Below are 144,179 nucleotides of genomic sequence, written 5' to 3'. Positions count from 1 at the left end.
TTTTATTTAAATTGTACTACCAGCAAATTTAATATGTAAAATGGAAAATCAAATGTGAATGTATCTATAGAGCAAAAAAAAAAAAATTATCTAGTCATAGCTAGGGAAAGAATCATCTAGTTTGGAGAAGACCTTCAATATCAAGTCCATCAGCCTGACCTACTGCCCTGCTAAACCATGTCTTTTAATGCTATGTCCACACGTCCTAAATACCTCCAGGGATGGGGACTCCACTGCTTCCCTGGGCTGCCTGTTCCAATGCTTGGCCACCTTCTTTGTGAATAAATTCTTCCTAATACCCAACCTAAGGCTGCTCTTCAGCAACTTTAGACCATTTCCTTGTGTCCTCTAACTTGTCACCTGAGAAAAGACACCAACATCAGTAAAAAAAACTGGCCCCTATGGAGCCATGGAGAATGTAACTGATAACGAGCTGCCAGCTGGGTAAACTCCACTTGCTAGGACTCAAAGCTCAGCCACACAACCTGTTCTTCACTCAGCAAATTGTACACCTGTCTGAACCATAAGCAGACAGTTTCTCCCGGAGAATACTGTGTGAAACAGTGTCAAATGCTTTACAAAAATCCAGGTGAAAAACATCCACAGCATCCACAGCTTTTTCCCTCATCTACTGACTGAGCCATCTTGTCATAGAAGGAGATCAGATTAGTCAGGCAGCACCTACCTTTCATAAACCCACGCTGGCTGCTTCTGATCACTCAGTTGTCCCATATGTGCATTGTGATGGCACTCAAAAGGATCTGACCCTTAACTTTCACTGGTTCTGAGGTCAAACTAACAGCCTTTTAATTATCTAGATCCTCCTTTTTGTAGATTGGAGTCACATTCACTAATCTTCATTCAACTGGGACCTCCCCTGATAGCCATGACTGCTGGTAAATTTTTAGAAGTGTCTTGGTGAGCACTTCCACCAGCTTGTTCAGTACCTTTGGATAAATTTTATGCAGACCCCTAGTAAATCACCTGCAGTTTCACACTGGATTATAGGCACTTCATCTTGTTCCCTGTCAATGTCTTCCAATTCAGGGATTGGGTACCCTGGGAAAAATTGACCATACTGATAAAGACCAAGGCAAAAATGGCATTGAATACCTCAGCTTTATCGTCATATTTTGTCACTGCATTTCCCCTCATATCTAATAAAGGCTAGAGTTTCTCTTTAATCCTCCCTTTGCTGTTAATGTATTTACAAAAGTACTGCTTTTACTGCACTAGCCAAATTGTTCCAGTTGGACTTTGAAGGTTGAGCTTTCCATTCAGACCCTTCTTGATCTCAAGGAAGTTTGTGCTAGCTACACTTCAAGTACCAGAGTTTATAGAGGAATAATAACTCTTTCCAGACTGGGATGTCACAAAAGCACAGATAACAGACTGTTACAGAGGAGTGGGACTCACATCAGAAACCCATGGAAACCCAAAGTCCCATTATCACAATGTATGAATAAGAACAAAAAGATGGTCCGCAAATAGAGAATGGGTTTGTTAAACAGGAGAGACTTGAGAAAAATGATATTTTAACAAGACTTCTTTAAAGAGTTTAAGCCAACTGACTTGCTAATAAGCACAAAAAAAAAAAATCACATTTATTTTTCCTAAATAACTTTTTTGCAAAATTAATTAATATTTACCGTTCATGGATTACATTCTTCCCAGGTTCAGAGTCGCTAACATCAATGGAACTACATTTTACATTAAGTATAAGCTAGGTAGTAAACTGCTACAATTTTCAGTAGTAGTACTATAGTGCAATAAGTTACAAAATATAAAGTCTGCACTACTTATTTACATACAAGGAAAGCGTCATGTTTCTTTAATCTCTGATCTCCCAGAAAAAAAAAAAAAAGAAAAAAAAAAAAGTTTTTTTTTTGAGAAACTCAATTCACATACTATTATGCTATTTTAAATTATTCAAAGGCTGCAACACATTTTTTGTACAGTTCATTAATTCTCAAAGTCTACAGGTTAGAAGGGAGTAAATTTCTATAATCATGCATGTAACATTATTAGAATTTCTTACTTTTGCTGATTTCAGCATGCTTGAAGCCACACAATACAGCCCTAAGCAAAATATGTACGATCTAGCAGAAAAAGGACAAATGATTATTTTTTCCAAAAGTGAATTTTCTGTTTCCATAGCTGGAACTCAAATGATTAATGTTAGCACTTTTTTTTTTTTTTTTTTTTTTTTTTGACTTGTAGCTTTAACACAAAGTCAGATTTAACAGTTTATATGTAACTCAGAACTGACCTAAGGAATTTCTTACTTTTGAATTTGAGGCAATTAATCCACATCACACTGAAATCATTGTTTAACAGTTAAAGATATGCTACTTATGGGGATTTCCTTTTAAATGAAGTATCAACACTACATTTCAAACTACATTTCAAACCTTAGTTATTCTATCACAAGTTCTTTAAGTACATCAACTAATTCTATAACTGCTTTAATGAGTTTAGAAAGCCTGGCAAGTATTTAATGTGGTTTTAAGGTAAGCATGCCACCATGGTTTCTAAGATACTGGGTAACTCTACGACTAAAAATCTCAAGCTGGTTGCATTCTTCTCAATATGAGTGTGGTGAGGGACCGGGACTGATGCTCAGAAGTTTCTTTAATCTTTGCAACAGATGTTTCTTTAATCTTTGGAACAGAAATATCAGTCACACTGATATTCTGCATTTGTATAGATTGGAAGAACTGGGGTAAAAAATGGAGATCTCCCTATAGGAGATTTGGAGGAGTGACAGCTGTCCCATAACAATACAGACCCTCAGCCTGATAGGGTTCAGCCACTCATCCTGAAGGTTAATGATGCTTTTATGAAAGCCTCTTGATTGTTCTCACCAATCTGAACTATTTTTTTTATGTTTTGATAAACTTCAGTGGGATCATTAGTTGCCCAAAGGGCCTAAAAATGTGGTAAATATAAGGGGTATGGCTGCTGGCTCTTTCTTACCTGGTTCAAACTCTTATGGTGACCTACTATGGCACTTGGATGTGCGCAACTCGATGGGGCCGGATGGGATCCACCCATCTTTAATATCCACCTCTTTAATATCTTCATCGATGATCTGGATAAGGGCATTGAGTGCACCCTCAGTAAGTTCGCAGATGACACCGAGTTAGGTGCGTGTGTTGATCTGCTCGAGGGTAGGAAGGCTCTGCAGAAGGATCTGGATAGGCTGGACCGATGGGCTGAAGTTCAACAAGGCCAAGTGCCGGGTCTTGCCCCTGGGGCGCAATAACCCCAAGCAGAGCCACAGACTGGGAGAGGAATTATTGGAAAGCTGCCTGGCGGAGAAGGAGCTGGGAGTATTGGTTGATAGTCAGCTGAATATGAGCCAGAAGTGTGCTCAGGTGGCCAAGAAGGCCAACAGCATCCTGGCTTGTATAAGAAGCAGTGTGACCAGCAGGGCTAGGGAAGTGATTGTCCTCCTGTACTCGGTTCTGGTGAGGCCGCACCTCAAGTACTATGTTCAGTTTTGGGCCCCTCGTTACAAGAAGGACATCGATGTGCTCAAAAGAGTCCAGAGAAGGACAATGAAGCTGGTGAGGGGTCTGGAGAACAAGTCCTACAAGGAGCGGCTGAGGGAGCTGGGCTTGTTCAGCCTGGAGAAAAGGAGGCTCAGGGGCGACCTTATTGCTCTCTACAGATACCTTAAAGGAGGCTGTAGTGACGTGGGGGTTGGCCTGTTCTCCCACGTGCCTGGTGACAGGATGAGGGGGAATGGGCTTAAGTTGCACCAGGGGAGTTTTAGGTTGGATATTAGGAAGAACTTCTTTACCGAAAGGGTTGTTAGGCATTGGAACGGGCTGTCCAGGGAAGTGGTGGAGTCACCATCCCTGGAGGTCTTTAAAAGACGTTTAGGTGTTGAACTTAGCGATATGGTTTAGTGGGGACTGTTAGTGTTAGGTCAGAGGTTGGACTCGATGATCTTGAGGTCTCTTCCAACCTAGAAATTCTGTGATTCTGTGATATTATGCTTTTCAGTTAGATGCTGTAGGGGCTGGTTGTATTCACAGCAGCGCAACCCTGTGAATGCCTAAGTGAACAAGCTGATCTAGTATGATGGTTTCACAGTAACTTCTCCAGGATCTGTGCTCTGCAGTTATTTACCAAAATGTATTTATTCACATTGACCTAGCTAGTGGCATACCTAGAGATACACCAAAGATAGTAGATTAGTTAGTAGATAGCTGAATGATACAGCAATCAGTGAGGAAAATGAAAGTCTGACATTTTGCACTTGTCATTCAATATTTGAGAAGTAAGGAGGAAGAGTGGAAGACTTCAGCAAGGCTAAAATAAACAAAGCAAACAGATTAGTGAGACATACAAGGTGTGGTGTATTCTATTTATTTATTTATTTATTTATTAACATTGCTTGTCAGAGAGTTCTGTAAATCACAACTGCTTTGCAGGAATATTGCACCATTGACCATTTAAAGATGAGAGCAGGAACCAATATGACCTATAGTCAAAACATGTTTGTATCCAAACCTGAGAGAACTAATATTGGATTCTAAATCAAGGTATGGAGGCATAGCAAAGCAATAAACTACATGTATTCATATTTTTCTGAGAGGACATGCTTCCTATTGCAAAATGTTCAGTTTCCTCCTAAAGAAGCACAGTCTAAGTATACATACACATAAAAGTTCAGATTGCATATTTCACTTTTCAATTAAATTCATACTTTCAGAGGATCCCATATCCTCTGCAACTAAAGACAAAGACCACAGCTAAAATTCTTTTCAGCTGTGGAGCTGTTAGAAGGCATGGGAGGGACTTCTTCAGGAGATGTGTGACAGAATTTGCCTTTGTAGGTATCTTAATAGATATCTTGAATTTATACTTAATCTGGTCTCATAAAGAAGAGTCTCTGGGCACAGCATTTTCTCGTGAGTAGTTCAGAGTATGCACAGGTCACTTTTTGTCCACCACAAAAAAATACACCACCACCACCACCAACAACAACAACAACAAAAAAACAGTCTTTCTCTGCAGGGCTGTTCACAATGAGTTCTTCTCCCAGTCTGTTCTTATGTCTGGGATTGCCCTGACCCAGATGCAGCACCTTGAATGAACTTGTTGAACTCATTAGGTTCACATGGACCCAATACTCAAGCTTGGCAAGGCCTCTTTGGATGGCATCCTTTCCTTCAGTTTTATCACCTGCACCACTCAGCCTGGTGTCATTTACAAACTTTCTGGGGGTGCACTCAATCCCACTGTCTAAGTCATTGATAAAGATATTAAACAGTGCCAGTCGGACCCCTAAGGGACCCCTAAGGGCCACTTGTCACTGGCCTCCACCTGGAATAAAGCCATTGGCCACCACTCTCTGAGTGCGGCCTTCAAGCCAAATCCTTGTCCCCCAAATGGCCCACCTTTCAGATCCATCTCTCTCCAATTTGGAAATCAGGATGTCATGTGGGACCACATCAAAGGCTTTGCAGAAGTCCAGGTACATGACATCGATCAGTCTTGCCTTGTCAACTGATGCAGTCACTCATAGAAGGCCACTAGAATGGTCGGGTACCATTTGCCCTTGGTGAAGCCATGCTGGCTGTCTCAGATCACCTCCTAATCTTCACATAAAAGATCTTCATGTGAAGCTTCTCATGATCACCACAACAGCTTATTTATTAGCTGTTTCTTCCGTAGTCATGATTGTAATTCTATAGACAGTAAAACAGACTACGATACAAACAGTATCCTTTTTTTTAGGGATTATGTTTTTGGTATGTGATCCCATGGCTAGCTATATTGGACTTCTGGGTCCACAGGAAGTAGAGGTCCTGTCATTATCCTCATTCAGTATCAATTATCCGTTAAGATGTGGGAGACGTAGATTAAAAAAAAAAAAAAAGGAAGATATTGGTACTGAGGATATGTGAAGTTACGAGGTTATTTGATTACTCAGATAATGCTGGCAAGCCTTCCATATTTTTAGATAAACTCCAAATATTATTGTTTATCACAGCTTTCCTACTCAGGTTTATTGTCGTAAACTACCTGTTCCCCAGGGTGCACAAGAGTTCAGTTCAAGATATTGGAGATGGTTTGACTTTATTTTTAATAGGTTAGTCCATGCTAAAATGAAGCAAAATGGGCAATGAATAAGGTGAGTTAAATATGGTGGAGGTCCATGATAATTATCTAACTGTAACTTTCAGATCAGAATTATTCAGTTTATGAATCAAAGAGAGATTTCTCAAGGTCAGTGTCCTAGAATCTAGAAATAAGTGTGTGCTCTTCAGTCCTTGAGACATCCTCTTAAATCAGTAACAATTCTGAGATCAGAAATGTAATTTTTGTCAGGAAGACATATTGAAAAATAATTCAGAACTTTTCTTTCCAAAGATCAGGTGTGAAAAGGTGCTGCCAGAGGAAAAAATCTCTCTTAATTACCACAGTAATCAAATATACTTTGCAGTATTAGTGGTACTTGACATTTACACAGTGTAAATTTATGGATGTCCAATTATATTTACAATATGAATTAACCCAGTCTCAGCTGTTACTGTTAGGGTCCATTTGACAGAATGGCATTCTGAGGTGCAGAATATCGCTACACATTAGAAAACAGACAAAGTTTTATTTTTATTTTTTTCCTAATCACAGCTGCCATTTTTCTAAATAATGAAAAATAGCATAAATAACATTTGACTTGTTCTTTTCAATCAACTGTGCTCCAACTAAAGATGTCATAAAAAGATAACTTTAATTCATCAATTTTTTTCCTAATGACATAACAATAGTAATGACACTGTGATTATGATCTTGGAGATCTTGGACTAGTCTTAAATCTGTGCAACTAAAGTGACTTCTGGAGTATTCTGAATTATTCCAGTGTGACTGAGACCTGAGACTCCTTCCAACAGCATAATGGTTCTTTTTTTTTTTTTTTTTTTTTTTTTTTGCTGATTCTTTATTCTTATCAAAGTGGAAGGGGAAAAAAAATCCACCAAAGCCTTTTATTAGAGCATATTGTTTTTTAACGCAAAACCACTCCACAAGAGTAGGAGAGTGTTTGTCACCTAATCAGTTCTTGTTTTAATCTTCCCAGAGTAGTGAAGTAAAACAATGTGCTGAAGCACAAATTTCTTTGGGAGGAAATTTGCTGGGTAATAACAGATGGTTTCCTTTGACTCAGTAGATCAGTCTTTCAGTGTAGAGAACAGGAACATCCTAGAGCATTATATTCTTATTTGCTTGAAGGTAGTGTCATGTGTGTTCAGAACTACAGCTAAGCCACAGTATGTACTTCATTGATTAACCGTGAAAAGAGTAATGAAAGTGGCATTGATCCCTGCAGCACCTAGACTGAAATTCCTTGAAATCTCCAGAGGGCCACTACTTGTTTTCTGCTCAGAGGATAATCTTGAAAGCAACTGCTCTATCACCACTGTCTTAAATGGTCACTAAAGAGCTGGCTTGTAAGGCAAGGCATGAAAATATTTTTTTTTCCAAGTTTAATACGCAATTTAGGACCTAGGAAAATATGGTATAAGCAAGTAGAAGGTAAATGCAGCTGCAGCTCTTTGTAGCATGGCTTAGTTTTGCCTTTAAAAATACATTTTTTGTTTAAATCTGTCACACAGTTTATTTGACTGTAGTGTCTGAGGGTACAGTTAAAGACACCTCATTCTGCCTGTTTACAGTGTGGGCCCACCTTTGGATCAGGGTGTAAGAAGTTCATAGATATGTGTCAGTAACTCATGTGAGTGCGAGAAAACACACAAACAAACAAACAAAACAAAACAAAACAAAGCAAAACAAAACAAAACTGTGCGAGGAAAACACTGCTGTATAGGAGTTTTATGCCAAGCTACCTCATCAGTAAACTATGTTCAAAAGGCCAGGCTTGGGATGAAGGAATATCAAGATCCTGCAGTGCATCCAGTCCTACTGGTTCTGCAGTAGCATCCTGGGAATTGTTGAAGGCATTCAGTATTGATGTGGGAGAGACATTTGCAGACCTCTCCCACAGTTACACAATGAAACCAAATGAAGACTACATTTTGATTGCACACCCCCTCATTTGCTTTTCAAGAAACAGTTTCTCCTCAGCCACAAAAGCGAAGAGTTTACTTAGATGAAATCACAACCTGCTTTCATAAGTTGCTTTCACCCTTCACCAGCTTAAATCAAAGTAATTTGTATTTTCTTGTTCATTGTCCCATTAGATTCTGAAAATACAAACTGCAAAAATTCACCAATTTTACATTTGGATTTGTGCAACTTGTAAAACTGGTAAAGTATTGGGAAGGGATAGGATGTCTGTTTTAGCCACTGTTATATATATTTATATGTATATATTTCATTTTTCTGGCTTCGTACATGAACAATTTAAAGTAGAAAAAAAAAAGTATGATTCTTAAAAAATGTAAAATTAGAGCATGAAAAAATGAATCCCTTTCTAAATTAGCCAGAATAACCTATCTCATATTCCTCACTACAGTGTGGAAGAATCTAAATTAAAATGTGGACTTTGGAGGCATAAATTATGCAGTTATTTCAGAAATATCAGCTATTGCACAGCTATTGCAGAAAATACCTCCAGTATTTCCAGTTTACTTCCTAAGAAAGTAATCTTTAACTGAACTGCATACATTTATTTTTGCCAAGAATAGATTTTTAATTTGTATATATTGATACCAATAGACATCTATCTACTAATGTACCTTATCCAAGTACTGAATGTTTAAACAGCTGAAGTATCATTATTAATATAGCCATGATCATATCTGAATAATTCCCCCTCTCTACTTCATTCTTATTTGCAACAGACGTCATCTCCCTTCTCAGAAAAAAAAAAAAAAAATTATATATATATAATATTCTAGATATATGTATTATATATAAATATTCATACATTATATATTCTATCTATATGTGTTTGTATTATAGCTATATTAGGCATATATATGTATTTGCATCTTACATACACAGAGATGTACAGACTGCTACAGACAGCAGTAATAAATAGGTGCTCTCATTTTTCCCTTTGCTTACTTCTTCCCAAAAAATTACTTTTGGGAAGTTACTTCTTTGGAAAGTTACTTCTCCCCAAAAGCTGCCATGGTCGCTGCTACCAGATTATTTCCTAGGCTACACTTTATAGAATCATAGAATCATAGAATATCCTGAGTTGGAAGGGACCCTTAAGGATCATCAAGTCCAACTCTTGACACCGCACAGGTCTACCCAAAAGTTCAGACCATGTGACTAAGTGCACAGTCCAATCTCTTCTTAAATTCAGTCAGGCTCGGTGCAGTGACCACTTCCCTGGGGAGCCTGTTCCAGTGTGTAACCACTCTCTCTGTGAAGAACCCCCTCCTGATGTCAAGCCTAAACTTCCCCTGCCTCAGCTTAACCCCGTTCCCGCGGGTCCTGTCGCTGGTGTTAATGGAGAAAAGGTCTCCTGCGTCTCAACACCCCCTTACGAGGAAGTTGTAGGTGTACACTTTAGGTGTATTTCTGTAAACAGAAACCAACTGCCAACCATTTCCATGCCACTTCTTTTCTTCTCTGTCCTTGTCTCTGGCCCTGCTCAAAGACAGGGAAGTTTGGAGCTGCAGCTGTAGGCCTGACTCCTGTCACAGCCCTGAAGTGACCCTCAACATGTGAGGAAAGACATTGCAGGCTAAATTTTGAAACTTGTTTTGAAACTTGTTTTTTCTTCTTCTGTCAAATCCTCCAGACTGACTATATCTCTGCTAATAGAAAAGTGGTCAATTGCTGCAACGTTTTGTTCCACAAGATATGACTTTATTCACTCCAAAATCTTTCCACCAAAATGCATCACTCTCTCTGTTGATCAATCTCCATTAGCTCTACATTGACTAAGTTAGTGTCAAAACTGAAATTAGACCCCAGGACATTCAGAAAAAAAAAAAATCAACCGAGATCAAACAGTAAATCACCTAGAGAGTGGCTTGGTGGAAGTTTTTCATCCAGTCTCACTGCAGCTGCTTGGCTTTTGCTAAGAACTTCACCCCAGAAAATACAAGTGCAAAGTAATTTGAGTTTGACTGGGAAGGTAACATTGTGCTTGGGAATCTGAAAAGATTAAAGGAGGTTCAGTAGGTTTGGATGAGCAGCTTATCCAACTCTTTTCTTACCAGTAGTAAAAATACAGAAAGAAAGTAAAATATAAACAAGTTATAGAGAAAAATTAAAGCCAGGAGCTGCTTCCTTATAGCAGATATAATATTTAAATTTACAGCTACAGTTTTTAATGCATTTCTTACAACCTAATAAAATAAAATACAATGTAAATTGATTTTTTTTAAAGTACAAAATCACTGAACAATATAATTCACTCAGTATAGGTAGAGATTTTCTCTTGCAATGAAATCTTTTGGCACTGTGGAAGGGAAAGCTTTATGCTTCTTGATTTATTCTCAATCAGCAAAGAAAACCAGCTTCTAATTCCACTTCAGGGCAGCTACCAGAAAGTCCTAGCATTATTGTCAAGGATGTTGTAAATGTGGCCAACACATTATCATGCAAGTCTTCCTTACACTTAAGAAAGTAAGTGGTGGTAGGCTGAAATGCAATGCTGGCTGTTAGATATTTGGGTTCACATTATGATTATGATTTTCCAAGCAACCCTCTTGGATTTAGACAGTGACGGAATAAATTTGCTGACAGAGAGGATTGTAACCTGAGTGTAAATTGCTATTAGATAGGAAACAGTTATTTCCTACTGGAGCAACATAGCAATGAGTATACTCTATATTGGGCTGTGTCATCTTGATAAAACCCAAATTATATGTTTTCTTCAATGCCTCAACTTTAGAGAAAAATATTTTCACCATTTTCAGACTTTTTAAATATTGTTTCACCATTTTCAGATATTTTGTTGTAATATGATGTCTTTCTAACCAATAAAGTGGCATTGAGAGAGTATAAAGGAGTCTCTACACATTTTTAGAAAGTGCTTAGCTCAATTTCTTACACTCTTAAAAACACAGCGGGTTGACTGGACTTCAGGCAAATCCCCAAGGTTGATCACATTATCCAGAGATTGTACTGGGGACAAACTCCTCAGGGGTAGAACAAAAGAAGAATGAGCGAGGTGAAAGAAAACCCTAGAAATTGGTGTGCCTCTTCCTTCTCCTCACTCCATATCTCAATATATGCAACTATGAGCAAACATGACATAAATTATTGGCAAAAGAAACAAGAGGAAAGATGCTTTTAAATATGTAGCAAGGTTTGAATACTGTCAATCAATGGTTTATTAATAAAAAAAAAAAAGCTCAATCCTGGAAATGTTTATAAATATATTGATCTCCAAAGGACTTATTATGGGCTTAAAAGTAAGCATATTCTTAAGTCTTGCCAGTCTGACTTCGAGTCAATTGAGCCAGAATGACTTTGAGTCATTCTGCTGGCTGCTGTTTGAAGTAACTCTCGGTATTTGATGTTAACATTAAGTGGTGTGAACTTTAAAAAAAATAAATAAAAAAAATTAAATAAATGAATGAATATTTCCTGAGCAAAATAAACAAATGATAATAAGTATGAAAAGCTTAAAGGGCAAGTTACTTATTTTAAAGGAAATTAGGACAATTAGAATGCTATTTGCTTTTTATTTTTATCAAACTTTGAAGGCATTTAATACCCACATGTTAAATCTCTTTGCTAATGACTTACTAGTTTTAAATACCTTACAGTAATGACTTATATAATTTGAAGTGGTTATTTTCCATACTTCATTACTTTCCCCCAAATGATCATTGATTTGATAATTAGTTGATATTTTAAAGCTTGAAGACGTGATGTCCTTGAAAATGTTTTAAGTGTCTTGTTCAGAGCAAAAATAAATTATCATCTTTGAAATGCCATTCACTGGTAATTTTTTTTTTTTTTTTAGTCTGTTTCAGATAGATTGAGACACTTTCATTTTATATTAATTAGTAGCTTGTGGCAAGATACTCAGAAATCATCATATTGCACCCAAATTTCATGCAATGATACCTCCCTGTACTCAGCAGGTAGCTATAATATATCTTTGAACAAAATCCATATTCCATTTGACGTAAAAGAACTTCCAATTTTCACTCTGTCACTTTTGTTCCCATAACATGTTAACACACTGTAGAACTTTTGTCCCTTGCCCATTAGACAGGATGAATTAGTACAAGATTTCCAAACCTGTTATTGAGTATTTTTAAGGCTGTTTCATAAATATTTTGACCAGACTCTAGGAGTTCATCTGACCTCTTTGGAGAGGTACTCATTGAAGTACAAAATCTTCCATAATACAGGAGGTAGAGCACTTTACTTTGAAATAATAGTACTGTCATCAATGGAATTAAAGACAGCATTTTAACATACCTATAGACTTAGGGACGACATTGAGATGAAGATCTTGTTCAGCAAGAATAAAAGTGACAAAAAGTTCCTTGACACTCATTTTTAGCAGATTTTTTTTTTTTTTTTTTTTTTTTTTTTTTTTTTTTTTACAAAAATAAGGCAAGACCAGTAGGAGCAAATAATTTTATCTTTAATTAAATCTATGAATGAAGATTTTCTTTGTGTGTGGAAGGCAATGATTACACTCCGGTGTGAAACAGCCAAACAGATTGGTTGGGCATCAGTTTATGGGGAAAGTGTGACAACGGTTTGTAGTTTATACTTGTCATCAAAGAGTGCACAATGCCCTCCATTGCATGGGTGGGGGAAATGAGATATCCAACCAGCACCGCCATTGTGTTTCCTGCATTGTATGCCTCTGCAGCCAGTTATAAGGGGATAAATTGATGGAATATAAAATTGATGGAATTCTTTGCAACTGAAAGCTTGTGTGAGAAAATTCACAGTTATCAGATATCAAACTCATCTTGATATATTGCCAATTTTTCCTTTTTTTATTTTTTTTGAATACATAAATTTGTATTTGTTTCTTTGTTTTGAAGAATAAATAAATCATGTATTTCCCTAGGAACACAAAATGCTCAGACAAAAATCAGATATTTTTCTCATGTCTGTTTTCTCTTTTAGGTAATAAATAATAATAATAATAATAATAATAATAATAATAATAATAATAATAATAATAATAATAATAATAATGAATAGAAATTTTATATTTTCTAGTAGTTTCAATTAAAATGCAGGCCCTGACTCCTTAAGATTCTCATATAACTTAATGAATAGTTTTGCTGGATTAGAGACAACTATCGATATCCTAAATTAAAACGAGCAGACAATGTTACAGGTAATGCATACTGACTTTAGCAAATAAAAAGCTGGTTGCAATCTCTGGTGCTTCAATTGCACAGAATAATTTTTATATTACTCTACATATTTATATGTTTGTGCATTTTTTTCTATAATAACAGAGGTTTTCATTATTTCTGTTGCAACTCATTGTAAATGATGTGAAAAGGAAATTCATGCACAGTAATTTTGTACTGCATGGGCATTCCATCAAATTTAAAAGTTTCCTAACAAAACCCCTCTGATACAGTTTGCCCTTCACTGTTTCATCAATAAATGAACAGTTCAGATGAATCAGTTCAGAATGATCAATGGCAAGAAATCTACTTTATATCAGCTTGATGCATTAGTGAGAGATTACCAAAGTTCGATTACTGAATAACTAACTCTTGACTCCGTGGTACAGAGAGAGCTCCACGGATCTCTGCTGGTCAGAGCCAAGCAAATAAGTGATGCTGGTTGTATTGCTGGAGCAGTTTGCTCCTGATAGATGGACCCTGTGGTACGGAGCCGTGTGGGCGCGGTTCTTGAAGAGCTGCTGCCTGTGGGCAGCCCCTGCAGGCTCAGTTCGGGAAGGATGGCATCCCGTGGGAGGGACCCCACGGGGAGCAGGGGCAGAGAATGACTGTGAAGGAGCAGTGGAGATGAAGTGTCAGGGACTGAGTGCAGCCACTTATTCCCTTGTGCTGTTCAGGGGAAAGATGAAAAAGATGGGGGAAGGGGGAGGAAATGTTGGGGAGGGGGAGGTGTTTTTAGTTTGCATTTAGTTTCTCACTGTTCTCATCTGTTAATGATACATTATTTTAATCTCCCTGTGTTGAGTCTGTTTAGCCTATGGCAATAATTTGTGAGTGGTCTCCTTGAGCCCTTTCCAAGGGTTTATTCTCCCTTTTCCTTTGAGAAGGAAGAGTAAGAGAGTGGCTATGGTGGAGTTCAGCTGCCCAGCAGCATAAAACAACCACAATATCTGAAAAGTACAGAACTATTGAGGTTTAAGCAAATTCCGTTATTTAACTAGTAAAATGAATGTATATTCAAATAAAATGTTGAGCGGATATTTAAATGTGGACTTTAGGTGTTAAATAAATAAAAAGACTTGTATAGCTTCAAGAAGAAAGTAAAAAATATTTTTTTGTTCAGTTAGGCTTATTTATGTCATTGAAACAGCTCTGAGGTACAATACTCTCTGGCACAATATTCTGTGGCACACAGCTGCTGGAAGAAAGCTGTCTACTGCAGAATGACAGGCAGTCTCTGAAGTGGCACAAAGGATACCTCTCCATTCAAGGATTTATGGGCTAGGGTGTGTGAAAACATATGTTTAATATCAACCTTGATGCCTGGATATACCTACAGTAGAGCTTCCTTAATCCACCCCTAGACAGTGAACCTGGTAGCCAAGGGAGTCCGATCACTATTACGTTTAAAGCCTCCCATCAGTAAATTACCATCTCATGGAGAAGAAACTGGGGAGAGATCAAGGCAGTCCAGAGTGGAACAAGGCTCTCAGACAGAAAAATGTTGTTGCAGACTCGCACCCTGAACTATGACACACAGGAGGCATTTGGGGAACTCCTCTGTAAGTGGAGCTAAAAAGCAACTGTCATGTGTACAGTAAAATTATTGGGTTTTGTGCTTGAAACTCTTTGTTTCTCCTGTTGCAGTTCTAAACCTCATGTTAAGACTAACTTAATAAATATTTTCTTTCTTTATCACTATCAATCAGGGATACATCAGAAAGATAAGGAATTTATGCTTACATAGCAAATACGAACCTGCCTGTACTGTGGGGCATCTGGAGGAACCTGGTGTTTGCCAAGTCCTTAACAGATGTGTTGCAGAGACCAAGCATGAAGTTAGAAATGCAGAGATGTGAAGGACACAAAACCCACGACACTCCCAATGGGCCATGAACAGACAAAGGCAGTCAAGGGTTTTCTACAAATTTGATATCCTTAAACGTCAAAAAATATAGCCAATCAATTTGTTGAAAAGGGATCAGAGTCATCCTAGTTGTATGGCTATGAAAAAGGCAATGTGCCAATTTTTAAGTTATGTGACCTTATGCATGTGTATACAACCAGCAGGTATTTCAGGGTTTGTTTGAAATAATAACCAGGGAAATAACAATAGTTAGAAACAAGAATAGATTTTACGAGTGCATTTCTTTTCCGTGCCATCCTTTTAGATCATTCACTTATTGAAAAAGAACCCAAGTAGTGACCCAACCCTTTCTTGTACCTTCATACACAGCTCCTCTCTGTACCATCCCATCACACTGACCTGCCTCTGCTCCACTATCTGCCACTTCACATTTTTCAAAGTGTTGTAAACCACATGCTCACATTTGTAGCTTTGAATAATCTTGCCATAGTTGCAGAATGGAAGAAAATGAAGAGTGCATGAACTCATTCATTTTTAGATTATTGCAGAGTCTTTATATTCTTCTTCTTATCTTTTCCTCCCACATCTTCACACATATTCACCCTGGGGAGACATACTCCCAGCAAGAAGCTATAAATATTCCATTTATTTATGAAATAGTTTAATTTATAGAAGCAATCAGAAATATATATATATATATATATATATATCAGATTATTTAACTTCCTGTAACACCAATAAAAATACATTGTCCATTAAGAGATATTTTTCCACAACGGACATATAATAGGTTAAAAATGTTATTTTAATAGGATTTTATTTAAGGCCCAATTACAATAACATCTTAATAGAATATGAACAATAATAAATTCATTCATCATTTTTCAAAGTTGTTACACAAAGAATGATAAACTGTTTCAGACTGTTGGTAAAAATGTACAATTTTATCAGAAAATTTAACTGCATTGAAAATCTGTGGGACTCAGCTCTCCTTGTAATGTGACTGTTGCTCAAAATTCGGGGTGGGATAGAAAGGGGGAAAATTTCTTCACATTTATTAGAAGTCCTTTTTTTAAGAGCAATGGGAAATAAAATATGTACTTCACACAGCAGAGACAAGGGGTAAAAGACATGGTGCATTGTACCGTCTTGTCCCAGCAATTTTTTTCATCACATGGAGGAATCAGTTTGTAGAAATATGGCGGAATACAACACAATTTATGCTCTATCAGCTGAGCATGTCAGTGAAGTAATAATTAGTTCCAATTATACTTACGTGTGTGATTTTTATTTTTTTATATGATTTTGCTATATTTGCAGTAGAAAAGATCAATGACACTTTATTTCAAGCGCTGAGCAGCCATTATATAACAACTACATATCAAGTCAGGTTAAGATATAAAAGGCAGTGAATTGCATGTGTAGCTAGCAAACTGTAATTTATATGTGATTTTGAGGAACATGCTTATATTTAAATAACATTTTTTGACTCTTCCTTATCACTGATCTCAGTAGTTTATTGGTTTGAGTCTCACTAAAATGATGAAATACCCTGGTCCTAATAGACAGCTTGATGCTGGTTATATCATTAAGATTTTATCTGTGCAAATAAAAATGCAGATTATGAGCCTTAGCATATTTTTCTATCACTGCAAAGCTAAAATAGTGCTTGATTTTATACCTAGTATTGAGATAAATGTAAGGCAGAAAAATTAATTAAAATGTTGACTTTCCTAAATAATATCCTAATTTCCTGGTTAAGGCCCATATAAGGAGAATGTAGAGAAGGTATTTCAAAATGGCTATTTTGACATTATTTTCATCTTCATGAATAAAAATATGCATTTAGTGCTTAAAATAGACAGATGGATTTTTTATGATTAATTATTTTTACTGTCAGTTGAGAGAAATGAAAATGGTTCCTACAAGCAGGTTTTTTTTAAAAAAAAATGTAAGCTCAGAAAGCATCCAGTATTCCTTTATCCTAAAAATAGTTACAGATATACTTTGTTCAAAGCAATTAAGAAGTTGCTCTGCAACTGAATTTCTATTTTAAACATTAAAATAAAAATTGTTTTATCCGCTCACATTAATATTTTGGTTTTGATTGTATGTCCATGATTTTTTCCAGGACTGATTTTTCACCATGATTCCACATGAGGTTAAAAAAAAAAAATGTTTTTAATGCTTTAGTGATTCCATCCTTTTGAAGCACTTCACTTGGGCACATTGTATTCTAAAGAAATAAAATTATGAAGTCTTGTTGGAAAGTCAGTTTTTCAGCTAATACAATAATTTCATCTTTCTTACCAGGCATAACAGACAAGATTTCAGGAATAGATAAAACACCCCAAGAATAAGAGGTATCTCGAGGAGACAGGCATGTCAGAATCTATTTTAGGCAAATCAGGTTTCTTTGGGATGTCTCAAGCTCAGGCTGAAGGCATTCATTATTTGTGCATCTTTCCAGAAGACCTTGCCCACCTGCTTCTTGGGAGCAGTGGAGTCCCCATTCCTAGAAGTACTTAAGAGATGTGTGGACATGGCACTAAGGAACACAGTGTATAGTGACAGAACTTCGTAGGTCAGGTTTATGGTTGGACTTGATGATCTTGAGGGTATTTTCCAACCTAAATGATTCTATGATTCTGTAGATCCATGGGTGCTGGTATACACTGCATCTAAAATAAAGAAGAAAAAACAGGTCTTCATTCTTCACATAAGTAGGAATTTACTCTACTAGCATTATGCATGAATATAAAATTCTTTTGCTTAAGGTTCTTTTCATGGAATCATAGAATCAAATATACCTAAATGGTAATCAGACTTTTATCCCAAATTATGAGTGTTCTTATTTCATTTCAAGTGATCACTTGTTATTCTTAAATGACTATGCAAACTCATCTGTTACTGAGAACTTCATTATTCTCATCCATAACTTCTGAATTGATTGAGCATAGTAGGCCTCTGAAAGATGTTAATTTAAAAATAAAAGATAAGATGTAATGACCTGTGAAAACACATTAAGAATGTAGGAACAACACTGAAAAACAGAATCATAAAATCATAGAATGGTTTGAGTGGGAATAGAATGGAAAGGAACCTCTAAAGACTGTCTACTTTAACCTCCTGAAATGGGCAGGGACATCTCTTACTAGATCAGGTTGCCCAAGGTTCCTCCCAACCCAGCCTTGAACACCTCCAGGGATGGGGCATCCACAGCTTCTCTGGGCAACCTGTGGTGTCTCACCACTCTTGTAGTAAAGAAATTCTTCCTTATATCTAACCTAAATCTACCCTCTTTCAGTTTAAAGCCATTACCTACTATGCACCATGGTAAAGTCTTTCCCCATCTTGCTTGTAGGACTTCTTGAAGTATTGGAAGGCCACTATCAGGTCTCCCCAGTCTTCTCTTCTTCAGGCCTAAAAACCCTAGCTCTCTCTTAATCTTTCTTCACAGCAGAGGTGCTCCAGCCCTCAGATCATCCTTGTGACTCTCCTCTGGATCCCTGCCCCCCACACATACCCCTTGGATCTAACAGATCCATGTCCTTCTTGTGCTGGGGACCTCACGCCTGGATGCAGGACTTCAAGTGGGGGATCACAAGGGCGGAGTAGAGGAGGACAATCATTTCCCTTGAGATGGCCACTCCTCTGTTGATACAGCCCCAGATACAGTTGTCCTTCGGGGCTGTGAGCATGCACTGCTGGCTCATGTTAAGCTTTTTTTATCAACCAGAACCTCCAAGTCCTTCTCTGCAGGGCTGCTCTCAATCTGTTCATCCCCTACTCTGCACTCATGTCTAGGATTGCTTTTTCTTGCACTTGGCCTTGTTTAACATCATGAAGTTTGCATGGGCCCACTTCTCAAGCCTTTCAAAGTCCCTTGGGTGGCATCCCTTCCTTCTATTGTATCAATTCTACCACTTAACTTGCTGGGGGTGCACTTACTCCAACTGTCCTTTGAGCGGAATTTTCAAATATTTTATTATTTTTTTTATTATAAATTCAAGGTAGACTTTTATATTAACCCACATACAGTCATGTAAATACGAGGTAGCCTTGAATAACAGGTCTTCATGTGCTACTTGCTTTTATGGAAATTCATTATTAAAAAGAAATAAAAAATAAAGAAAAAAAACTTCTTATGCAATTTAATCTGCTAGTTCACACCATATATGACTCACGTGAACTCAACTTCAACAGTAGAGGCTTCTGAGAGACATCTGAGCTGGACCCCATCTTTGATAAAAATGTGTCCAGACTTCTCCAGACAATTCATTAAGAGATAATAAAAACCTCCTGTCCTTTAGTTTTCTGTGTCAGTGATGTTTACAGAATCTATAAGAAATTATACTTGAGAGTTCAGCCCTTAGTTTCACATTATCAACACGACCTCAAGTCAGAGCTTTTCAAATATCACTAAAAACCTTGAGCCAAAAACATTCGAAAATTTTCAGACCAGATTAATACAGTTTATGAGCAAAAAGACTTATATTTCTGATTGTGGTCTCTTCTGGTTATACATCATAAAAAATAATTAAAAAAAAAAAAAAAAAGCCTTTAATAACGTTTAATACAGTACTGAAATATGAGAGAATAAATGTGCATTTAGATGAACTAGTTCATGTTTCAAAGAGGAGGAACAGACAAAGTGAGGTCCTTAAAATTCATAGAGAAATATATTTTTTTTGATCTTCCTGATCCTTCTGCTTCTTGATCCTTCTGTTATGCTTGTTTGAAATTTATTACCTACCGGAGTGGAACGGAGTCAAAGTTTTGAGGTGGGAAGACAGATGATCATATAGAGCTTACTTCCAAAAAGAAACCATGCTTAAAAAATTATAATGATTTGGATGAAACACAAAGAGTAAGCCTCACTAAACTTGAAAAATACAAATGAAATTCATACTGGTTGCTTGAACTAATCAAAAACATCAAACAAAAAAATTGAACAATGGATTGTAAAAGATTTTAGAAGTTTTGTAACAGTAGTCGGGGTGAAAGGAGGTTAAAGGTTAAAAAGCTTAAAAGCCTGTTTGGCTAAAAAAGGGATTCTTATTTGTGTTTTGCAGAGAACACACTTACACAAGTCATAAAATTACAAATAAAAAGGAAAAACACCAACTATAAACATGATTACAGTTCTCTACAGTAGACAAAGATGCCCCTGCTTGTATAATATGTTGTAATTAATCCTTTCAGGCTCCCTTGTCTAAATGGTACAATATAACTATAGGTTGTCTATCACCTAGTGACTTCTGCAGGTGAGCAATTATTGCAATAATTAATACTTAGGAAAATTTCCAGGACAACTCTGTAACATTGTATATAAAGAAAACTTGCTATTTATTGTGTGAATTTTGCATTGTCACTCAAAATCCATATTTTTACTACCTTTTTTCATATCAAAATTATTATAATGGTTTCATACCCTGCTTTAAAAAAAAAAAAAAAAAAAAAAAAGCCCTATTTACTCCAACCTTTAAAAAAAAAAAAAAAAAGAAGGAAAGAAAAATAAAATATATTTAAGTGTGAATGATATCAGAAAGTTCCATTGAGTCTTGACAAAATAGAAAATGTATTGCTTTACACAAAATTGCAATAACCAGCTTAGCTTGGAGCAACAGCAATAATGGAAGAACACACATAAATTGCATCTCTGAGGAGTTAGAGCAAAATATTTGAGTGTATTTGTTTATAAATGTTGCATACAGTTGCAATATGTACAGAAGAGTAAATAATTTTATCCTCTGCCTTTTGTTCCCTACTAGCTCATTCAATTATAATGGGAATTTTGCAACCTTTGTTTTGATCTTGTCACAGGTTTTGCGTTCTATAAGAGACAACAGACAACAAAGCAATTAATCTTGTCTAACGTTCAAAGGTTGCTACTTTAATTGAAAAAGAGCTAATTATTTGAGACACCCATCCTCTTGAGCTGTGATTTGGGTTGGCATATCAGCCCCACTACACATATTCACGTTTAGGCTTTTGCCTTCTGTAAAAGAAAGCCATGATTAGAACAAGAACCTAAGTTCTTGAGTTTTTTACATCCTGAGCCAATACTTGACTTCCAGCCATAAGACAGGAAGCTAAAACCATGTTTTATTTCCTTCCTTCCCTGGGTTGAGCCCAGCAAGCTTGGGGGAAACAGTAGATGACCATTTCTTTTACCTCTCCTCTCTGCTGCACCTGATTTCATAATGTGATAACATTCCTCTCCCCTTTGCCTTTTTGGTGTATTTCACCCCAAAATCTCTGAAAAAAAGCAATCAGAGCCTAAGGCAGCTTTCTACAATAGCTGTTATCTGATTTGTACCAGAACAGAAGATGAGACAAAAAATTATCACTATCAAAGAGCCGGAGGTACCAAAGCCATTCAGTTTTACATGAACAGCTGAAGGATCAGAAGGATCAGATCTCAGTCTCTTTATTAGAGTCCATTTTAAGAATAAGATATAGAAATATAGAAAAATCCTAAATGGATCAGTGGTCTTAGCTGTGACACCTACACATTAGTGCAGTGGTAAGCAAACTGCAGATGCTCCATAAATGAGGTCCTACTAAATATCTACAATGCATGGTTAACACAGAGTTACCAATGTAATCAAACCCCTGTGCTTTATCATGAGCAGGGTACTGCTACCACTCACAGAGTATGATTTATATAATATCTTGTAAAGAATTATGTTGGCAGCATTTGTCATGTTCTCCAGGAGACATATCAATATACTCCTGTACTTTTGAAAGTTGTTATTGTTTGATTTTCCAAGCACTAAGAAGTAATTCAAACTCTCTCTATTTGTATGTCGTATGTGTTTGGTTTTCCTCTATGCAGAGATTTTCACAACTATACCTCTTACCTGAACCCTCAAATGAAGGACAACAGAAGATGCATGTACAACCATATAAACTCAAATGAGATCTTACTGGAAGCTAATTTAAGAAATCATATGTAAGACACATGAAAAGTGAACATGAAAGTCAAACAGACAGTTCTCTCTATTATGCCTTGCACAGTCAAGCTGTGCTTTGAATGTTCTGTTATGAGAACAAGTCCTCTTTAGGGGTGGAAGAACAAAGCAGATTTCTGCCCACATTAAACTGTCATTGTTACCCAATGATTTTAAGAGATTTTAAGTAAAGGACACATAAAGTTTCACTTCTCTAACTACTCTTTTATTTGTTTTTGTTCCACGGAGGTGGCCAGCTTTTTGCAGGGTAGGACATCTGGGTTAAATCCTGTGTGAAAACAAAACCTTGTCCTCCCACTTTCCTCAAGTGCAGTTCTCCATGGGATATTCATTGCAACACAGATGAGAAAAAGCGAGCACTTGCCTGAAAAGTTGGTGTTTGCAACAAAGTTCATTTCTAAGTTAAATCACACCGAACATACCTTTAAACAGCTGAATCATATTTTAGAGCAGACTTGTATATTTATCCTTTACTAATAGGATATATTTATATAGCAGCTTATTATAACAAGCACCAACCTTTTATGCTTGTTCTTCTTATCAAGCATAGCTCTGCTGAAGTAGTTATTTTACACTATAGTAGAATTCCTTTCCCTATAAGTTTTAATCATATAACAAATCAGATTGAATTTGCATTTACACAGCAAATTTTATGATGTAAGTTTCCTAATACACTTCAGCTTGATACTGCAGTGAATTGCATTATCCCTAATGGGTCATCAGTTCTGAGATTTAGTATTTGATCTTGTTTTATTATCTTCCCTAGCTATATTCCATACCTAATTTTTTCCTGAAATGAACATTATTGATTTACTCATTAAATACTGTCTGCTCGGTGTGAATTTTTCATCCAAGAAGTATGATGAATCCTTTTTAAAATAATGATTATATGTTGCACAATATTTGAAATACTGGCTTCCTAAGAAGGTTTCAAACGGATTCTGACTAAATACAATGTATACAAAAAAAAAAAAAAAGTCTTTTACCTTTTCTGCCAAATGACATCCATTGATTATATCTCCTCAAAAATGGAGCAATCAATAAATTATTATATTTCTTAAAATTAAGCTCATTTCAGGGTGAAGAATTATTTTCTCGGTTTTGTTTGTAGATAGTGTTTTGTTTCTGTACTACTTCAGTTTAAAAGGCAACCTAATATCACAGGAAAGAGGTAGAAAACTAAGAAATATTTTGAATAAAGGTTATGTCATACAAAGAATTCAATCAGACTTAGGACAACAGTCACTGTCTATTTTTTTAATAAAATGGGATTCCAGTAGTCCAACTTACTGTCACAACATTTTCTAATTATTTTAAATTTCAAACTCAGTGATTGCATCTAAAAAGAGGAAGTACTCTGTTACTAATAACATTTCTGATATTTTTCGTAAATGCACAATACAGAGGAATTGGTTCAATTTTTTATTTTTTTTTCTACAAATAAGTACGTTTTTGTCAATGCTATCTAAAATTTAAGAAAACAGAGAAATTTTATATTACATTGTTTGACTCAGGTCAATTCATTTGAATATGTTTATATTTGAACACAGAAATATTTTCAGAGCATTTCTACCTTATATATATACATAATCATATATAATATATTTAATATATGAAATGCATATTTGTAATCACAATATTTATATTTATATATATAATCATTGAATTATTAAGGTTGGAAAAGACCTTCAAGATCATCTGGTCCAACCATCTACCAACATCATCCACTACACTATGTCTCAAAGCACCAGGTCCAATCTTTCCTTGAAACCCCAGGGAAGGTGATGCCACCACTTCCCTGGGCAACCTTTTTCCAATGCCTGACTGCTCTTTCTAAGAAGAAATGTCTCCTAATTTCTAACCTAAACCTACCCTGGAGCAACTTGAGGCCATTCCTTCTAGTCCTAGCACCTATGCACAGCCGTAGCCTCAATGTTTTTTTTTGTTGTTGTTTTTTTGTTTGTTTGTTGGTTTTTGTTTTTGTTTTTTCCCCATTCCCTCATAGTGTTTTTGGCTACAAGAAAATGTAGCATTTGAAAAAGGTCAGGCTGTAGAGTAGACTGACCAGAGAGATGTGTGGCCTCCGTTACCAAAGGTTTTCAAGACCCAGCTGGATGAAGCCCTGAGCTACCTGTTTTGACTAAGACCACCTGAGATCCCTTTCAGTTTGAATTCTGTGATGTGATGATGTTGTGAAACTAACAGAAAGAGATAAAAAAGGGAGATGGGAGACTTCCATGCAATTGTCAGTTGTGATAGAAGATATTATAGAAGACTTTAAGACAATCCTGACTAGCCCAAGTGTCAGTGAACAAGTTAAGAGAACAATCTTTATTTTTTTTATTTTTATTTTTAATTGTAAAAAACATTATCTTTAATGTATTTACTTTCATACAAAATGTTTGATGATTTTTGTTTTCTCATTTTTCCAGGATGGCAAATACAACAGTTTCCAGAAGTTGTACCAGTTTTTCTGCATCATTAGCTGTAAGTGGACTTACAGTTTATCATACTTTTGTCTGACTAATTAAGTTGACTTAGGTGGCCACAGAGATGGAACGCTTTAAAAATAAAGTAAATGTAGGCGAAATTCATAAAAATTCATCACTGTTTAGGAAATCCTCTTTATTTTGCTCACACCTTTTAGCATTCACTTTGAATCGAATAATAGCTTTAATAACATCCAGACTGTAAAGCACAATTATAGTTACTGCTATGTACTAGTATTTGACTGGAAGATGTGCTTCTGTGAAACATGAAGTAACTGCAGTTCACATAGTATGGTGGTTATTAAATATATATGTATACATGTACATGTATGTTTTGCTAGATCCTTTGGTTCTCAGAATTAAGAGGAATAAAATAAGGAAGAAATCACAATGTCAGAGAGTTAAAAGGTCATGCATGAATCCACAAATTGTAAAAAAAAAAAAAAAAAAAAAAAAAAAAAAAAAAGTCATTAAAAAGTTTTTATTGTGAGACTCACACAACCTGAAATATTTGTATCTTTTTAGTGTCAGGGTGGGAAAGCAGAATAGGTGGAAGACTTGTATGACAATCCCATCACACAATATTCAGTATGTAATTATAAAGTTAAAAGAGCTGTTTTAGTCTATACGTGTTTCATGGCATTTCCCATTATAAACATCAAAATATGAGTAACACTCAATTTCATCCAGTATATAACACTTTTTTAACATATTAGTTAGTCAGGAGGTAATTATTTTTCCCAAAGTCAGTTACAGCTGAAAAATGTAACACTGTTAAATTCAGCACAGTTTGTGTTTCCAGAAGAGAATTACATTAAGAATAAAATAAAAATAAAAATGGAATCCGTAGTAATGCTCTGTTAGCATTTACTAGCATGTCAGTAGGAAGTATTACCTTTCAGTAGTATATAATGACACTTGATGTGGCCAACCCAAATGAATAATCAGGTTGCCACAATGTTATGGTGGTATATGTGAATCACTTCTGGATACCGCTGTCATGAAATAAAGAAAGGAAGTAAAATGTGTAGTTACTGCTTGCAATCTAATCCTGCAATATTAATTGCCAAATATATGTGCATGACATGTTATTAATTTGTTTTTCAGTGAGAGTTATCTTATCAGCTGCTACCAAATAGCTGATTACTGTAGACAGCCTCCAGACATTCTTCGATCTTGTGTTGTTTGTGTCACTAATGGTAAACAGAAAAGACACTCTTCCCTTATGCAGGATGCATTTTAAAACATGCTTACACATTTTTATCCTCATTTGTTTCCTACATGTTACTTCATGGATCAGGGAAACCAGTGGACCAGATGTTTGCTTATCACAGCAGAAACCAAGCTACATAAAGCATTTGAGTTAAAAATCAGAAGGCTTTAAATATTGTAATATTCTAAATATTGTAATATTCTAAAATGATTAGCTAGAGAATAGACATGTGCCAACTATATCTTTGGTTTCTAGAGTACTATAACATACTCTTTTCTTTCTTTTCTTTTTTTTTTCTTTTTTCCTGACCACAAGAATCAGAGACAAGCTTTCATGAAAATTCACCTCACTGAATGCACCAATAAAAATGAGCTGTAGATACAATCGTGCACTTCACACTTCTGTATTTAGTATTCTTATTACCAAAAATGAGCCATCCCACTTCCCACTCTCATTTCCTCTTTCACCCAAAAGTCTTAATAGACAGACTAGACACAGTAAGAAGCCTGGAGGGTGTTGACTGGTAGCTCCTTTTAATTTCTAGGGAAAACATCATCAAAGTCCTCTTCTGCTGTGTAGTGCTGATTACAGTCAGTATAGCCATCTGTGTGAGGGCTCTCCTGCACCTAGACATTGTTAGACACTGTTGAAACTGAACAAGTACTAGTCTGTGGAGCCCACTAACCTGCATCCAAAGGGTCCTGAGGGAACTGGCTGATGTATTTGCCAAGCCTCCCTTCATCACCTTTGAAAACTCCTGGCTGTCAGCTGAAGTCTTTGGTGACTGGAAAAACAGAAACATCACTCCTATGTTTTAAAAAAGGTAGAAAGGAGCACCTGGGGAACTACCCAGAGAGTGGTGGTCAATGGCTCTATGCCCTGGTGGAGGCCAGTGATGAGTGGTGTCCCTCAAGGGTCTGTCTTGGGACTGGTACTGTTTAATATCTTTATCAATTATATAGCCAATGGGATTGAGAGCACCCTAACATACTAAAACCAGACAACTAAATAATTGAAAATTCAATTCATATAAAAAAGGACAGTGGGACTAAGGGACTAAGCCCTTTCAATATCTGCCAGCCTACAGATAGCATTTTATTACTGCTCATTGGTAAGAAATATAGAAGAGTCTGCTTACACATCTTTTCTCAGCAGCAGAATGTGGAATTTAGTCCTTTTTAATCCACAGAATTAAAATTGTTTAGTGGCCAACTGAGATCCTAAATTAAATCTATATTTAAGAGAGTTTTCAGTGCATTATTAGCAGTGGCAGCCCCAGCAATTTATTCTGAATCATACCTGTGAAATTCCAGCAGTTTCTGAAAATTGTTAGAGTAAATTAAAACAAAGATTTTTATAATACATTTTTTCCTCATTGTGGTGAATCTCAAGCTGAGCAAAAGCATTATTAGCCTGGTGTAAGTTTAAGTGGGTACTTAATAAAGCAGCACAAGCTCCACAAAGATCATGACAGGCTTATAATTGTAATTTAGTTTGAATTGGAAGCCTCCTGCTATTTTCTAGGATATTTCTGTATTATCACTGTGATGTAACACAGCTAACACTGGACCGTCATGAAGGAACGCCGACACACATGCATACATGCTATAAAATGTGACAAAACACATATATTCATTTGCTATATTTGCATGCCAAAGATGAGTCTGTTCCACACTCAAGTGATTACTAAGGTTCTCATTTAGTTGCCTACTTAGCCCACAGGTAGTCTCTCAAGGAAAGGCTGTATACATACTTCCGGGAGTATTCTGGGAATATTTTCAGGATTGTTACTGCCTACCAGGATCCCAATGCAGGCTGGGCCTTGAGGCTGGGTCTACAAAGTGTTTGGACCTGCCCACTTTCTAGATGTGACTCTCAGGTCACTGAGCAGAGAAATGAATGGCCTGAGCACAACAGAAGGAATGTCAAAGAGAAGGTCACACCCTGCAGATAATGAGGTGCTCAGCTTTGAAGGAAGGTGCAGCCTTCAGCCACGTTTCACAATCATGGATCTACCAGAATTAAGCTTAAAAAAGCAGAGAGGGAGCAGCTATTTCAAAACATGTTCCTTCATCAATATCCGTGTCTCATAGAAATGACAAGAAGACATAGATTTGAATCTCACAAGAAAATACTTGAACCCAGTCCTTCACATTCAGCACAAGGCCCCTTTGTGCAGAAGGGCATTGGGCTACAAGGCTACTATCTGTACTCAGCCCTGCAAGACCTCTGAAAAACAGAAGAATAATTGACCAAATTCTGTTGTCTTTTTTCTCCAGACCATCCTACTCAAGATTTCTTAAATCTGTGTGCCATAATAGAACAAACAGCTGCATAGGACTAGAGCAAATAAGAACAGAATTTGTGCCAAAACTTGAGAAAAATCCTGCTTTATCGCTGAGTGTGGTGGTTTTACCCAGCTGGGCAGACTGAGCTCCACTACAACCACTCTCATGTTGCCCTTCCTCAAAGAGAAAGGGGGAGAAAATATGATGGAAATGGCTCAAGGATTGAGGCAAGGACAGGGAAATCACCCCCCAGTTATTGTCACAGGCAAAATAAACATCATAGCGAGATTAATAAAATTTATTAACTATTACTAACAAGCTACAGCACTGAGAAGCAGCAACAACAACAAAAAATAAAACCACCTTCCCCCCGTCCACCCTCTTCCACCTCGTCCCCCTGAGTGGTGCAGGGGAACAGGGAATGGGGGCTGCAGTCAGTCTATGATGCTCCATCTCCACCGCTCCTTCACAGTCACCCCCTGCCCCACGTGGGGTCCCTCCCACAGGGTGCCGTCCTTCCTGAACTGAGCCTTCAGGGGCTGCCCACAGGCAGCAGCTCTTCAAGAACTGCTCGTACATGGGTCCATACCACGGGGGTCCATCCCCCAGGAGCAAACTGCTCCAGTACGGGTCCTCCACGGGTGGCAGCTCCCCCCAGGCCCCCTGTTCCTGCGTGGGCTCCTCTCCACGGGCTGCAGCTCCGGCCCGGGGCCTGCTCCTGCGGGGGCTCTCCATGGGCCGCAGCCTCCTCCAGGCCACATCCACCTGCTCCACCGGGAGATCCTCCAGAGGCTGCATCGTGGAGATCTGCTCCATGTGGGACCCATGGGCTGCAGGGGGACAGCCTGCTCCACCAGGGGCCTCTCCACAGGCCACAGGGGAACTTGTGCTGTGTGCCTGGAGCATCTCCTGGCCCCTTGCACTGACCTTGGGGTCTGCAGAGCTGCTTCTCACAGCTCACTCTCCCAGCTACTGTTGTGCAGCATTTTTTTGTTTGCTTGTTTCCCCTTTCTTAAATCTGTTCACCGAGAGGCAAAAAATCATCACTCATTGGCTCGGCGCTGGCCAGTAGCAGGTCCCTTTGGAGACGGCTGAAACTGGCCCTTATTTAACATGGGACTGGATTCTTCTCACAGAGGCCACCCCTGCAGCCCAGCTCCACCAAAACCTTGCTTTATAAACTCAATACACTGAGATAGCATAGGTCCTTGCGTTTCTGAATCTCCCTAGTGTTTCAACTGTCTTAAATATTTTTATTATTGTGTTTATACAGAATAGTATGTATTCACCCTTAAAAATTGTCATGAATATTAGCTAGCTTTATCAGGAAATGGGCTTGTCTTCACTGACATACCTTCTGGCATACACTTAATCATCACTTCCAGGTAGACTTGCAGAAATATATGCAATGAATAAATAAATAAATAAATAAAGATATTAGTTGCAGAAACAGAACTTCTCTGGGAAAAAAAAAAAAAAAAAAAAAAAAGTGCATGATAAGCTTCACCACGGAGTTCATAAAAATAATTATTTGAAATTTTATAGATTTATGAGACAGATCTTCAGCTGGTTATCACTGTTTCAGCTCCAGTGAAGCCTACAGAATTATGTCTACATCTACCGAAGTTTTACTCCACACAGCTAATTGTCTCAACTAGAAGTACAGTGTCAATTTAACATTTTTAAACAGCAATTACAGGTAATGCTTCTAAGATTTTATTTCTTCTAGAATGGAATCTTGGAAAAAAAATAACAAATGAAATTAAGTTGCAATAAGCTGTGGCATGCAATTCATAATGTTGTAATTTAGAAAATATGTGCTATTGCACAACACTGTAATATACCATTGAATTGATATTTCATACTTGGTAAGGGCCTTACCATGTTTTTTAAAGAAATAAGGAGAAAGGTAGAGAGGATATTAATATACAAATTTTTACTACAAAGATAACAAGGGGCGGTCTCTTTTGTTCTCCTTTCATTTTTCACCTTCTGTCCTGAAGTGTTTGGATTCATAATCTCTAAACAAATCATTCCTGTCCTAAATGTAAGGATGCAACTGCACCAAAGAGAATTTAGTGCTGCCCAAGAAAGCAGCAGAGTTCACATCTCCATTGGAAACACAGTAACAGGCTAGGATTGCCTTTCTTTTACATAGTGCCATAAGACCAGGATGATAGAATAAAACACCCTCCCTTTCCTAGGAGTACTTTAAGTAGTCCTCACACAACATCTGCAGACTCAGGTGCCTGAGGGACCTGCCACTTAGGTTATTAATCCAGGGAATAACAGTTGCTATTTTCTTGTATGTAACACTTGGATGGAAAGTATGTGGGTTCATACCTGGGTAGTAGTTATTATCTATCTATTATAATTGCTGTAAATTCTCTTTGAAAAATAATCACAGGGAGGTATTTGCATCTGCTTTCAACCTCTTGTGCCTTAAAAAGTTGTTCTGCTGGTCTGTGTACCCCCTAAACCTTCTACCTCCCATTTTCATTTAATTATTTATGCATTTGTACACAGTTATTTCAATAATCAGTCTGTATGAAAGCTAGCATCATGGACCATGTATTATATCATGTTTCTAATGTTAACAGGATCCCCCTGCCACCATTCTTTACTTTCCAAATTCATTTCCTCATATATAAGCAGTTCCACAGATACCAGCATATATTCACACACTATATACCCTATCCCTTGACCTAGAGCCAGGCTGACCTTTTTCCCTGACATTAAGTAGAGGCCCTCTTGTTTCCTTTTCTTATAAGTGTGAGGCACACTAAAGGAAAACCAAACATCATTCTGAGTGTCTTAGAAGTGAGGCTGCAGATTTTGAAAGAATATTGTTTAAGTGAGGCTAGCTCAAGCAGTCCCCTCACTCTCCATCTGCTTGTTCTGGATCCTGCCTTTCCTAGAGAAAATGGAATATGAATTTGTTAGCCTAATTACCTGCTCAAGCTCACTGCTTTGTTGTACAAACCTTTGCTTGAAATCCTGGTAGGCTCTATCACCAAAACCAGGAATGTGATTCACATATTGATTTGCCTTCATTAATAAATAAATAAATAAATAATAAAGCTAAAATACCCCCCCACACACACACACACACACTAACATTATATCAAATCTGTGAAATAGCAGGTCTGTTACAAGTTTCTCAAATTGATAGTCAATGAAGTTTCACAAGGTGCTTATAAAAAGGATGATTACTCATGCAAATAATGTATACAATTTGTCCTGGGAAGTGAATACTCATTAATGTTTTTTTGTTTTGTTTTGTTTTGTTTTGTTTTTTCCTACTGTTTATATTTCAATACTATGATAATAATGTAATACTACTTTAGGTATTTCTCTCTTAAAATCTTTGAAGAACATATTAGTTCTTTTAGATACAATGTTGAACTGGGACCTCATGCCTGTATAAAAATACATTTCTGTAGAATCAAAGAAATGCAGAGCTCAAAGCAACCTCAGGAGATCACCGCCTCCAATCCCCTACAATTAGTGAGGATGAATGATTTTTCAAGTCCTTTCAAAGGATTTATCCCCAAGACAAAATCTCCCTACACCATAGACATCAGTATGTTTTGTTCTTAATTACTTATATTGTGTTATATATTTGTTATATAATTGTTTATGTAAATTGTATTCATGTTTCTTCCCAAAGCAATGAAAATGTTTCAATAAGGTGAAAAATAAACCTTTGAAAATACACCGCTTATTATCAATTCCGTTTGCATTAATATTATTATTACTATCTCAGAAATCATCTCTTAGCAAATTTTTAATCCATTGGTTGTGCAACATCGATTTTTTATCATCTTGTTTTCTTCCTTATTAAGCTAAATGTTATATACAGCATAAAGGAATCAACGATATGGAATTGATTCAGAGTGCTGCTCCTAATTTAATAATAAACTGTGATACTATCTGTTATATGTTATCAGTATTTTTTTGTTGTTGTTAGAAGTGAGAGTTTTGCTTATCTCTCCACCTGTCCTGTGGTAGCCAGAATATCCCAAATTGACAAAGGGCAAACAGGTAATCTGATTTGGAAAAATTCTAAATGTCATAATTGTCACCTACTTTTTCATGTACCATTCCTATTTTCTGCAAACAGTAAGTCAGAAGTGGATGAGTCCATTAGAAATGTTGTAGAATTACTATTTATTATGAATCTAACATGGAATATAACCAGAAAAAAATCTGGCAACACACATCACTCTCTTGGAAGGGTGAGGGCCAATATTACACTTTAATTGAGTTCACTTTACACTCAGAAAGGAAAACTTAGAAAGAAGAATCTGCATATCAAATAGTTTTTATTTATGGAAAAAGCATATATGATTCCCCGAAGTCCTTCATCTGCAATCTGAGAAATGTTCAGATCTAATCAAAGCCACAGTAATATATGTCTCTGTAAATAAAAAATGTAAAGAGAAGAGGTGCTAATGTGAAGGGAATGATCCAAGAAAACTCTGGTAGCACCAAGTGTGAGTGATAGACGTATTCATAAATATCTCATCTTCACAGTGGATGGGCCAACTGTTGAATTGTCTGCATGGTTTCCAGGCCTGACAGATACCTCAAAGGCATTAATGACTGTTGAACAAGGTCTTTCTGTATAGGCTTGAAATTTGTATATACACATGAAAAAAAGTCTCAACCCTTTGCTTAGCTAGAAAATGTTTGGTTTTGTTTCCTACTTTTAAAGTGTTTCAAACACATCTAAAGGGGAAGGAAACACTTCTCTTTCCACAGGTCAAAGTCCAAAGAGAGGGAGGCAGTGGCAGCTTCCTGGATACCTGAAACTGGAGACCAGAACCGTAGTCACTGGGGCTGAGTCATCCTGTGTACAGCTATACAGAGTCTGTGTGATTCTAGTAACAGTGCTAGCAGTGCCAAATATTAAGATCCACGGAGATTTCAGTGTCAATAAACTTTATCTGTATAATTCAGCACCTCTCTTTGAAGGGGATGGTCATAGGAGCCCATAGCTTCAGAAAACTTATATTTTCACAGATCCTGTAGTCTTGGTTAAAATTTCTGCTTGAACACTTTCTTTACTGAAAGGGTTGTGAGGCACTGGAACGGGCTGCCCAGGGAGGTGGTGGAGTCACCATCCCTGGAAGTCTTCAAAAGACGTTTAGATGTAGAGCTTAGGGATATGGTTTAGTGGGGACTGTTAGTGTTAGGTTAGAGGTTGGACTCGATGATCTTGAGGTCTCTTCCAACCTAGAAATTCTGTGATTCTGTAACACAAAGTCATAATATTAATTTTGAATTTAGACAGTGAATGCAGTATCCTGCTGTACAGAACAGACTCTTAGACTGATAATGTTAATCCTCTATGATAGGTTCAAACCATGCTCGGTTTTTAAAAACAACCTGCTAAAAATTATCACATTATTACAGTATGTATTGGTGCACTCTTTGTTTGCCCCAAGCAGCTATTTGTGTTTGTGTGGGGGCACCTGTGTGTGTATGTATCATCCATTTGCACTTTCATTTACACTTAGACACCCATTATGTTTGACTGCTTGCCAGGAATATGAACTGTGCCTGGAGGAATTAACTGAAATCCTTTTTATAAAGAATCTAGTCTCTCTGGCAACCCACAAGCTTTAGTTCCATTATCTAAAACTTTTATCTTCCTTTCTTTGATTGCAGGATAGTTTTTCATCTCTATGTTTCTCAGTGAATGAAGTGCAGATGAAGTCCTCTTCTGTGACAGAAATATTTTACATTTGCTGTGAAATTGCCCTGAAGGTCTCATCAAAGACACCACCATCTGAATTATTAGGTGCATATCCTAAAAATAGTAATTTGAGTTTCATTAAAATAACATAGACTCGCTGCTAAGACCTCTTGTGTCCTTTTCAATTTGTGTGCACTGAAAAAAAACCACTTTTGTAAATATAATCACTATCCTTCTTTTGAAAAGTTATAAGAAAAGACGTTTATTCTTCTTATTTCTTTGATATTTCCTCTGTATGGATACATAAATACTATGTCATTCTGTAACTTGTTCTTTTAGAATAATAATAATAAATAATAATAATAATAGTTATAAACGAGGACTCAACTCAATCTGAATTTTGTAATATTTATAAAACAAATATTTCTAAAAGGTATTGATTCAAAGATCGAAGCCGAAATTCCTTTAAGTGGTATATTCTTTATTGCAGCACTGGATGCACGGGGGATCTCTCCACCTATGGTGCATACCCAAAACGGAAAGCAGTCTTGAATTTATACAATCAATCTATCAATATTCTACAAGCACCTATACATATGCATTACCTATCCCCGCCTTCCCTCGCTTCTCATGCTAATTAGCCTTTTGGCACCTTGCGCCTGCGTAGAGCCTCCCAAGAATTGTGGGCAGGGGTCTTTGGGACGTGGGCAGGGGTCTTTGGGAGGAAGACCCCGAGTCTTCCTCACAGTGTACTTTTCACCTTTGGTCAGGAATCTGCTGAATTGGCATGTTTCTTAATTGCGAGAGCTGGTTGTTGCCAATTCTTCCGTTTGTTGTATCTTTATAATGAATTCCAATGTCCAATTTTGAGATTTATAGTCCTTACATTTGTTTCTCTGTCCGTCTGCCGCTTCCTTATCATGAGTTCCAGTGTCTTGTTTCGAGATATACAGTCCATGTCTGGGGATTGTCCTTGCCTCCCCAATGCCTCCCCAATACCTCCTTAATCAGTATAAAAGGCAAGTAAACACTGCTGGGTGTGCAGGGAGTCTATGCTCCACCAACATGCATGCACAAACATCACATTCTAAATATACAGAACATTGTTTTTACATACTAAACCCAAGTATGCCTATACATATGTATGATCAGAAAAGGTAACAAACAATCCTCCAAGTTCCACGACTCAACAGTCTCCATTTTCCACTCCTTTTGAACAATATGTCTCGCTTTAAGTTGTCAAGCAACTCGGTCTTCAAGCCTTATGTATCCTGTTCTTCCCGGATCGAAGAAAAGCATATCCATCTCCTTCTCAAGGCCAATAGGCCTGGGTCAAAAGGCACGTCCAGGTCAGCAGGGGGCGTAACAGCAAAAGCCTTCAATGGCTGTAGCAGCAGAGGCTAGCAGGAGCATGGCGTAGCAGTTGGATCAGTAAAGGCTCCCTCACTATCTGGCAAGCCACACGTTTGTGCTTGTGACTCCACATGGCTCTTTAAGGCCTCAGAGATTGCTCGCCAGGTGCCGAGCAATCCCACTGCAACCTTGTCGTTTTTAGTTGCAGAGTCCCACACCTTGACTTCAGTTTGGTCCCATATTTCAGGATCATAAACTGTCTGATTGTTAATAAGGAGAATAAGCTGTAAAGGTTACCAGGACAGTCTTTGTTCCTAAGGACGTATGATTCCCATAATGCACAACTGCTTACCAACAAGGGGCAGTTGTGTGCACAGGTCTGCTTCTCCCAGCTTGACCTTCTCTCTCCAGCTCCGGTGTGCCTATTTCCAGCGACTTTCTGTACGAGCTTCTCTGAGCCGTTTGCTGAGTCTGGCCGAACTGATCTTCATGAGGCGATCAAAGTGTCTGTTCCCGTCCTGGCCTCCATTCTCCCAGCCTGTTCCTCTTCACTTCTTTTTCCTACTTCTTTATTGATGACGAAACTTCATCGTGTTGCTTTTTTTTTTTCTTTTTCCTCCTTTTTTTTTTTTTTTTTTGAGGGCAGGTTCCCCTCTTATACCCTTCTCTCCACAGCAGTTCTTTTCAAAACAACTTTTCATTGGTCAAGCAACTTTGAATGTAACAACAACAGCAAACACCCAGAAACATCCATTCCTTAAGGGCTGGAGAACAAGAGAACCATCTGGAGAACAAGAAACCAGAGACTGCATGGAGTCTCCTGAATCACCCTTCTTTTTTCCCTCTAAACTCTTTTATATTCCTGATGGCCTCGTCGTGAAGAGGCTAATGTTATCTCAACCACGGGGTTTTTCCAACCCCCATGGCCACATTCTCAAATCTCCCCTTTCTTTATTAATATCAACCATTTTCTCAAAATGATTTACCACTCCATATATAACAACAATAATAGTAATAACAATAATAATAACAACAACAACAACTATGAAAACTGCCTAAAACATTAAAACTGCAGTTATGTTGGGTATTTTGTTAGCCACTGCTCCTCCTCTGCCCTTCCCACAGTTCTTTTTTTTTTTTTTTTTATTAACGCCAATCTTAATTCCCCAGTCTTGATCATTTTTCTTGTTCTTTTGGTCACATTCATTGTTCTGACTTAGGGTAAACCAAAAGTGCCATCAGTATAAGGTACCCAGCCAATTTCCCAGCACAAGGGTTGTAGTCAAGCAATTGTCAAGTAATTTTACGTCACCATAACAGCGTTTGCACAACTTGGGTGTTTTATATGCTACTTGCTGAATGAACTTCCTTGTATTAGTTCCTTGGACTCTTCTTTAGCTCCTTCTTCCCTTTCAATCCTGCAGCTCCAAGACCACAGACACAGATATCCCTGGAATGTCATTGTCCTCTTCTACATGCATGCTCAGGTTAATGGACTTTAGCTCATTTGTCAAAATCTAAACAGACTGCCCTGTTGCAAAAAATAAAGCTTTTGTTGCAGGGCCTTTCATGTTGTAATTGTCTGTCTTTCTGGGCATAATGCCATGTCTTGGATCTACCCAATCAAAAAACCTGGCTTTGTGACGTATGCTTTGTGCCATGCCAGGCTGGCTTTTCTTGCCTGTGCTACACATTGTTGCCTTAACAAGCTGCCGAATTCTGCAGAGCTATTAAACCTTTGTGCCTCATCTCTCCCTCTCTCCCTTCCAAGTCTGTCATAGCTGAGTCACACAGCACGTGCACAGACAATATACCAAACAGGATTTCACAGAGAAAAGTGAAGCAAGACATGGAACATACTCCCCTATCTAAAATCAAGAAATATTTTCTACTAGTGGTATGCAAGTTTTAGAATCTAAAGTCAACCTGAGAGAGCAAAGCAACATAACCCTAACACTTCCTACCAGAACCACATTTTCCATTGAACAGGCTCCTCAGGGACGTAGTCACTGCACCAAGCCTGTCTGAATTTAAAAAGCTTACTCTCCTTATTAACCATCAGACAGTTTATGATCCTGAAATATGGGACCAAACTGAAGTCAAGGTGTGGGACTCTGCAACTAAAAACGACAAGGTTGCAGTGGGATTGCTCGGCACCTGGCGAGCAATCTCTGAGGCCTTAAAGAGCCATGTGGAGTCACAAGCACAAACGTGTGGCTTGCCAGATAGTGAGGGAGCCTTTACTAATTCAACTGCTACGCCATCGACCCCTCTGCCGCTACAGCCATTGAAGGCTTTTGCTGTTACGCCCCCTGCTGACCTGGACGTGCCTTTTGACCCAGGCCTATTGGCCTTGAGAAGGAGATGGATATGCTTTTCTTTGATTCGGGAACAACGGGATACATAAGGCCTGAAGACCGAGTTGCTTGACAACTTAAGCAAGACATATTGTTCAAAAGGAATGGAAAATGGAGACTGTTGAGTCATGGAACTTAAAGGATTGTTGGTTACCTTTTCTGATTGTATAGGCATACTTGGGTTTAGTATGTAAAAACAATGTTCTGTATATTTAGAATGTTTGATGTTTGTGTGTGTGTGTTGGTGGAGCATAGACTCCCTGCGCACCCAGTGCTGTTTACTTGCCTTTTATACCTTTTAGAAATATTCCTTTTATAAATATCACTAAATTCAGATTGAGTTGAGACCTCATTTATAACATTGGGATATTCTATGATTCTATGAAGTCACTGATACTGTCCAGAAACACGAAGTGCAGTGGCTGCACTCCCTCGGGTTTGGTAATCAACGACATTTTTAATGGTCTGGAATGAACAGATCAGGGTAATATCACTGTAAGCAAGTGATACGTCAAAGTAACCAAGTTGCTCACTAGCAAGATACTCAGAAAAGCAAAATACTTGTGATACTTACTTTTCTCTTTACATTTGTTACACCTTTATGATGCCAGGAACTGAAGTCTCATTTGGCTAACAAGGTTGAGTTACACACTTGCACACAGCATGATACCAACAAAATCGTACATTTTGCTCTTCTGGACAGCAGAGGATTTGGGGAAAGCTGTGGGCAGAATTAGTGGCTTTTTCTTCTTTCCTAATTCCATGCTTCACCACCATTCACCTTCCAAAGTCTGAGGTTCGGTTTCAAGAGATATCTTAACCAACACAGGTAATCAAAACAGGGTTGACAGGGTGACTGTTGGTCCTTTCTGTTCCCCATACTCTAAGATTCTCCTCCCTTTCCTAGATGAGAAATAACACTTTATTTATTTATTTATTTATTCATTTATTCATTTATTTATTTATTTATTTATTTTTGGTGGGCTAGATGATCTCAAGTCCTTTCTAACCACATCTGTTCCATGATTCTATGAAAAACCTTGAGATATGGAAAGGGGTAATCAGAAAATGACACGACTCCAGCAAGATAAAATGTTCGTTCTTACACTATGTCGTGGTTTAGCCCGGCTGGCAGCAGCTAAACACCACGTGGCCGTTCGCTCCCCCTCCCCCTCCCTCTCTGGGATGGTGAGAGAAATGGAAAGTGAAGCCCGTGAGTTGAGATAAAGACAGTTTAATAAGACAGGAAAATAATAATAATAATAATAATAATAATAATAATAATAATAATAATAATAATAATAATAATAATAATAATAATACAATGGTGATAATAGTACTACTAAAAATAATATGTACAAACAAGTGATGCACAATGCAATTGCTCACCACCTGCTGACCGATGCCCAGCCTAACCCCGAGCAGTCCGGCCCCCTCCCCCTGGCTAGCCACCCCTATATATTGTTTAGCATGGCGTCAGATGGTATGGAATACCCCTTTGGATAGTTTGGGTCACCTGTCCTGGGTCTGTCCCCTCCCAGCTCTTACTGCACCCCCAGCCTGCCCGTTGGCAGGACAGAGCAAAAGGCTGAGATGTCCTTGGCTGGTATAAGCACTGTTCTGCAACAATTAAAACATCGGGGTGTTATCAGCACTCTTCTCATCCTAAGCTAAAACACAGCATTCCACCAGCTACTAGGAAGAAAATTAATTCTGTTCTAACTGAAACCAGGACACACTAGGTCAAGGAAGACATGTCACACATGAAATGTTTCCAGATGTCATAAGGTGTCTCAGTGAAAATGTCTACAGTTTTCAGATTAACAGAAAATGAGTAAAAATAGCAGAGATCCAAAGTGCAACAACACCTTCAGTGTCATCAAAGTCAACAGCAGGACTTAAGAAACAACTTGCTATGATAATAGAACTCACTTGTCTCATAGTTGCACTGTATTTCCCATAGAATACTTTATATCTTAGACCAAAGTTTGGCCATAATAATTATTCTCACAATATTCCAGGGTAAAGACAAAGTATCTAACATACACTAACATCCCAGGTGAAGACTCAGGAAACCTGATATTCTAGAATTTTTCTGCCTTAGGAGATTCTATAAGCAAAAATCTAATATTCTGTCACTTTTCTAACTCAGATCTTTTTTTCTTAAGACCTTATGCAAGAATGGCTTTTAGGAATCCTCTAGGGTGAAGGAACAATTTTTGAGTCATTAAAAACTTTTTAAATCTAAACACAAGTCTACAGATGTTTTTACATTACTTCAATCTTGTGACAAACCTGTACATTTCAGTTGTCACTGTTTTATTATACAGCTACAAAACCAAAAATGTGCTTTCTACACAAATGAGGTAACCAAAGACAGCTCTCATACTCAGGATGATGTTTTCGTTCCACCAAAACTTTCTCATCCTTGGTAAAATCTTCCTGATTGCACATATGCTGGCACCAAGTATGGCACCACGTCACACTGGGATAAGTGCAAACTGAAGCACCAGGTAAGTGCTGGAATAGGAGATGCATGTAAGTGCAGAATGTGCAGTTGGAGGGGTTCTCATCAGCTAAAAACATTAGATCCACCCCTGAGTACAACAGGGTATTTTTGTACATTCTCTAGCATGAGATTCTAATTCTAACACAGTCAATTCATTTGTTTACTAGATGTAATAAAACCTTTACCATCAGTACTGTACTTTCCATTGCAAGTTCCAACTTCAAGTTTCCAAAATGGTTTGAGCAAAAAAAGCCTGTTCATATTGTTGCTGGATTCTTCTGATTTTTAGATAAGTGGTCCTTACTTGTCAGGTAGAACATTTTCTTCACTACTTTTTAAGATTTAGAATGTTGGTTTTTGTGGTTTTCAAATATCCAGAATTATTCCACAAAAATATCTTGCAGAAACAGGAATATATATATATATTACAGGAATATTATATATATATATATATAATATCACAAATACATAATATATGTTATATTTATATTATATATATTATATATAATATAATATATATTATATATTATATATTTTATTACATTGTATCTTATATTACAAAACATATATATATATATGAATATACATATATATATATGAATATATGTATATGTTTTGAAATTGTTCTCGCGCAGCAACTCAAATTTTAGTTCTACAAAGTCTTGGAAGATTTTCAGATAAAGGGTACCCTTTTGGTTTATCTTATTTGTCCCCTTCTCAAGGATTAAAAATAGCTTGCACCTGAATTTTTTTCAAAACTTATTACCAGATGCCAGTTGAAACAGTGAAATGCAAATTCTGAAACAAACTATTTAAAATTCTTGATATGCTGCTTTATCCTGTATAATTATTTCTTTTGTCCTATAATCTGGGGCTGAGTTGTTATGAGATATACCCTTTCTTTTCCTACCTCAGGCTGTACTATATACTTGCTTATCATTGTCTTCAATGCAGTCCATCCATCACTCTAAGGTAATTATTTGTGTTATGATAAATTCTGTCAGGATTGGTTGAGTATGAATAGACTTCCAAACTCTAAAATAGAGGCTGAATAGCCTCTTTAAAGTCTGCTGATTGTTAAGCATAATTTCAAGAAGTCTAATTGTGTATCAGAGACAAAAAGAGACAAAGTGACCACGACACAAGCTACAAGGAACATAGCTGGGCACGGAGTAGAAAGGTAGCCAGGGATGCTGTTCATGAGCTTTAAGCTTTGTCACTCCCTGGTTATTAATACATTTTACTCTGCTTATTGCCTGCTAAATGAGACAAGGTAAATTGTCTTAATCATGCACTGCAAGAGTAAGAAAGTCCTCCAGAGCTGCCTTAGTAAGATGTAATCATCTTCCAGATAAAGTCAGATAACTTCAGAAGCTGTAAGAGGTAAACCCATCATTTGACATACAGTATAAATTAAAGTTGTATCTGAAGGTGGAAACTTCTGTAATTACAGGGAAAAATATCAGTCTTGAATGGCATTGTGCCTTGTCCAATGTAGTGTTCGTATGCTTTCTTTCCCCTCCTTCTCAACCCTTAATCCTTAGTGGATCTTCTGCTCTGGATAAAAAGTGGTGGCTTCCTTCTTTGGGTTCTATTTGATCAAGAACACCAATGTATCTGCAAATGTCCCATACATTTTTATACAACTAGTTGTAGCTGAAGATGCCCCATAACTAGTAATCAGCATATAAGATTTTATCATACCGTGAATGAGGTGGTCAGACTGTCCTTGCCCCTTTCTCTGTCCAGATGAGCAAATGAGACCTAGTTCATTTGCTGGGACTGTCAATCAATTACAACTCTTGCTCTAAGCAAATATCAAACACTCTGCTCAAGAGATATTGTGCCTAAATGTTCTGGCTCACAATTGCTGGCTTTAGTTATTAATTCTACGGTAGGTGAAGCTGAGAGATAAATTTGGTTATAGAAGATTTAACAGAGGTTATATTTATTAACCCTTATTTAATCATCTCAGCCAAGCAAACAACTTTGATCAACAGCATAGAGCTATAGTTCAATATTTACACCTCGCATGAAAATATGGCATTTAATCTAATCAAGTTGGCCAATGCTGAACATGCCACATTAAATGTTTGCTCTTCAAATCTGGAGTTCATTCATTCTGTCATTCTAATTCCCGAACCCAATTTGAAAATAGTTTGCATTGCATGCTATCTTTCAGCTTTATGTGTTTGCCTACTAAACACAGGTTAAATGACCTTGTCTTGTGAATGTGACATTGTTAAAATCAAAGAATAAATGTGACAGTATTATCTGTGAAATGAAAAACTAATGCATTGCTAACAGGAAAAAGACAAAATATCTCCCTATTTGTAAGAGTGGTTTTGCTACCAAAAATAGAATTATTTTTTTGTACGACAGCAGAATGAGCACTTTATGTGCTGATTGTAGTATTTTTCTTCCCACTCTACTCAAATCTTTTAAACAGTAGATTGAAAGATGAACAAACAAATGGAAGACACAAAATAAACAGTGTAAAATTAAAATCCCTTTAAAAAAATGACAGTCGTTTAGCCATAGTCATAGTCATAAAGCAGTGAAGTCTGCCTCTGATCTCATGCAAACCAGTTCTGGTAGAGCAGGAGTAATTATAGTGATGTGGAAAGAGTTAAAATGGGATAAATGAGATCATAATCAAAGCTTTGTTTCTTCATTGCTTCTCAGGCTTCTAATACTGGAAATAAGACACCAAAGAGGTTGGGACACTACTGTCAGTATGCAGGGAAAAAAAAAATAAATAACTGCATTTAAAAGAAAAGGAACAATTTCAAAATATTTCAGTTCTCCTCGTTATTTTGGAGAAAAAAATAAAAATAAAAATAAAAAATGGTATCACAAGGACAGCAACTGAGCTGCTGAGCAACTTTTAAAATATCTGTATCTTTTCCCTGTAGTAAATATCAGCTCCCTTTACAAGTGCATACCTACAGACATGGAAAAACTGAACTTGTATACAGAGGCAGCATTATGCTCGTTACCACTACAGGAATATCTCTGTATTTCAAATGCTTCTTCAAAAGACAGGTGACTAAAGCAGTTTAATGGAGTTGTGAGAGCAGGGCAGGGCATGGCTACTCCATCAGGCAGTGCTGTGGTGTATACCTCCTCCTGGACCTAACACAAATATCTCTAGCACACTGCCAGCGTTGCAGTATAGACTAATCCTTTGAATCAACCTTTATGTTTTCAGCCCCTCTACTCAATTATGTACAACAATGCATAGAAAACATTTGTATGTCTTCTGCATGTGGACTTATCAGTATTAATATAAAAGTCATTTTCTTCCAATACACAATATTACATTGTCACCTCCCTCTTTTTCTTTTAAGATATATATATACACACACATAAAAATGTACACATAACATTTCATAAATAGTTCAGAAGAAAAATATCAATATCTTCAACAAAATAATACAAAGATAATGATTATACATCATACTAAACTCTACATTACACACCAAAAAAATTAGATGACAAGGTCATGGCCACAAAGCCAGAGCAAGCAAGGATCAGATTGTCATTGCCCCTTTCTTGGAGCAAATGAAACCTAGTTCATTTGCTATGAATATCAGTCAGTTACAACAAAGATTGGAATTCAGATTTGGATTCTCATGCCCTAACTTAGATATCAGCAAGTTAGATTCTGGAAACAAAACTACTCATACTAAATTCCCCTTATATCCAATGGAGAAAATAAAGTAATTTAAAGTGATTATCATCTCATCCTAAAATAAGTCACTTTCTGGAGGTTTAGCTCTTTCCATCTACCACAAAAGCAGTATAGAACGTCCAGTTCAGTTGTAGATAAATTTATAAGCTGAAAATTAGGTGATATGGACCCACCCAGAGCTTCCAAGTCCTGTGCTGTTTACAATTATGCATGAATAAATGTTATATATAGATGTATTGCATAGAAGGAGACCTAGGGAGTTTGCTTAATGTTCCTCCATATTTTTCTATCACATCCTTTGGCACTTCATTCTTCCCGTTCCCTCCACTTACAAAATATTTGACTGTTAAACACGATGAACTATTTTATTGTTAAGCATTTAAGAAGAGATAAATGATTGTTTGAATGTTAATGCACCAAGGTAGATCAGAATCTCAGAGCTGTTAAATGGTTTCTGAGCCACTAGAGCATAGCATCAGTGCTATAAAGAAGCACTCCCTGATGGATTGTTAGCAATACTCTAACTCTTTTCAGGACAATAATATTGACTTCACATTAGATAAACATGAATCTTCTAAACAAGAGGTGAATACACAGGAATCAGCCTCTTCTTCGTATCTAGCAGCTAAAAGGCAGCAGGACACACTCTATAGAGTTTAATTTTATCTGTAATTAGCTTTTGCAGTGAAGTGCAGTAAGGTAACAAATGAAGCACAGTGCTGCAACACAGGACTAAAGAGAGAATAAAGGAGGTCATACACTTACCTTGACAATTTCTGTTTTTCACAAAACCCATTATTAGTAAAGCACAGACATAAAATGACCCTTAAGCTTTCAAAGAGGTAGTTGTGTGTGATGAGGACAAAAAAAAAAAAAAAAAAAAAAAAAACACAACGCGGAGGTATTGAATCTGTGATTGTAAGTTGCTCAAATGTGCAGTGTTGGCATGATGGTCAAAAGGATAGGCTTTTCTCTTTACTTCTAGGCCACAAATTCTGAGAATGTAATGCTGAAGCCCAGAGAAATTGCTTAGTATTTGCCAATTGGAAATATATGTTTTTCAGCAGAAGTCTTACAGTTCAGAAATGTTTCTTTTACAGCTACAATTTTCTCTCTGCTAATAAGAAACAGACCAAATTCTGTCATCCAAAGTATTGGCATAAAACAAACGAATTACACCTCCACCAAGATAATGCAACAATAACAAATACCTTTCTAGTAGGGAAAATTTTTACAGCTATATTCCAGCAGTTGTTAGAGATTAATTTTTTGTAACCATTTGAAATATCATCAAGGTGGGATTTGTTGATTTTCAGAATAATTAGATTACTGATTTTTTTAAAATTCTGTTATTTAGAGTTAGAGCAACAAGTGTCTGGAAAACTTTGCTTTCCTACCAATTAGAGAAATAAAACTAAATTTCATCCCAGACTGAGACATCTTCAGCGAAATAGACATGTCACAGAAAAGACAACTTTTCTGTGGCTGTCTAATACATTCTAATTCCATACTTGATAATTTCCATACTTGTTTTTTTCACTTTATTTTATAATATTTTTTTTTAATGCTTCAGCTAAATTTATGAAGAACTAAGGAACTCTTGATAAGTGGTAATTAAGATATTAGCTTTGTTATACTTCCAACAAAGAGTAAAATTTAAAATTCTAAATACTGTTTGTAACCCTTACATTGTCTTTATAATACAGAAATTTAGGAACTAGAAAGCCAGCATTTGATGCAATAGGTTTGTTTCAATCCTGCAATCACTGATACTTAAGTATGGAAAACTGAGTTTTTTATTGTAGTCTGCATCATTCCAAGAAATATGCCAGCAGAAAACATGTCTGGATGGACCTAAAGAGACAGGCTAATCTGCACCCGTGCTCCAAGTCTAAATCAGCTCTTTCCAAGCTCTACTTAACAGATGCTTGTCTAAATCAATCTGTGAAGTCTCCTAACCCAAAAATTAACTCTTAGTGTATATATATATATATATATATATATGAAAGAGATTTTGTATAAACTCACTAAAGTAAGATGAATTCCTAAGCAAACTGAGCTCAAGAATTTCCATTCACACTGTCAATGTCTACAACCTCACTGAAAGATCCTTTTCACAGGAAAACCGTGATATAGTTAAAATATGCACTGGTTGCCTATCTTTTCTATACTTCACTTGGGTTTCATTTCAGCTCAACTTGGTGACACTGAAAAAATCTTACAGATAAATCCAAATTTTATATTGTATGTCTATATATATAACTTGCCTCACAGATCACCCTCAAATACAATACAGATTTAAATCATGAAAATAAACGTCTCGCAATTGTCTCACAATTGTCTCGCAATGCAGACAATTCACGTTTGGAAACTTATATATATATATATATATATATGTATATATATATATATATATATAAGAGAGAGAGAGATTTTCAGTGTATGCACAGCAAGAAAAAATTACTAGTTTTTGGATATTGCAGATTTAAGGGATATATGAGAAGCTTACGAGCTCTCAGACCTTGCTATATTGCTTTGGAACTTGGACCAGAATAGACATGATGAAGAGTTTTAGCCGGATGCATATTAGAAATTGAAGTAAGCTGTAACCATGCAATAAAAATATAGCAGACAACACAATACAGTGATTTTATGAAGTATCAGAAGAATCCAGAAAGCTCATTTCAAGTTTTATTTACAAGTAAATTAATAACTTGGTCTCCAAGTACAGCTAGTTCTCTGCCTCTCTCTCCCTTTTTTACCCCTTTCTTCCAGTCCATTAGTTTTTGTTCAAGATATGGTTCATAAAAATATATCTTGAAATTCTTTTATGATTCTTTTAATGCCCAGAACATCATGAATAATGACTTCAAAACTTCAGTAAGTTTTGATTTTAATCCATGTCAAACTCAGAACAAACATAGTTTTTCCCAACAGGGACAGTCAGAAAGAGTAGTCAGGCATTGGAGTGGGTTGCCCAGGGAAGTAGTGGAGCCACTGTCCCTGGGGGGGGGTTTAAGGAAAGGTTGGATGTGGTGCTTAGGGACATGGTTTAGTGGGTGACATTGGTGGCAGGGTGATGGTTGGACCAGATGATCTTGGAGGTCTTTTTCAACCCTAATGATTCTGATTCTAAGGATTGTTCTCCAGCATGACAGGAAAGAGAAGCAGATCTTGAGAACTGATGAACTACAAAACAGGTGATATAGAGACAATGTCAAAAAAAAAAAAAAAAAAGTTGCCTTGCTCTAAATATTGTACCTCGTCCTGTGATGCCTTTTTCACATCTTCTAAAGGGGAAAAGAAGAAAATGGGAATATACGTAGGCCTAGGAAAATATATATAGGAAAAGATAATTATTAAAGGATTTATTTATTTATTTATTTATAATTCAAGGGCATCTCATTAACAGCAAAAATTGATTCAGTACGCCAAGAACTATAGGATAGTCTGACCCAGGACTAGAAAAGGCTGACACAAATGTTGAAACTCAGAGAGTTGGGGAAAACCTCAGGAATTGGCCTGCCTGCTCTTAAGAGCAGCAGAAATGATGACAGCTAGTTTGGGAAGGGCATCCTACACCATCCAGTCCAGTCACAGGAGATACCAATGACCACTATTTTCATTTTTCAGGATTCAGGCAAAGGCAGTTGGATTCTTTGCTGCCCAAGAATATCCTGAGTGAGGTGACTGCATGTTTTGTGTATGGAGATGTCATTGTTTCAGTACAAACAGGGCTTACAGTCCTGTTATACTCAACAGAAATCTAGGTAAAACAGTCAGAAGAGCCCAGAACTCATGTCTGATTTAGGGTAAAACTTTTTATTCATATTCCCTGTTCCAATACCGATGTATTTTTTTTTTCATATTGTAATAAATATATTAAAGACTAATAGATGGTAAGAAAATTGTGATAAAACCATTATATTAAGTATCCAAATCTCTCAGGTACATTCTTTGTTTCAGAAAATCTTTCTGAAAGTGCAATAGAGCTGTTGAGCCACTGAAAAAATAAATAGAAAAACAAGGGGAAATTTGTGAGGTCAGTGGGTAGTTAAAGGTTTTGCAATGAGATTGAACTAATGGGCCATTTTTCATTCTGGAAATAATCAAAGGGCTAACTTGCAATGTTCATATATAAATGTAAGATTTACTGTCTAAACTGTCTGTAGAATGTTGTAATATGCTATACCGTTTCAATGGAAAATGTCACTGTCAAAGGATACCAATTTGCTACGTGTTAAAAGAAAGGAAAAACATATTTGAGTATTTGGTAAGAAAAAAAATGAAGACAGAAACAGTGCAGAGACTGAGTACCTCCATGACTCTAAGTTCACTCAGCAGCAATAAAAGAAATATAGCTAACTTAATTAGAGAGAGAGAAAAAAAAAAAAAAGGTAAGAATCCCGAGGAAAACAAAAAGTCAGAATGGACTATGCAACTTCTGCATTCACCAGCTGAAATAATATCTCATCTTTAAAAGCTCAATCTAAAACTTATGAGTTTTAAGAGTGCTCAATCTTAACATCTTAGTGCTCAATCTAAAACTTTTAGTTCTAATGTAATTTCTACCATATGCATGAGAAAGTTAAAAAAATCAAAAATAATATGAAAGTATATAAACTCTTTCAGGAATAAAGGCTTCATAAGGAATACAAGGTGAACTTGCTTTATAACAAATGCTAAAATTGAAGAAAATCAATAATTTCTTTATTTCTAAAATAAACCAGAAACAAAGATGGAGATGAAGTTAATGGGAAATTGATTATGTTACACAGCCATATGCCAAAAGTTATATAAAAAGATAACCTTTTTGGCCAACAAAAAATATGTATCATTGAACGGTACTTGAAACAAGGAAAACAATTATCATTGAATGTCAAAGACATACAAAAATAACTCAGAACAGACAGAGAAGTCATTCCTTCCTGAATGAAGGTCTGCCAGCAGATTTGAAGTGTCAGCTTCTGAGGTTTAATAGCATTGCTGTATCAGTATTTGCACTAAATGTTACTGTGAAAAATTCAGTGAAAAAAAAATCCTCACTACTAGGTATTTTAATTTCAAAAAAAAACAAACAAAAAAAAAAACAAAAAACAACAAAAACACAGCATCTCTCTTCTACCATTATCTACCAGTGGAAAGGTATTCTTTCCACTGGTTTCCCGAAGTTGTAACATGCCTCAAAAAAAAAAAAACAAAAAAAAACAATAAAAATGTTTCTCAAAAACAAAACACTCATTTTTTAATTGCACTTTAAAAAGTGCCACTTCCAATGTTTTCTTTCCTCTACTTAACAGATTCTTTTTTACTGCCCAGAAGGTGCAGCTCAGCTTTCTCAGTTGGCACTTGCCCTGTGCCTTCCTGCTGTGGTGCAGCCACATCAACGCCATCCCTGTACTGAGGACACCAGCCAGACGCTCACACCACGTCAGCACGAACTAAAGGCATATGAATGGCTGTCAGAGCCAGCTTTCTGTCTGCGTGAGCCCTTCACTGCCAAAATACTTCTCTTCACTAGTGTGCTACTTGCTTCTGACACCAGAAGGGTATTACCCCAGCAACATTTTAATTGCTGAAGGAGGGCAGGGATTGCTTTTTTCTTCAGGGCTTGCTAGTGAAGTTGCATTCCACTTGTGATAATGAAGTTACATTTAATGTACTTAAATATTTACAAGATAGGCTATTGTCAGACAGTCACCATTTCTTTTATGGCCTTTTTGGTGTTACTACTCTTCTAGCACAAATGCTTCATGTTTGGCCAATATCAGATCCTGGATTTTTTTTACTGATGATATTTACACTGTTTGTTTGTTTGTTTCCTTGTTTTGTTTTTGTTTGTTTGTTTCTGTGGCCAATCCTCTGGTTCAAAGTCTGTATTTTAATTTTATGGAAAAGAAAACCATAATCAAGAAGTTGTCATACAACACTACACTTTCAACATAGTACGGAAAAGATAACCCATCACCTGAGGAACTGAAGTAAAGAAAATAAATTAAAAAATAATAGAAAGAAAAATGCATTAAATCTGCTTTGTAGATGAGGAACACAGGAACCGAGAGACTCAGTGGTGTTGACAGCATTACACAGTGATTTAAGGTAGAAATGGGAACCAAATTCAGATCTCCTACGTACTCTTGATATAGATGCATGTTATGCTTTTTAAGAATAGATGAACATTTAAGCACATTTTTCCTACCCAATCATGATCCGTTCAAAGTTCTCAGAGAAGTGAAACTGAACTTACAATTTTTATTTTTTTAAAGAATATCCTCTCAAATGATAGTTTTGCATGCTCTTGCTTGATGCTTGTAAAACCGATGCAAACACTTTTACAAAGCCAACTGCAACTCTGATGAACCTTATAAATAATTCTGGAGAGGTTCTGTTTGAGTTCCAGACTAAGGTTAGAGTTGACTGTCATTGAATTATACTGCATATGGATATCACAGGGTATAAATTTTTTCCTTAATAGTCCGTGTGTTCTGGAAGCTAAGTCATAGGTGATTTACCCTCTAGTGAGTGTTGTTAGTGCAGCGTATTACACAGTTGGCTAGCCCCAGTTCTTATTCATGGCTTTTTATTTTTATTTTCAAGGATTAGGCTAAACCACGCATAGACGATAGGTAAGAATTTTTACTTTCTTTCATACTGCTGTGCTTGGAGATATGCAATGGAGAAATACATTTATAAAAAAGGTCAAATTGAAGAAGCTTCACTTTTTTACACAGATACTCAGTACTAATGAGGAATATGCAGGGGGGGTTGAACCCTTCAGCTCCTTCGAGTTTACACTTATGTCATGCTTTATGTATTGGAGAAAATTTTGCAAGGGTGAAGATGAGGAATGGAACTGTGAAATTCAATTACTATGCTTTGCAAAATTTGGGAATATGTGCTGACTATCTAATAACAGGAATTATAGTGACAAATGCATTTTCCTTTTTGCAAAAAGCATATGGATTTTATTTTTTCCTGAAAAAAAAATATATTATTATAAAGATAATAAAAATCCCTGACTTTTCTATCCTCCAAGCAAAGAGAAAACCTTTTTCACAACATATGAGAGATCTAAAAGAATATTTGTAAGAAAAACTTAAAAATCTTAAACCACCATTTTCACTTTCACAGATAAAAATCCATCATTTCATGATAACTTTTTGGCTGATGCGAGGTAAAACAGGATGTGATTGGAATTGAAAGCTATCCAGTTTTATTTATCCCTTCTTCTCTGATTTAAAATGAAGCCTGGCTGTGTGCAGATGATAACTGTGAGCAAAGGTTGACATCAATTGGAGCTGTAGGACGAGCTGTCTCTGTGTGGGGGAAAATATCACCTTTTTAAAAAGATGCCAAGTGACACTGACAAAATAGACAAGGCAGTCTAGATCAATGACATAAAAATAGTTGTCATATAATGATTAGTGAACTACCGCTCATAATAATCTCTTTCAATAGACTCCTCTGAGGATAACGTTTGATTATTTGAACACATCACAGTGTTAATTATGGCTAGGCTGAATTTTACAGTCTAATTTGTATTTTTACAGTATGTGACATTTGAAAGCTTGAGGTAATTTTCGATATCTTATTAGGTGTTTGAAATTCAGTTTGTAGCTTTTGCTTCAAACAGCAGCCTTTTAATTTAGTACCTCTTTAGCAGAGTGGCCTTGATATGGAATAATCATTAGGGCAGTAACTGCATCTATAGGAAGTCTCATGGGAAGGTGTCTATCAATTTTCCCCTTAAAAGAGAAAAGGTATTAACAGTCATAAATCTAGTTCAGTTCCTTTTTTAGCTGCAAAACAAGGGAGATTTATCTGACAGAGACCCGGGCTATCCTTAAAATCCTCTAAACTATGGATGAATAAAGCAGTTCAAGTAAAATACTAAAACAGTAATATATTAAAGATATATAGCTTTATACACCAAAATAGTTTAAAGCATTTAACAAAAATTAATCTCATCTGCATGTTTGTCTATCTTTCTTTTTCCTTCCAGTCATCTAGGATATGTCCAGTGAATTTTTTAGAGCACACAATTAAGCTTTAACCATACACTCTTGAGACAGAGAACTATTATCTCCTATCCTATACAAAAGGCAACAAATATATGGAGAGAAATACTAGGAGACATATACAGATGCATTCAAGATGTGTGCAACAGAACTTGAAGCTCAATTATCTTGCTTATCATGTAGTGGGGTGGGTATTCATCTCACCTCAGTTCAGGTAATTACAGTTAAGTTAACTTATTTTTCCTCTGTAAACAGTAGCAATAAAGAGGTACTGATTCTTTTTGTCTGTTCTCCTTAAGATCAGCTGTCCTGTGCCTAAGGAGGTCACTTTCTCTCCACTAACTGAAATGGCTGTCCAGAGGACCAGACCAAATGGAACTGTAAGGTTAATCCTGACTGCTGACTTATTCGTACCAGATAGGCCCCAAAAGCCATGACTTTTCATCCATTTTTAACTCTTGTGCTGAGAATCACTAGTTTATAACAACCACTCTCTAGTCTGCACCAGAACTGTCAGTGCCAAAAGCAAAAAGCTTGCTCTCCAGAAATGTGCATACTCAAGTGTTTCAGTGTTTTACTTTGAATAATCTTTCTGACATTTCTTGAATCCAAAACTCTGTAGCAGAACTGTTAAAAGTCACTTGTGACAGATATGAACTGGAAGATTGGGTGACATAATACTTAGTGATCTTCTCTAAGGTACTCCAGGTACTCCAATCTCAGAGCCACAGCTTCAGTTATAATATCCTCTTGCATGAGATCACAGAATGGATTCAATAGTAATGGGATATGTTCCTAGTTATAGCTGGTAGTAACTCATAGTCACTTTGCAGATATCTGCATACTTAGCTCCAAATTACCACAATGTACAAAGCTTTCAGAGCAAAGCTGTTTTTGAACAACATTACATCAAATGATAAGAAATTAGGAAGAGGTAAGCACCTACATTTATTTTTTTTTTTTTTCTGAATTAGAAAGCTAGTACATTCCAATTATAATTATTTAGGACAGCCTCCAGACTACCTAATGAATAGTCAGATGTGAAAGGCAGTTTGAACTACTAGACTGTGAGGTGAAAAATGAGTGTTTAATCCCTGCAGTTTTTCTTTAGATTAATACTATAAATACAAACGATGCTACTGATAAACAAGCTCCATCTATTTTGATTGTATATAAAAATAAATTATTAAATAAAATTATCAGAGTAACTGTGCAAAATGAAAACTGAATTAATCAGGATTTTCCACTTTCTTTTAGTTATCATGTCTTACTTGTAGGCCATGTTTCTCTCACAGAAAGCAGATTAGCTCCTTTTTAATTGGATTGGGTCCAATGGGCTCAGATTGATTTGCTTCAGTTCTACTTTGAGGAATAACAATCATTTCCATTACAACTGAAATAATGCCCTTTAGTTCCGTTAATTAGAGGTGGGATTGGTAACACCCCTTACTACTCACATTGCCCAGTGCTTCCTATTAGAGTGAACAAGTGTTTAGAGAACAATAGATGGTGCTTGGGCATGAATATGTATGATTCACATTACCCCATTGATATAAACCATTTTCAGTTACGTAAAGAAAGTAACCAAATTTTATTCATTTACTCTAACATTTACTGTTCTAGAAAGTGTCCATATTTGCCTCAAACTGATTTTTATTATTATTATTATTATTATTATTATTATTAATTTTAAAGGAGATTATCAGAAAAGGATTGCAGCTATTTTGAATGGATTTGACATTCAGAATTTTTTGATCAAAGTATATGTCTTCCATAGCTCTCTTAAATTCAGAAGGAACTTGCTCATGGACCTAACTCATTGTAGACCTCTCATGTAACATTAATGTTACAGAAACTGGAAAGAAAACAAGGGCCAAGACGAGGAATACAGAAAAAGAAAGGATTGTTCTTAGGGTATATGGAATAATTAAACCTGTGAAATAAAGCATGACCAGAAAGTTTTCACAAGTGGTCACTTTCTCGGTGCCTGGTGTGAGAACTGTTTTGAAGAATGTTTTATCACTTAACAGATTACATAGTAGAAAATTGATAGGAACTGTACTTTGAAATGTTTAAAGAATATGGATTGGGTCAAAACTGAGCATTTACTTTTGACCTTCTTATCTAAGTGTTTCAGTTCTTCACCTTTACAACGCCAACATTTTTTTTTTTGCTAATTTTAAAGTGCTGTTTACTAAAATAAATTAGTAAATACTCATGAATCTCTCAGATATTTGAGATAGTCGCACAGGAAAATTGTGGATACTATACTAACTACAGAGTACAAAAAAAAAAAAAAGGCTGGTGTTGTGATGGGGTGAACCCATCAATCAAAGAGAAAACAAAGTAGTGAATAGCATGAACAGCATGAGCAGTACATCCAATAAGGTCTGTAAAGCAAATATTTTTTGAAAAAACATCATGTGAGCATCTAATTAAAGATTATCTCATAATATGTACAAGGGTCTGAAGTACAATTGGATAGCTGCTGTAAGATTTCCTCAAGGCTTAATTTGACCTCCTTACTAATATATTATTTAATGTGCCTCTGTTGTTTTATGTAGATTTTTTTTTTTAACAGATAAATATTTATATAACACCAGAATGTATGGAGGTGTTCATACAAAGGGGACAATGACCTAGTTCTCAGATTCTTCAGTTATTATTAAAGAAGCCTGAGGTCATGCAACTGAAAGTCCTTCTATTCAAAGGAGAAGCTGCAGGACACAAACTTCTGAATAAACCTAAAACACAAGCAAAGTAGTCACAAGCCAAACAGGTAGAAGACGATTGGTTCATTGGGGTCATAATATCAGATACTGGAAATCATCTCAGAAATCTCCTGGGAAACACTCCTTACATGAAAAATACATGCTTTTTGGCTCTCCTGGCCCAAACCTGCCCTTTGCATTCCAGGGCCTCTTCTTCCAGCTGTAACTTAGATCTTTAGTGAGGCTATATCACAGGATGCTACAGAAGAAATGTAACTGGATATCAAAGCCTCTAAACACAAAACTCATTAAGTTCAGGACACTAATATGTTTGAAATGTCTATTCACATCTGGTATAACTTGCTATGGCATGCACAAGAAGCAAAAGTTCTCTAGGAAGTCCTAAAATACCACTGGGAAAGAAGGAAGGATGGAAATTGGTCTGCATTTCATCCACTGATGGATATAGATGACAACCTGGAATTAAGTTTCTTACTAGTGAAGGGACTGGGATAACTTGCTAATAAACCACACTGATGGTGTTTCTATGGTGACAGGAAAAATGTGAAGATTTGAAGATTCTAAGAACAGACTCTGGACAGCTACAAAGCAAACTGGTAGTTTTCCTTATTGAAAAAAAAAAAAATAAATAAAAAATAAAAAAAAAAATCTTATGTTGTAACACTTTCAAAGAGAGATTTGTTTATTTTTATTCTGTTTTTAATTAGATTTATGATTCCAGTGCTGAATTGAAAAGGTTGGTTTGATAACATTTACTGCTGTGGATATTGATAGCAAATCATAAATTTCAATTTCAATTTATTCCCTCAGGTGACTCTGTTATAACTATTATTAAATTGCAGAGATTATTGGGATTTTTTTACTATTCCTCTCTCGATAAAATTAGCTAAAAAGAGAATAAAAAAAAAAATTACCTTTGTAATAGCTATCCTGCATCTGCCAAACCCTATAATCATATTAATTTCTTTCAGTTTACATGAAGAAAAGCCACCCATGTATTGATTACTATCCCACATAACAAGCTCTTCAGCAATTTCACGCCAAAGTCCTCAAGACCAGAAAACACATTTTTAAATATGTTGTCCCATCTTTCACCAAACCTCCAGGTATACAACGCAAAGACAAAGATATGACCTGTTACAGGGAAACTGCTGGAGTTGAATATTTTACATCAAAACAAGAGGAAAGTTAAGGGGATTGCTGCCCTTTAGCAGTAATATTTGACTATTCAAGAATCCTGTTTTATTTTTCTTATATTTGATGTCATCATTGTGGCATGCATCTTGTGCAAGGAAGGGATCGTTGATTTTTAAGAAAGAGAGCAGAGCTGTTTCTCCAACTGCTGTTATTTCCAGTCAGTTTTAGGATATCTCCAGTCAGTTCCTGGAGATCATCTGTTCCTCTTCTAGATGTGTGCTATGCTTAGTCACACTTACTTTCCATGGCTCAGAGGACTAATTAATACTTGATTAGTCTGAACAAACTCAATAATTTTCAAAGAAGAAACTGAGAAAGCCTCAAAATTCCCTATAGTTTTACATGGAGTCTGAGACATTTGAGCTCAATAAAGATGTCTTCAATGAGAAGTTAAAGAAGGTTCTCCATTGTCTTGTTTCATTTGTATTAACAGAGAGCAACATTCAAAGAACTTATATTGTGATATTATTGCATGACAAAGGTTGAGTGAGTATGTAGAAGCGATTGAATATGCATGGCATAATCAAGTAAATTTAGTTCAGTTCTAGCAGGGATGAAAGAAGAGAGACTATCTGAAGAGAGACCACATGATCTCAAGATGTCTTTGTGTCTCAATGAGGAAAGCCTATGAAAGTCAGTTTTAGGGAACAAACAATATTGATTTCAGGTAGATATAAAAGCTCATCTGTTTGACAGAGTTCATTTTGTACCTTGAAAATATCTGGTCTTTGGCCTCTCAGTTCCAGATGAGAAATGCAGGGAGGAAAAATCAGGCATGAGAAAACTACTTTCTACTTGTATATGTATTCTATGTATTCTGCTTCCTGCTGGTCTATAGTGCACAGCTACTCTAAAACAGCTGTGTGATATCTATCTAAGCAAACTGAAGACAGGTATCCAAACTTACCAATTTTCCTTATACTACTTTGTTTTCATTGAACTAGAACCATTCTGAATGAGACCTATAATTTTTATGTCCTATAATTTTTGAGTCCACAGACTCAACTGTCTGGTTTCATTAACCAACAGAAAAGTAAATGCTGACTTCATACAAGAGCATTCTCTCAGAAATGTTCTTTTAGACAAATAAGTTTTTATCCAAATTTCTTTCTTTTAGGAAGCAATCTTCCTATCCCAACCTTGCAAAGGGAATTCCCTGACACCTGTGGCTCTTTTCCTTCAGCTAAGGCTTCTTCAGCTGTGGCTCTTTTCCTTCAGAAGAGCCTTAGTTGACATTATTAATTTTACTTTCTTCCCAGTTGTTTTTATGATTTGCTTTACTACAGCCCATACACCTGTCAGTAAAGTAGCTGCATGTCAGAACAAAGCTTGTTTAAGTCTAGATCCTAACTAGATATAGGCTATACTGTGAAAAGCACACTTAGAGCTACTGCAACATCAATTAAGAGAAGGTAGGGAAATAATATGGACTCTTATAGAATTTAAAGACTAAGGCAAATTAAAAATAAACAAACAAAACATATCACTCAAATACTGCTGCACTTTTCTAGCAATAATTTACTGGAACACATTATGGAAGAATGAAGTAAAACACTTCTTATTTAATGAAGGAGCTAGTGACCACATTTAGATTATGTCAAGCATTTGCACCCAAGAGAAAACACTGTATCCCTGGTGTTACAATAGCTACTGCTATTCTGTGGGGTGAGGCCAAGGAAATTATTAATCTTTTTCCTTCATCTTTCCTCCATTCAGCATGCTTTTTTTTTTTTTTCCTAAACAAAGAAGCGTGTATGTCTTAGATGGTTCTGTCCTTTGTGTGCTGGTATGAATGACTAGGGAAACAGAACCTGAATGGAGAGCTTCCTTGCATTTCCCAAATGTAAGTTTGGATGCAACTCGTTACTTCAGCTACCACACCAACAAACAATGCCGGAGTTAAAATGCACTGAATTCTTTTGAGTGAAAAAAATCATCTGAGAAGAGGAGAGAATCCCTAATGTATTGGGATGGGCAAGGTTTTGGTAGCAGGGGGCTGCAGGGGTGGCCTCTGTATGTAGAACCCAGCAGCTGCCCCATGTTGGATAAGGGCCAGTTTCAGCTGGCTCCAAAGGGACCTGTTGCTGGCCAGAGCCAAGCAAATAAGCGATGCTGGTTGTGGTGCTGGAGCAGTTTGCTCCTGATGGATGGACCCCGTGGTACGGAGCTGTGTGGGAGCAGTTCTTGAAGAGCTGCTGCCTGTGGGCATCCCCCACAGGCTCAGTTTTGGAAGGACGGCATCCCATGGGAGGGACCCCGCCATGGAGCAGGGGCAGAGAGAGACCTTGAAGAAGAAGCAGGGACAAAGTGTCAGGGACTGACTGCAGCCCCCATTCCCCTGTGCCGCTCAGGGGAAGCAGGTGGAAGAAGGTGGATGTGGGGGGGAAGGGGAACATGTTTTTAGTTTAAGTTTCTTACTGCTCTAGCTTGTTAGTAATAGGTAATAAATTATATTAATCTCCTTATGCTGAGTCTGTTTTGCCTGTGACAATAATTGTTGAGTAATGTCCTTGTCCTTACCTCAACCCATGAGACTTTTCCATGGTATTTTCTGCCCCTTTCCCTTTGAGGAAGGGGAGTGAGAGAGCAGTTGTGATGAAGTTCAGCTGGCCAGCTGGGTAAAACCACCACCCTGTGAAAGACAGGATACATATCACCAGTATAGATTTTTCCAATGCAGATGTTCGTATATTAGCCAGTCACCTTACAAATATCTTTATACTGAGAGCAGAACAGACAATAAAAGTGCCTGTTTCTCTTCACTGATTGTAAAGGCAGTCTAGAGCAACTAGCTCAGATGCTGTTATCTGCATTGTAAATGTAGAAAGTCAGGGGAGCTGAGTGTCTGGTAATTTTTCCACTATTTTCTGTGCATTTCTTTACTCTCCCACAAACCATTTCATATTTAAAATTTATTCATATTAAAAAAATTAAAAGGAAAAAAAAAAAAGAGACTAAGTATGTTGGAGAAAAAATGGTATTGTTGCCTTATTTCTGAATTCTTTCTTTCCTTTCCTTTTCCTATTCTTTTTCTTTCTCTTCCTTCCTTCCTTCCTTTCTTCCTGTTTTTCTTTCTATCTTTCTTTGCCTGTCTTTCTGTCTTTCTTTCTTTCAGTCTTTCTTTCAGTCTTTCTTTCTTTTTTTCTTTTTTTCTTTCCTTCTTTCTTTTTATTTCTTTTAATCAGCACACAGGATAACTTTCCAAGTGTCTTCCCTTGCTTTTACTTTAGTTTTTACTATCTCCCCCATCCCTGTAATATTGGAGATAAAGAGGTTAACGTGTCCATATAAAGGTAATCAGAACAGTTTAATTTAGCCTGTTCCATCCTTCCTCCTTGCAGAAGGCACTTGCAATCACATCTTGTGCCTTTCAGAGATCAAGAGAGTACACAAGTCTGTAGGGATAGAAAATAGTTACTGAGACATTTCCATGCACACCACTTGTAAATAATACATTTAGATGAAAAGTGTATATGTATTTTTTTCTCATGATGATGTTATTTTTTTGATGCTGCATGCACTTACACAATTTACAGAGTAATTTTATGGTTGTTAGTAGAGATGAGCTAAAACTGATGTAAAAAAAGGAACTCTAAGAACCTTACCAAAACTCAGTCCAAATGCTGATTATCTAACCATTTATAAGGTTCTGATTTGGTACATTTAAATTGCATGTAAGTATTATCCTCTAGCTCTTATCCCACAGATTCCCCTGTCAGCTTGATCAGATTTCCCGCTGAATGAACTGCATAAGAGTAGCTCATCTTTCTTAAATATGCATGGTGAACCTTTCTATGAAGAATGACCTTAATGTGAAAAAGGACAAGAGATGGGACCTGGGACTTGCTTTTGTGCGTGATAATCCTGTACTAGCTTCCTCTTCTTTTACTACCTTCTACGGAGAAGTGCATATAGAATAGTTAAAAGTATCATCCTTCAATCTGACAGCCTCATCCTGTGGTTAACAGCTGATTTGAAGTACATGAACCACATGAATAACAATTTTTTTGGCTTTTATTAATGTGATACTGTGTCAAAAAACAATTCTATGGTGAGGAAGTGGCATCAAAGAAGCCTTTCCTCATTTTGTCCTTTCAAATCACCTTAGGGTGTCCTTACAAGCAAATATGGTACTGAGAAGTAGTGCAGCAGACTGTTTACATGAAGAGGAAGCATTAAGAACTCTACCCACACAGTTTAACTTCTCTTTTTTATCACAGAGTCATTATGCATAATGACCTCAGAAAGGAATTTTCTCTTAAAGAGTTAGGGTAAAATATTAAATCCCTAGCAACAGTTAAAACAAGTATGTAGGTGTTTGTTCAGTGGTATGTTGACATCTGGAAGAACCAGAGAAACATCATTGTCAGCAATGCCTGTAACTTAGTCAGATGGTCCAAAAATATTGCATCTGCATTACTGATCATTTGTAAAATCTGGGTTTCCCCAGGTCTCATTAACCTTAGCAGAAATTATATTTTCAATTCCATCAGTAAGCAACTTTGAAAAATTCCCATTTATGTGTGTAGCATGCTTTATCTGAAAGCTGAGCAACCTGCATCAGCACATGCAGATCAGCCTGCTTTATGCTACTGGCAACCGTTTTTAGCAAATCTGCCTGCTGTAATTTGAAAGCACCTTCCTGGAATTATGAACCGGATGGAAGATGAATGTAGCATGCATTTTCCTGGGGATTTCTGTGAAGTGATCTGAAGAGGGAAATATTAATTCGACCAGAGAGATTAGCAGTGGTGACTGCACTACATGAGGCAACATCAAGGATCTCTTCCTCCCCAGCAGCCTGGCAGCGGACAGCCATGCAGAACATGAAAGCCTCTTCTACATCTCTGCGTCGGCTTTCATTTTCCTTTTATGCAATGTGTCCTCAGTCTTTCATATTATAAATGAGCAGCTGGTGACCACCTCTCCACTCTGCAGAGATCTAATGTGGCACTGCAGAGCTCTCACACCACCAGCATCCTCAGAGCACCTCGTTCCCTGACCTGTAGCCCGCAGAGATTATAGGAGCACGTTATTTCCCAGTGCAGCTCTTTCACCTCTAGCTGCAACCATTTCCTACACAGACACAGAATTTATATAAAAGGCTTTCCTCAGCTTTCATCAAATCTAGGTTGCAGGCCTATTTCGTAACATTAATTCTCTCCCTCACCAACCGCCACATCAATTCAGTACTTTATAAACTATTTCAGGGATCCGATTTATCAGGCCTGACAGAGCTTCACACTGAAATAAACAGCACTGCCTCTGCCGAGCTCGCTCGGTGGCTCCTATTTATCATTATTTAATTCAAGGGCCTAAAATTCTCTGACATTATTAATAGTAAGATGAATCACTGGAAAACTACAGAATCTGTGACCAACGAGGCTGAAATAATCCATTTTGGTGAAAATGTCTACGTGGAATTGCATTCCCTGATGGGTAGCTGCTCTGTCATTAGCAACTCCATATGCATGGGTGGTAAGGAACTGAAGCATGAAGTCCCCAAAGAGTGGGATACTTCAACTGCCATTCTCTTCCTAACAGTTAACACCAAAGCAGAAAATAAGGGAATACAGCATAGTTCTAATGCCTCTGTCAGTTGAATTTAAATGTACTAATTTAATCCTTTTTGTACTTGATTAACTTTAACTTGTCTGAGGTTGAACTTTTGTGTTAACTGGACCTGCAAATCCATTACTTCATTATGAGGACTGTATTACTTAGCCACCTTGATGAGAGATAATCAGCTGCCTGGAATGTATATGAGCACTTGCTGCCTTAATTTGGCACCTCATTAGTGATATTTTTCTATTTTGTTTAAGTGAAGGGGATTATATTGAGAGTTTGACTTGGGCCTGACATTTTATTTATGAATTGCCAGCCTCATTCAACAGCTATGAGACCCAATAAGAAATTAATGGTTGCAAAGTTGGTTTGGTTCTCTGTCATGAGCACTGAGGAGTAAGCTGTGGAGGCAACTAAGGTACCTGGGGAGGCAGATCCTGAGCTTCTATCACCTTTTTTCCCTGACAAGGGAGACCAAAAATCCATGACACAGAGAGATGCTGAGTAATTTAAGATGTTTTGTAAAATACTTTTAAAAATAAACAATAATCAAAATCCAAAAATATAAATGTAATCCTTAGTTTCTTCTATTTACCCTTCCACAGGGGAAGTGTACTCATTATTGTTTTGTTATACATTATCATTCCCATCAACTTAAGTAATTTACTTCCTTATTAGTGTCCAGGCAGGTTCTGTAGTTTTTGAAAAGAACAACAAAGGACATGGATCAAGCAGACACAAAACTTCCCTTGGAAAAATTTTTGCAACAGTGTTTGTAAACAGTAGGTACAGAGGATTGCCTCTAAATAATTAACTCATCTGAGTTAGAAATCCCAGTGGCCAAATGAACACCTTCACCCTTGTCCGGATCTCTCTCTAGGCAGAATTGTATGTAAAATGACATTACCAGTTTGGCTTTCTCTGTTTTACACAATTCCTAGTGCTATCCTAACAGCATGACATCCTCAAGCACGTACAGCACAGTCCTTACATACCCCAGGGTGTGCGATACCCTTCAGTATCGTGTTATGAAAATACCAATCTAGAAATGTTGCAACACAGCTTCCCATTATTTTTAGACACTTTGAACTGAAAAATGTACAAAACTAATAATTACATTTTAGGTTCAACATATGAAGTTTGTGGATAGCAGAGCTAAGTGATATATAGCATAGGTGAGACCTGTCCGCTCCAGTGAGAATCATCCCTTAATATTATAGTCACTCTGTGTCATTTGGTTTTGTCTCTTGAAAGCAATGATTGCTTCCTGACCCATCTTTATATTCCAAGATGTGGGAGAGACCACAGTTTGAATTCTTATTAAATTCTTATTTAAAAAAAAAAAAAAAAAATTTGGGGTGGGGTGGGGGAAAGATTTCATGAATATACCATGTTAGATTTTGAAGATTTTTTAAATTCTCATATAGTGAGTAGAGATGCTCAAATAACTGCTTTTAGTCTTCTGTCATCTTTGTGAAGTAGAAGAGAGCTACTGGGGACTTCTGTGATCTCAAATGTCTTCTAAAAGAGAAATTGTTTCCAAAGGTTTATATTCTTGCTACTCTATAGTTCATTATCACTTATTTGTTCTCTGCTTAATTTGGGTTTGAACCATGCTTACATAGTCCACCAGTTGTGCTTCCACATCTTGCTCCAATGTCTTTGTTCCCTCAGCAGCGTCAGATGTGCAAAGGGTAAACTGGGTAAGCTGTAAAAGCATAGCAAAAGAAAAAAGAACCAGATACAGCATATCTCTGTATATGTCAGCAGGTCACAAAGACACAGCTAGTGATTTCCACTTTTATTTTTTATTTTTTTTAGGCAGGATTGAAAGTAGGATGCAATATCATTATTACCTGGATTTTCATGCATTGTCATCCCACAGAAACACAGACTCTTGATATTAACAAATTATAACAGAGGATACATCATTTGTGCATTACAGGATGCTGCTAAAGAACACCATTTGGGTTTCTTGTACATGGGAGAATAATTATGCTAATGGTACCTGTGTAAAACAGGGACTTTTAGCTTCAATTATAATCCACCGTATTCCCCAAAGTGTAGTTTATCCTCTATGAAGATCCACATTTTATCTAATTTTAACCAGCCAGTTCATAAAAACTCCCGAGACTTACATACAAACTATGGAGACTTCTACAATTTCTCTTATCACCAATTAGGTTAATCCCTGCCTCGTGCTCTGGAGCATTGCAAACATGTACATTAATGGTAACTGTATGTGCAGTTTAAGGTGAGTCTATTACTGTTAGTGCAGCTTCTCTGTGAATGTCTCAGTGAACATAATTGCAACTATGTCTATTTTTGAAATTCTCTGTTTAATTAGGGATGGGATTTTCACCTTCTCCCATATTTTCTCACCTGTTCTGAGGAACACAAGATTAACTCTCTAAAATGCAAGGAGAGAAGAGACTGTGCTTCCAAGATGTTACCCACAGCAGGAATTTACAAGCAGCAATAACTACAGTGCATGAAATTGTTTTTTGTTTTTTTCTTTCTTTTTTCTTTTTTCTTTTCTTTTTTTTTCTTTTCACTGCCATCTTTCTGTTATTCAGGTGCCATCATAAAGTTAGGTAGGGAGGGTTTCATTACTGAGTAACTGATTACTGTGTGTTCTGTGTCCAGACAATGGCATTAAGCTTGGCACAATGCAATTTACTTCATAGGTGGGAAAAAAAACCTGGTTACACCATGGAAAGTACCATGGAGCCTGGTTTGGTCTGTGATGATCCTGTTCTAAGAGGTGTAAATCACTGTTACTTCATGTTAGTGAAAGAAGAAACATTCCCTTCTTTGCGCTTTTGTTGCTGCATGTGTAAAACATGTTTTTCTTTTCTCCAATGTTTGGATAATACCACAAAAAGCCCATGTACCATAGAAAATAGTACAGTTGTAACGTGGTTATAACCAAAGCTGACTCACAACCATCATCAGCGCTAGTTCTGCCTCCTCTCCTGACCTGACTGGGGTAACCCTTCACCTTCCTCAGGACAGCTGAACACACAGAGTTCACACAAATGGTCCCAATAGCCTCTACACAAAGCTCTCTGCCTTCTGCAACCAACTGCCCTTCAGCTCAGACTCATCCGTGACTGCCTCTGTAGCATTATATCACTGGGAAATAGTTTTTTTTTTTTTTCCTGTTAGTTGTTCCCAAAATACGTCTGCTCTGAAAAATCAGTGATATAAAAGAAATCTGAAGTCAGTGAATCCAGGTAAGTAACTTTTAAACTCCAGGCCATTGATTTCAATAGAGCATTTGTGAACTGTATTTAATCTTTTCACTTATTATTCTTCTTTCTATATAAAGTAAAATCACTTTTCTTTCCTGCTTGGTAGTAAAGGGAGGACGGAGGCTGTAGTGAGGTGGGGGTTGGCCTGTTCTCCCACGTGCCTGGTGACAGGACGAGGGGGAATGGGCTTAAGTTGTGCCAGGGGAGTTTTAGGTTAGATGTTAGGAAGAACTTCTTTACTGAAAGGATTGTTAGACACTGGAACAGGCTGCCCAGGGAAGTGGTGGAGTCACCATCCCTGGAAGTCTTTAAAAGACGTTTAGATGTAGAGCTTAGGGATATGGTTTAGTGGGGACTGTTAGTGTTAGGTTAGAGGTTGGACTCGATGATCTTGAGGTCTCTTCCAACCTAGAAATTCTATGATTCTGTGATTCTGTGACTTCTTGTATCACTATGTCCAAGTCTGCTAGTGAGTATTACTGTGACACCTTTTCTTATACTAAGTTTGATTCCACATTTTGAGTGAAATCATTACAATCAATTATAATAATGCTGAGCCTAAATAAGAGGGCAAAATGCACCCCACTGGACAGTGTTTGGGAAGAGTTTGATTAACCCATACTGGTTTGTCACATTTAGGCCACATTTTATGTTCAAGTATCAGCACCATCCAGAAGCCCCCAGCAGCATCTCACTAGAAAAATCCCTCAGTGTAACAAAAGAAGGGCATGGTGTTTCCCCTTCTTAAGAAATCATGAATGTTCCCTGTCACTACCTAGCAGGCACTGTCATTCCCAGGCATAGAACACATCCTGTTAGTGTCACCTCACAAGAAACGCTTGCGGGTGTTTTGCAACAGGGTTGTTGCCATCACTTTCACCCCTGTAAAAGGACAGGAAAAACAGTGGACTACAGGACTCCCAGAGGAGGCCTGGAGAAAATCCAACACGGTCACAGTCTGCTCCAGACTGGCCCTAGCTGCATGCACCGTGGAGTCAAAATCAACAGACATTAGCCCAGGGATCAGTTTTCCCCCTACTGTTCTTTACTAAAGTAGTATGCCCATGGTACTCCTATTTCCAGAATATTCTCTTCTACTTAACATAGAGAAGTAATGTGAAAGCACACTCACTGGAATCTTACATGCAGAGGCCCAGACCACTTCCAAAATATACATGAAAACTCTGCTCTGTAGTTTGTAGCTTCCACAAGAGCTGCTTTTCAATTTGTCCCTTTCAATAGCTCTTAACTTCTAGGTCATAAAAGCAAACAGTTCCAGCCTCATTGCCAAATGTTTCCCTCGCATTACTTCCCTCTAAATGACCAATATCTTATTTTTAATTATGCTGACACTCCCTTGTACATCATTGTGTCTGTGTTTGGTCAAAGCTGAGTGATATAAGAACAGGTTTCTTTGACAGTGATCCTGGACGTGTACTCACAGTTCCACTCCAGAATTACAATACACTATGGTTTACACTTGGAGCTCAATGGCCAGTAAGATAACTTCCTAAGTTTATTAGGAGCTGTGGTTTTACTCAGGTGGGCAGCTGAACTCCAGAACAACCTCTAACTCATTCCCCTTCCTCAGAGAGAAAGGGGGAGAAAATATGATGCAAAGTGCTCAAGGGTTGAGAGAAGACAGGGAGATCACTCAACAATTATCATCACGGGCAAAAGATTCAACAAAGGCAGATTAATAAATTTTATTACCTATTACTAATAAGCTAAAGCAGTGAGAAATAAAGAAAACAAACTAAAAACACCTTCCCCCCATTTACCCTCTTCCATCTCCTCCTTCCAAGCGTTTTTAAACAAGTGTTTTAAGTGTTCCTTCCTGTTTCTTAAATCAGCTCTCACAGAGGCACAAACAACACCACTCATTGGCTCTGTTCTGGGCAGCAGCAGGTCCCTTTGGAGTCTTCTGAAAATGGCCTTTATTAAACCTGGGGCAGCTACTGGATTCTTCTCACAGAAGCCACTCCTGATTCCCCCCGCTACCAAAACCTTGCCAAGTAAACCCAATATATTTGAGTTTCTTTCCTTTTCACAGATGATTTGCTGATTCAGAAGAATTATTTCTCATCAAATGTCTAAATATTTGACCTTTAGTTTGAGTTTAAAAATGTTTGATATTTTTTTCTAAGAAAGTATTAAAATAATTGTCTTGTAGTATGTTTAAAGTAACAGCTGAAGTCTATATGATGAACTTGCTTGTAAATAAGAACAAACTATTAGAATAAAGTTTAGAAAGAGAGCTGCATATAATATTATTTTCAACTTTTCAACCCAGTTTACTTTTTTAAAAAATATTTCAGCCAGAAGCTGGTACTTGTATAATTCCCCCTATAGGACTAAGGCTGGTTGTCCCTGTCAGATTTAAAGGACCTGGAAAACATGCTGGAGGCAAAGAGGGAAAAGAATGTCAATGAAAGTCACAAACTATTAAAAGTTACTTCAGTTATAATTTAGAATGAAAAAAGAGAAGTGCATCAAAGATAACCTTCAGATTTTATGGTAGATTTTGAGATTTTGGAAAAGTTTATAGGCAAGTCAAAGTTGCAAGATAAAATCTTATTAAAAGATACAACATAAATTGAAAATCTAATAATAAATTTGTGATTAATTAAAATGTTTTTACTCTAACCTCAATTTTCTGTCAAAAAATAATGTTAGATTCATGTTGAGAAGTCACTTTGGACTAGCAGCTGAATTCACAGAATCACAGATAGTTGAGGCTGGAAGGGACCTCTGGAGATCACCTAGCCCAACCTCCCACTCCAAGTAGGGCCAGCTAGAGCAGGTTACTCAGGGCCATATCCATTTGGGTTTTGAATACTCCAAGAACAGAAACTTCAAACCAATTTGGGCAACCTGTTCCAGTGCTCAGTTACCCAAATAGTGAAAGAGTTTTTATCTTGCATTTAATTGTAATTTCATTTTTTTCAGTGTTTGTCCATTACTGCTTCTTCTGCCACTGGACACCCTAAGAAGAGTGTGGTTCTGTATTCCTCATTACCTTTCATCAGATATTTATCCTAATTGCACTGGTAAGATATCCCCAGATCCATCTCTTCTTTACTCTGATCAGTCCCTGCTCTCTCAGACTTTCCTCATGTGTGAGATTTGCCTGTCCCTTCATCATTGTTATGCCCCTTTGCTGGAGTCTCTCCAGTATGTCCATGTCTATCCTGCTTTGGGGAGCCCAGCACTGGGCCCAGCATTTCAGATATGTCTCACCAGTGCTAAACAGAGAGGAAGGATTATCTCCCTCAGTGGCAGCATTCAGCATTCATCCCAGTAGGCTGTGAGCCTTCTTTGCAGTGAGAGCAAATTTCTGTCTTGCATTCAATTTGATGTTCACCAGGATTTCTCAGCCAGACAGTTGGCACTATGTACTGATGAAAGGGTTATTTATTTATCCCTAGGTTCCGGGCTTTATAGTTTTTTTTGTTTGATTTTTTTTTTTTAATCATGATTCAGCTTTTCCATTAAAATAAATAAATAAATAAATCCCTTAGACTGATCTATCAGTACCAAAAGTTTACATTTCAATAAATCCGTGCTTTCTATGAAAACAAATAAATTCCTAATCAACTTTAATATAAGTAGAAAACAAAATTTATATTTTTTATTTTCATATGCAAAACCTGAAAGTAACACTTACAGAAACTGCAGCATAATAAATGACTATCCTTCATTCTTAAGAATCTCAAAATCCTCAAAAACTCTTTAAACAATTTTTAATGAGATGCAACCACTTATATAGCTGCAACCATGCATTTAATAACCTCCTATTATCTAGCATTCCACATAGCCCTAGGTGATGGGCAAATTTGAACCAGAGTATAACAACAGCCCCTTTAATTCCTATTAAAAAAATAAATAAAAAAAGACGGGGGAGGGGGGAGGGAGAGAGGGAGAGAGAAAAGAAGAAGAATCTGAATTTCTGGGCTTCAGGAATTTACATAAATTCTGTCTTTTTCAAAATTGTCATTCAGCCTCTGTTTAAATGAGTATAAGCCTTTGCAACGTATCTTATTCCCAACATACATCAATATAGCTTCTCCAGTAGATCCATAACCACTTACTCAGTCAGGACTCTAATTCTTTTTGTTTATAGTCATACGATCTTCAACTGCAAAAAGATACCAAATCTTTCTAATCTTCTCTTTTAGAAAAATAGTTTTTCTTAATGAAGGATTTTTTTGTAGACTACCATTGTGGTAAATTGTTTTTACTACACTTAATTGTTTTAAGGAAACGGAGTTTGTTCATTTTTTTGAATGTGTACACACATACACAAAAAAGGCTTGCTTTATGTATTTTATTCTATTAATTCTAAATATTCACATAAAGCTAAAAAGAGTGGCATAAATTCCAGTCTGCATGAAATTTAAGAACCGACACATTAACAACTGTGTTATTCATTATTACTTTTTGGCTAACTATTAATTAAAGTGCTGAGGCAGATCACAAGTAAAATACATAAATAACACAATATATTTCATCTCACTAAAATCTAGAAAAGTCTGTGAGGCGTTTAGAGGAATCCTGCATGGGCAGATATAATGTAACATAATGGCAGATAAATTCACTACTGAGAAATGCACAGCAATGCTCTTTGGATAAAATCATTTGAAAGCATTTTTGCTGAATTACAGATGAACTGTAAAAACTTAGAGGGAACTAAGAAATAGAATAGGAACAGGATGCAAAATAATATGAAATCTATTGTTTTCCTGGTACAGAAAATAATGATGAGATCTCTCTTGAAATTTGCTGTTCAGCTGCATTTGTCTTATCATGAAAATGGCCTGTGAGCAAAAACTACCTAGATTTGAAAAAGGAAAATGGTAAGTTAGACAAAGAGATTCGTGAGAAAGAATGGACATAAACACTTGAACTTTAATTTAGAAAGAGGTAACAAGGACAAGAATGAGCTGTTCTTAATGTGCTATTATTTACGTAATTAACATTTGAAATACATTCTTAACTATTACGAAATTCAGACATTTAGTATATTTGAAAAAGGTTTTCAGTCAACTCCTTCTACAACTGTTCTTTAGATCTTTAGATTATAAAACTGTTGGATACGCAGTTCCTTCTGGAATTCTAGTAGACATTAAGCTGGATAAAACAAACTATTTTTTTTTCTTTTTTTTTTTTTTTTTTTCTTTCAAGGCAAAAAAAGACTGGAAAACAAATCAGAAAAATACAAATAATTTTCCCAGGAGGCAAGCTTGGTGAGTCAACAGAGCAGGTGCCAGGCCTGAAGCTACATGTAAGTATGCTGTACTAGGAGTACATTAGACTTGATGCTGACATTCTCCCATGCTTTGTTAGAATTTAAGGGCTCCCCCATGGCAATATAGAATTCACAGAATCCATTTTCTTCAGCTTCCCTCATTATGCTAAAGATAACAGGGTAAAAATCAGCTCGAATAAATGTATTTACAAATAGCTGAATTCTTATAAACTAAAAATTAAGGAAAGAAAAATAAGAAAAGGCAGATTGGGCCACAAAGGTTATTCCTCAAAGGAGGCCTATCACATACAATAGCAGTCTTGAACAGAATCAAGTTAAAAAGGAATATTTTTTCATAGCTTTGGACCTTTTTGCCCCTGAACAGCAACCCTGAACTTGGGGCAAGTGCCCGGAGAGTAGTGGTGACTGAAAACTACAAGGAATAGCATGCTGGTATAAGAGATGCTATCTCCTCTCCCCATCACAGACACAGAAAGACAGCATGGATTCATCAAATAAAGTTTACATTGTGTATTATACAGAACAGACTCCTCTGAAATTATGGTAATGGAAAGTTCCACTAATCTCACTTCACTGGAGCAATAATATTAGGAAAAATATTCAGTGAGTGCAAAATGGCAAAAACATGCTTTGGGCAAAAGAGGAAAAAAAAAAAAAAAAAAAAAAGAGGAATTCTCTCACCTGATTTTCATGAAGCGATAGATAACACTAATTTGACACCAAACTGCCATTTGCTTGTCATGAACAAACATTTCTCAAAACCATCACTTTTATGCCTCTTTTTCCATTTTAGATTTTTTTTTTTTTTTTTTTTGTCCTCCCCAATAATTTAGTCTAAAATGCTTTTCTTCTATTTGGATTTTTTCTTTCTCTTACGCTGCGTTCAATCTCCTTCTCACCCTTTGCTTCAAAGTGTAAGTTGTCTTTCCATACACCTCCACCTCTATAAATCTTATTTCTTGATCTAATTTACAGTCTAGGCTTTCTTTCAATACCTTCACATAAAGCTCTACCCCTAAATATTGTCATGTAAAAGAGTGCCAGTAAAGAAAGTAAACTGAATAAAACAAAATGATTGAAAATATAAGAAAAATTATCAGTATCATGCAGCCGTTTTGCCTCTTTTTCATTCCTTATATTCACAAGATAGCCTTCTTCACTGTTCCTGGGCACTCAGCTAGAGAAAAGCAGAGCTTGAGGTTCTTCAGATACACTTCAGTTATCTTGTTTTCCTATGTAGTGATAAATTAATAAATTAGTGAATAATTATTACTAACAATTAAACAAGAATTAATATTTTAGTGGATTCCATGTGTAATTTCCCATGTTTCCCCCCCAAAAAAGAGTAAAAGAGTCCTAGGAGTTTAATAATGCAGGAGCAATTTTCAGGTTACATTTTCTGATCAAGTCTGAAAACATAAACTACTCTGCTCTGAGACTACTCTGCTCTGAGCTTCTGTTTCTGCATATAGTAGGATTATGGCAAAGCAATTCATACTGCTCTACCTTTAATCTGTATCAACAGGAGGGCCAATTTAGTTTGTCTGGGGCTGGTACTTAAAAAGCTTGACAGATGTAACCTGTGAGAGGCAAGCAAAATAAGTGCAAATAGGGCATTTATATATATATATATATATATATATTCGCTTAGTAGCTTCATATATATGTATATATATATGAATATAAAATATATATATATATATATATGCTATGTGAATTTCCACATTTCAGGAACGGATACATTTGAGTGATATGCTCATGCTGTGTTTTGTTTCCAGACTCCAGAAGTCTTTATACGTTTTCCATTAATTGAGCAATGACCGTGAATTGGTTCTGCTTGTAAGCAAAGCAAAAGAAATACCTTTTCCAACATTTTTTTAAACATTTTCTGTTTTTCATCAGAAAGAAGCTTTCTACAAAGTTTGATTTTTTTACAGCTTTATATGTATTAGAATATTTGCATCCCAGAATTGAGAGATACTGGCTTCTTGCAGCTTATTATGGAATCTTGCATAACTGTGTTTAAATCTTGCAGTTTAATTAACCATTTGAAAATTAAAAGAAAAAAAAGAAAAAAAAAGAAAAAAGAAAAAGAAGAACAAAAAAGTTGAAGAAAAAGAAATTCACCCATATCCTTTCCATTTATGTTAAATTTTTTCTTTTAATCAGTTTAGCTGTGATCAGCGGCTCCATGAAATGTTTTTATAATGCTTTCCAAGAGGTTTTTGTTTACCTGTGTTATTCAGGCACATTAGAGCAGCAGGTATTTGCTAGTGACTGTTTAATAGCATAGAGCCAGTTTGCTACTTCATCTCTTCTTCCTGAGGCAGCCCTGAGTGATATAACCTTAGTAGCTTCATAATGACAGCTTATTAGGTCTGTGAAAACTAAACTAATACTATTTGTCTGGAAGCAATACAGAGACAAACCCATGATTAAATGCTCCTCTCCTAAAAGATATCCTGCTGCATCTGAGAACTATGTCATATTTGCAAGATCAATGTATTTACAGCTGTTGTTTGTTTGTTTTATACTGGTAGAAGAATATATCATGATATATATGTTAAATATGGCTTGCACTGCTGTTTGAATGTAGGAGCTTGGTCTTGTGATACAGTGTTAAAACAGGAATTTGGGGGGGGGGGAGAAATATAGGTAAAAAGTTCATGGTTTGATGTAAGGAGAGAGACATCATTCAGCTGTTGCTGTTGTGAGAAAAACAGTCTTAGCTTGGAGAAGATTAATTTATTACCAATTAACAGGCTAGAACAATGAGAACTAAAACCAAACTAAACACACCTTCCCACCAATCTGTCCCTGTTCTACCATGAGGTCCCTTTCACAGGATGCAGTCTTTCAGGAACAGACTGCTCCAGCATGGGTCCTCCATGGGCCGCAGCTCCCTTCAGGCCCCCTGCCCCTGCATGGGCTCTTCTCCACGGGATGCAGCTCTGGCCTGGGGCCTGCTCCTGTGGGAGCTCTCTGTGGGCCGCAGCCTCCTCCAGGCCACATCCACCTGCTCAACCGGGGGATCCTCCATGAGCTGCAGTGTGGAGATCTGCTCCATGTGGGACCCATGGGCTGCAGGGGGACAGCCTGCTCCACCAGGGGCCTCTCCACAGGCCTCATGGGAACTTGTGCTGCATGCCTGGAGCACCTCCTGCCCTCCTTCTGTATGCACATTGTTGTCTACAGGGCTTCTTCTCACATTTTCTCACTCTTCTCCTAGCTGCTCTTTCACGGCAGCTTTTTCCCTCTCTTTGGTATGTCTTCATAGAAGTGCAACCAACATTGCTCATAGCTCAGCTCTGGCCTCTGGTGCTTCCCTTTTGGAGCAAGACACAGCTGGCTCTGAAGTGACATGGAGCAGCTGCTGGGCTCTTATCAAAGAAGCCACCCTCTCACACCATCAAAACCTTTCCATGTAAACCCAATACACCTGTGAAGGATATTTCCATCTCATCTGTTTCGTAGGAGCTGGAAACTGCTATGAAACATTTAGAAATGAAAACTCCCTGATCTTCACTGTCCTCAGAAAACACATTAGAAGGAGAAGTTTTATTACATTTCTTGGGAATAACCTGCCAATCAGATTCACTTTGAAGGGCAATAGCTTCATAGCAGGAGACAGGACCCAAACTGTGACAGCAAAGGATGCATTTTCAATGCCCAAGAGGTTTTCAAACTGATCTATCCAACAAAACTATACAAGGTTTTAAAATTCTCCTTCCATACAGCCAAAGAACTTCCCAAGTTTTTCATCACAGCAAGACAACACCTTTCCCCCAAGTATATAATATCCTGCTAGTTGGATAAGTATTTCAAATATCAGTCATATATATGACAGAAAATGAAACAGGGCTTCTCCTCCAACACTGAGGCCAAATGACACAGTACAGCTCTCATACACTCAGATAAACTCTCATACTTCCAAAAACAGATTGGCCATGGCCAAACTGTCTATTGGGAACAAGCAGTGGCCTATGTTAATTCTCATATCATCCTGCCAATTGTGTAGGAGACAAACAGCTGGACCAAAATAAAATCAGGGCAGAAGTAAAAATAGTATAGACAACTATGTGTCAGTGCTTAGGCATGTGCCCTTCTAGCTTAACACTGGCCATAACCAAGTTATGATATAAATCACTGTTGCCCTGCTCATTCAAATTTAAAATGTCGTAACTTCTATTTGATTCTATATAGATATACTTTAGAGTACATTCAGTCTGTGTAACCCATTATAACTTTAACCCACTGTTTTGGGGTGTCAAAATTGCCAGCTGTGAAACATTTCTGTATTTCTTAATGGCAGTCAGCATTGGTATAGAACCTGAGAACAGATTTACAAAGTATTTCGTTCACTGTGTAAGTATCCACAGGCCACACGGCATGATTTTAACTGTAACATTAATACATTTCTAGTGTGGCACAGAAGCACAAAGCCATAAATAATTTGAGTCAGAAGGGATCTCTAGATGCCATCTAATGTAACCCTCTGCTCAAAGCAGATTTAATCTGACCAGGTTGCTCAAGATTACGTCTAGACAAGTCTGGAACACCTCCTAAGAAGGAGATTCTACAACATTTCCGGGCAACCTCCTCCAGTGCTTAGCCACCCTCATGGCAGATAAAAATCTCCTTACAACTCAGAATTTCCCATGTTCCAGTTTGTGTCTTTGCCCCTTGTCTTAAAGCCATGCACCTTTGACAACAGTCTGTGCCCATCCTTTCTACATTCTTTGATCAGGTACATGTAGACAGCAATAAGGTCTTCTCTGACCTTTTCCTTTTAAGGACCAAACAGCCCCTTTTTGTTCTGCCTGTCCTTGTACATCATGTTCTCTGCCTCATGATTATCTTGGCTTCCACTGGACTTGCTCCAGCCCAAAACTGGACACAATGCTTCAGTAGCTATTCAGAAACTGGAATTATTCCAGTGAAAGAACCCTTCTGAAGAACATAGTTAAGGCTTTATTTCAGACACCTGATAGGTGGAATCCAGTTTAGAAATGCCACACATACAAAATGCCACAGATATTGTCTCCACTCACCTTTTCTTCATGTGATTATTTGATTGCTGCTACAGATGTCAGGTCCCAATGTTGCTAAGAAGCAGTAGTACTGATCAAGTCATACACAGAAGACAAGATTATATTTCTTTCACTTCTAATTGTCTCAGATTAAAATTTCTGATTTTCCATGGCAGGAACTACTGGAAGTCTTACAAGTAAGCCATAGTCCATAACCATGAAATCAATTTGCATCATTATCAGAAAAAAATGGACATGTGTATCCCAGTCTTTCCATTTCCCTTTTCCCGTTTGTTCAGTCTCTTTTCTTGCACAATCTGAATTGGTTTAAAGGTGCGTATTTTGTTCACTATGAGTAGGTCTGGGAGAGTAGACACCCCTCACAGCTCTTGATGCTCTCCAAGAGGTGGTAATTGACTGACCGCATGCTTAGACATTTGGAACTGAGTGTTCTGCACAGCACTTTCCCACTATTAAGCAGGCTAAGTTGATCTGACCCAAATTACCTTTCAGCAATCCATTTTTTTAGCACTTTCATACGGGATCTCTAATCTCTGACAGGAGATTGAATTAATTTACTGAAATATGTGACCATACTTAACAATCGAACTCATGTGCTTTCTGATTTGGAGCCAAGATTTACATAATTATTTCTATTTTTGAGATGTCAGGACTGACACATTTCCCAAGTGCCTATGTTTAGCCATTTTTAGCTTACGCTTGCCTTAAGTGAAGTATAGTTCTTCATCTCTAGTTTTTTAAGTACCTGGCAGACTTTTGCTCTTCTGCGATTGCAAAATACAATTCTATATAGATAAGATAGCAGTCTACTGAGACCTTTAAATAACTCTGCTCTGATTATATCAAACACAGCTAAGGTTCTTTATTGTTCTTTCTGATATAAGGCAACTTCAAGAATTACAACAAATAAAAGGTAACATAATTTAAAACCAATTTTGTCTAACCAGATTTATCAGAAATATTAGATATCTTAACTATTTGTGAATTGCAAAGTAGATATTGTAAAGATTTATTTCACCCTCCTTCCTCTCTATTTTTCATACTTTCATTTTTTTATTTTTATTTTTATTGTCCTTTACGTGATATCTGAAGACAGAAAGGAAGTTATTGAATGCTCTTACCTTTCAAAAAGCATGCACACACACACATTCTTTCAGTTAATGTTTCAAAATGTTATTTATTCATAGAATAATTATAACTTACATGCAAAGAGTATAATACCAGGAACTTCTAAAACATAACAGACTACTCATTAAACAAAACAAAACAAAACAAAAAAACTGTATAGAGATGATAGTCCTTCTTAGCAGCCCATTAGATGTCATGCCAAAGGACACAGAGAAAACTGGCACCAGTCATTGTCTAGCATCTCTTGCAGATCATGAAGTCACACTGAGCAATACCATGTATTGTTTTACATATTGGCAAATTGTGGTAGATTATGTGGATCCGGTACAGATCAAGAGTATGTAGGATTATATATTCCCCTATTATAGTAATTTATTTGGCATTTTCAGTAGTTGTCTGCTGTACAAGATAAAAATTACAGAAAAAAGCTTGACATTTCTGTTTCTTCTTTTGGGATGCAATTTCTACCTGAAACAGCTTCAATAGTTTCCCTTCACATTTAAGAGTCTCCTTTCACTGGTCAGTTTTATTTCAATAAGTTAAAAAAACAGTAATATCCAGCCCATAAAATGTCCCTCGTCCTTCAATCCTTAAAGCATCACATTTTTCAAGGGGTCCTGTTTCTGACAATTCCTCCAGCTTCCTGCAAGAGTGAATCATAACAGTTATATACAAGAAGGCTGAATTGAAGTCCTTCAGAAAACTTCTGTCCTCAGATTTCTTAAATTCTGAGATAAATTTTGGAATCAATACATGTTAGTATGCTTAACTATATGAAATAATCTTATTCCTGTCTATCAGTTTATACACAGCAATAAATTTGTCAGATACTATGTATAACATTGTTTTTTCTTTCATATTTCAGGAAGGAAAATTCTAATGAGACAAATTACTCTGTAAAGCTCCTTTGCATGGGGGAATAGAGACAGATGCCAGAAAGCACTGGGGGGGAAATTAACATTATGATGCTATGAGAACACTTTGAATTACTATATGCTCCCAGGGTACAAACAGGGATTTAACATTCTCTTCTCACTTCCATTCATTCTCAGTCTGCAATTCTGTCTGTATAACTCTGTGTCTAATAACACTGTATGTAAAAAACAACAACAAACAAACAAACAAAAAAACACTCTGAACTGGGAGCTGAATATGTTCTTCAGTCTTAGCGTTGGTTCTGTTTCTGCCATTAGCAGACAACATATGGATAATGGGAAAAGCAAGTGACAGAGAAGTCCATAATAAAACCATACCATTATATAGGACATTGGCAGAACATGGCCGCACAAAAAAAAAAATCGGCAATGTTCTTTCAGTTTAAATAAAGAATGAACCCTTATGGACTGTATTGCTAAACTGATAAATGCCTTTTAGCAAAGTTCAGAGTGGAAGCTGAAGCTATAGCAGAGAAAAGAAGTTGGGAGAGCATAAAACTTAAAAGTATAATAATCTACTAATTCATGGTTGTGCGTATTGTCCATACTGCCTTACATTTGTACAGAAAAGTACCCATAGGCAAAGCAAACATTAAACAAAAACTGAGACATGTTCTGAATCTTCACTGGCACATTGACCAGTGGCAAAAGGACTGTTTCAACCTTCCTAAGCATGTATTTCTCTCAGATATTTCACTTTATTGCATAAATCCTACAACCTAACAACCCCATTGTGGCTATGCTGGGTAGTCTTGGTGGTCCTCCTTGTGAACCTTGCTCTTGATTTTTATTTTTCCCTCTCCCTCAGCCTTTCTTCAAAATCAGCAGGAAGCATTGCTGATTGTCCTGGCTTGTATGGAAGTTACACTTCAGTTCCCAGAAGTTCTGTTTGCCTTCTATTAAGCCTACAAGACAAGAAATGATGCCAAAGCATTATTTCTTAATGAGAATAAGCCATTTTACTCCTGTGGCACATCTTCGACTGAAACATTGGCATGTTCCACCTTTGCATATTCCTAAGGAGAACCTATTGTACTAACAATTCCCTAATTTTCAATGTTGCCAGAAAGTTAACTAGGATGAGCTCTTCTTTCTTTCTTTTTTTTTCTTTCTTTCTTTCTTTCTTTCTTTCTTTCTTTCTTTCTTTCTTTCTTTCTTTCTTTCTTTCTTTCTTTCTTTCTTTCTTTCTTTCTTTCTTTCTTTCTTTCTTTCTTTCTTTCTTTCTTTCTTTCTTTCTTTCTTTCTTTCTTTCTTTCTTTCTTTCTTTCTTTCTTTCTTTCTTTCTTTCTTTCTTTCTTTCTTTCTTTCTTTCTTTCTTTCTTTCTTTCTTTCTTTCTTTCTTTCTTTCTTTCTTTCTTTCTTTTTTCTTTCTTACTTTCTCTCTCTCTCTCTCTCTCTCTCTTTCTCTCTTTAATTCTTTTTTTTTTTTCTTTTTTCTGTGAAGAGAAAATGGGAAAGATCTCACAGCCCATTAAACAAGCAGTTCAAGTCTTAAAGTGCTGCACTTAAGCACTCAGTCTAGAAGAGCAGTGGGTTTAATTTGCACTGGTATGCTACTGGTATACAACACTAAAGGTCTGGCAAAGTTTTTATTTAGAATACTTTATAAAATCTCGGATAGGCAGCTTACCACATGTAGGTGAGATAGGTTTTTGTTCATTCATTTGTTTGATGGTGTTTGTTTGTTTGTTTTGGGGGAGGGGTGGTTTTGTGTGTGTGTGTTTTTTGTTGTTGTTTGTTTGTGTTTTGAAGTTGCTTGTAAAATAACTTCAGGAAGCAGTGAAAAAACAGTGCTAAACATTGCTCTTTTTTTTTTTTTCTTTTCTGAAGCAAAGCTGGCTTCATTAACCTATAGTCAATGTAGGAATTAGCTTATTGCAAACTCTGCATCTCATATGCAAGCTGTTTGATCTGTAAACCCCTTTGACTATAACCACCAAATAACCTCAGTTCACTGCTTCAGTCTTACCTCCTGGCTAGATCTCAGCAACTGTACAGAGTGGACCACTAAACTCAATGCAACAAAATTGATTTACTATAGCTAAGAATTCATTTCAGATTTTCCAGTTATATATATTCAATTAGTTCAGATGGATTTTAAAATTTGCTGATAGTATTTTCTGACCTAAAGAATAATGGCATTTAATTTATATAGCTATATATCTGCTGGTTTTGGTTCAAGCTATCCAAAAGATTTTAAAAGATGTTTCCTTGGTATTTCTATTCTCAGTTAATACTTTATGATGGCTCTAATTCTTAGACTATCTGTGATAGACAAACCAACTGGAGACATGACCAGAATCATTTTAGACAAGCATTTAACAGTGGTAATATGTCAAAAGCTTTCAGCAAAAGCACTTTTTATTCCAGGGATGAAAGGCATTGGCAAAACAGTCAAAAAATAATAAACCTTTTTATATATTAGTTTTACAACCAGCATTCATACATGTAAAGACTCAAAGTGAGTTAAGATTTGAAAGCCTAAATGGTAATGACCTCACTATGCTGGGCAATTTGTACAGAATTCAAAGGGAGAGAAATCAGCTGTCATCTGGTTGTCTTCTGCTCAATTGTAGGTAGCATGATTACATCTTAACTATTAAACACAGAATTAGGGACTTAGGGCACTGAACGTATAAGTCCCCATAGTTTGAGTTCAAGAGTTAAGGTCAAGAGGCAAGTGGCAATGTCCAAGCTCTGTAGTTTGGACACAGGAAAACATGTACCACACTTCAGCTACTGCAGACAGCTGGGGAGGGATTCACCTTCATATATCAAACAGCCTAGGTGAGCTGGTATGTTACCTAGGTTTCACTGACAGCTGTGACTCCTCTGATTACAATTGCTTAGACACCTAGTTCAAAGGTTGACACATATGTTTGGGTACCTTTACCTGAATCTGAATCCTGCTTTTGAATTCCAACAACTAACGTCAAGACTGGGATGTTTTATGACAGGACTAAAACAATCAGAGTTACTGCACTGCAGATGAAAAGAAATTAGTAAACCAAAGCTATGGGAAAAGAAAACAAACAATCCCAACATTCTGCTGATTTATAAAAATAAAATGAAAAATGGAACAGACAGATCTCCATCCTCCCCAAAGCTATGTTTTGGTAATCCATAGGCCACACAGTTCAGTCACTGTAGAAAAAGGTACGATTATGCATTCAGCAAAAAACAGTAGGAGCAGTCCAGATGGTAGAGAAAACACAGTTTTAGTCATGCCTCAAAGAAATTACAAACCTTGCAATAATCATACAGCAACTAGAAAGTGAAAAACACACTATCTGGAAAACTGGAAAGACAAAGGTCACAGTGATAAACTCACATGATTAGTCAGCACTGGCAGGTTCTTGCTACCTCTGAATGCAGAAAGTCAGGGTATTGCAGTGGTATACCATAGTGAAGACAATCAGTTACAGTATTCTGATAATCATTTTAGATTCCTAATACTGCCTTTACCTCTATTTACTGACTACATAACTACATATAAGTTGCACAGTCTAGTGACCTGTACTCTTTCCCAACAGGAGACAGCAGCTTTTGCAAAGGCATGGAGGCTAAGCATAAATACCATTTAAAAGGCAACTGACTTCAGACTGTACGTATGAAATTTGGCATGAAAACACTGGTTCTGACCATGTGCTGATAACTCCACAGGTGAAGGCCCTGAGTATCATTCAAGACTGGCCCAAGAACATCACACAGAAGAGCAGTGGTTCAAGGCTTTGTGTAGGACAGCTACTAGTTCCAATGGTGTGATCCTCACCTGGCATAAAGAAGTACTGAAGTAAATAGTGCTGTGTTGATTTATAACAGTCATAGATTTTTTTTGTCAGTGAAACATTTTCTTAAGAGGTAACATAATCATAATGTAAATATGGAAGTCTGCTTTTAAATATTTTTTAAATATTATGTATAGTTTTATAGATGAAAAACAATAATGACAATAAATGTAAATTATAAGATATTTTGCAGGTTTTTGTTGTTGTTGTTGTTGTTGTTTTGTTTTGTTTTCCTTTTTGCATAGCATGGCATGCTGCTGAGATGCTATCTGTATCCAGGATAATTTTAACTTGGCTATGTGACAATTTCAGTACACAATATGCTCTTGCTTTGCACAAATGACTATATAATGTTTCATTAAGGACTGTAAATACCCATCAACCTAATCACAGAAATGCTGTTTCAGTGATTTTAGGGCCATTTAATCTGGGCTATGATGACAGGGATGAATAGCTTTATTTTATTAACAGTTGCCATTGCAATTACACAGAGAAAAATATTTTTGTGCAAAAATTAAGCAGCCTTTCCTGTTGTCCAAAAGCATTTGAGCAATATGAGTATCTTTATAAAAAGGCCTTGCAACTGTCATAGGAGTGTTTCCCTTGAGAGAGGTTTCTATATCAGCTTTCTAACTCCTCAAATAAATAAATAAATAAATAAATAAATAAATCAGCTCCAACCATGACACCATGACATGCTGTTTTTCACCTCTTGTTTGCCTTTTATGTGATTACCTTCCCAAGCCTATTCTCTATAATGGGATTAGTTCATTCCAGCGTTACTAGCCAAAGACCACCCAAACTTGGCTAGTTCTTAATTATCTCTGAAGAATGGACGAATTGAGGCTGCAGATAGGTTAATTATTTTGATATCTGAGATTTTTTATATACTCTGTTGCCATTTTAATCAACTCTGTCACTCATGTGAAACCACAGCTCATCATGAAAATACTTGTGGGAAACACATTGAAATAACAACAAAAAATGTAATTTAGCTTTTTTATTATTATAGTTCAGAAAATAAGAGTAGGAGTAACTTTAAAGCACAGAATCAGATTTAGAACAACATGTACATGAACAACACAAACATGAGTAGAGGAGGATACAATCTTAAAGGACAGGCATCTTTGGTCATGCTGTCTGCATACATGGATATGACTGTCTTTTAAGGACTGTTACTTATTTGTTTGTTTGCTTTGTTTTCAAAGAAAAATATATTTAGGATGCAATTTCAATACTCTGCCATTTCTAAAAAAGTATAGTTCTACCTGTGTTCTGGACCTATCCTGGTTAAGTCAGATTTGAGTCAGCCTTTATTGTCTTCTGATCACCACAGAAATTTATTAATTGCTTTTGGTTCTGTGGGAAATATGAAGAGTAGATAGGTTCTTGTAGCAAAAATAGAAAACCAGAGAAAGTTAAAATAGAAGAATAGAAGTCAAATCATGTATCAGGAAATATTGGCACATATTCATGGTAATGACCACCTTTATTATTATTATTATTATTATTATTATTATTATTATTATTATTATTATTAATAATAATAATAATAATAATAATAATAATAATAATAATAATAATAATAATAATAATAATAATAATAATAATAATAATAATAGAATTCTATTTGTTCTGATTATGATAGTACCACACAGGGATATATCTCCTCATTGGTATGGGTTTCTTATACCTGCCTCTACAGTATTACCTTGGATGAACCTATATAATTCAATAAAACAAGTTCTGGAGGATATTCACATTTTGCAGGCTTGGAGGCAAAAAACTGGGGGTTACAGTGAATGCTGGGTTGAATGTGAGCCAAGAGTTGCATCTTAACATAAGACAAACTCTGTAGTGGGCTACACTGGGAAAACCATGACAAGAAGATCAGGAGTTTTTATCTCCTTATAACAAGTGTTAATGATGTCATACCTGAAATACTGCATTCAGCTTTCTGCCCCAAATTCAAGAGAAATTGTGAAGAAATAGAGAGTAAGTGAGACAGTTGGGATCAGAAGCACATAATGTAAGAGATATTGAATGCCTTGAGGGTCTCATTTGGTCTGCAAAGGGGTGATCTAACAGCTGCCTGTTGGAAGAAGAGTGACCAGAATAATTGAACCAAACAGAATGATATGTAGAAGTGGACAAATTAAATATATATATATAAGTTTTGAGAGTTTAAATTTGTAAAATAGGAGAGAGGAATAATTATTGGGTACAGTAGCACTGGAACAGTCTGTTCAGCAAAGTGAGAATTTTCTGTCTCTGGATATTCCTATGACTTGCCAAGACAAATCATGACTGACCACTCTAATGTTGGCAATAATCCTACTTAAACATCAAGCTAAATTAGGTAATATACAGAAGTTGTGGTCAATGGCTCTATGTCCAGTTGGAGGCTAGTGACAAGTGGTACCCCTCAGGGGTCTCTTTAGGGACTGGCACTGTTTAATATCTATATCAGTGACATGGGCAATGGTATCAAGTGCACTGTGGATGTCCCGTTCTTGGAGATGTTCGAGGCCAGGCTGGACAAGGCCCTGGGCAACCTGATCTAGTGGGTAGCATCCCTGATCACAGCAAGGAGGTTGGGATTAGATGATATTTAAAGTCCCTTTCAACCTAAGCCATTCTGTGATTCTATGGCTTTATAAGTTCCTTGTAGCATACATTTCTATGATTACATGCCTGAAGTCTTTCATTTTTAATATGTGCACATATTTAGTAGGACAACCTCAAGTCTTGTTTGAAAACATCATTTAGCATCTGAAGTAGATCTTCTGTTTAAACAGAACTGTGGCACTGAACCTGATAACAAAGTAAATGGGTTTAAATAATTTAAATAATAATCATATTTATTAAAAAGCAGTGCTGGAAAAACCTTTTGCAACTATACAACTATCCATTGCCTATCCACTAATTATAACACTTATGACATTTTTTTCCTTGTGTTAACTCATTAAAATCTCCTTTAATATTGAGTTCTACTTGAAAAGGAAAAGGGCTTGCTGCTTTATGTGCTCTCTCTGGAAGAGGGAATAAGCTACCTAATGATGGGTTTAGGTTCCATGACATAGCAACATGCAGAACGAATTCCTTCAGCATCATTTTAAAAAATATATCTTTGATCTGATATTCACTGAATTCATGAGTTGTTTTGTTTTGTTTTGATTTGTTTTGTTTTTATGTTGATTTCAATAGCTTATGGATGTCTTGAATATGCACAGCTGTAGTTGCCCTGAAATTTAGTAGTACCAGATATATGTTCCTTTAGAAATTCAAAGCACTTTTAAAATAATTTCTCAGTAAAACTATAATAATTTTTATACTATACATATAGGAAGATTTCAGTGTCCACAAGGAGTATTAACAGTGAATAGTATGATAGCTAAGAATCTGGGAACAAGAAGGTTTTTGAAAATATAATGTGATATAAGAATACAATATTAGGATTTTAAAGAAGACAAGTTTAAAGATGTGTGACCACAAGTAGTACTACTGATGACTTTGGCTACATTTTTAATAAAGATAAATCTCTATATGGCAGTGTAATCAAAGCAAAGGGATACAGGATATTGATCTTGCTTTGGAAGAGCTAATGGAGACAAGTAATGCCAAGACTAAAAATGTCCCAAGAAGTAGTGGGAGAACTGTGTATCATATTAACAAGAAAACCCATCCACAATCACACATCTTGGGAACATCAGGGAAATGTTCATACACATTGAATGAAATCTCTTGGGAGGGTAATAAATCCTACACAACAAATTATATACTAAGAGGTTCTTAGGGGAATTGAAATAAATCCTCACAACTGCTTAGTGGGTAATCTCCAGATCAGATTCCCATTCTTCTTTAGAGAAAAATAATATATTGCTTCTTATAGTCTCTGCCAGCCAAATACTATATATCAAACATACGAATGCAGTTGAAATATTGATCCTGATCCAAAGTGAAACTAAAGGAAAGTTTAATACATTCTCCTGTTAAAAAGGGAGAGACAGAGAGAGAGGAGGAGGAAAAGAAGGAAAGAGAGAGAGAGAGTAATATAGAAAAAAAAAAAGTCTGAAAATACTGAAAATATAACTTTGGATCAAAGGAAATCTAGATAAAAAATAAATTTATAACAAGTTACGCTCTTTACCACTTATATCCCTGCAAGGTGAAGAACAAAAGCACAAAACCTAACAGCATGATTATTCTACGTGAAACAGAAGTAACAAGAATTAAAGGATAGAGAAAAGATCATTGCAGGGATGAAAAATTGAATATTGTATGCAAAAGTATTTAATAAAGTATTCCTTGAAAGCAAGCTGGGACTATTCTTTTAACTGGCTGCAATATAAGCTGGCAAACATAGTAACTGAAAAGAAAGACAGTGTTAACTAGGCAGGCTCAGAAACAGAAAAGGTATATGTGAGAATGGCTTTTGGCTGCATAAAGCTTGCTAGCTCAGTCAGAGGGAAAGGTTTCACTGTCAGAGGGACTGCAGCTGCCATCCAACCAAAACTGCATCCTCTAAAGCAAATCTTCTGCTGTGGTGTACACATCACACAGAGACCAAGTGAAACTTTCTAGACAAGACTTGACTAATTCGAGTAGTTTGGCTTAGAGATTTGGGTCAGGTTCTCTCCAGCATTGTTCCCTGGCTAAGGATAACTGAAGCAAACATGGTGATAAATTATGAAATAAAATAGTCTTAGACTTACTGAAAAACAAGGCCAAAAATACCAAGGGGGATAAAAAAGAAAAAGAAAAAAAAAAAAAAAAAGAAAGAAAAAAAAAAGTGTCTTGCCAGAAAATTAAATAGTAAAATACTACAGGATGAAAGTACAAGTTTTAAAGACTAACTGCTTTAAAAAGCAAAGAACTACCTCTCCTTTTCCAGCAAAACTACTGTCAGCATGCCTGCCTCTGTGGGGCTCACTGGAAGTAAAGCAAGTTGTAGTAACAGAAGCTTGTGCTTGGGAAAGGAGACCAGCATTTCACTTTTTCACATTTTTGCTGTACAAAGCTTTTCATTTTAGGGGAAGCTGCTGATCTGTTCTCAAGTAAAAAATTATCATGGAAATAAAAGACTTGCCTGCAGCAGAAAAGAATTAAGAAATGAATTTGAAAGGGAATAAATAAGATTTTGTGTGAATGAGGGAACCCTCTGTGATCTTCTATCACTTTGCTTACTAACAAGAAGAAAAGTTTCTAGATGCTGAAGGGTAAAACGAAAATAGGATAATCCCCTAATTGAACTATCGGATAAAAGAAGAAGAAGAAAGAAAGAAGACAAGGGTGTGAATCACAGTCCTGCAGGAAATTCAGAACAAAAATACTGCTCAAATGATGCACATTTTATGCCCCCTGGACAGGAACTGAGTGGAGCCACACAATTTCTTAACTTCTGTGCATGAACAGGACTTTGGGCTTTGGATTTTATCTGGCCAGCAGAATCAGAGCGGGGGGTGGGGGGATGGGGGTGGGCAAACAGAAATTATTCCTGGAATCTGGGAGAAATTTGTGCTCTGAAAGCTTATTATTACCCAACACAAATTAGTATGCTTTTCAGGAAGGTGATTTAAGTTGGTACATGAAGGTAAAGAAAATTTTGTGGAATGATCAGATGTTTAAAAGAATGCACAGATTTATCAAGCCAAGAAGACCTGTGGACTCAGCTGTCACCTGTTACTTTGGCTCCACTGGTCCTAAAAGTCCTGATAAAGAGAGAATCATGAAAACACAGTTGTCTTGCCAGTAAAGTCCAGTAAAACATGATTTACTTCTATTTCTAATGTTTGCAGCTACTGTTTTCAATAGACAGGAAAAGGGTGACAGGTTAATCTATTTAAGTTGCTTTCTCTGCCTTACACTGGTCTTTGATAGACCACATATAAAAATAATTCAGAAATAGTTTCAATTTGGATAATTTGCTTGAGTCTCTGGCTAGATCTGTGTGCTGTAAAGCATTCATTTCCTCCTATCTAGCTTTTTCAAAAGTTTATTCACATCAACCTTCTAAACAGCCTTATGGACAATTACTGCAGAGTTTTTAAACTCTTTAAATTCTTTTTTTTAAATTTTTAAATTTTAAATTTTTAAAATTTTAAATTTTAATTTTTTTAAAAAAAGAATTTAAAGTACTCTGTGGGCCTTAACTCTGCAGACTTACATATTTATATATTTTAGAAAATTTAATTTCTCCTAATTTTTCTCCCTCTCCTTAGATGATCATAATATACAAATTTGAATAATAGCACTTTTTTTTTTCCCTCTTCATCCAGCTAAATTCTAAAATTTAGAATCCCCAAGTTATTGTTGATACATAGCTATAAACCACATCTGTATCTATTATGGTGTTTCATATTACTCTTAAAAATGTTTTAGAACAGGCATCTTGAATGAAGGAATTTGGGGGTAGGGTATTTTACAGGGCTTTGTTTGGTTGGTTTTGAGTACAAGGTGGTCAGTGCCTCTTATTTCTATTATTTACATTCACTAATGAACCACGTCCATACTCAATGTCTCACATAGCCATTTTCTCTAATCAAAAAGAGTGATAAATCACAGATGATCACATTAACCCTTCCAAAGAAGTTCCTGTTACAACAGAGGTTATTTCTTAGAATAGTACCAATAGGGAAGTGAAAAATGTATACCTTTTAAAATATGGGGCTGCATTGGGGCTCACAATGAAGCTACAAAAGCAAATCTTGGAGATGCAAGGTTTATCTTCAAAATTTGATGGTAGTAGCCAAACAATGCTAAAATAATAATAATAACAACAATAATAATATTGCCTCAGCAATCCATAGGTTGCTTCTGTGGTTTATTTACCTGCAAGAAAAGCTGAAAATAACTCTCTCAAGATTTCTTGTCGTCAAAAATAACACTAGTGAGACTAAATACATGACTGTGCAACAACAATCTGTTGTGGTCTGCCCTCTAATGGCTACAAGCCTGAAATGAACAGCAAGCGGCAAAATTACAACTGCAAGCTACTAAATTGTGGAACTAAAATTGTGGAAGTACCCTTGGGGCTTTCCAGTTCAAGAACCCAACTGCAGCATATTTGTGAAATAACTGGACTCCAAAGAGAGTAAAAATGCTGATGACCAAAAAAAGGCCAGATGACATGCAACCTAAATCAGTGGGATACTGACCCCAGCAGTTTAGCGCACCATGTCTTTCTTAAGAACTGTAAAGCACTTGCATAAGCTCAGTTCCATAATATCATTGTTCCCTGGGAAAAGTCTTCTGCCTTTTTGCAAGCTGCATGTTCTTTTATCCAGTTGTAGATTTAAATAGTCCAGTAGAGTGAGTGAAACCCTTTCAAGGTCTCTAAGTGTGTCTGACTGCAGTCTGAAGGACTTTTTGTCAGATAAGGCTTCTTAGTTGTGAAAGGAACTGGAACAGCCTCAGGGTGCCCCTAATCTGGAATTTTTGTATAAAAAGTTGTTGCACCATCACCTTTTGCCCTCCCCAGCACATCCCCTGAAGAAAGAAATGTTTAACCACAGAAAGAATATAGCCTAGTACATGGTCATTTTTGATATATCTCATGAACCTAGAGGGAATGCTAGGAGAAAAGCTTATGCTATCCTGATCAGGGAAAATCCTATAAGAAATACCTAGTTCCATCAACTAAATGCTTTAAATAATGATTCTTTTTTAGTTAAAGAAATAAAAGATAGCAGATGATCATCAAGATGATCATCAAGGTGATCATCAAGTGGTCTTATTAGAAAAAATAGTGAATGTCTGTAGGAGCTCAAAAAATTAGCACCCAAGCACACAAAGGTATAAACAAGATTTTCTATGTGACCAGAAAAGGTAAGGAGAACTGTTAGCAGCCTAAAATACCAAAGGCCAGACTTCTCTGCTCACTGTCACGGCAAAAAAGGTGTGAACAAAAGGTTTGGTAGTTTCCATTCCAAACTGAGAAAATTCAGAGGATATGAGCTACATCACAGAGAAAGCACAGGGTAAATAAATGTTGCATGAAAATCTAAAGGAAAAGAAAGTTTTCCCTATTTGTACTTTGCCGAAAGCAGATGCATTTTCAGGAGCTTTAATTGTAATGAAAATAGTCTGAGTGGGATGTTAATTTTTATTACTATTCCATACTATTTTTGTAATGATATTAATAGCAAATTGATCTATATGTTAGCAAAATTCAGAGAGATGCAGGAAGTTAAATACAATAAAAGTGCACAACTTTTGATATATCACATAATACATATATACATAAGTAGCATTTACACTGAAATTAGCTTTAATAAAAATGCATTGACAGTGACAACTACCGTGATTGTGTAATCAAAAGGAAACCCTATCCGAAAAATGCAATTGAGGCTGTTACATTCTAGAAAACTCAATCTTGGTGGTGGTCATGAAATTTTACACTGGTTTCCTATGCCTGTCTCAGCTTGCATCAGAGAAGAGGGGCTATGTCTTTGCGGAAGAAAATTAAATGAGTCATTTCGCACCATACATGTTGGCACAGGCTACCACAGAAAAATGAATTTAGAAGAAGTCAGCTTAAGGCAACTCATGAATTTTCCATCTTGCCTTTTTTGTAGCAAGTACTGTGGCAAATTACAAGCACTGGAGATTTCTAAGATAAGGAAAACTTTAAGATAAGTAGAGGGAAGAGAGTGACAGGAGTAAAATGATACACTGGAAAAATGAACAAATTCACGCTATACTTTTACACTGGTCTGTCTAGGCTGAAACTGTGTATTTTAGCTATGAAAATTATGTGCTTTTTAAATCTCAATGTATATTTGTTTCTCTGAAAATGGCAAATGCACAGTGAAAACTTACCTCCATGTGAATATTTGTAAGACATTGGCTGCTACTTCCGAATCCAGAAAATTTACACTCAGTCAACTATTTAGATGAAAAGAAATCTTGGTGTTCACGTAGGAAGTAGGTAGTTACATAACAGAATAAGACCATCACAGCTACAGGCAGCTGTTCTGTTTTGTATTGGGGGGTAGGAGGGAACACATTTTACAAGAGTTGGTCCTTTAGGCAAAAAAAAAATATAAAAATGATGGTGCTAACAACACTGAAATATCTATGGCATTAGACAAGCCTAAACTGGATTGTACATCCCTGGTAAACATCTTTATCTCAGCTCATAATCTATAAAAGAGATAAAATATGTATTTGGCAAGCACGTTATATGGATAAATGAATATTGACTATGATACTAACATGATAGCAGTCACCACAGAAATATTAAAGCCAAAATGGACTACTGTGATTTCAGTCTGAGCTTCTGCATGACACAGGCCATTGGACTTTTATGATTTAATTCCTGGTTTCAGTTCAGTAATTCCGTTTGAATTAAATACTCTAGAAAAATGTTCAGATTTGTTTTTAAAAGTCCTCAGTGAGGCTCTCCCACAATCCATGATGAGTTGCTGTCAGCAGTAGTTAATTAACCTTTTGGCAGAACTTTGCAGTTTATCTCTTTCTCTAGTTCAAAGTACTTACAGACTGCATTTGTTATTCTTAAAATTCTCTCATTTACTAAACAGAGTGGATACCTTTAGCGCCTTACTATAAAGCATGTTTTCTCTTCCTCTGACCATTCTCAAGATCTTCTGTCCAGTAGCAGTCACATCAGAAGGGAAAAGGAGAAAAAAAAAAAAAAAAAAAAGACAGTTCTTTGCTTCCCTGGGTTCCTAATCAAACCTCTGAGGAGCACATATACCACTCTACTTTACACTAGCGATTTATGGTAAACTGTCTAACTTTCACAACACCCACATTCTTTTTTTAAAGGAACAGCTTTTCAGGAAGAAATCCTACATTAGGGTGATATTAAAAAAATTTATTTTTTTAATGCAACATTATGTTTACTTATACTGAAATGCATATAACGTATATGAAATGCTATCTAACAAACAAATATCAATGACATCTTCACTATTATTTGTTACTTAACCTAATTTTGTGTAAGATCCAGCTGTTATGGAAGAGGACTATGTATTCTACATGTCACAGGTTAAAAAAAATAAATATATATGCTTAATAAAAGGAGTAGGGTTGAGAAACTATTAATCTGCAAATTGAAACAAACAAACAAACAAACAAACAAACAAACAAACAGAAACCACCAGTATAACTCCCTACTGAGTGTTCTTGGTTAGCAATTGATCCATATAGTACACAAATAGCCTACGTTGATTTAATATTGCTCTGGTTTCTTTGTGCCTGAATATTTTTCAACATTCAAAGCCTTGCAGAAGCCTGACAGTATCCTGTCAGCCACATGTAAATCTTTCCAATAACTTACTTGAAATCCATTTGATGAAATCTGCTCTCCATAGATATATGTTGATTGGCACTGATTACACTGAAGTACTGCAAAGATGTCTACAGAGGGCTATTAGAAAATTCTCTATTCGAGATATGCTGGTTTTCTATTAGAGATAACATCATCTAGTGGTGTTGGTATTTCCCTCTTGATGTATGTAAGTGCTGTCAATATCTGCATTTGCAAATGTAAAAATATGATTTCTTTGCATGATCCTACATATACTTTTCAAATTCCCTTTCTTCATACCAGCACAGATACATCATAGCGCTGAAATGTGACAATGAATAAGATATAAACACAGCCAAAACAAAGTCATTATAACATAAACTAAGCACCTCAGGAACTCAAATGTGTAATGCAAGTCCTGACAAGGTTAGACAAACTTTTTGTAAAACTGCTGTCACTTCACATTCCAATCATAAACTTAAATTTTGATCCAGATTTTCAGATGCTGAAATATGGTGCAGATCCACTGAAGTCATCCAAAGTAAGACAGAAAAACTGCTAACTCACAGAGAATACAGATCATCTTCCAGTTGTAATGCACACATTACAGTGGTTCTAATCAGATATGAATATATGAGTTACAAAGCTAAACCTTCTTCATACAGAACAGAAAACAGAAAATATTGTCCTCAAGTTCTCCAGTATATGATACAAAAAATAATATATATTTTATATTTTATAATATACATTTTAAAGAGACAAATTATTGCTTTAAATGAAGTAGACAGATCTTAAATAGTTTGGAAGAAAAAATAGGAGTGAAAAATTAAAGTTAGATGTAGATAGCCATCAGTCAAATTTTTAGTCATATTAAGAGTAACAATACATTTCAAATAAGGGAATTTGTTCTTCAAACATTTAAAGCTGTGGACTCATCTCTTTCAAAGAGAGCTCGTACTCTTCAGCACAGGCAGGGTGCTGTAACCACTGAACTGCAAAGACATGTCCTTCTTGCTTGTTTGTTTCCCTTTGGCCCTTGCTGACTGATCTTAATAAGAGAGTCCGAGTGTATTGCTCTCTTTACTCCTTTTCCTTCCTTCTCCATGACTACTCTATTACACCGGGTGAGGGCATTCTTTTATAAATCAGAAAACAGAGGTCTGATCCGTGTCAGGCTGAAGAGGAAACTGAGGTGAGGTCTAAAATATCCTGGGCAAGTACAAAATCTATTAAGCCAAAGGTTAGCAACAAAAACTTCTCCAGCAACAGTGTTTTAATAACAGGATGAGTCCCACTTGGTAGTGGGTAGGCTGTCGAACCTGGACTAGGAGTTGGAAGAAATGCCAAACACACAGACTTGAATCAAATATACAGACTTGAATCAAGTATCTCTGCTTTAAAGACAGGATGAAACTTGGTATGCCATGCATTTTCTATCGATAGTTTTAAGAAGCCCCTGCTCAGCATCTAGGCTTTTCAGCTTGTTTTTTGTTACATTTACCCACTTACACTGACTCTGAATGAATGGATGAGTGGTAACTCAAATGTTCTGAGTCAACTTACTGCGCTAAATTTTGGGGTGTTGTGACTCCTACACTCAGAATACTAGAACTCAAATTATGATTATTTCCTTTGGGTTGAAATAACTTCTGCATCTGGCATTTTGGTATTTAAAACACTTCAAGTGATATTAATTAAGTAAAAACATGTTTTAAAATAGATTCTTTAAAAAAATAATAATCTATGAATAAATTTGCTTTGTAACTTCTTGTCTTTTAAAATATTTTTTTTTCCATCATGGAGTTGTTAGAGCAGCAAAATGAGGAAGATTTTCCTATTGCTTGGGATCCGGTTCACTGGTCCAGCAGATAGTAGGCACGATGAAATCAACTTCTGCTACATACTGTTGCTTAGAGTGTTTATCAATATAGGATAAAGGAAATAATTTCTAAAGAGCCTCATATGCTCTCAAACTATTTATTTTACAGTCAATGTCAAAATAATTAGTTTCTTTAACATCATGCATGGTAAGGAAAAAGTGATTAGAGTCAAGAGAAAGTCCTTTGGAAAAATATCAAGGAGCATTTCTTCCAGTATAATGCATTGCCTAATATGTCAGCTACTCAAATTTCATTAAAGCTGATTCTATCCTCTGCAAAGGTTTATACAGAACTATGGCATGGCCAATGGTTACAAGAAAAGCAGCTGACAAAACTATTTAACTACAATACTCTGTGCAGCTACTGGAACTGCCATTAAATGTTCACAATATTTCTTTGTCAACATCACTGCTCTTTTTTGCTTGTGACTTTTTCTTTTTACTTTTACTTTTTTTTTTTTTCTTTATGATCTTATTGAACTAGAAAACAGATTTTCTCATGTATTTAAAATGGACAACATGGATTTTCTAACTTTAGATATTTTATAGTAGAGGGAGGTTTTTAGAGGGCTGATTTATTTATTTATTTATTTTTACAAAATCAAGTCACCAGAAAGTCACCATGGGTAAACAGTATGTAGAAACAACAAACAAACCTGGCAGTCAGCTAAGCACCATACACAGTGCCCCCCTCCCCCTCCCCCTAATATGGGAGATGTGGGAGAGAATCAAAAAAGAATGTAAAAATTCATGGGCTGAGTTAAAGACAGTTATGAAAGTGTAAGCACTGCTCTGCAACAACTAAAAACATCAGTATGCTATCAGCATTGTTCTCAACCTAAATCCAAAACACAGCACTATACCAAGAAGAAAATTAATGCTATTTCAGCCAAAACCAGGACAAAGTCTTTCTTTCAGGTAAAATCAATGGCAAAATTTCAATAGGGTTAACTTCAGGCTGCTATTATCTATAGCTAATAATTTATTTGTTATAAATTAAATTTTAATTTATTTTAAATTTTAAATTTTAATTTATTTATTATTAATATTAATAATATTTCATTTTACATTTATATATTGTAACAATTACATTTGGGGGGGGGGAATAATAAAAAGAAACTCTTTTTCCTCTATTAATGAGAAGCAAATGTGAGCCTTTCACCCAACTGTATCCCAACTGAATGCATCTTTATAAGCCTATGTAACATAGATCTTTTGGATGGGAGAGATTTTCTGTGGGAAAATTGGGGAGGAAAAGAAACAACAATGTGCAAAAGGTGAACTTTCTAAGAGATGGAGAGTATTCAATAGTCCTTCCTATTGAGAAGAGAGAGGTGTGAGGAAGTCTTTCCTAAAAACAGATGTAAAGGGCAAGAATGGAGCTGACTGGAAACTTGTGGGCTTTTCTGTTAGTTAGTAAGTCTTCCTCTCAAAATTTGCCAGATATTTCGAAGACAGATATCAATATTGCACAGTCTCATTACTCATGATGAACTGTTGCTACTCTTCCCTCAAAGAGTAGAAAGGATAAAGTTTGGGACATTTTTTGTAGTAAAATGAGAAAGAAATTAAATGGACAATTACAAAACAATCTAGACTAAGTGTTTTATTATTTAATTTCTATATTTTCCTTTTTTGTATGTTTTCAAGGTTATTCACTCTATTTCATTAAGAAAAATTTCTAAATAATTATGGAGTACTTGAGAGTTTGGGGACTTCTGCAGAAGAATGAATGCTTAATTCTCCTGAAAGTTGAGCTCCCTGGTCATTTGTTCAAAAGCACTAGCTAAATTGTAAAGGGCTTGTCTGACAACCATATTAATATCTAGACATCAGATTGGTATTGATCTTAACATATGCACAGATCAACATATGCAAAAAATATATATTTTTAAGTTCTTTGTGATTTTTACATTAAATATGGAATTTTACAGGAAAGCACAAAGATTTTTTAATGAAAGTACATTTTTTTATATTCTGTTTGTGTTGTTTTTTTTTTATGTTATTGAGGTGGTGTTTCATTCAAGGCTACTTTCTTTCACAGTGCAAAGCACAATTTGTACTCTTGCTTTTAGAGCTTAAGTCTGGAACAGACAGAAGACTTTCTTGGAGCACAGCTAACCTTTCCTGGTAATTCCCCTCTCTAGAGAAAAAGAAAAGAAAAAAAATATTCCATTACTTATTCAAACATTTGTGTTCACAATTTGAGACATTTTAATAACATAATGTGTGGCAATATTGAAACCAGAGATCCAGCTCAAATATAATCAACTAATTAGCATATAACAGGGACATATTACAATATAAAATCTATAGAAGCTTGAGGAAAGCAAAAAACAGAACATTATCTATTTCATTCCCATGAAGAACATGATGAAATAATTTAACTTTGCAGAAATTGAAGAATGTGAGAAGTACTTTAGAAAAACTCAGATCCTTTTTTTTTTTTCCCAAACACATGTTTTATGACTATCTTCAGTTCTTTGATTTGTGTTGATTGTGATTTTTGTGATTTATGTTGTTTTGTTTTGGGAGGGATGATCTTTTCAGCAGTCTTGGTCAAAGTCAGACTTCTAAGTACAGAACTGTTGGTCTCATTGTTGGTCATTGCTTTTACCTAGGTTTGCACCTGGCCAGTCAGCATTTTTTCGCTATGTTTCATTAGTAATAACTACATAAACTCCTTGAACTCCACATACTGCTGCCACAGCATACCTGTGTAAGAACCCATGAATGAACTACTGAAGAAGAAGTTAAAATCCTGGTGGTTTGGTTGTTTTGACAGTGTCATGTGGAAGAAGATTTTGTAATTCAGTTGTGCTCTCTCTTACTTGGGAATATTCCCAAGGTCTACTATAAGGCTGCTCCTCCCATTTTCATAAGTTGAACTGAATATATCAGACAACTAGTCTTAAAAGAGAGTCACATTGGATATCACTGCTCACTACCAGAATCAGGAATACTATTTTTTGACTGTCAGTCACAGTGACAAATCATATCTCCCCAGTCTCTCTTCTCTACTGCTCTCTATTCTTATATCACCTCTTTTTCCACATAATTCATAAATCTTTACTTTCTGGTAAGTCTTTCATGTGACATTTTATCAAGTACCATTTTATGAGTCTGATAATATATACAATATCTTTCACTTCTTTCCATCAAGTATTTCTGTGACAGTAGATTTTTTTTCTTTCAAAAATAAGCTAAACAGGTTGATAAAACAACTGGAAAGGGGGAAGAAGAAGGAGATGAAGAGAAGGGACACACTGAAGCATATTTCTTGCACTGTCAAAGTATATTACTTGCACTGAGTTACTATGAGTTTCAGATGAACTCATAAAAGAACTCCTTCAGACACATCCTGCTCATTTCATGGCCATGGTGGTTTAACCTTGGCTAGCCAGATGCCCACCACACTGCTCTCTCACTTAAGACAACAGGAAAAAACATGATGAAACAGTTTATGGATTCAGATGAGGACAAAGCTATTGTTTGACAATTACCAACACAAGTGAAATGGACTGCTTGGTGAAGATTAATTTATTTTATTGGCAATTAATAAAAGTTAAGATAGAGAGAATTTAAAAAAATAAATAAATAATAATCTAAAAAAAAAAAAACAAAAAACAAAAAACACCTAAAATCACATTCCCCTCCCCTCTCCCCATTTCTTCCCAGGCTCAACTTCAATTTCAATCCTTCCACTTTCTCCTGGACTGAGAAAAAGAAGGGTGATGGAAAAATGGGAGTTGCAGTCAGTTCATAAGACTTCTTTGCTTCCCCCCTCCACCCTCTCCTTACGCTTTTCTAGAGCTCCAGCATGAGGTAGCTCCCACAGGATGTAGTTCTTCATGAACTGATCCAGCATGCTCCAACAGGGGCCTCCCCACAGGCTGCAGGGGAACTTGTGCTGCGTGCCTGGAGCACCTCCTGCCTTCCTGCTGCACTCCGGGGCCTGCAGGGCTGCTTCTCAATCCTCTCCCAGCTGCTGTAGCACTGCATTTTTTTCCCTTCCTTCAGTCTGCTTTCCCAGAGGCCCAACCAGCATCATTCATGGCTCAGCTCTGGCCAGCAGCAGGTCCCTTGGGAACCAGCTGGAACCGTCTCTGATCTGACATGGGACAGCTGCTGGGCTCTGCTCACAGCAGCCAGCCAAGAACCCACCCCCACCAGTACCAAAACCTTGCCACATACTGAATTTTCATCCAAAAGCTAAAGCTAAACACTGAATAAAACGTGGGTTCATATACAGGGATTAAAGGCTGTGGTTGTAGCTACAACACTGGGAGGAAAAAGAAGAGTTGTATCACTCTGAAGCTTCTTCCTTGTCATTCATCCTGCAGAGCATCTGCTGTACTGATCAGTGCCATCAGAAGCACTATTGCCACCATGGCATGCCAGTATATATGCAGTCATCTAAATTCAGTCTTCCTTCAAGGGGATTAGAACTCAAGCTTCTGTTTAGCTTTCTACTTTTTTCAACCAGCATTATTATTCTTATTTTTTTATTTTCATTGTCATTTTGAGATACGAGTTGGTCTGTACTTCTGTACTACTCAGAACTGTTCAGTGCCTTGCAGAGAACACCAAGATGACTGCCCTCTCTTGGAAGATATAAAATTCCAGAAAATTCAATATTGAAAATAATTTTATTTATTTATTTGAAAATATTTAACTAAGGAATGTATGAAGAGAGAAAAAATCAAGCAAGAAAAACAAACAACAAAGTCTATATTGAGGACTTGCAAGGGAAAAAAAAAAAGATAAATAAAACACATAAAATAATTAAAAAAAGAAATAGAGGTAACTTGAGAAGAAGAGGCTTTCTTGCCAATACTGAGCCAACGTAAGATATTTTTACTGGTTTACCTGACACCTTTCATCTGTGGAGTGCTAAGGTAGCAATAACAATGTTTTAGGATCATTCCATTTGATTGTAATGGGGTTGTTTGAAAGAGGAAAGCAATTAAAGACAGACATGCTCACTTATATTAATACAACTGTTCTCCTTGTCAAATAATCTTAGTTAAGTCAGCTAAATGATTTCACAGCTGTGTATTGGCACTTTGATAAAAACAGAGAAAGTCTGCTTCCTAAAATTAATGTGTCTAGCAATCAATATCTTTGGCTGAAGCCAGGCAAATTGCCAGCAGTTTCCCTGCATAAATTTCCCTGACTTCTCCCAAGAAGGTTTCTGAATGGCAATGTGTGGTTTTCAGGTGGTAATCTCCAGAGGCTGCTAATCACCTTTTATCACGGGCACACATGGGCCTCCTCAGGCTGCCTGCAAGAACCATTTGCATAACTTGCAGAAACAGCACAGACCAACTGCAGTTATAAAGGCAGGCTGACATTCTGGGCAGTCAGAAGCAGTTTTCTGGCGCTCACTAAAGCTGTACTAAAAGGAGGGGAGGAAGAGCTAATAGATGGGTAAGAAATGCAAGTTACCAACACCTGGAATTGAGGACTGCAGGTTGACACTGAGGCATACTGCATTTCGTTCTCCCGCACCGCTGCATACACAGTGAAACAGAGACAAGGCACTTCACCACCTTCCTCGGAGAAAAACGTTGCACTGGGGAGCAACAGCTCACACCTGCAGCACCCACTCACTGAGGATCTTGGCGACCAAACCTGCCTGACAATTAAGTCTTTCTATGCACCTGACCCAGGGCACAGGTGTAGATCGGTCTTTTGAGACAAAGACCTGCCTTGGAATTATCAAGAAAAATAGACTTTGATTATAATGGTCAGGGACTTCCTGTGCAGCTCTGGAGAAAAATTATAAATGATATAATTTGCAGAATAAAATAAGTTTAGCTTTTTTTTTTTTTTTTTAGCCTATTATGCCACAGTTTAAAATAATAATAATAAAGTTTGATAAAACATTGTTAGGTAAGGGGTTAATAATTGATATGTCTTTATATGACAGGTACTCAAGTATCACATGACTACCTTTAGAATAGCTTCAAGTATTACTTTAATCAGATTGCTGAACTGTTGGTTTCAAATAATGGAACTTTTCTATATAATCCAATAACAACACCAATGTGAATGCACAGGAATTGATCCATAATACTGAATTTGACTAATATTCCCCATTCTGTTAGTGGAGTACAGTACAAGTACCAAGTCAGATCAAGCAGATAAAGAAAGGAAGAGAATAAAAGTAACATGAAACATAAAGGAAGAAAGGAGTGGTGCTTTTTTTCCTTTTTTTTTTTTTTTATATATACAGCACACATTTTAAAGAGACTCTTTTCTCCTTCCCCTTTGCTGAGAAAAAGTCCAATATTAAATGCAATTAGACAGACCAGCAGTATACAAAATACTAATTTCATATATAAGAAAAGAGAAATTTTTAAACATGCAAAAAAAACTACTGCACAAGTGCAAATTTCTCTTTCCTAAATTTCAGTTACTTCTGGAAAGATCAGTTACCTTTCTATATTACTATACCAGCAATGCCAGGTGATTTCAATGGAATAACTATTGCAACTATGGCACTATCAAGAGCAAGTCAGTGCTGAACAAATGGGTCCTAACTAGTTTGCAACCAAAATCAGGGAAATGCCATAGTCATATCAACTGCAAACTCATGTCTGGCAGAGTATGGCCTTGGATAAGACAGAAGCCCCTAGGTATTCCAAAGACAGGAGAAAAGACAAAAACACCCTTTGGTGAGGGTAGTCTAGCAGGAGCACCAGCAGAAAAATGAACTTCCCTGAAAAAAACACCCCATCCCAACTTTGAATATTAGATTTTGAGAAAACTTTTTCTTCTTGTTAGAGAAGAAAAAAAAAAAAAAAAAAAAAAAAGGAACAGGTGGCAGAAGAGAATAAACAATTTGAAAAATATGCAAAAATAGTCAAGTGGATGTGCTTCCAGGCTTGTATACGTAACCAGATAAGAATGATTTTACACCCAGATTACAAAGACCCTGACAATAGGGCTTAACAATGACAATGCATGCATAACCCTAACCATGGCAGTTTGACTGGCATTTCAGTATTACTGTATGCAACTGAGAGCCTTCCAATCAGCCAGAACAGTGGGATCCACCGAGAAATCATGATCAAGCAGCTATTAGGCCAAGCGGTATTGTCAGAATTCCTCAATTTATGCAGCTTCTTTCAGATAACCGAGTCCTGAAGCTTCCAAATATCAAAAGGGTTCAATATCGAATAGAACATGTATTTAAGGAAAATTGGCCCCCAAATTACCATGCTATTGTCATTTGTTCTTTTCCAGTTCACTTAGAGGGTAAAGTGGGGACTATTTTTAAAATTCAATACCAAAAAAAAAATAAATTACAACTGAAGTTTCTTTAGAAAAAAAAAAAAGTTCATTTAACCAGCTGCATCTCTCTTTTGTACGCTGCTCAGATGTTAACTTGAATTACAGCTTCCATGTTTCTCATGCTTTTTTGTTGTCTGTCATTTACATTTCGGTAAATGTAGCACAATTTTAGGTTTGAACTGATTTATACTCCTTTGGCCAAGCCTGAGGCCCTCCAAACTCTTCTGGAAAAGTACCACATTCACAATCACTCTGGCAAAGTTCTGCCTGGATTCCTTTCAAGTAACACAAAAGCTGTGCAGCATGTTATTTAATGCCTTATCCTTTTCTCATTGAAGTCTGCTGCAGAACTCCAATTGACTTTGCTGGGAGGAAAAAAGAACCCCAAATGCCAAACTGATTTGGCTAGTGCTTTAAAAAGGGGATTTTGCAGTATGCGGTATAATCCATCTTTGTACAAACTCAGCACTGGGAAGACCATGCACTCTGACAGCCTGCTTTTCCAATGATCAGCTGTACAATTCTTGCTGGCCAGTGCAGGAAGAAGTCTACAGTTTAATTTCTGTGTCTGCAGTACTGCAAGTGCTTAGGACCACAGTGAGGAAAATACTCTTGGATCCCAGAAGCACAACAATGTCTAATGTGGGAGTAAATGAACATTTTTCTTCGGGGCACCCATGTAGAAGCTTGTCATGATCTGCTGCTCAAATGTTAAGGGAAAAGAACTGAGCAGTTTTTTACAGGCCAAATAAAAAAAAAAAAAAAAAAAGTCTTGCACAAACTGTTGTTTCATTTGGCACATATGAAATACATGCTCTTCATGGTGGAGAGAATCTAAATCTTACCACATAAAGTGGCTAGGTATCTCCAAGAATAGTACGTTGAAAGGACCACATTTAGGGAAGATGTAAGTTTCACATTTAGAAAGTTTCTCTGGCAATTCACTTATCATATCAGGAAATAGGCCCATTGAAAGACAAGAGTAGTTTCCTTCCTTCACAGATCTGTTTATATCTCTGTATGAAGATGGAGTGCTAGTGAAGCACTAAGAGTTGAGAAAGAGTGTAGAGAGTCTAGGGCTGGACCCTTTGTCTCCCCACGTGCAAGCCTGGCATCTTCAACGTAAGGAATCTGCAGAAAGGGCTGCATGTGAAGATGATGGAGTCAGAGGGGAAGGCATCCTCCTTCTTGAGAACCTCACAATGGCTGTAAATGCTGCTACAATAGAGCTGCAGTGCAAAATTCTCAGCTGACAGAAAACTTTAGCAAGCTCTTTGCTTGCCACTTGGCTAAAAGGAAGAAGAAAATTAGTTTAATTCTTGCAATGGAAAATTATGTTTTAAATTAAAATAAAGAAAATACAGTTTTTTTCCTCCCTGTGAGGGGACCATTTTTACACAATATTTGAACTATTTATGGCACTCAGCATCTTTGAATTTCATAACTAGAATGCTTTGGCAAAGTCACTGTATTCTGGCTTCTCATAAGGCCACAGGTACTATAATCATTTAATAATAAGAACTGTAGTAACAGATTGCTACAGATTCTCACTCTTGCTAATAAAACAGTTGTAATTTTGCTAAGAAATTGAAATAAGACATTTCCTTTCCAGACAGTTTTATCTGTTAATTCAAGGAACTCTTCCCCCCACAAATGCCCTTTGCAAAACAATACAGATATTGTAAATGATACAGTTTTACTGAGTGCTGTCAAGATCCCCGAATATTATACAAATGCCACATTAACTCATCATGGAAATTAATAATTGTATTTGTGAGGTACAGTTCTTCTAAAATGAATGATGTTTGGGGTGCTGTAAGGCACATTTATGAAACAGACTTTAAAATTAGCCAGGTTGCTTCTGCAAGAGAAGAGTATTCCCCTCCTTACACCTCAGGGAATGTTATAATTGCAGTTTACTCTCCGGAGTTCCAATTTTTCCCCCATCCTCCCCCAAAAGTATATTATTGAATGCAGGAAGACAAAAAGAGGGTTTTTGTACCTTTTCACAAAATAAAGGAGCCCAGAGAGGAACTCTGATTAAGAAACAACTCCAAGTAGAAACATTTTTTTTTTTTCCTGTTGACCATTACTATATGTATGTATACAGAATCGCAGAACCTCTAGGTTGGAAGAGACCTCAAAATCATCGAGTCCAACCTCTGACCTAACACTAACAGTCCCCACTAAACCATATCCCTAGCAGTTCAACTTTAAGCCCCCCAAAACTATCATGAAAGAGGCATCACTTGCAGTGGAAAGCTAATGTATTGCAGGTTGTGGTCATGAAAGTATTTTATCAGTTAGAAAGATCTTGTCTGGAGAGGGTATTATATCAATTGTCTTGTTTTCTTTATTAACCTCATGCAAATATGAAATCAGAGACTTCTGATCCAGAGCTACAAGGGCATAACACTTTCCCAAACGTGCAATAAAACCTACTTTCATTAATTTTATTATCTGTCTCCTAGAGATGGGATGAAAGGGTTAGAAAAATGTGGGCACCTCCAGTTAAAGAGACATTTACTTGTATGCAAGGAGCAACAGAACCTGATAACTACTTTCTTGGTGAGCTTGAGTCAGCCGTAGACTGTGCAATGCTTGATCATAAATAACTGCAAACTGTAGTAACTAGTGGCAGTGAAGAAGAGTGATAGCTATAGGTAGTGCTGACCCACAGTAAACTCTGTATCTGGGATCCACTTACCACAATTTAAAGTAATTACTCTTCAGCGAAGACATCATCTTCAGCATAATCTTCTCTTCAGTGGGATTCACTTTCCCTCCCATCCAGAGCAAACAGAAGTGGGTGGTAATGGTTTTAGGAACTGTTTTGGTCTATTAACAAGCAGAAAGGAAATATCACAAATGAGAAAGTGAATGTTTTTTTGCTGTGAAAGTGAAGGTATTTTTTTCCTGGTTAAAACTTTTAGTTGCAGATCCACATGGCTACTGACTGGTGTATACGTGTACAAAATACATCTTTAATTAATGTATTTGGAGTGTTCTAAACTCAGTCATGGAAGTTCTATCATATATTTAACTTCAAAATGAGAAAAATATTATAAAAGGAATTTTTAACTTATTTTTTTAAATGACATTACAGTTAAATTTTCTTTTATTACTGTAGATATAATGTTTCAGTCTCTCCTTGCCACGACCTCTAAGCCTTGATCTCCAAGCAGAAGCATGGATGTGTGACTATGGTGGCAATACTGTTTTGCATAAAACTGAAGCTAAATTATTATCTGGCCTATCTCTTAGATTAACTAGGGAAAAGATGAACAAAATGATGAGTAAAGATTGGAAGCAAGAGGACTGTCTGTTTAGTCACAGTGTTTGAATGTCACTCCATTTGTTTACTAATCACCAGTTTAAAAGAAAGTGTAAGTAGATTAAAAGTGATTTGGCCTATTGATTTTCATACTAAAGCATGGTGTGAAAAAAGAACAGTTAAATTCCCTAATTCAATAAAAATCAACATTTCTCATATGGAACAGATTTAATTATTGAAATGATTAAACACATCATGAAGATAACAGAAAGTGTTAGATGTTGACTTCAAGAGAATTTACAGCTAAGGATGTGGGTGAAATAGTCCTCCTCTGTCTCCATTTTAATGAATATATTATTCAGTATTTCTTTTCATCTTTGAATGGTCCCTTCCAAAAATACCTGTAAATAAAAGTTAACTCACAGCTGGAACATTAGAGAACATGAAGTTGAAAGCAGGATATTCAGGCAAAGGTCACAACAAGGTCTCTGCGTACTGGGCCATACAGAAAGTCTCTCTGCTATGTTGGCCCACCCTTACTCTTGTGCCACATTCCAGTAATTTCACTGAAAATACTTGTGAAGCAAGAAATATGCCTGAGTATCTATAAAAAGTTGCAAAGTATGTCATTTAGTGATTAGAAACAATCTTTTCTCTCTCCAATTATCCAGACACAACACTTTAGCATATTCTGAACAGGACTGTATTTGGCAGTGCACACACAGCCTGTTTGAAATGCCTTAAGTCTCCAGTACAGAGCCTAAGAGATGATAAAAATCTCCCACAAAATTATTTATCTGTACTGCACAGATTGAAGAAAGCTTTGTCCTTTTTATTTGGGACAGTTTAATCAGATGCCTTTGAATATGCTGGATAGAATAAAGTAAGCTTAATAAACATGCACTGGCTGAAAACTTCTTTGTAATAGCTCAATATTTGTTTCCCTTTCTTTTCTTAATGCCTTTGAAAGGAAACCATTTGAAGCTCTGTGGTGTCTGAACTTCTCCTGCACTGAAGTGCATATAGAGATGAGAAGAAAAGCCAAGCTGACTATTGTGATCATGCTTTTCTTTTTGGCTTGAGAGATAAGGCTCCACAAAAATCTGCCATGTGGCACTGAATTTAAGAAGATGAGCAAGGCAATGGCTTGAAACTTCAGGCTCTCAGTAATGCTGCTATATTTATATGAAGATACAACAATAGTAAGGAAAAAGCCTCTGCCCCAGTAAAAACTAGAGGGACTAATCCTGTACCACTGAGTACAGGATTACACTGAGTGGGAGTTTTGTTATTTACCTCAGTGGAATCAGGATATAGTACAGAGAATTTGATCCCAAGTTCAGTACACATAGAAATGAAGGTTAAAAAAACACTCGATGCCAATGCCTCCAACACTCATATACTGAAATTTGTTAGGTTTTTAAACTACTTTTTTTTTCTTTATGTCTACAGTTTAAAAATCTGAACTAATCAAAAACTTGTTTTTTTTTCATTTTTTTTTTTAATGAATCAGATTCCAATTTTGCTTATGTTTAGTAAATCATTCACAAGAATAACGTCACTATAGTAGTTTTAGCTACAAAAACAAACAAACAAAAAGCTGCATGACTTCTTAATATGCATATTTATATATTGCATATCTACACTTTTTTTTATTTTTATATATATCATTCTATGCATATATATAAACTACATATTGAAAGTGAAATTGTTTTATACATGTTGCCTGATTTTTTTTAACCTGTGATACAATCATAGTATTTTATAAAGAAAAATGTTCTAGCTATATGTTAGTTTTCACATCTAAATGAATATTTTAATAATTTAAGCACTCATAAAATATATAAACAACCAATAATTCATCTGAAATTCCTTTTCCACATTTGATTTTGGTCAAATCCAGGAAGGGAAAAAATACTAGAAAAGGCTAGTATATGACACACAACAATCTGACATTCTTTACAATGCACTTTTCAGTCTTGTCTGTGTGTCATGTTAAAAGTTCAACCTAAGAAATCAACAAGCAAACTAAACAATGGATAATTTAAAAATAAAAAAAAAAAAAAATCTTTATGAGCATTCTACTAAGTTTTAGCTATCACTATGTGACTCATTTTTTCTTTTAATGCTTGCAGACAAAGCATCACACACAGGGTTTAATGTTTCTTTACAAAATTATTATAGAAGCACAAATAATATGAAAATAGAAAGTTGTTGTATGCTATTTTTGCAGTTAATAAACCAGTCTAGTTTTCTTTAGATGTTCCTTAAGATTTCCACCTGATGTATTTTTTTTTATATATAGGAAATTCCATTAAAAACAAGAAAAAAAATGGTAAAGGCAACTGATCTCTGCAGCTGGGTGCTCTGAATGGTTCTGGAGTCTCCAAGCTTGGAGATACTCAAACCCCACCTGTGCATGGTTCTGAGCTACCCACTCTGCTGGATCCGAGGCATTGGACTTGGTGATCTCCAGATGTCCCTGCTAATCTCAGCCACTCTGTGATTTTGGGAGGTTGCTTCAAAATTATTCTGATGTGTGATGTACTCCCAGGGCCCAACTCCCAAACTCATGGTGGTTGTATATGCAGGAACATAGGTTTAAAGCAAACTTCCCCATATATCACCCACAGGGCTGCACAACCTTTAGCTTTGCTTAAAGAAGACATAAGAAGGTTGTTGGTGTGGTTGTGAATAAACCGTATATATTGTACGTGAAACAAATACAAATAAGAAGTGAACTCCTTACTTTAAAATACAAATAAGATGAGGCAGAATCTCTACTGACATGTTTCTTGTCTGATTTAATTTGCTTTCTGTAGCCTATCCAAGAAATTTTGCATTTTTCTTGAGCCATGCAAATGTCATTTGATTTCTATGCACTAGACCCCAGTATCCACAAGCCAAGTAACACCTTACCCTATAAGAAATCCCATAACAATAGATTATTATCAGAAGAGAATATTATAAGGATATCTATACTACAACCTGAAAGTTTGATTTACAGCCAACACTCTTTAATCCTCAATTTGATGAAGAATCACACACAGGTGAAGATCTCAGTCAAGAGTGGGCAGAAGACTTTTTGTTAAATTAGCCAGACCACACAAAAACAGCTCATTTTATGTTCAGTGTGGAGCAACAAACAGTACCTGATATGATATGATCGAAATGATAGAGGCTGGAGATGACAGAAAGTCTGAGCTGTACCTTCTGGGTTACATGGTTATCAGCAACCATCTCAGATAGGCTCCTTCAGACTCCCACCATGTTTTGGATTAGTCCGTTCTGTCCGTAGCTATGAATTTGAGTCCCCAACCCTGGCACAGGACCGCATTTCAGGTCCCTGGGGCCTTCAGTCTCTGACACAGCGAGGCTGCAGCAAGGCCAGTCTCCAGCTCTCCACAGCCCTGCCTTGCCCAGCCATGGACCCTGCTGAGCCAGGCCCATGCACAGGCCCATCTTGTCCCTATCCCCAGAGCTGGAAGTGTCGTGGTGCACTTGGTTGCCATGCTTCTGGCTGGGGGTGCAACAGGCCCTGACTCTCAGGGAATCCCTGAAGTCTGTAACTGTTCAACATCAATGCAAATGCTTTTGTCCCTGTGTTCATGAATCGCTCGCTTCTCATTATTTCTCATTATTTGTGGCCAGCAAAGCTGCATGGCATTATTCCTCCTTCCTGCCTGGATGACAAACATTGTAAACAGAATAAACATTTTCAGAGAGAGAGAGAGAGAGAGAGAGAGAGAGAGAAAGCAATATTACATATATGTCCTTCTTGTACATGAATAATGTCTTTGGCATACAAATGGTCACTGTTTACACAGAGAACCACATAACCTGAAGCAGTCACATGAATAGAAAACCATTGTGAAAATAAAGTGAAAAGATGTACAAAGACAAGTAACCTGTGTGTCTGAAACTGAACAACAACTGACGTACAAACAGCAGCTCCCCAAGGCCAGCCCCTCACCCTCAGGTGACTGCTGCTTTTCTATAAGACAAGCTTGTACAAGACATATTGAGCACACCACTTCAGGTTTTCAAGCCCTGTCTGTGCTGACAGAATTACTTTCTGTACCTACAAAGAAAGAAAGTGTATTTTGACTGCCAAGATGTGTAAGATGTTCAGTACATAAGGAACATCTTTTAGCTCCATCCTCATTGACATTTTACAGACAGAAGTTTTGGAAAAAGACTCCTTTTAAAAATTGAATATCCAGTGAATATTTACAAGCAAAACAGAACGTTTGCTAAACTTGTTTTGAAATGTTTTTAATGAGGCTACATAAAGAACTCATGTTTTCAGCAAGGCAAATATATCCGATGATACACAGAATTTATAAACACTGAAAATGATCAAGAAATTCCAAACGGGAAAAACCATCCATTTCTTTGCAGGTGAAACCAAAAAAGTTTTAGGCGTGTTTATAGTACCCTCTGATGGAAATCGGAAGCATTACACCTCCATAACATTTTCTTAACTGTAAAGATAGCGAAGATATATTCTGGTACACCTTCTATAACTTAATCCACAGCTAAAATCAGAATTAAATTAGAAGAGCTTAGAAGCTCTTTCAAGCTTAAAACAAACAAACAATCAAACAAAAAACAAACAAAAAAAAAACAATAGCAACAAAAACCAGCAGCAACAGCAGCAAAGTCTTATTGAGCTCTTACTCTTTTCAGCTAATCGGGAGAAACATTCCCAAAGATATACATTTTTCTTCGTTACTTTTTATACCATACGTGTCTTTATTTCTCTTTTGTAAGAATTGGAAGAAGCAAGGTATTTTTTGACAATCTGTTTATTAGATTACCTATCAGTACCTATCCCTCACAACCACAGGTCATAATTACAGAATGTCAATGAATTTTTATTAAAATGAAAATTATCAGAGAATTAGCTTTAACAATCCATACTACTTTTAAGATATAAAATATCAGAGCAAACTTGCCATCATTTATATTCTTCTCATATAATGCTTCAAAATTAACTTTCATTATTAAATGACAAGTCATTTAGAAAATATTTTGCATACTGAGATTAGAAGGGTGGTTATTGTTGACTAAAACTCCCCCTCCAAGTTTAGGAAAATTTTCTTTAAAAGAAACAGTTAATTGCTTAGTTGTGTCAGATATTTTACAAAGCATTTAAACTGCTTGAATATTTTCTTCTCTATGAAAACATCATATACTGATTATTAAATCTCATTAAACCACTGATAGTTATGAGCAATCTGAAACTTTAAACATACTGCTTATCATTGTTGAATTGGGAACATGTTACATTTATGATAAACAACAAATACCTGAAATTCTTAAAATCAAATTCAAGACTAATTAGAGTGAAGAAAAAAAAAAAAAAAAAAAAAAAAAAAGCTTCTGATTTAAGCCCATACTGCTTCCAACAACCACCATTAGATCTGGAAATTGGGAAATGTACATCTGTTTAATCACAAGTCAGCAAGAGAAAGGAAAACCCATGTATTTTATTCACATTCACATATTCCAGCTTCATAGTGGGCAATCATTTTAATTGAAAGAATAGCTTTTATGCCATCAGTTGTCAGCCATTAGGGTGAGATTTCAAGTAAACTGAAGATAACAGTTTTAGTGTTGAGGCCATACCCATATACTGTTTTCGGGATGTGCCTCCTATTCTTGCTGTAGAAAAAATGAAGAAAGTCTCCATCAGAATTTTCTAAAGGCATTCTTAAAATGACAGATGACCTAAGAGATGACCTGTTTTGTAATTTGGCTGATCTCTCAGTAAGTAAATATACCAAAATAATTATTTTTTATTTACCTTGTGTTGGTTTTCTGCTGGCTTCTTGAGCAGTACCAGCTCCTCCAAGAGCCTAACAAGTACTAGGAATGGTGCCAGGGAAGAAGTGGAAGTCTGTGCCTAAGAGTAGGGGTGAGGGCCGTAGCCAGACACTAGCACAGGAGCTAGTTAGGAGATGTTAGATCAGCCAAAATACATTGTTAAATTCACCCTAATAGAAAACTGGCCACTAGCATACATTCACATCCATATTTATATTGCACAGATTACACTGCAAGAGAGAAAAGATCAATCAAAATATTTGTCCTATACTCTCATCTAATCCACTTATAGGTCAGCAGAAAAAGGGAAATGCACTGAAGATTTACTTTATGTTATTAAGAACAGTTCTGTGAAAGAAATACTGCAACAGATAATAAAGTATTAGGTGAGTAATCAAGTTCTTTAGGACATGGTCAGCAAAAATGCATTAACATGAACAGCTATATTTGAATTAATGAAAACTAAGCATGCAGAAATCCTGGGAGCCTTGGAGTTCCTAGAAAAGGTAGAACTGTGACTTCATTCAGTCAAGCTCAAGTCATTTAATCTTGGTTACAAGTTCATCACCATAAAATGTACATGTCTGGAAAATTAAATGAAAGTGATATATTGTCTGTGGAAGGGCTTGTAAAGATCTCAGCAGGGTTAACTCACTGAAATCTATGAGTATAAATATTTGGAAAGGCTCATCATTTTATTTTATAAGATAAGCATGTAAGAAAAGTTAGTATATTGAAGTGCCATCTAGGCCAGGGAATTCACCTGTTGCTTCTCTTATATATTTCTGTTATGAGTGTATGTGAGATCCACAATCATCAGTGAAGCTCCATTTGTATAGGACTCTAGGTCCTATAAAAACACATCTTGGACTTGAAGAATGTGAATCATTAATAAACAAGATGTTTTAAACTTGAGAGTAAGAAAGCATTTTCTCCATTTTGTAGGTAGGAGAGTAAAGTAGACAGTTGGATTGACTTGTTAAAGATTGCACAAGATATCTATGGCAAAGCTAGGTATTTTTTCATAAATTCATAAGAATCATTACAATGAATCACAGAATATACCAAGTTGGAAGGGACCCACCAGCATCATCAAGTCCAGCTCCTGGCTTCACACAAGACTGACTGAATGATTAATTGTTTATTTCAAACTCATTGTACAGGCACTTCCTTTTCTAATAGTAAATTCCATCCATGTTGCAGTTCTACTGTGAATAAAAATGAAGGAAATATTCCTAATTAGCTCAAAAGTATTTAGATGAGTCTGTTGAAAAGACTGATCAGTAAAAGCCACCAGTAAAAACATACAGTCTTAATTTTACAGACTGCTAGACAATAGCCTCATTGCCATGTAATTAAATCACAATCTAAATAATGGACAAAGGCATAAGTAGTTCTAAGACTGCTTGTTAAAATAAATCAGTTCAGAGACATTTACAATGCTGAACTGAGTTTTATTGAATTGATAAATATGTGTGCTGCTACTAAAATAAGTGCAACGTTTTATAATATCTCTCTCTTTTTTTTTTTTTTTTTTAAATGTACAGTGCATAAAATCAAAATCAATATACATGAATGTATCATTATGGTGTACTCTCCTGGGTCTTGGAGTTGGTATGCTCCTGTAACTAGCATCCTCCAGTTTCAACTACAAATGTCAGTTAAAACAAGCTTGTAGAAATATTAATGTAACACTTCAACTTTTACAACTCACAAATCAATAAATTCTTTCTTATTTATCTGAAGAAAAAAAATATAATTTTTAGCTGTCCAACTAACAGATGACATTTTTTATCTCCTGAAATCTGAGAAAATTCTAGGTCAGAGTTTTTCGACTGGTTGTTCACAAGTCACATTACAAAACACAGAGACTACTCTTGTTGCATAACAAAATATTAGAAAGAGAACAGAGATGTTTTTACAGCAAAAACATGTGAAGAAAAGTTCTTTAAGAGGACCCATTTAGTTGTCCAGAATATGGAAGTGATACTAACCTTCGATATAGATGCTTATCCATATTTGGATAGGTATAATTTTACATCTGGTTTTACCGACTACATACAGAATAGAACTACATCCAGTACATCCCTACTCTTTTATTGAAATGGTATATTCATCTCTCTCCTCATTCCATAAAAGGCCTGTGCTGTAAGCCTGAACTGCACCTCTTCTTTAGGAAGAGATTGGCATAAGACAAAGAAAGCAAAATTTGTAGGCTCTATCTATACAAGTAAACTCAAAAAGACGAAAACACTAACAAATGCATGGACAGGTCATCATCAGTAGTTTTAGATTGTTAGCATACTTCCTGGCTTGGTTTTGGCCTGTAACTGTCTGTCTGTGAGGCAATGAAATGACAAGTCAGGAGAGGCAGGTCACAGGCAGGTAACTCTGTAGCATGGCAATTCCTGGAGATTCATCAATAGACAGATTATTCCGACCCATGATTTATTTTTTTTTTTTGGACTACAGTTTGCTTGTTTGTTTGTTTGTTTTAGTCTGATATACTTATGTATAAATTGCCATAGTAACAGCAGTCAGAAGCCTACGCTGCTGGTGGAAAAAAATAAACTGGATTTCTGAGCCTGTTTCCAGACAGAAGACTTAGTCTGGACTAAGCATTTTGAGAAGAAAATACAGAGGAACTAAAAGCACAGAGTTCTGTTTAGATACTTCCAATATTTGTGTTCAAGTTTTTGTTTTCCATTTACAATGAAATCTTCTGCTATGTGGAGTGTCAGTTGTATCTTAGACCTTCTCTTTTATTTTCCACATTAGACATAGGACCTAGTGTCATACTGACATCCTGAAATACATGTGAAATGTCCTTCTGACAAATTGTTTACTCATATGACATAAAATAAGTATTCATTTTAGTGCTAAGATGCTAGAAGGGAAACAAAATTAAGTTTCCCATGCCACAGCAAGTGTAATAGAATCCATCAAGTCACAGGAAAACCTGCACAGATTAACAAAAGAACAACAAAGGAAGGGAGCTCAGAAAATGGAACAACACGTATCACAGTAACAGACAGTTATGAATACTTCTGTATTTCACATATTTAACACCTTTGTTGTTCTTTAAAATGTAGGGAGAATGCATTAGATTAGCCTCCTGGGTGCGTCTGTCTTGTGTGACCGACACATAGGAAGTGACTAATCCGAGTCATATTGTTTTTCCTCCGTAAGAGTGCTGATAAACTCTCCATTAGGACTGAAAGCCCCTCTAGGCTCTGTCAGTCTCATTGCTATTTAATCCTAAATGAAGTATGTCTTATCAATTCATTCCATGCCATGACCCTGGTCAAGGTTAGATGAGGGTCTAGCTATAAAAGAGCAGGAGGTAGTAAAAAACATTATTTTCCTTGACAGACTAAGAAAGCAGTGATGTGTATAGAGGTAACAATACTTTACTGTAAATGCATTTCCTTAGATATATTCTATATGTACACTGAGAAAATATTTTTATTTTTCTTTAACGTTTTTAAATGACAGAACATCATAGTAGACTTTTTCTTTCCTGTATTTTTTTTTTAAGATGAGATTAAAGCAAAGATTGTGGGGTTTTGTTTTATTTTTATTTTATTTTTTATTTTTTTAGCAAATCCTGTTTATGAGAAATCTATTTAAATTAATGCCACTCCTTTTTCAAATGTCTTTTAGAGTCAAAGAAGAAAGTGAGTCACATGGCAAAATTATCCTTCATGCTATTATCAGTGAAGATGGGCCAGCCCTCCTACTGTTTGTTGATGCATCTGTCTAGTGCAGAGGGGAAAAAAAAGAGACAAAAAATCCCTACTCTGGGGAACTGAGCAGATCACAATAGTTTGAAAAAAAAAATAAAAAATAAAAAAATAAAGCAGAAGAACTAGCTCAAGCTCTACTCTATGCTTTTACCTTTCCCCTCTGGCAACCAGTCTAAGGAATTCATCTCTATGTATACATTGTACTTCCTGATTAATCAGCTACTGAGTCCAAAATAAAATAAAATAAAATAAAATAAAATAAAATAAAATAAAATAAAATAAAATAAAACAAAATAATAACACTATACTAAACACTAAATGGACAAACTGTTTCAAATTTTGAGACTACTGTCACTTTCTGCTATAAGGAAAGCTAAAACAAATTTTACTTTATAGAATTCTAGCCCAAACTGACACTGGAAAACTGTGGGATTATGATCAAAGTTGTAAGCAGAATTTCACCAGAGGTACTTCTTTTGTGCTAAACTACTTTGTGCATCCTTGTTGACTTGTGAAAACAAACAGAAAACACAATAAAAGATGTTCCATTCAAGTGATGTCCATCATTACTGGAATCACAGATGATGGTTTTAAAGTCTCTTCTTAAGGTAGGATTAGGTTATGCTGTAGGTATTAACACTGAAGTAGGCTCAATAGGTGGACATCAGTACTTATACCTGCCAAAGATTCAATTTGTTGGTTGTATATTGGCCAACAATTTAATCTCTTCCATGTTGCTAAGTGGCAAAGCTCTGTCAACAATAAAAATGAAGAGAACTAAATGAAGAGAGAGGTTATTTCCAGAAAAATATCTAAACTAAACATTTTTTCAACATAATTTTATTGGTTTGAGCATCTACAGAGTTTGTAATTTTTATCCTTGCTGTCCTGGAAATGTCTTATAACCATGAACAAGTGGGAAATGATATCAGAATCAGAGCCCTACATATCAACCTATCCTGTGAGTAAAGCAAAGATTTCTACAATGTGTTATCTGAATACTAGGGAGACTGGATCAAATTGTAACACCTTGTCCTTTATTGTTCTTTTTTTTCCCATCATTATTTATCAAGCCACCCAGATTCTGCTTCCAGACTTCCACTATTATCACTTATTAACAAAGAGAGCATGAAAGATCTATTTAATCAGCTGTAGATTCCCAACAGTGCACTCCTACTAGTTCCTTTGAGAATCACTATTATGAAACTCCAGTTGCCCAAAGGAGTTCTGGAGACCAGAATGGTATTACTAAAGAAATATCAATGTCATTAATTGAAGCAGTGCTTAGATCTTAGAGCATCTTGACTTCTATGATCTCTGACCACAACACAACACTAGCTAGGCGTAGTTGGTCTGTCAGAACCACAATTATCATTCACACAATGATCTCTTAACAGGTTATACTTACTTAGGTTTGATAACAGTTCATGAAAAAGGAACATCAGGGAGGACACACTGGAGGAGGAGGTTACCTTTTTCTGACACTTTGCTGTCAATAAATCAGCTAGCTGCTTCCTAGGAAAGCTTAATAAGGGAAAAATAACTATAAGTTTAGCAATACAGCACTGTACACTGCAGCCTCGGAGCTCAGAATTCTTGTATAACCTGTATTTGTTGACACATCATAATACAGCATAAAAACTAAAAGGAGAATTGACACTACAGTAGTTATGCACATATGAACACTTTATCTGTATATTGATTTGTTGCAAGAGATTCTTCTATGCATGTATCAAAAATGGTCAGTTTATGTGAGGCCTGGGACCAACACAGCCAGAGGGCTTGCTAGTGGGAAGGAACAGGGATAGTGCTCCAACACCCAGTAAGGACCTAGAAGGTCCTGCCTTTGTTCTGCCTATCTGCTGGTGACTTTATCATTTTCTCAAAAAAAAAAAAAAAAAAAAAGAAACAAAGAAATAAAGAAGAAAATAAAAAAGAAAAATAAATATGGTTTCATACCCCCAGGGATGATGATTCCACCACCTCCCTGGGCAAACCGTTCCAATGCCTGACTGCTCTTTCTGAGAAGAAATGGCTCTTCATTTCCAACCTAAACCTCCCCTGGCACAACTTGAGGCCATTTCCTCTAGTCCTTTCACTAGTTACCTGTGAGAAGAGGACAACCTCCAGGCCCCCCACTCTTCCAGGTAGCTGTAGAGAGGAATAAGGTCTCCCCTGAGCCTCCTCTTCTCCAGACCAAAAAATCTGAGTTCCCTCAGCCACTCCTCACAGGACTTGTGTTCCAGGCCCTTCACCAGCTTCATAGTCCTTCTCTGAACATGCTCCAAGGCCTCAATGTCCTTCTTATAGTGAGGGGCCCAAAACTGAACACAGTACTCGAGGTGCAGCCTCAGCAGAACTGAGTACAGGGAGACAATCACCTGATGTAGCTACCAAAGTTGTTCTTTTTAAAAAAATAAAAAGAAAGAAAAAATGTTAGTTGATAGTTTTTCTATCTTAGCTCTTAAAACAGAAAAAAGTAGTGAGGAAGCATCACAGCAATATCTGTGCTATGTAAAAAAATATCATTAATAGTAAGTCTGCTATCCACTACAACTTCTTTTTTAATTATCTGGTACAATCCCTATGAAACCAGGGAAAAAATATTTTTTCCTCCCTTTCTTGTTTATAAAACATTTAGTACTTTTTCACATCATTTAACTCACAATATACTCTTTCAAAATTATCCAGTGTGTATAGGAACTTGAAAATATTTTACAGTCGTAATTAACCCAAATAGTTATTAAAAAAAAAAAGTTTTTAAGAAAAAAATTAAAAAGCTAAGAGCATTAGAGGGTCATAGTAATATTCTGTCTTAATGCTTGTTATATTATTTAAGTTCAGAAACTATTTTCTTTGAAAGCAACTGTGCAGATAATAGGTACATATAAACTGTATAAAGTAAACAACACTTGCTTAGCCATAAGTAGACATATTTTTTGAGCCAGATGCCTAATTTGTTCACAAAAGTTTCATATATGCATATATGTGTATAATGGGCATGAAATCAAAATGTAAATTCTTTCATGCAGATGGATATCTACCTGAATGAAATCAAAAAGTGCAATTATAAACAATGTTTAATTCTTATATAAAACATAAAGTAGCTGTGTCTAAGGACAAATATGCTGATTTAGTAGAAACAGAAAACCAACACTGGCTCTTTGTCTTTTAAGCATACAGCATTACACAAGGGATGAATTAATTGTGTGTGCATATCTCTGTGTGTATATGTATATAATTAATATTTAATAATGTGGAAGATGAGCTCTAGTGACTCTTGTTGCAACAGCTTAAGAAATTACTGCCCATGTCTGTTCCAAAGCTCTCCTGAATGACACCACCCTAATTTCAAAGTCAGCAGAAGAAAAAGTGCCTGATCTGCAGGAGGCATAGGAGGTGTCACACACCTTAGTTTAATACCACTTTTGTCACTAATCTACACTACGATACCAGTCTGGAAAGGTCCTGAGGCATACAAACATATTGCTTTCTGCCAGCTGTCTTACAGAGGCCTAATGTGTGGCAGGTGTGTGACTGTAGACATCTGAGTTGAAAGACAGCAACCAAATTCTGTAAAGGTCTTTTACCATAGCCCTTAGAGAAAGTTTCAAAATGTATCTCTTCTTTAAAGGTTAAATCTTAGATATATACATAAGAAGACGTATAATAGCATTTCTGACGTCCTTGCCTATGGCAGGAGGGTTGGAACTCAATGATCTTTAAGGTTCCTTCCAACCTGAGCCATTCTATGATTCTATGATTTTGAGATAAAATTCTACTTATATTAAAATAAATATTGTTTTTGTTCGAAAATTTACTCCTGTAATTACTCACTAATTTAGGCTTATTGGAATGCATTTTCTTAATCTTATGTTGTCAGTTATACTCTTATGTAGCCCCAGTAAACGTGGGCTGATCCACAAGGGAAGATGAGCCAGGATGCAAGGATGATGGCAAAGCAGGCAGGGGTAGTGTCCCACGGGACCCAAACAAGAAGAGCAACACTCTGATGATAGCCAACATCATCAGCCAGTCTATTGATCTCCAGACAAGTCCTCGGGGATGAGGCAGGTGTGCAGTCAAGACAAGGTAAGTCAGCAAGACAGGGTCAGGAGCAGCAAGATACAAGGCCAGGCACAGCCATACCTGTGGCATAGCCCAGGCAAGGGCCAAACCTGAGCTTAAATTCAGCCAAGGGACAGGGATTCCACTGGTGAAGATCGCAGATGAGCCTTCTTTTAGTTCTTTCTCACACAGCTTATTTCACAAAAGTCTAACCCAAGTTTACGCAGTGACACCATATCTGAGACCTCGAAGACTGCCAGCTAAACCACTAGGAGTAGGGAAGAGATATAAGAGTCTGATGGTACTCTCAGGACTGTGGCACAAGTCCTGAAAGCACCTGCTAGGTATCAACAGTTCAACAAGTGTTCACTTTTTTCCTAAGGTGTTATTTTTAGGTGACTCCCTAGGTAGTCCCATACCACCAGCTGATTTTGTTTGAAGTGCTCAATGGAAAATAGAGCTGACAAACTCTACCAGCATTACACCTGCTAGGGTTCGAGGAAAAGGTTGGTGAAAATATGAAGAGATTACTGTGCTACAGAGACCCTTAGTGATTACAGTGTTTCTAAATTTAAATTTAAATTTCTATATTTTATCTCTAAATTCTTCCTGAAGGAACGCTAAGAAAATTTTATCTCCTGATAGTGCTATGCATCTAAAGATCGACCCTTGCAAAGTGATGGTGCAACAGATGGCTGCAATCAACAGAGAAGAACTGGCAAATCATGGTTGAATAGAAATGGAAAATTAATAATTAATATCATATGTTCACACATGAAACATGATCTTTTAACCTCAATTTCCATCTATAGATTTGTTTTGATTAAGAAATAAATTACAAGTGCATAAAGATTCCCGTTAGTGATAGGTATAATTGGATGTGTCTATCGCTCAGTGAGTAGAAGAGCAAAAATCAACATCTGCAGTCCTAGCTGGAAGCAGCCAGAACATAGTCAGGGTTCCAGTGTTCAATCAGCAGCAACAAAGGAAGGTTGGCACATGGCCCTCAACACTGTTACCATCGACATATGTTTCTATTATAATGAACGTCAAGCTCATTTAGAAAAAAAATTACATCTATCAAAATCGAATGGCCAGCTGAGTGTTTTCTTGTAAATGGCCTTTGGGATAGATTTTGGCCATTTAAATAGTACCAGTGAAATATCTACATATGCTAAATAGATGAGTGATCTCTCCTAAGTCTGTGTCATTAGTTATACCATTTTTTCTCCCTTATTGAAGACTGGAATTGGAAATGGAAATACATAAGGCTAAGAACAGCACTGAGCTTATGAAGCTACTCCCATATCACAACAGGAGACATACTACAGATTTTTTACATGCACAAGAATTCCATGTCCAGGAATCCAAACCACAGGCAAATGCTGTTTTGTCGTTGTGATGGTGGTGTTTGTTGTTGTTGTTCGTTGTTGGTGGTTTGTTGTTGTTGTTATTGTTTTGCGATTTTTTTTTTTTTTGGAGGATCTCTCTCTAGATGCAAGTGAACTTCTCCCAGAATATTAATTTTGTCCTTCTGCTCATCTATTCTGTGGTCATTATCCAAAAAAAAAAAAAACCAAAACACTTACATACTAATTACCAGATTGGTTTCATAGACTTCAATAGTGGTATCTAATGCTTAAGTTGAGCATGAGCCTAAGTGTTTTTCTGTTTGTGTCATAAGACTCTCTCCAGGGCAGATGAGCTAATTTTCTGTAAATCCAAGCCCACATGTCAAAATTAAGTCTGTATTATGTGTTTAAAAATGCTCTGATCATGACATCTGATTCTCTGTTTCAAGAATTAAGATTTTTTGTTCAAGAATTAAGAGATAATATTTTGATCAGGCTTAGATTTACTATATAAGTACTGATTTACTTCATTTTATCTCTTATTATTAAATCTTATCTTCCATATGCCTATATAGCCTCTGTCAAGACACTAAAGGTAATATGCAAATAAAATTCTAGGATGAAGCATTAGGAGGAGGATGTTCCCACCTAAGAGACTTTGAGACTTGTCCACCATTTTCATATGGATCAGAAGCAACTTGCCAAATTACAATAATCTCATAGCTGAGAATCATATGTCCACTCCCTAAAACATATATAAAACTTTTAAAGTAATAAATAAATAAATAAATAAATAAAATTAATAAATATATAAATATATAAATAAATATAAAAATTAATAAATAAATAAAACTATTTCTATTTTGAAAAAAAAAATCGTCCACTTAGGGCAGAATAAATAAATAAAGGCAACATGACATTTAAAGTTAAACCATCCACATAGTGCTTTGCAAACAGAAGTGCTTCAGAGAATTTTCAGCTGCTCATTGACTTTTATTGTCTGATTAATTAAAATCAAGTATTACCCAATTAAATATTTTCCAAAAGCAATGAAAAATTGCAATGAAAGAGTCCAGTTCCTTATATAGCTACAGTAACTTGAAAACAATATTAATAATAAATATTAATAACAATAAATGAAGCTACAAGTGAGGTATTTCTACATATTTACAACTGCTGAGAAATTGAATCTTTTTTTTGGGGGGGGGGGAATTACTGTATTTGTGAATCACATTTATTTCTCAGGGGAAATCACTGCTGTTGTCCTTGTTCTTCCAGTCTTAAGTAATTAATCAAACTGATAGACAAATAGACAGAATATTTGTAGAAATGCCCCATTTATTTTTTTGAGTGAGCAAAGATTGATTTTTTTATTCCCTCCCATAAGATTTATTTTCTTAGAAAAGAAATTTTGTTTTCTAGAAACAAAAGAAAATATATAGACTTTTGCTAGTAAATGTCACTTTTTAATCCTGTTGCTAGAAAGACAAGAACTTAAAAGAATAGGTCATGAATATGAAATTTTAAAAAATAATAAAACTTTTAAAATTAAATTTAAATTAAAAAACTGTAAATGCATTTATACAAGGCTCAGCTCTGCCACAGATCTGCCATGTTACTTACCTAGTAATAGGTAATAATACTCAGATAGTATGGCATAGTGTTATTAAAGGGTGACTGTAAGTGAGCAAGCAATTTTCCAAAGGCATTGAAGCTCCATGGAGATTGATGAGTTTTTATTCCTCCTGTCAATAGTGAAGACTACAAGATCAAGTGTAAAAGTATAGAGAAAGCCTTTTAGGCAAAGGCTTTAAAAACTGAGTCAACAATTTTAAGATGGACAAGATGATTTGACCTTCCTGTATCACTCTGCTTAGCTTACAACACATGCACTAGTTTTTATGAATTAAGCGTTTCAGAGTTGCTATATATATAAAGAAAGCTTCAGTACACCATGATTTGAGAGGCTTTACTAGTGGTGTGCAAACTGGAGTCAAATCACAGGAGTGTGAAATGGAATCCAAATCTTCATCAGACAAAAGTCTTAACCTGTGGTAACAGATATGATCCATAAGAACACACTATTTGCATCTGTGAGAAAACAAACAAGCAAGCAAGCAAAGAAAATCCCAAATGATTTTTTTTTTTTTCAGTCTTGAAAAATTCATCTGATCTCCAATTTTACAGCATCTGAACCCAGTTTTCAGTAGTGTTAGAAATAACAACAACAGCAAAGTTCCTATTGGAATTCAGGAGGTCTCCAGAACATCTTTCGTGTGTTGTAATTCTGGTTGGGAAATGTAGCTTTTGTGCTACAGCATGTGTGAGCAGAAAATGGTATTTCCAACTACAAAATATTATTTTTGGTATCTGTAAGCCTTATCTAATCTCCTACTTCCGGTGGATTTTGGCTCTAGTTCTCTTTGATCCTGAAGAAAAAAATAGTTAATTAAAAGAACTCTGGGCTTGAATAGTTTCAAAATAGTCTATCAGAAGCAAATGACTACAGCTTATGGCTGATCATTAATAATCTGCATTTCCTACTTAAAAATATAGGACAGCCTGAATTACAAAATAGCTGAAAACTATTTTTTACAGTTCTAGAAATAAATGTTTTCAATTCTTGACCAAAACCACAACAATTTACATATTTCTGATTTATTTTTTTTTTAATTTTGATATATATATCTCAAAGGATTTTTCATCTGGATAAAGTATTCACAACTGAAAAAAGTGCCACTCAGTTCTTTGAAAGAGAGTTTAGTCTTACATATTAGCATCTATGTATCCATTGTCATTCACAGGCGTTAAAGACAAAAACTCCTTTACTTAGGATTCAAGGCTGGAAACCCCCTGCCTGTTAAATCGCTGCAGTTTCCAATCAGTAGCCATTATGCAGAGCTATGCTTTTCCTTCACATCTCACATACACCTGCACTGGTAACTCACTGCTCAGGCCAGAGAAAAGATACTTGAAGTCTTCCAGAGATGTCAATATAGAGTCTTATTTTTGGTATCTCCAGTAATTTTAGGGAAGATGTAGGCTATGGTTAGGAGTCACTTTTCCTGAACATTGGCATTTAGAAGTCTTCTAACCTAAGATGCCTGTTCACCTAAGAAATTACCAAAAATATCTGCTTTTTGGATTGAGCTCCTAAAAGAAACCACTATGCACTTGTCTTCAAAAAGTTTGTAAGTGATTGACCCAGTGTGCCAAGAAGGGAAAGAGGAATGCTAGGATAAAGAAAAAAAAAAAAAAAAGCCACCTGTCACCTAACCCCCAAATGGTAAAAAACACTAGTCTCATACCATTTGCACCCAAAAGGTCAACTATCAGAATGCTAACTGTGTAATCAGCACTCTCTGACATTTAAAAGAAGTAGTAGAAAAAGACCTCATTGTTATACTCTTCATAATGAAATCATGGAAAGGCAATAGTTGAAAAATGATTACAACTAAGATTTGCTGAACCACTGAAGGTACAGAGTTCAGTGTGTGGAGAGATTAAAGCCTTGTGCAATCAGTGCCTAGAGATCACATGTCATTTCACATCAATTGGAATGATGAATCTTTTACATAATGTGAATCATGGTCTAATTGTGAGTTTGATTGCATCTACTGTTGTTCTGATCACACAACCCCAGCACATAGAGGTGAACAGGGAGCTAAGCCATTGTATAGAGTTAAAGGAAGAAAGAAAAGCTGTGTAGCATGAAATGAAACTGACTTCTCACAGGATATATACTGCTAAGTGTTGCTGAGCAATTTAACAAATACGTGTAATATATATATTGACATCATCAGGAAAGGCAATTAGAGGTCCATCTCTCGCAGCAATTGAAATATATCATTTCTGAAACCAGTAGGCTGCGGCCAGGAAACTCAGACTGAAAACCTTGTTGCCAATGAAGATGCATTTAGGACAATAAACTCTCTATTAGAGGCAATACAGGCAGAACGTAACTAACCCAAGACTCTCACAAGAGAAAGAAATGGTACAATATACTTCAAAGATATTTCTAAAGATCAGGTTCAGTCATGGATTATTTGTCATAATTTGTCATATTGCAAAACAAAGCAATTTTTTTTTCTCTATAGAAATTATATTGCTTCTATTACCATAGTAGCTGAGACATACAAAATCTGTAATGCATTTATTCGCCAATACTATTATAACTACTGACGTCACTTTATAAATGTGAAATAGAATATCAGTTAGAATCATAGAATCATAGAATCATTAATGTTCAGTTAGTTAAGGAACTTTTCCTAGACACTAGAGGAAATTTACAGAATAGCAAGTAATTTTATCCAGATGCTCAAGTAGCAACGTACTACTGCTCTGGATACTGCTGGATAGGTGATGGATTCTAGCTCCTACTTGCTTGTTAGTGAACCATCTGGATATAGGGTACAGGGCTTTATTACATTCATTACAGAACTATTCTATTTCTTGGTCTTGGAGAAAGAATATCTACCAGCTAGGACTTTCCAAACTTTCTTTAGGGTCAAAAGGAGTTCTTATCATTGTAACTGAAAAGGAGACAGTTAGTTCACATTTTATGATGGATGCTTCACCTCTAAATAATTTCGAGGTCTGTCTTTAAATGACAGTCAACATGTAGGCAATACAAATTCATTATGGTTAGTGTTGCTTAGCTCAGCTTCACAGATCTGAAAGCATGGTGAAATAGTGAAGAAATAGTAGTTTTGCCCTGTTATTCAGTATAGTACCTAGCTCACTGTCTTTTGTGTTTATTAAGGATTTGCTTAAATCCTTCCCTATGTCTACCTGAATCCTCAAAATCTGCAGAAGCAAGATTTGAGAATGACAGGAGAGCCAGAAAGACATTATAGGGGAACAGCTGACAAATCTGCATAAGACAAGGAAGAGGCATTACCTGGAGACATGTAAATTCACTGTAGAGGACATAAACTTGCAGTTGGGAGCAATAACTGCCTTACCTATTCTCCCTAACCTTAACTTAACTCCTGAAGGTATAGAAAGCCCAGCCTTTGCAAAAGAGAGAACTTGGGAATTTTGCTTAAAAAAAAATAATAAAAAAAAAAATATTAAAATGACATCAAAATTTACCTTCACATGGATGTGTTTCTGATCTTGCTATCACTTATAACATCCAAAAAGGAATTCTCAGTAACACAAAAGCATTAATAGCACTGAGGTTTGCCATTATCCTCTCATTTTTTAACTGCAATATATGTTTAGGGCAACAGGATTTTTTTTTTTTTTTTTTTTTCTGTCTTGTAGAAAAATTTCCATAAGGCAACCCATTTTCTCAGAATCATTACAGTTAAAGACCAGGGAGTCATTTCAAGCTTGGCTTGTGTGTAGGTATTTGGCTATACGTTTGTGTAGCTTCAGCTTGATTTTAGACAGATGAATGTGTAAAGCCTTTGAAATGTTTCTGAATAAATACAAGTCAAGGGTTGGCATGTCAGTTGACATAAGATATAACACTGATGGCAGAACTATGCCATTTTACCTCTGCTAGACAACTGTTGAAATGATTCTGAAAATAATCTAAAACTTAATGCAAAAGAATTTGTTACGCCAGCAAATTCTTCTCTTGAAGCTAAGTTGATAACTTAGCTTTATAAGCTATATATGTTTGTGGTGCCAATAAAATTATTTGCACTAAATTTACACATAAGAAAATAATTATTAATAAAAAAAATCTAGGATCTGGATCTCTTTGATAGATGCCTTTGCTAGACACCTTTCCAGCATATATGTGAATATTTTTGATGTGCTGTAAGTCATATTGCTTTGCACTTAACATTTTCTGACCCACTATGGGGTATAACTTAGAGTAAGTTGTGTAAATATAAGGATAGAATTACCATTATTCCTTGGGGACCTGAGGTTTATTTGTTAACATTACAACTAGTGCATTCCAATAGTCAGACACTATAGTATGTTGACTTAGGAATTATTTGGGAAGAAAAAGTTATACTGAATTATATTTCACTGCTTAAAATCCAGATATTCAGCAGATGGAATATACAAAATCTTGCAGATAACTATTTCTTTTTGTGAGGTATTTCAGCAGAATTTAGAAATAGAAATTGATTACGGTGAAGTCTTCCTTGCTTCCTAGTTTGAGGGTTTGTCAAAACCACACACACACAAAGTATATATGTATATATACTTTATATATATATATACTTTATATGTATATATACTTTATACATATATATACCTTATATATATACTTTATATATAACATAAAATACAGCATATAAGAGTCACAGCATTTGGTGAGTAAGAAAAGCAGAATTTGGCCATTTGGATAGAGGGAAGAAAAAATTCTGGAACTTGGTGATAAGAATGCCAAATTAATTCCCCCTTGAATTCCCTCTTATCTACGATATCAAACACAAGTGTGTATACTGTGGTTTAGAGATAAGAAAGGAGTGTGTTTAAGGTAAAAAACATTTCTGGTAGTGTGGATTTCATTAAGCCAAGAACATTTTTGCTAGATAATTTAAACATGATTCTTTTATCCTTCTGTCTTGCAAGGGTTTTATATCATGATGAAAACTGAAAGCACAGTCTTGGGAACAGAATAGACTAATAGCATAAAAATATATGTCTGCCAAAAGTAATGGCCTTAACTTCTGAATTTTAAGAGAGCTCAGATTTCTCTGATGCAGTGTCCACTCTCATCACATTAATGAAAAACTTAAGTACATGAGATTCAGAGAATCATACAGGTATACCCTTTGTACCCTTATCATACAGAAAGAACATCTCTACAGAAGACATTGAGTATTACTCAAATACCCTTTGATTTGTCAGATATTGAAGGAAGATTCATACCTCCAGCTGTAAACAAAGAGCATTCATTAATTAGTTTCCCAACAACAACAACAAAATAAGATGCAAACACAAATTAGTGGCTTGTGACAGATGCCCAGGTAACAAATTCATAGAACTGGACTCATTCTGAACTATTATTGTTGGCATAGAAGCTGTAGGGCTTCTGAGAGCTAGCCAGTCAACCCAGGCAGACTCATTACTGCAAGCAGGATGAAAATAAAGAGTGACATAAAATGTCACATGATATCTCAAATTCTAACACATCAATAACCGATTACTTAAGCAAAATACTGCATAGGGTTGTATGTGCTGGTGTGCATGCATTTTAAGTACTACACATGCATAGCTTACTCAGATACTTCATTAAGTTCAATAAATTAAACATGAATCATTGGGCACATTAAATGAGTTGCAACCCATAATCACCTAAGTAGCAACAAGGCATTCATTTAAACTGACCTAGATGGATTGTGTAAAGAGTTGTTAAATATAATGAGAATACAAATCACAAGTTAGAATCCCTGGAACTCTTTTCTGGTCGAAGGGATTTTTATAAGTCAGTAGCTGAAACTGGGTATATGTCTGATATTTTGGAACCTCCTTTACCAGACAATGGTTTATTAGTGTAGTTTATATGCAAATAATATAATGTGAGATCATAAATAATGTGTGGTGGTCCACTCTGAAATCCTGTGCCACTGAATAGTAGGGTAGTAGAATACAGAGCAGTATTCATAAAATCACAGAATCATAGAAAAGTTTTGAGTTGGAAACATTCATACAAATGATGAGTATACAAAATAGGTAGCTGAGTCAGGTATCTCCAGAATTTCAATATTTGGCGTAATTAAATGAAAAGGAAAATGATTATTTGAACTTATTCTGGAACATACAGCAGTTGCTTAGGTATGCTTTGTCATCTTATTTAGAATTATTTCATGGTTCAGAAAGAAGGGCACTGTTCCTACAGTCAAAGGATTTATGGTAGAATTCATCCAAGTAATTGTAGAGGTTCACTCTTTATGTAAGTCATTCCAGTCTCCATGCAGTCTCCATGTATTCTCCAAGTAGTAGGAAGAAGAAGAAGAGGAAGAAGAAGAAGAAGAAGAAGAAGAAGAAGAAGAAGAAGAAGAAGAAGAAGAAGAAGAAGAAGAAGAAGAAGAAGAAGAAGAAGAAGAAGAAGAAGAAGAAGAAGAAGAAGAAGAAGAAGAAGAAGAAGAAGAAGAAGAATTCAGTGTCTCACAGTATATCCCCAGCTGCACTGAAGAGGTGACAATGATGTTAAATTTCATGAGTGGTTTATCTGAGAATAACAGAAAAAGGAATAAAATAAAAAATGTGCCTAACTATACAAATTAGTGGATTGCTAAATGAATAAATAAATAAATAAATAAATAAATAAATAAATAAATAAATAAATAAATAAATAAAAGTAGTGGAAGAACAGAGGTCATCTTAGACTGAAACATAATCTTTTCCAAAAATAGCTTAAGTTAGAATGCATATAGGTTGATCACTAGAAATACTGCCCTGCACATTTGAAATTTTAAGAGCCACAATACACAATTGCAAATGATAGTTTCAGATGATAGCACAGAGGTAGCGCGTTCTGTGCATATCCTTTCTGGTCACCTGCACTTGCCTAGAATAAGAATTTTGCAAGCTTTTTGCTTAACTGCCCATTCCAATGGCCACTTATGGCCCCTCCAGTGAAGTCCAGCAATGTAGCAGTAGTAACAGAACAGATAAGTACCTGCTGAAACTAAAACCTGGAGAATTCCAATATAATCTAAATGGTGTCCTAGCCATAAATGCAGTTTTTCAAAGCAGGTCTTCAAAGAACTTAAGATGTTTTTTTTTTATTCATTTACAAAGAAGTAAAGAAAACACAAATTATTAAATCTAGGAAAATTACCCAGAATTTCTTATCATAAATACAAAAGACAGAATAAGTTACTGACAATCAATGAAGAGGCATATTTGTAAATTGGTTACTTTCAAATTTCTGTGACATCCTACAAGAATGTTTTCGCTTTGGTAAATCAATGAAAGGATAAATAAATCTCCAAGGAAAAGTGTCTGAATGAGAGGGAAAGTTGTTTTGCTACGGAACAAAAAGTAAGAAAGAGGAATATCAAGTCAATTTTAAAAAGTGCCCACGGTTCTGTTCCATCACTAGAATGATTTGTGTTATTAATAATTTAGAATATATATATAAACATATTCTTAATTAATACTAGATAAAATTATAAAGAAAAGTTATTGAGAAAGGTATTCAAAAAGGTTACCAAAAACAAGTGTGGTGGCAGAGTTGCAGCAGTAATTATAATGTTGCACATTTGAGGCACGAATAACTTTTAATATTTTAATGCACTATGAATAATGATTTAACAGAAGCCAACCATGGCAATAAGCACATGTCATTGCACAACCTCACTCAAGTTCAGTACTCATGCAAGAAAATGAAACAATGTTACACAATAAAAATGAAATAAAAAGTACTATAATGTCATTACACCATGCCATACTTTCATCAAATTGGCCAGGATTTCCTCAACTGAATTAATTCTATATCACTAGGACTAGTGCCCAAGGAATAAATACTTTTTGTATCAAGGTTCTGTAGCAAAGAATGGCAAACATCTTGCTTACCAGATAACATCCCATTTAAGTCAATGATAAAAGTTTTATCACATAAAGTAAAGAAAAACAAGATCTCCAGAATAGCCTATACTGTAGTCGCTCTTCATGGCAGGATATTATTCTGAACTACATGCTATGTTGCTGTGAAATTAGATTAGACTTACCCAAGCCAGAAAGTTTAAAGCTGTCTTGGGTGCCTTTTCATAACAATATAGTCATCCTGAGTGGTACAGCTCACAGATTAAGACATCTAAATTTAGATGTTTACATGCAAGCTAAACTCCCATTACCATCAATAGAGTTCTAATTAGATAAATTTAATGAAACCTAAAGATCTATTTAGTCAATCCTAAAATATAGTTACTTTTGGATAATAATTTTAGGCTATCCATACAATTCTCCCTGGGATAATATGAGCAAAATAGTCCCAAGACCTGTAGTTGGGTCATCCCTAATGTAGTTTCAGTTCTATCGCCCTCTTGTCTAGGCTTAAAAATTTCAGGCTACATAGTTTGAAATGTTACTCTCTGTGGTAATATTCTATTCCCTTTATTTGATAACAATATAGAATTATAGAAAGAATCATGCATACAGTGGTCTCTATTTCCATCTCATATTCAAAGCTCAAACTTGAAGCTTGTTTTACACACAGGATATCATGAAAAAGACAAATATATATATATATATATATATATATATATATATATATATATATATATGACGTTCTGTCTTGACTAAAGGTTAGTTTCCACTAGGTGAGACAGTGTCCTGAAATGCTTAGTGCATAGATCAAAGCCAGACATTTAAACTAGTCCTTTACTATACTGGCTCTAGAAAAGATCTGGTACTGTAAGTTCAGTCTTAGTCATTCAAAACAGAACAGGCTGCCTAGGACTTACTTTCAGGTCACAGTAAACAGTATTACAGCTGGTTGTGTCTGGTTGACTAAGTTTTTATTGTACATAAGGAAGCTAAGGGATAGACAGACAATAACATAGAATTAGAAGTTAAATTCATAGGAAATGAAATGAATCAGTATTTTGAAATAGAGATTTGCTCAGGCCCCATAAATTGATGATGTTATCTTGTCACTTCACAACTTTTTTTTTTAGGCCCAAGAAAATGATACAGATAATGGAAGTTATGGTGACAGTAGTAATATTATTGACGTGTCCTGTTGCAGGTTAGACTTAGGAATATTATGAAGATCAAGTTAGACCGTTACTGACCAATGGTTATATATACACACTACCTTCCATATTAGACATGTCTAGAAGTTTTTATAACAATGCTTTATCATGATTTGGATCTATTAGAATTTCCAGTAAATAAATAAGTCTGGGCAAAATCAATTCTCATCAGGAAAGAAAGTCTTCTCTTGTGAGAAACTTATCTCTTTGTACCCACTCTGACCCCTCTCCAGCTGACAGTATAGTAGCGCATGTACAGCATACCATTGACAAATTCTGTACAAATCTGTACTCTCTGGAAGACAGTAAAGATATCTGTAATATCCTATATTGTACAGTATGAAGTGTTAGTTGGCAGAACTATACCACTGCATACTCCAGACGATGAAGAAGTTATGTGGTACTTAATTCCTGCAATGTAGCTTCTGGATTGTTTACGTGTCATTTGAACTACTTGCTCATTTTAAATAACTGATGGCATCAAATGCAAGTATCCATAAAATCAGTGGCACCGAACCTTGTAGACACTGATAATTGAATTAGCTTTTAAACTTTATCTGTCAGGAAAGTTTGGAGTGACTACCCGGTCGTCAGTGACATTATGTCATTATTAATGCATGAGTCTGGAAAAAAGATGCTACTAGAACAAGAGTTCCAAAATTAACCTCACATATATGTATAACATTTTTGAAAGTTTTAATATCATGAAAATCACTTTTTGTGGAATAAGTAACATTTGCTATTAAAATTTATCATTTGTTGATATTACAAGTGCATGTCGTATTTGAAATAACATATATATTTATCATATAAGTGTACCTAGGATTAGTTTCTAGGTGATAATTTATTACATATGGTAAATTTTACAGAATCCCATGATCACCATGTAGATGATGTTGGAATGGAACTGTAATGACTAACCCTGCTACTCATTGGAGGGTCAGACTGAGCAGGCATCTAAGGATGGAGATATGCAGATATGCCCTTTCTGGGCAACCTCCTCCAGTGCTATTAAAAAAAATAATATAATATAATAATATCATTAAAAATCTTATGTTCATCTGGATTTTTCTGTGTTTCAGTTTGTGCCTCTTGCCCTGTCACTGGGCTCTCCTGAGCCTGGCTCCATAATCTTTGCATCCTCTCTTCAGAGGATTAAGATCCCACTTGAAATTTCTTTATTGAATGAAATCTAATTAACATAAGCATACTAAAGTTAAATTTCTAGATTAAACAACATATATAGTCTTTGAGCATCCAAGCCTACTTTTCCCAGTTAATATACATCTCCAATAGGACAAAAGCTAAAAATCAGAAATTAGAAATTAAACTAGATTTATTGGGCTTTCTACACATTTGCAGGATGGAGGAATGGTAAATTCCTGCCAATAATACTTTTGGAAGGAAATAATTTAATTCCTATAAATTCACTAACTCTATAATAAGACTTATTTAAAAGAAAAATGATTTTGTTAGTAGTTTTGAAAGCAACTGCAACCAACAAACCTTATGCTGTTTCCAATAGACAAGGAGACAAATCTCACTTTGCTAGAATTTCTTGCTACATTTTAGGAGAAAATTAGAGAAGTGACAAGTTAGCAACATCACAAGTTAGTTGGTGATTATCAGTTGAAGAGTTTTATCCAGCTAGATCAAATGTACATTCCTTCTGATTGCATTTGAAGCAGCATATTGTGCATATGATTGCTTGCCAATGATTCCACTGGCAGAAGGATCAAGTCCTAATTTGCTTCAGAGGGTTGCCAACAGGATGACAATCTAGCCTTGTGTTTTAGCATTGACTAGAAGATTAGCCTGCCACTAGAGAAAGGTGTTTGACTAGCTACGTACAAATCATTTACAATGCATTTTAAACTACATTTATATATACATTATATATTTTATCTCCCTGATTCATTCCTCCAGTTTCTTCTTGTTACAAGTCATGGCAGCATTTTGCCTCCATCAGGGAGAGCAGGTGAACAGCTTGAGCCATTCTATGCACCTGCATTAATGCTAAATCAGCTCTCATGAATTGTGCATGAGATCCAATATGTTATAGTCATTAACTCTGGCATAGAGTAAAAAAAGCTTCTTCAGACAAGACTTTCTTTTACCACGTCAGGCCAGAAATAAAAACTACAGAAGGTGGTGATTCAGCCCTAAAGATTTTTTCCTTTTACTTGCACTAAAGGAAGAACATGTTTAAATTAGGAAACATCAGTTGAAGGAGAAAGGAAGAAAAGATGAAACTGACATACAGACATTGCCTGCTATTAGTTTAATATATAATTTGCTCGGTTTTCCATGATCCATAATGATAACTAAAGTTTTAGAGTACATTTATATCCATGATAGAAAGAATAAGACATTTACTTTCAATAAGACATTTCCAAGACCAATAATTGTGTTTCGTCCCTGCAAAATGTTAATGTTGCCACTAAATGCAAAAGAGTCTGTCACTACAGCGGCTGTTCTAGTTGTCTCTTCAAGGCCATAAACTGCTATAGCTCGGTTAAGTGCTTCCCTCTAGTGGTCAAATATGTCACATACACCGAATCTTTAAAACCAGTGAGCTTGAGTCATGTTAATTTTCATTGGTGGTTACATACACATTTTACCCATTATCTCAGACTGAGGCTCAAGGCAAAGATAGCAAGAATTAGTTTCACAGATTGTTTTATGTACTATTTAATTCTTCACTTACCAAATTCTAACGCAATGTTTTTCCTTCTCATATCTCAATTACTATACCAAAATGTAATCATTGTTTACCTTTTCTCATTGTTTTTTACTTTATATACATATATGTATATATATTTATTTATTTATTTATTATTTTTTAACTCCATTTTATTTAGGTGATACCACCATACCACCAAGACAGGTGATTTTTTTTTTTTTTTTTTTTTTTTGTCCCTAATTCTTTTATATGAAGTATGGAATCATCATTTAATCTGCAGTTATAGACAGAGTTAACTTCATAGACAACTTTGTATCACATAGTTAAGTGGCCAGGTTATTCAACAGCCATGCTCACCAAAGTGGTGGACAGATTCTTGCTTGTCTTCATTGAATATCTCTCCAGGCAACACTATGTTATTAATTTCCAGTAAATAAACAACATAAAATAAAATATTAATAAAATAAAATAAAATAAAATAAAATAAAATAAAATAAAATAAAATAAAATAAAATAAAATAAAATAAAATAAAATAAAATAATAAAGTCTCCTTTCAATTTACTGAATCAACCTGGAATGACTCATTTTGAGTCTGTTAAATAACAAAATTCTTTGCTACATATTGGAACCTTGTTTTATCTGAATTTTAGTTGGAACTTTGATGTCCCACTTTTTTCTATTCTTTTTAACATCTTTTATTGAGTATCATGCAACTCAGAATGATTTTTGTGTGCATTATTTCAGATATCTTCCTTCAGATAAGTCTATCTGAATGGCCACTGAATGGCCACTGCCCAATGGCCGCTCTGAAAGCACAATTTACTGCTGTTCAACAGCAGTATGCTAACAGAGCAATGAAATTGATTCATATACTTTGCAATTCTTTTCTTAGATCAAGTCATAATTAAATGCATTGTTTCAGGTCAACAACACAAAAAACAGCCTGAATTAGATCAATAAAGTCAGAGCAAATGATTATATTTGCATTTTCCCTTTAGAAACTATAAATGTATCTGGAAATGATTTATTTGTTTATTTATTTATTTATTTATACAACAGTAGATTTCAATTGTGTAAAATTAGCATTTTCTGTTGCAAAGTTTGCTTCAGCAAAATACACTTGCACACTTAAATCATAGTGCTAATTTAGATCATAGTGCTCTCTGATATAAGAACTCATAGGCTACAGGTACCAAGTTTGTGATGTGGGTGTGTGTACATGTGAGTAGGAGACAAAGGGATTATATTTGAAAATCTGACTTGCCTTTAGGTAACACATTGCTGTCTTATTGGTCTTTCCTGTTTCTTTGTATACTGCTCTGGGAATTTTATGAAGTACATTTTCTTGTACTGGCTGAAATAACAAAATTTCAGAGCTACTTAGAACACAGATGCCATTGCAACTGAAAATTGATAAAAATTGTTATAAGAGAAAAGGAATTTCAACTCCCATTTATTTGTGCTCCAGGGTATGATGCTTCAGGAAATCAAGACAATAAAGGGTAGGGAGTTTACACCTTTAGGGAAGATTTTGCTTCTTACTGATTCAATTGAGTTTTAGAAATACCACTGGAGTTATTCAGAACAAATATATATGTTTTTTTTTTTTTCAGGAATAATCACAGTTACTTTTGTAAACATTGTCTAAACATTATATTTCTATCTACAGCCCGCTGACTGACATTTCAGGGGGTGGGGGAGAGGAGGGGAAGGTGAAACATTATTTGTTTCTTTCTCACCTCAGAAAATGTGTCTTATATTATTGTACCATGTGTCAGTCCATCTGTCCATCTGGCAGTTCTCCGATAATCATTTCAAGCTGATTTCAAACGCACAGGGCAGGGACAAGAGACCTGAAAGACATGGGAATGTGCATTGTTTATATAAAAAAAAAAAAAAAGGTGTCTTGTGACAAGAGAAAATTGGAATATCATTATAGAAGGAAACATTACTATGCATGAGATCATAAACTCAAAATATATCAATCCAAACAATCCACACATGCAACCTGGATTAAAGACAGCATGTATGCATAGACAGTAGCTAGACAGTAGTTGCAGGAATCATGGGGCACCTAAAGACATGGCAGAAACTGGGGGTATTAAAGAAGGTTGTCAATACAGTCATAGGTACCATAGAAAACTTGAGAGTAATTGTGAGAAAAGATGCAAAAATCTGTAAAAGACACAGCTCATGGAACTCAATATTTTGGTAATTTCAGAAGAAGGCTCAATGGAGGACTCAGCTTCTAATGTAATTCGTATCTCTTTACTGAGAAAGGGTTTGCTTTTTTGGTTTTGTTTGTTTGTTTGTTTTTGTTTCCATAGTCTGGAGACAAAAATAATTAGGAATGTCATAGTAAGTCTCATGAAGTCTGTCATACAAAATCAGATTATGCAACCCTTACTTGTATTATCATTTTTATGGAGCTGTGAAATTTCCTTTCTCTAACAGTGCCTGTGCAATCAAGGGCAGGACAAAGCCCCAAAAGTACAGCTCCTTTGAATATGAAGAAAAACATAAGAAGATAGGTCCATCTTGTCTGGGAAGAAGAGGTTTACTGCTTAACTTGGGATGTAGAACCTGGGTTCAGTTTCCACATGACCTTGCACAAGTCAAAAGTATCCATTTCCTCTGGAATGGCAGCTAGTTACACAGCTATGGTATCTTTGAGGAGCCATGACTAACTAGACTTAACTAGACTTAAACTCAGAATAATAAGAATTTCTCAATTTCTCTATATCACAGGAATTATGTAAAACTACACTTGTTGCAGATGATGAAGCAATCAGTTACTGTGGTAATCAGTTCCTTAAATTGTATTCAGAATGAAAAAAAAAAAAAAAAAAAAAAAAGCCTTTTAAAGAAAGCTGCATACAAATGATAACCATTGGGTTTTGTCCAGCCAGAGGTGATTTGAGTTCATTTTTTTCCCAGAACCAGATGTGCATGGGCTGTATAAATCCATACTCCTGTCTTTAACATTCTTCTTTCAAATCTGCATGTGACATTATGACACAGATTGACAGATTGCTGCCACTTTGTGGTACGATATACGTGTTTGGGAATAAAGCCTTCATAGTCCAGCATGCTGTCGATAAGTGTCTGAATTCCTACGTCCCCTTTTCATTGCTTCGATGTGTTTCTTGTAGTGAGGGCCCCAAAACTGAACACAGTACTTGAGGTGTGGCTTCACCAGAGCAGAGTACAGGGGGACAATCACTTCCCTGGTCCTGCTGGCTGTACTATTCCTGACAAAAGCCAGGATGCCATTGGCCTTCTTGGCCACCTGGGCACCCTGCTGGCTCATGTTGAGGTGAGCATCAACCAAAACCCCCAGATCCTTTTCCTCTGTACAGCTTTCCAGCCACTCATCCCCAAGCCTGTATCACTGCATGGGGTTGTTGTGGCCAAAGTGCAGGACTTTAGCCATGTAGAACCTTATCCCACTGCCTCTGCACATCGATCCAACCTGTCCAGGTCCCTCTGCAGGGCCTTCTTAGCCTCTGTCAGATTGAAAGTGACTGACACTTCCCCATAACTTGGTGTCATCTGCAAACTTACTGAATGTGCACTCTAAAGTTCTTAGCGTCTTCTTTTAAAATTATTGTTTAAAGTATAGGCTCTAGATTTCAGACATGAAAATATATAAAAAAGAAGAATGGTTCTAACAGTGAGCGAGTAAAGATGTAGTTTTTATATTTTTTTATAGAAATGAAAGTTTTTTTTTGAGAATTTTTAATGCTATAAATTATATTTCCCTAGGACAAGACCCTTCTTTCTCTGTTATTTTCAGTTTGTCCTAAGACAAGGAAAAACCCTAAACACATTATTTTTTGTCACATACGATTTTAAGTCCAACATTTTACACTAGCTTTTACATAGAGCGGAAAGCCAAAAATTTCTGTGAGAACAAAATATTCATTCAGGTACAAGAGACTCGTACAAGCATTAAATGTGTATTATGAGGTGTCAGGGTTCCCTCTGCTGGAATTTTATGTTATTCCAGTCCTGAAATGCACACAAAAGTTCACTCTGCTTAGTTCAAACTATTTCTGAAGTATACAGCAAAGAAATTAATACTGTTGCTAGTCTGATAACAGTCATTCTTGTAATGTGCACTGGCATGGAAGACAACAAACTACCATAGCCATATCTGAAGAAAATCTATCAGTCACATTTGTGTGCATTTGAGCTGTATTAGAGCCATCTAGATTTCCACTTCAGGAAAAGGCATACAAGTTGCAATGCTCCAAAGCTAGCATTTTAAATAAATCCATGCTAGTGGAGCACTGGGGATGCTCCAGAGATTTAGTATTCAATCTCAGAATGATATGAAAGCCTACACAGAAAATTAGGCTCAGTTGCGGTCTTGTCAAGAAATCCAAAATCTTAGTCCCCAAAGGAATTTTAAGATTATGATGGTAAACTAAGCATTATGATGCTAAACCGAACAGTTCTGACAATAAAATGAAAGAAATGTAGGATCGAATGATATGGTTAAATAACAATCATAACTACAAAGCAGATGTGTAAAAGTGTGCATATATACATGTATGTATACAAATAAAGAAGGGTAACATGGTTAAAGCCAATCTGTTTGCAACAAAATAATTTATCTGAGCAGAATTGTAGAAGAGATTCTCTGGGGATCGTGCTACACACAGAAGATTGCATATATATACAGAGATACAGTGCAAGGCCCTGAACCTGGGTCAGGGCAATCCCAAAAATTAATACACCCTGGTCAATGAGTGGATTGAGAGGAGCCATGTGGAGAAGGACTTGAAGTTATTGGTGGATGAAAAACTGAACATGAGATGGCAATGTGTGTTTGCAGCCCAAAAAGACAACTGTATCCTGGGTTGCATCAAAAGAAGTATGACCAGTTGAGAGAGGTGATTCTCCCCCTCCGCTCTACTTGTGTGAGATCCCACCTGGAGTGCTGTGTTCAGCTCTGGGGTACAAAAGAGACATGGGCCATGAAGATGATCAGAGGGCTGGAGCATCTCTCCTGTGAAGATTGAGCTGAGGTTGTTCAGACTGGAGAAGATAAGGCTCTAGGGAGACCTTATAGTAGTGGCCTTTCAGTTGGCCTACGGGAACAATGATGAGGGATTCTTTACCAGGGAGTATAGTGATAGGAGAAGGAGTAACCGTTTTAAACTAAAAGAGGGTAGATTTAAATTAGATATAGGGACTAAATTTTTTCCTGAGAGTGGAGAGGCACTGGAACAGGTTGCCCAAAGAAGCTGCGGATGTCCCATCCCTGGAAGTGTTCAAGACCAGGTGGGATGGGGCTTTGATCAACCTGGTCTGGTGGAGGGTGTCCTTTCCCATGGCAGGAAGTTGGAACTGGATATCTTTTAGGTCCCTTCCAACCCAAAACATTCTGATTCTATGATTCTACACAACCTGTCCATAATGCTTCAAAATAGAGCAAGTCTACTGGAGTTCTTCCAGATAGTTCCTGAAGTGCTTCTCCAGAAAAAACCTACTGATCTAATGTAGGTTATATTCTCTCAATTAATTTTCACTGTAAAAGGATTGTCAAACTTCACCTGTATGTTTCAACATACTCGGCTGAGGTTTTCACTTTCTATGTATGGCTTATTCCATATATGCACAACAGTTTAGGTTTCATTTTCCTCACTTTATCCTGTCATTTCAGGGATAACCTGTTCTTCAAAAACAATTTGTGGTTTTCTACATACTGTAATGAATGTAGGTGTGATGAAATATCTTACAAATTCTCATTTCCTCTTGGACATTGAATGTTTTATTAATTTCATTTTGCACATTTTATGAAAGAGAAAAAGTGGACAGAAGAGATGAAAAAAAAAGTTTTCTGGATGCAAATGAAAAGTCCTCATTTAAGATCTGGACTTAATACCATAATTCAGTAGCACTTTGATTTTTTTTAGGAGTTGTTAACTTCACATCAACTTGTTACCAACAGGTGTTTTTTTCTAGGAGTTAGGGTGCATGTATATAGCTATATATAGGGCGCTATAGCTATATTCTGCCACTGATGGCAAAGTTAATGAGCAAATGTAATTGAAGAAAAGCCTGTTGTTCCAGAAAGTATTTTACCTCATTCCTATTTAGCATTAAAATGGTTTGTTTTCCATTTTTCCTTTTCAGCTAGAGAAAGGATTTATATTTAAGTTAGATACTTCATGGGGGGGGAAATAGCTTGGAGAAGTATTAGGTCACTAAATATTGTACCTAGGATGTAAAATACAGGGCTAGTTTAGAGAATAAGAAACCTTATTTCATGGAGTATTTCACAAGATGTCAAAAGGAATATATTGTAGAAACAGTCTTGGCTATTTGCTGGGCAGTTCTTATCTGGACTATTATCAGTGTGCCTGTTGAAGTTTACTGAGAGTTATTTTTTCCCCCATACACATAATGCAAGTTTTATAATATTCAGAAAGACTGTTTCATATTACCCTCTTCTCTAACTCAATAGACAAAATATATTCTTTATTAGACCCACTTGGATAGGGCAAGGTAAGTTTTAAGTACCACTTCAGGGAAAAACATTTTTGATCATTCTTATAGGTTAGAGATTACATATGTGAATTTACACTTGTGTAGGGCAGGTTGGCATGTTCCCAAAGCAGAAAAAGAAAATTTTAAAATCTTGTTCTTCTAGGGATAAAAATGTCATGCTACAGCAGAAGACATGCTCTGCCACAATAAACCATCACTCACGTGGGGCCTTTTAATGACCCTGCTCCAACAGGACAAATCAAATGAAATTTTCAGGCATGCTGGATCCAGAGGTGGCCTTTAAGTTTTGGCTTCTGTGAATGCAATTTCTTCTAATAGAAACATGAGAACAAAAACAGGAAAGGAAATGGGGTTGCCTAATCCCAGTACAGATTCACTTTCTTGTTCCAACATGGTTAGGGCATGCACTAAGAAGTAATAGCAAGTAATTGCTCTGAAGTGTCTGAACACATCCTAAGAGATACAAGAACACAAGTTCTGCAGAAAAATTGTTAACTTAAAGAATGGAATAGGCCTTGTAAATACTAAATCTTTTGCTAGTAAATACAGTCTTGAAGTCCTAATTAATCTGAAGACCTCTACTGAAACACATATGACATTATTATGTTTTTAATTAATTAAATATAATAAGAATATCCCCACGTGGTGGTATTCAAGCCCTAATTAATTAGGTCCAAGTATAAAAGAAAATGATTTCCTGACCGAAACTACTGTGTACTTGCCTGGAATGCAAATTACTCTGAATGTATTCAGAGAAGGGAAAAACAGTTGCTGTACAAAAGGGTATAACATTCAGAGTAAATACTGGGAGCTGCAAGATGAGACAAGTCTGAAAATGAATCATCAGGAATATTGTGCAGTTGTATTCTTATTTATCTAGAGTACTCATGTCAAAAAGCACTGTGATATGACAACTTCAGAATTTGACCACTTGCATTCAAAGTTAAGCATTTTACACTCTTGGGCTTGTAGCTGCTCAAGTCTTTGACAAAAAAACTGTTTATACATGCATTCATAACACATTCAACTAATTTTATCATGAAACTATAAAGAAAAAAAAAAAACACAAACAGTGATCAATGATAATTGTCACATTTTTACTCTACTGTTTACAGTAGCGAGGCACCAAACTATTTGTGGCTCTTGTCTTAGCCCACTGCAATTACACAGTTACTAAAGAGTTATGAAATTTAATGTGCTACATCATCTTTAGCTTAACAGAAAAAAATGCTAAGCTCTTACTTGAAAACAAATCCAAATTCACAATCAAAGTGATCTTGATCAACATATAATTCTTCTCACATTTAAAATACGCTTTTTTTGTTTGTTTGTTTGTTTGTTTTCTTTTCTTTTTTGTTATCATTTCTTTCTCCCAAAGTATTCTAATTATATAATAATATATTATATAATACTCCCACAGTATTCTAAGTCAAGTTGTTGAAATACACTTTGGATTTATGGGCTATAAAATGAGTGGGAAATGGAGTGGATGATCTCAAAGGGTTGTGATTGACAGCATAAAGGTCAACTGACAGTAACCTTCCACAAGTTTTCCTCAGAAGTCAATGCTGGGGGCAGTACTGCTCAACATCTCTTTTAAAGACCCAAACAATGGAAAGGAATGTAGTCCCAGCAGCTATGTAGAGTATTAAATTGGGGTTTGGGGCTGGTACACTGGAAGGTGGGTCTCCCAGCCAGAAGAATTTCAGCAGACTAGAGATATGGAGAGACCTCACAAACTTCAACAGAAGCAAATGCATCAGCACACAGTTTTGCAAAAGGGACATGTGGTCCTGGTGGGCATGAAAATGAGTCACTATTGTGTCCTTCCAATGAAGAAGACATACTGGCCTCTCTTAGCTCTATTAGAAAGCAGGTCTGGGGAAAAAAAAAAAAAAAAAAAAAAAAAAAAAAAAAGGATTGTCATACTGTAGCATGTTCAGCAAAAGGGTAAAAGGGAGTAAAAGGAGATTTATGGTGGTGAAAGGTCTGGAAGGGAAGACGTAAGGTCCCTTGGTTTGTTCAGCCCAGAGCAGAGCAGGCCAAGGGGAGGCCTCACGGCGGCCTGCAGCTCACCATGAGGGGAGCAGAGGGGCAGGCTCTGCTCTCTGGGGACAGTGACAGGACCCAAGGGAACGGCATGGAGCTGGGACAGGGGAGGGTCAGGCTGGGTGTTAGGAAAAGGCTCTTCACCAAGAGGATGGTCAGGCACTGGGACAAGCTCCCCGGGGTGGGGGTCACAGCACCAAGTTTGCCAGAGTTCAAGAAGTGTTTCGTTAGTGCTCTCAGACACATGGTTTAGTTTTTGGGTTGTGCTTTGGGGACTCAGGAGTTGGACTCCATGATCCTTGTGTGTCACTTCCAACTCAGGATATTTTATGATTTACTGAAAATGTACTTAATTTAGTCATGTAGCATTATCATTTTAGCCTTACATGACATAATTTGAAATTATTTTTAGAATCCAGTGGAAAGCACACCTAGCTACGGTGCTAGCTGTTGTAAGAGTTCCTCTATCAAACTACACAGTTCAGTAAGAAGGCTATGAAAAGTCCTGTGCTATAAAAAAGTAAAACCTAAGTGATTTATGTTTTCAGCCCAATTATATATTAGAAATACAAAGGATAGCCATCAATTGAATTTGCAATTGAATACTACAAGACCACCAACTGACAAACACACCAGTCTTTCACGAAAAAATAACCTTTTGAAATTCAGCTTTGAAGCCAAATTTTATATGATGAGTAGAAATTATAAAAGTAACCTTGTAACACCTTGTAAAACTTCTAAATATGAAATTTCTGCTAAATTACTCTAAAGTTATTCTCCAGAGTCTTGGATCCCTGACAGTTAAAATCAGGCAGCTGGCCTAAGAGAACAAAGACTTCCTTCCAGGATACAAAGCCCAGTTGTTGCTTTTAAACTCAGCATAGCGAGGAAATGCCCTTGGCACTGTGGAAGGAAAGAAAATAAAATATGTCAGAGTTTATCTCAATGTGCACTCATGAAGTGGGGGATAGCTGTGAAATTCTCATGACTAAGTAAGGTCATGATTAGAGAAGTTCCATTTACTGCCAGGAAATCCACTAATGGAATTTAACATTTTAAATTTAAATTTAAATAAAATAAAATAAAATAAAATAAAATAAAATAAAATAAAATAAAATAAAATAAAATAAAATAAAACAAAATAAATATCTGAAACTGGAGGGAATGAAGTGTACGAACAGTTGTCTGTTTCATGAAATGGTACTAAGAAACAAAACAAAAAATGAGCTGGACACTACAGAGCTGCTGTAAGTTATTGTAAAGTGAGGTATCTAATTTGTAGGAAGGGTGGAGAGTGTCTCCCAGCTACTGGTTAGAGTAAAATGAAACCATTTAGTGCTAGCCTGAGCAAGAAAATGAAAGTTAGGAAAGGAATAGCCTTATGATTTTGCACAATAAAACAGTCTGTTAGCTAACTGGAATAACCAAAAGAATAAATATTAGAAATCATATATGTTTTAGCTATGAATATATATACAGGCAGATTGTATACAACTATCTGTGTCATAGTAGTGTTGCTGCTTTCAAAGCCTACAGCTCAGCTGGCTGAGCATTTATTACACAGAAATGAATTTTTCTACTCAGAATTATCATTTTTAAAAAGGCAGATTTTTAACCATTTTTGTTAGCCTTCTTATGAGCTTCAGACTGTAATTATCAAAAAGTTATGACAATTTTTAAATATACTTTTCTTCTATAGTGAAAAAAATGAAATCACTATAAAAGTTACATTTCAAAAATTATAACAAATGCCATTTCCAAATTTTCTTATGAATTACTTATTTTTATGTATAGTAAATTATTGGAACTAATATTTGTATATATTTGTACATATACGTATATGATTATATAACTATATTTCTACACACACTAGTTTAGAATATCTTGCAGTTATCTATTTACTATTTAAAATATCTTCCTGAATTCTGAGAAATGTAGGAACGAATATAAATAAGCATGTCTCATTTTATCTCCAATTAGGAGCGATGTAAATCTGCTCCTTTATACTGCTTTGAAAGATTCTGCTATTTGGGGAAACTTTTATTTGTACTATGAATACTGAAAAATCATAGAGCTTTAAAATATCTAAAAATAAAGTACTATTTCAAATACCTTTTCTAGGAAATACAAAGAACTTTGTACTAAAAATTTGAGGTCATAGAAAGTGTATTTGTTTTATCATGTTATTTATTCAGAAATGAAGTTTCATACTTTTAAGTTTCTAGGTTTTTGAAAGGTCAAGTACAGATTTCCAAGGCCAGTCTTTATATAATACCTTTGTAATGATGGTGCATTTTCCCATAAGTGCTAAGTATCCTGTATTAACTAACTAACTAAATAAATAAATTGTGATTGTTATTGCAAGTCAAGACAGATTATTAAGTAGACAATACATATCTTCTAAATGTCTGTTTCTGGGAACTGAAAAATTTACTGGTTTTATTCTTACCATATGTTTTATCTCAGTTTCCCATTCATTTTGCACCTAGCTTAAGCTGTCCCAAAGTACAATGGCTGCACAGAAACAAAAATTGCTGTGTGATTAATACATGTCAATTTAAAAATTATATTCTATAATTTTGCCATCTACAAATGATTAATAACATGAATGTTTATGAAAATCACATTAATTTTGTTCAGTTTTATTATACAATCAATGAGTGGATTGATTATATAATCAATAATCAATAAAATAATAAAATCAATAAGTATAATCAATAATCCAAAACCCCATATTAACAGTTTCCACACTACCTTGGTTCACCTACCACGTTGTGAAAAATTTGTTTTAAATACCATAGTAATATACTTGACTTGGTGTGAATCATTCCCTAATTTAAGCATAGCCGCACAAGCCCCATAAACCTAAAATATTTTATTACAAATTTGGTTGCCACTGTTTGGATTATGAGGTTGCACTTTGCTAAGCAGAAATAAACATTGACCTTAAGGCTCCTAAATTCACGTTACAGCTCTGGGTATTACACAAAGATGGGTGAATTAGTACAAATTTTTAAAGAAATGAACCCTCCTAAGTTTTCCTCTGTGGAGGATAAAAAAAAAAGTTTTTATTTTCCAGGCAACTCTTCTATATTTCCATACATGCAAAAGAATAAATTCTGGAGATGTGCTTGAGAACTGAATACATTACATATTCATTGGAAAAAATGTTTTCGTTTATATCATACCGATTTTTTTTAATTATTTATTTTTATTTTTCTATTTTTATAATTATTTATTTTTATTTTTATTTTTTAATTATTTATTTTTATTTTTATTTTTATTTTTATTTTTATTAATTATTTATTTTTATTTATTTTATAATATTTTAAAATTATTTATTTTTATTTATTTTTATTTTTATTTTTATATTATATATATTTATTTATTTATATCTTTGATCTTTTCTGCACAATAACTGATAATTAACTAGCAAATTCTAAAAGGCTGAAAATCTACTGTACATTTCAAGTTTCATCCACTGTTAAAATATCAGAAGTCTTGTCATAAAATTTACCTGCAGGTAGGTGGAATCTTATGAATGTCAGTTTTTTTAAGTTGATGCATATTGACCAGATATTCCAATGTAAATTATGTATATAAAATTGGGGAAAAAAAAAAAAAAAAAAAGAAAAAAAAAGTTTTAACAGTAAACAATAATGTCTGCTTCTATAAATATGATTAATTGGGAACAATTCCAAAAAGGATTGAATTCATGCCATTATACACTGAGGTTCAAAACTTCAGATCCGGAAGTCCTAGAAATGCATGTATTTAACAAAACTTCATCTTTTTGACTTTCATTTATTCCAGCCATTTAATGTTCCTCTCCTGTTCTCTACTGAGCCTGTCTAGCATCCCTCTCTTGGTTA

The 144,179-nt window shown here is 36.0% G+C and overlaps 1 long non-coding RNA gene across 1 annotated transcript; it reads right to left on the bottom strand.

Annotated features, from left to right (window-relative positions):
• Positions 1-77,354: 77,354 nt before the first annotated feature.
• LOC140001760 (uncharacterized) lies at positions 77,355-133,593 on the bottom strand. The gene is made up of 3 exons (XR_011807289.1): positions 133,479-133,593; positions 102,821-102,951; positions 77,355-77,779 (listed from the first exon to the last, which is right to left on the bottom strand). It is a non-coding gene; the product is annotated as an uncharacterized lncRNA (long non-coding RNA).
• Positions 133,594-144,179: the final 10,586 nt, after the last annotated feature.

The sequence above is a fragment of the Anas platyrhynchos genome, chromosome 2 (genome assembly GCF_047663525.1).
Source record: "Anas platyrhynchos isolate ZD024472 breed Pekin duck chromosome 2, IASCAAS_PekinDuck_T2T, whole genome shotgun sequence".
Taxonomy (NCBI): domain Eukaryota; kingdom Metazoa; phylum Chordata; class Aves; order Anseriformes; family Anatidae; genus Anas; species Anas platyrhynchos.
The sequence above is the reverse complement of the archived record's forward strand: the minus strand, read 5'-3'. Positions and strand labels throughout refer to the sequence as shown.